This window comes from Grampus griseus, assembly GCF_964374135.1.
Source record: "Grampus griseus genome assembly, chromosome: 5".
Classification (NCBI taxonomy): domain Eukaryota; kingdom Metazoa; phylum Chordata; class Mammalia; order Artiodactyla; family Delphinidae; genus Grampus; species Grampus griseus.
This window is the reverse complement of record NC_138998.1, coordinates 32,010,398-32,154,576: the sequence shown is the minus strand read 5'-3', so window position 1 is coordinate 32,154,576 and position 144,179 is coordinate 32,010,398. Positions and strand designations below refer to the sequence as shown.

The 144,179-nt window shown below is 40.7% G+C and overlaps 2 protein-coding genes across 6 annotated transcripts; one reads left to right on the top strand and one right to left on the bottom strand.

Moving 5' to 3' along the window:
- Window positions 1–60,453: 60,453 nt before the first annotated feature.
- ANAPC13 (anaphase promoting complex subunit 13) lies at window positions 60,454–67,359 on the bottom strand. Its single transcript, XM_082654283.1, has 3 exons — window positions 67,316–67,359; window positions 65,872–65,997; window positions 60,454–61,872 (listed from the first exon to the last, which is right to left on the bottom strand). The coding sequence occupies exons 2-3, from the start codon at window positions 65,968–65,970 to the stop codon at window positions 61,747–61,749; spliced, it is 225 nt and encodes a 74-aa protein (XP_082510409.1). The 5' UTR covers window positions 65,971–65,997; window positions 67,316–67,359; the 3' UTR covers window positions 60,454–61,746.
- On the top strand, window positions 67,287–141,009 carry CEP63 (centrosomal protein 63). Of its 5 annotated transcripts, none has more exons than XM_082654281.1 (15): window positions 67,287–67,408; window positions 73,055–73,123; window positions 74,070–74,226; window positions 91,183–91,278; window positions 92,125–92,247; window positions 97,636–97,749; window positions 126,409–126,642; window positions 126,911–127,050; window positions 127,845–127,982; window positions 130,600–130,714; window positions 131,591–131,788; window positions 133,476–133,562; window positions 137,481–137,686; window positions 138,464–138,743; window positions 140,524–141,009. In XM_082654281.1, exons 2-15 carry the CDS (start codon window positions 73,080–73,082, stop codon window positions 140,680–140,682), a joined length of 2,091 nt encoding a protein of 696 aa, XP_082510407.1. In that variant the 5' UTR covers window positions 67,287–67,408; window positions 73,055–73,079; the 3' UTR covers window positions 140,683–141,009. The 5 variants fall into 5 exon arrangements, with proteins under 5 accessions (XP_082510407.1, XP_082510403.1, XP_082510405.1 ...); XM_082654277.1 differs by lacking the exon at window positions 67,287–67,408 and adding an exon at window positions 67,420–67,554; XM_082654278.1 differs by lacking the exon at window positions 67,287–67,408 and adding an exon at window positions 67,903–67,998.
- Window positions 141,010–144,179: the final 3,170 nt, after the last annotated feature.

The window sequence follows — 144,179 nt, the reverse complement described above, 5'->3', positions numbered from 1 at the left end:
ATCCCCTTGGACTTTGCTCAACAAGGTGAGAGGGTGAGAATAGTGCTTTGTTTCTAGTAGTCATGACTTGCCAGCACTCAGCACTCCCGCGGGCCTGGAGCACTTTTTACACATTCTCATTTGGTCCTAACAACCTCATGTGGCAGATGTTCTTGCCGTCATCTTGCTGAGGAGGCAGCCAAGGTTCAGAGAGGAGAGTCTTGCACTCGGTCCCACAGCTGGAGGCAAGACAGGAGCCCAGCAGCTGAGACGGAAGCCTTCCTGGGGCCAAGCAGAAATCAAACACTGGCATTCTGGGAACAGGGTGGAGGAGAGAATTGTTTTTCGCTGAATAACCATCTGTTCCTTTGGAATTCTGTGCCACATGCATTATCTACACACACACACACACACACACACACACACACACACACACACAAACACATGCACGTGCATGTACACACAGCCCAGGAATAATCAGCAATATTAACACACTTTTAAAAATCCATTTGTTTTGGGGGATGGGAAAGGGGGAAGCACAATTTTTATTTCCAGTTCTGTCCAAGGGAGGAGACCTGAGGTGCAGTATCCCACAGAGGCCTCTCTACTTCCAGTTCTGATTCCACCCCTCCAGGCCTTCCTTTGGATGGAGAATTAGGAGCTGGAAGCATTGAAAGTTCTAGAGGAGAAGAGCCTCACCCTAAATGCGATTCTGCCCTGCCTTGTGTGAACATGCTTCCTGGGGATCTGAAACTTTTGGGGTGCTGGCACTCTCCTTTCCTGGCCGCAGGGTCAGGAGACCGACACCTACTAAGGTATCAGCCTGGAGAGACCCCACCTGAGAGATCAGCCCCAAATCTCCCCCCTTGAGCCCTGACACCCCTCTTTGCATGGATATGCCTGCTAGTAATAGCAACCCAAATTGAGTGTGGGTGCTTTTGTTTTTAAATCCATAAAGACCACATCTGTCCACAGTTTCCTCTGTCTCTTAGTCGTTGGTTTTCCATCTGTGAAAAGGGGTGATGTGTTGGTTGTGTGGGGGAGAAGGGAGTGGGGTTGAGTGGGAGAAGGGTGCGCTCCACAAACTGCAGCCTGAGAGGTGCCTGGGAGGGAGAGTGGATGATTAGAATCTTTGGGGGACACGGCGGTAGTTGTAACAGTAGAAAAGGTGAGTAGTTTGAAAAGGTGAGTTCACAACGGCCATAGCTTTGTTTTTGTTTGTTTGTTTGGTTTGGTTTGGTTTTGGTCGGGATATGCCAAAGTATTTGAAACGTCCAGTAACTTAAAGGAAGATGTGAGCTATTAAACACATGTGGCTGAAGAGAAGACTGCTGGGGCAGCAGGCTGGCAGGTGGGACGGGAACGGGCCGCATTTGCAGTTGCAGAAAAGAGAAACTCTTCTTTCAAGCCTGTGTCCCAAGAGGCCCGGACAATTGGGGTAAACTAGGAGGTTCAGACTTGCAGACAAAACCTGCATCTGCATTTGAAACGGGATCGCAGGGGCTCTTCAGGAAGGCTTCCGGCGGGATCTGCCAGCTGACGGGCTCCTGCGGTTCCGATAATATCCCAGAAAGCCCAATCAGAGGGCTCCGGCTCAGATGGCGGACCCTGGGTGTCCGGGTGCAGGAGGGGCCCCCAAAGAAGCCCTGTGCCCAGAGCTGGAGTGGGAGGGTGTCGGCTAATGTCCCCGGGTTTGGCTATTTGGCTCAAGGTCACCTCCAAACGGGATTGGAATAAACCCTCCTTGTTTGCCTCTCGCCCGGGCTAAGCCCCGGGTCCCCTTGGGTGTCTTCCAGGACGCCAGGCGCGGCGGCTTACAATTGCGCTCAGACGACAGATGGTGCGCGGGGTGGGGCGGGGCGGGGCAGGGGGGGGGGCGCTGGCAGGTGCGCGGGGCAAAGGGCGGGGGAGGGGGGACGCGCCACCACTGCGCCAGCCGCCCCGCTGAGCTCTCAATGGACTGCAGCCCGCCGGCTGCAGGCGCCCCCCAGCCCAGCCCTGACAACAGTAACCGAATTCTCGGAGCACCCCGACCCCGGGCACGGCCACGCGCCAGCCGGGCTCGTCCATCCCCGTGAGCCCGGAGCTCCCGGTGGGCCGGCGTAAGGGCCAGCGCCTCGTGTGCGCTGGGGTACACGTGCACGCATGGACACACACACACACACACACACGCTCACGCGGGGCTCTGGGCCTGTGAGTGCTTGCAGAGGTCGCAGGTGTAGCGATGCCAGTGCCGAGAGCACAATGGCTTTCTTCCCTGGCACGCACGCCGACCTCAGAGAGAAGCGACGATTGGCTTGAGTGCCGAGCTCAGTATCAGAAGCCACGGGGCTGGTAGATCAGACAGGGCAGCGACACAGAGGGCCCCGAATCGGAGTTGGGAGACCCGCAGCCTGGCCCTGGCTCTGCCTCGCGGAGGGGCCAAGTCGTGGGTTCGCAGAGCACCTTCTTATGCGTTCGCCTCTCCCCTCTCCGCTCTCGCCCGCAGGCCCTGGCAACTACTGTTACACGCCCCTCCCCTCTCTGTGCTTTGTGCTCCTTCCTAAAAAAAGGGAACCTGAACCCGCCAAGGCAGGTAACCCACAGCAGCCCTTTCTGTCCATCTCCTCAGGCACGAAACTTCCCTGAGGTCGGTGAAGCACTTTGTGAGCTAAGTGGAGTGTTAGGTCCTTGGGGGGGGGGGGTTGTCTCCCGAATCCTCAGGAGACACTGAGCAGCTGGGCAAGTCCATCGCAGATGGAGGCAGGATCCAGCGCAGGATGAGCCAGGACCCTTTGTTGTTGAGGAGCTCACAGCAGCCTGGTGATGTGGGTCGGTGAAAGTTTAAGGGGTGTGTTTGCGTGAGAGAGAGAGACTTTGAGAGGGGTGTGGTGTGTCCCAGCAGGGCCTCTTAAAGGTGCCACCATGACCTCCCTTCCTCCCTCCCCCATGCCTTGTGGACAAGTATTAATGAACATTACACAACAAAAGAAACAAAAGAAATACGTGAGACACCTACTTTGGAAGGAATTCCTCCCTGTAGTAAAGGCATATTGGGCTTTGAGGTCCTCAGTAGCCCAGACCCCTCTATGAAGGGGGTCCCCGGTGAGAGAGGAAGTCCCTTGTGATGGTTACAACTCCTGTCCAACCTTTCTCTAATAGCCCCAGGGTTCTGTGTCCTTGCAGCTATTATATCTAAAACATTATAAAGTCTGCCTCCTTGCTTTCTTGAACTATCTGTGTCTGTCCTAAGTTCTGTCTATGTGCATGTTATACATATTGATACATGTGTATTGCACATACACAGTGTGTATATATATGTGTGTATGTATGGCTTATCTAACCATGGAGAAGTCATTTTACTAGTTTAGTTCTGATTGTGAGCTTTTTTTTTTTTTTCCTTTAAAGCAACACATAACACCTTGTTAGAAGAACACTCTGGTAATTCTGCCATGTAGAATTCTGCTGTGAAAGGAAAATTCAACATTTTTCTGGTGTAGTATTTCCCAGGCTTTGTTGTTCACACACCACCTTGGTGATTTCTGTCATAGCATGTATTGTCCATAATATTATATACTTGAGGTTTCTATAAATTCTTCTGCTTTTTAAACTAAATTCATTTTAAAAGGATATTTTAGAGGTGATTCTGGGGACACGGTAACTTGAATGTGGTTCCCTTTCCATCCATTTCCAAATGAATTTATCTCTCTCTCTCAAGCTAAACAGCTGTAGGTACCAGTGGAAAGAATGAGGGATAGGTGTTCTCCCCAGTCAGTTCGTCAAATACTGGGGAGCCTTGAAATGTCCAAGAAAAGGTGGAGCCTGGCGAGAGTTTGCACCCCAGAGATCTGTGGATGTCCAGAGGAAGGCTGACATTGGGTCAGATGAAGACACCTGGACCCCTCATGCGAGCAACTAAGAAGTTGTTGAACCAGTGGGCTTAGTTCCCTTGTTCCTGAGTCTGGAGTTGCAAAGGAACCCAGACCAGGAAAGCATCTTCCAGGTACCCCCACAGGAGATGGGCAGTATGCCTGCATCTGTGCTGCCTTGATTAGGACAGAGCTCTTTCCCCTGTTTTCCACCAATAGAACGCCCATCCCTTAGGCTGCTAATTACTGTCCATTCTCATTATTCTAGGACGCTATATTTGCAAATTCACATACTTGCTAAACTTTCTTTGTAACCCCGAAATCAATTTTGCAAAGTATAATACGTATAGGAAATGCAAAATGTACAACTACTGTGGAAGATAGTTTGGCAGTTTCTTACAAAACTATACATACTCTTATCATACGATCTAGCAATTGCCCTCCTTGGAATTTACCCAAATGAGTTGAAAGCTTATTTTTACATAAAAACCTGCACATGGGTGTTCATAGCAGTTTTATTCATAATTGCCAAAATTTGGAAGCAACTAAGTAGACGAGTTTCCTTGAGTAGACAAATGGATAAAATTAACTGTGGTTCATCCATACAATGGCATATTATTGAGCACTAAAAAGAAATTAACCATCAAGCCATGAAAAGACATGGAAGTACCTTAAAGCATATTACTAATTGAAAGAAGCCAATAGGAAAGGGATCATACTGTATGATTCCAGCTATGTGACATTCTGGAAAAGGCAAACAATGGAGACAGTAAAAAGATCAGTAATTCTGAGGGGATGGGGGAAGGGACGGAAGGGAGGTGAAACTAGTCTACACGATACTGTAATGATGGATATATGTCATTTTACATTTGTCAAAACCCATAGAATACACACCAAGAGTGAACCCTAATGTAAACTATGGACTTTGGTGACAATGATGTGTCAATGTAGGTGCATCAGTTGTAGCAATCGTAGCAAACGCAGCACTCTGGTACCAGTTGTTGATAGTAGGGAGGCTGTGTGTAGGGGCCCTGGGGGAATATGGAAACTCTCTGTACTTTCCACTCAGATTTGCTGTGAACCTAAAACTGCTCTAAAAAATAACTATCCATCTATCTTGGATTAAAAAGATCAAAGTTATATAACAAACTGTCTAAAAAGCAATGGAAAACTGAAAAATAAAGAAACTGAGTATTCATCTTACAAATGAGAAAAGCAAATAAACCAGAAAAAGTCAGATACTAGATTCTAGTTTAAAAAATAAAAGAAGGGAATCAAGAAAAGGGAATCTAAAAAGACAAAAACTGAAATTAATGACATAGAAACAACAACAAATATGTCAAAGGAAAAATAAACCTCAGAATAGTTTTTTTGAAAAGATGAATGAAATAGATAAACTCTCCACCCACTTGATCTTAATCCTTAGTCCAAAGGGAGAGAGGGCAAAAACAAACATGATTAAGAATGAGAAAGGAGACATAGTTACAGATGAGATTAAAAATAATTATAAAGAATACTACATGCAAGTCTTTTAACAACAAATTTGAAAACTTACAGAAAATGGCTGTTTCTCTGGAAACATAAATTTCCAAAATTGGCCCTATAGAAGAAGTAGAAAATATGAAAAGGCTAATTACCATACATGATGGGAAATGTGATAAAAGACTTACTACTGAAAAACACTCTAGTAGCAGATAGGTTGATGCCTGAGTTTTTTCTTACCTTTAAGGAAAACCAGGCCATAGAAAAAGTTGGAATGTTTCTAATTCATTTAATGAAGTAAGTTGTATTAGTCAGGTTCTGCTGCAATAATGCTGCATAACAATTTTTAAAAAATCTCAGTGGCTTCCAACACAGGCTAAGGTCTGTGGGTCAGCTATGGGTTGGCTGGGCTTGGTTAGGCTTGGCTTCAGGCTACAGTCTGGGTTTAGTTCTGGTCCATATGTTTTCTGATTCTGGGATGAATGATTCCCAGGGAAACATTTTTCTCAAGGAGGAGGATAGCATGGGAAGGAGGCAAGTCAAACCAGGGATGAATGTGGCATATGCTGTGTTTGCTCACGTTTCACTTGTCAAAGTCACTCACATGGCTAACGGCAATGGGGTGACCATGTCTACTCCATCCTCACTGAAGCCTTGGCAAAGGTGGTGGGGGAGGTGGAAGGGGAGAACTGTGTACAAATAGTACTATTTACTTGCCAGTATAAGTTGAATACCAAACTTTACTATTTTATTTTATTTTATTTTGGCCACGCAGCGTGCCATGTGGTATCTTAGTTCCAAGACGAGGGATCTAACCCACGGTCCCTGCAGTGGAAGCGGTGTCTTAACCACTGGACCTCCAGGGAAGTCCCCCAAACTCTACTTTTTAATATAAATGCAAAAGCTCTAAATAAAATATTAGCAAATAATAGAAATATCTCTACATTGACCTGAGTGGTGGGTATGTAATTATTTGAGCTATTCACTTAGGATTTGTGCTCTTTTTTTTTTTTTTTTTCCGCAGTACGCGGGCCTCTCACTGCTGTGGCCTCTCCCGTTGCGGAGCACAGGCTCCGGACACGCAGGCCCAGCGGCCATGGCCCACGGGCCCAGTCGCTCCGCGGCATGTGGGATCTTCCCGGACCGGGGCACGAACCCGTGTCCCCTGCATGGGCAGGCGGACTCTCAACTACTGCGCCACCAGGGAAGCCCTGTGCTCTTTTTTGTAAGTGTGATATTCTTCAATAAAAAACCTGAGTGTATACTAGAAAATTAAACACAAGACCAGGCAACCGACAGACCTATGAGCAAAGAATAAATGGTTTGTTATTGAAGGTCACTGAATTTTTTAAACAGCTTCCTAAAAGGTAAAGCTTCATGAGGTCAGAGATTTTGTGTTTTGTTTGTTGCTGTGGATCTAAACAATGCCCTTGACATGGTAAGCTATCCATAAGTATTTGCTACGGATAATGAAATAAAGTAACAAATAGATTCCACCAAAATATCAAAAGAATAATGTATTTTGACCAAGTAGATTTTTTTTCTAGGAATAAATATCAGGAATTCCATTCAACATAATTTATTATATCAGCAGGTTAAAGGGGGAAAATTGTAGGCTCATATTAATAGATACTGCAAAGGTCTGGTAAAATTCAACAACCATTCTAAAAAATTTTCATAATAAACTTGAAATAGAAAGAAACTGCTTAAATATTTCAACAGACTATTCACCAAAATCCAATAGGAAATGCTATTCTAAGTAGTGAAACACTGAGATAATTTCAATTAAAATGAGAAACTTGGCAGGGGTGCCTACTATCATCATTGCTATCCAACATTGCTTTGGAGATTCTAACAAATGCAATAATACAAGAATATGAAATAATTGCTATAAACAATTAGAAAAGGAGAATTAAAACTATCTTTTTTTCTTTCTGTTTATGTTATAGTTCACCCAGAAAATCCAAAGACTAGGAAAAAACCTGCTGGAATTAATAGGATAATTTGGAAAGTGTTTTAGTAAGTGATATATATGTCAGAATAGCCTTTCTTTATTTTGGCAATAAAAACATAGATATAAAAGTAGAAAAAAAATTTCAGTACAAGGGTGGCAAAAGATATATGGTGCCTAGAATAAATTTAGCATGACAAGCACAAGGTCTATTTATAGGAAAATCTGAAATCTTATTTAAAGACATTCTTAGTTGAGAAGGCAATATTATAAACTATCAATTCTTCCAAAATTAATATATAAATTAAAAACTTTAAATTTCCATAGTAATTTTTGAATTGGATAAAATTATTGTAATGATTATGAAGAATAGTATAATGCCTGAGAATTGGCCAAAAGGTTAATATCTATAATATGATAACAGCTCTTACAAATTGATAAGTAAAAGATGACCTAATTTTTTTAAACAAGGGCAAAGGTTATGAAAAGGAAGTTTAGAATGTCCAAGAAGCAAAAAGAACATACTCAAAATACCAGCCATCAAGGGACTGCAAATTAAACTAAAAATGAAATAATACTTTTCGTTTATTTGACAAGAAAAATTTTAAAGGTACAGCATTGATTGCTGGAGGAGATTCAGGAAAGAGGTACTATCATACAGCCCTGGTGGAAATGTGAGTTTTGGGGAATACAACATCTACTAAAATAAAAATATAGCTCCTCTTTGACCAGCAACCTCACTCCTGAGGGTCTTCTCCTTAGTTATTAAACCATGGATGTATAAAGACACATATACAAAGATGTTTATAGCAGCGTTGTTTACGAAGGGCAAGAATCAGAATCAGTGTGAATGTTCATCAGTGGGCTAATGGTTGAAAGAATTGGGACACATCCATGACATAGAATATACATGGTACATACAGCTTCTAAAAGAATGGATTAGGTCTATAGCAGTGGACTTGGAGGAATTTCCAAGAGGTAGTTTTTTTTTTTTTTTTTTTTTTGCGGTACGCAGGCCTCTCACTGTTGTGGCCTCTCGCGTTGCAGAGCACAGGCTCAGGACGTGCAGGCTCAGCGGCCATGGTTCACGGGCCCAGCCGCTCCGTGGCATGTGGGATCTTCCCGGACTGGGGCACGAACCCGTGTCCCCTGCATCGGCAGGAGGACTCTCAACCACTGCGCCACCAGGGAAGCCCCTAAGAGGTAGTTTTAAATAAGTAAAGCAAAATGCAGGACAGCATATACAACATGATTACATTTTTGTGGAGCAAACAGTGCCAAAGTCCTTTAATGAATGAAATAAATAAAAAAAAAGAAAACTAGCATGATTTTTCAAATAAAAAAGTAAAACGGGAAAGAAAGAAAAAGGCTTTTGTCCCTGCTAATAGTCAGATGTGTTTATCTACACCTAGTTTATTTCTGCTGAGTATCTGGATAGATAACAAAGCAGTGTAAGTCAGAGTTGTCATTTGCAGGGTATATGCTTGAATTGATCATCTTTAATTCAATTTGCTAATGCCTTAGATTTTCCTTGGTCCATTCTAATATTTAGAAAGGTTAATCCCAACAGGTTTACTTAAAGCACACTCCCTAGCCCAACCCCTGCTTTCCTCCCTACAATGTAAAATGCAAAGCCCTTTTTAATGGAAAAAAAAACCTGAAAAGGAGTCTATATTTTCACCATAAGTAGAAAACTAGATACAGTTAAAATAAGTAGAAGGTAGCATAAAAAATTAAAATAGTAAAATCAAAATGAAGTTATATAACTCCAGCTGCTACTGCCAGCAGATGGCTTGGACCCAAGACTCAAGCTCAACCTGTAATAAAGGAAGATTAAAGTCATTAGAGAGGTGTTAAAGGCCCACCAGCACCAAACTGAGACTTTCTATGTTCCGGTATTAAAGAACCGAAAGATAACTGCAAAGAATTCTTTCAGTGCCTGCTTAAGTCTCATCTGATGCTCTGGTCTTGTGCCACCTAAATTCCCTCGTGTCACAGCTCCAGCACTTGGGCAAATGCTGATTTAGTCTAATCTTCATTTCTCCAGCTGGAAAATCAACCCCAGGAAAGATGGGTGTCTCATGCAAGGTCAAACACCTGGACGGTAGCATGTCCTTCTGCCTACCAGGCTGGCTCTTCCTGAAGAAGCAAAAAAAGAGATGCATTCAGTTCTATTCTTTGCTGGTTGTGGAAAATAACTCCTTACTCCTTTCCTTTCAGTCATTTAGAAAAATAATCTTATTGCCAATGAAAATAAAAACAGACGTTCAAAGGATAGCATGGAATATGTAAAGGTTCTCAGAGGAGAAAAATGTTCATCAAGAAACCATTTAAAGTGCTTTGTCTTGTTTCTCAGGGCGGAGGAGGGATTTAAGAATAGAACTCAGGGAAGCAAGGGTTCCAAACGGAAGAGAGCAGGCAGGGTAATTACAATGTGATAGGTAATTACCAGCGGCTGGGTAATTACAATGTGATAGGTAATTACGGCTTTCCAGGAAGTGCCTAAATTACAGGGCAAGTGTCAGGTCCATGCTGCTTCCTCCTGAGAAGAATAATACAGGCCAGAAAAATCAGGTCTGGCTGGTAGGCATTTGAAACCTGGGCACATCTGGTCCAAGGCAAGACAGTTTTGTGTCAGGGGCTCACTACTGCCCCCTCCCTTCCTTCCGCCCCTTGTCTGGGGGGTTGAAGGGGCACTGTCACTGACACCCTGCTCCCTTCCCTGACCAATCTCCATAGTAGGGTGGTGCCCTTCACCAGTCTCCTCCCGGCCTTCTCCTTAGCTCCAAGAGAGGTGAAATGGTGAGAAAGCCAACACTATGAGGTCATGGAGAACAGGCGGCCATGAAATAGCAGATTCTCGTTCCCCGCTCCTCTGTACAATGGCAACCTTTCATTCTCTTGGAAAAGTCCACCACGGGCCCTGGTGAAGAAATGGTCTTCCCCAGGACTTCTGTTTACCCAGCTCTTGCCTGGGAGGCCAGGCCTGGCTGACACAAATGCCATCCTTTTAAGCCATACTGACCTTAAATTGGCAGGGTGGAAAAATAAGAGTTTGTGTGAGGGGATCCCACAGGGAAGGTCCATGGAATTTTCCTGCAGCCATTTTGACTGCAACTGCAGCAGCTGTTAAACACACGTTGTTTTGATGAGGGGCTGTTTTGACTCAGCCTAAAACCCAACCATTAATCTTTAGGCTTAAAAAAAATAGGCCAAGTACACAGACGTCCCTATCCAGCTCTTGAGCCTCACCCCTTGGGTGGGGTGAGTCAGGAATGGAGTAAGAGTTATAAGAGTCTGTTTTACACATTGATTAATGATTTTAAGAAAGTGTTTTACACTTGTACATAACCTATCAAAGTGTCAAGAAAGTAGCATCAGAATGGCCACATCAAAACACCTTGCTTCTCATCCAGCCTCACTCTTGCCCTTCCACAGGGCACCCCCTTTCTCATAGAGCCTCCTCTGTTGGTTTGTGTCCCCGCCCCAGCATAAACTCCTCAGGGGCAGGCACCACTTCTTCTGAATAGCAAACAGTAACAGCTGCTTAGTGCATGCTTGTTTGACTAACAGAATAAAATATACTTACATTCAGCTAGGACTTTACCCACGTCTCCAGAAGAAAAGATAATAAGTGAAGATCTCTAGACCAGTGGTTTGTTCAAACTCTTTGATCACTATCTAAAACAAAAAAAAAGTTAAGCATTCTATACTACAACCCAGTATAGTATAACCTCTCTCTCTCTCACACACACTCACACTTGATACAAAAGTTCGGTAAAATAAAACTTACATTTACTATGTGCAGTGCACGTTGCTATTTTCTATTCTATGCTATTTTGTTCTCCTTGATTTCATTTTCAAAAATGCTTGAACATTCTGCATTCAGTTGATTTACCCGATGGATGTTGACCCACGATATGAAAACACCACACTTGACTTTTGCTGGACCCATTCCTGACAATGCTCAGCAGGGCATCCGCCTTGTGGGTCATTGCTCGGGGCTCACTCACCTCCCTGAAGGTACCTAAGCAGGAGCTGCACTGTGTGCTTCTGAGCTTGGGCCCATGATGGGTCCCATCCTCACTGGCCAGGTAGCTGGCACTCAGTTGACTCTATGGGATAGGTGGATAGGCTGAGTGTTTTGTGTCAATGTAGAGCTCAGGCCTGGTATGCCAGTATGCCTAGTATGCCAGTCAGGGTGCAGTTGGGAAAAGGGAAACCACACTGGTATTTCAACAGAGGAGAATTAATATAGGGAATTGCTAACACAGCTGTTGAAGGGCTGACAAAACAAAAAGGCATCATGAGGTAACTCAGAGGTAAAGGCAAGCAGTTAAGTGGTTCCTAATCTGGCTGATTTGCTGCACATCCATAGATTTGCCTGGTAAAGGGACAATGAGATTTAGACAAGTGGATTTAGACAGTTTATTTCTCACAGCACAACAGGTCTCATGAGCTTCCTGTTTGCATCCATTTCCCTTGTCCTGTATTCCACATTCTGCCCAGTGCAGTGGAGTGATAAAGAGAGAGTGACAGAAAAAGAGGAAGGGGAGAGCTCCCTGCAGGGACATAGAGAGGGCCTGAGAGAGGGCAGGAGGCCACGCTCGGCCACCCAGGGCCCCGTCTGTGGCCTCTTCCTTCCTGCTACAATCCCTACCTGCCCTCACCTCAGGGCTCATCCTTGCCCTCTCTGTGCTCCCACTTCTCAGTCCCTGATTTATTTTTAAACCACTCTATTGAGGTATGATTGACATGGAAAAGGCTGTACATATTTCATGTATACACCTCAATGAGTGGTAAGTATACACCCATGAAACCATCACCACCAACAGGCAATAGACATATCCATCACCTCCCAAAATTTCCTCCTGACACCTTTATTATTATTGCTATTGTTATTATTATTGTTACTGTTATGTGTGTGGTGAGAACACTTAGCATATACTGCATTGTATACTTACAAAATTCTAAGTATACAATGCAGTATTGTTAGCTATGGGCACTATGCTGTCTAGTAGATCTCCAGAACTTATTTATCTTGCATACTTGAAACTTTATACCCTTTGACCATCACCTCCCCATTACTCCCTCCCCCACAACCCTGGCAACTACCATTTTACTCTCTGCTTCTATAAATTTTACTATTTAGATCCTACCTATAAGTGAGATCATATAGTATTTATCTTTCTGTATTCAGCTTATTTCACTTAACTTGATGACTTCAAGGTCCATTGTATTAGTCAGGGTTCTCCAGAGAAACAGAACCAACAGGAAATATATAGATACATATAAGAGGACATTTATTATGGGAATTGGCTCATGTAGTTATGGAGGCTGAGAAGTCCCACAATTTGCCATCTGCAAGGTAGAGAACTAGGAAAGCCGGTGGCGTAATTCAGTCCAAGTCTGAAAGACTGAGAACCCAGGGGCCACTGGTGTAAGTTCTAGAGTCCAAAGGCCCAAGAACCAGGAGCTATGATGTGCGAGGGCAGGAAAAGCTGAATGATGTCTCAGCTCAAGAAGAGAGCATATTAGCCCTTCCTTCACCTTTTTGTTCCAATTAGACCTTCAATGGATTGGATGCCCACATTGCTGAGGGTGGATCTCTTTACTCAGTCTACTCAATCAAATGCTGATTCCTTCTGGAAACACCCTCACAGATACATCCAGAAATAATGTTTTACTAGATATCTGGATATCCCTTAGCCTAGTCAAGTTGACACATAAAATTAACCATCACATCCACCTATGTTGTTGTGAATGGCAGGGTTCCCTTAATTTTTAAGGCTAAATAATATTCCATTGTATGGATATACCACATTTTCTCTATCCATTCATCTGTCAGTTGATATTTAGGTTGTTTCCATATCTTGCCTATGGGGAATCTCAGCGTACCCACCATGATGTTCCCAGGACCTGGACTTTGGCCACTACCTGTGGACAATGGAGGAAGAGAGAATTTGGTACCCAAGACTCTGGATAAGGTCCAAGGGTCACAAAGGGGACATTGTTTAGCACCTCAGAGCTAGAAGCGATTTTAATCACCACCTAATTGAAAACTTCATTTCACAGAGAAGAAGGCTGGGCTCAGGGGCTCAGGGACACCCACAGGTCTTCAGGTTCCTCTGGCATGGTCTTGCCCACCATTGCAGAGCTCTCCCACCCAATCTGGGCTGGCCAGGCCTCTAGTACCAGGCCCTGTCTAGAGCAATTTTACCACTGGATGTCATCTGTCTTTGCTTCTTTCAGTGTGTCCTTGTACTGTGTTCTCTCTCCTTGAGGAAAAGGATGGGAACAAGTCCTGGGTTCAAATCTGGACTCTGACAGTTACTTGCTGAACACCTTTGCGCATCATTTCACTTCTCTGAGACCAAACCTCCTCTCTCTGAGAATGAGGATCTATTTTTTTAAAGGTGTGGTACAGACTAGATGAAATAATGTTTACGCATAAGGCAGCTATGGCATCATGGAAAGAAATCAGAAAAATTGGGTTCAGTTTCCTGACTTGCTAGTTGTCTGAACTTGGGCAAAGTTGTAGCTTCCCTGACCTGAGCATACTGATCTGAAAAATGGGGATAACAATCCCTCTCAAAAATGGTTGTTATGATGATGATTTTATTCATCCATTCATTGAACAAATATTTATTAAACTATAAACTACTATGTGCCAGGCTCCATTCTAGATGTTAGGAAAGCAGCAGTGAATAAGACCTACAGAATCTGTCATCATGGAATTTATATTCTATTGGGAGAGACAATTAATAAGCAAATGAATAGATGCACATACAATCTAATATTCTGAAGTGAAAAGGACTATGAAAGATGAGAGAGAGAGAGGCAGAGAAAGAGGGAAAAGAGAGAGAGAGAGGGAGAGAGAGAGAGAAAGAAGAGAGATTGATTGTAGGAAGGCACTTGGTAAATTACAGAGCACTAAATAATTGCCTGGCATTTAGTAGGTGCTCAACAAATGCTAATTTCCTTCTTGTCTACATTTCTTATTTCCACTTTCCTCAGGCAATTCCATGCCCACTGTTATTCTCAGGATGCCCATAACGCGACTTTGAGCATCCTCACCATTTCCATCCACCATCCACCCAGTATGTTCCTTCCCACACCCCATCTCTTGCAGCCCCTGGGCCAGGCACTGGGCGTTCAGCGATAGCACGGCATCAATGACAGTAGGAAGTTTTGTGCAAAGCAGTGGAAAGGCAAGGAAACAGAGGCACATAATATAGCCGAGAGCATTCCCCTTGGTGCTGTGCAGCTGCTTATGCACTGGGGCCTTGCCCTTTTAGGACTGGGAGCTCATCCTGGCCAGAACTTTCAATTTAGTAATGAAGAGATTTTTCTGAAAATATCACACTGATTATCAAGGATCAAGCCTCTCTCTCCCAAACTTATTCGTATTAATGAAGTTTAACATCGTTGATTTATCTTATTCACCAAAGAGTATAAAAAGCAATTCCAAAATATAGAGCAAAAACAAGGAAAACAAATTTTTAATGAAAAAAGGCAAGGAAAGGAAATTTAAGAAGTCCATCATACTTTTTTTCCATTTGTAAATACATACCCTGTCCCCTTGTACTCTCTCCCTTAGTTATGAATGACTCCAGGTGTGAGGTGCTTGCCTATTCTGCTCAGAGTTCAAGGTCAGGAATACCCTTGATTAGTTCTGTTTGGGGTGTCAGAGGGACAGCTTACCTCTATTCGGGAGAGAAAGAGTCTAAAACAACCTTCCTTCCATTGCAAAGCCTCCCTTTTGCTCTTTTCTTTCTTCTAGGGCCCCCATCTCAAGCTCCCTCTCTGGAGCAGGCACCTACAATTCATCTCTGAGCGAGGCTGGATGCTGGTCCTGGGGGGCACTCAGGAGTGAGGACACAGAGGCCCCCTCTCAGAGAGAAGTTACTTTCAGTTCCAACTCAATCTTTCACCATCCAGGCCTGTTTCCCCACGTGTAAAACGAGCGGGCAGGCATAGATCAGTTATCCACGTACAGCAGTCCCATGAGATGCTCTGGGGAAAGCGACACTTTGGACAGTAAGCTGTGAGCCACTCTCTCCTCCAGGAGCACCTGGGAAGGGCTGCAGGTGAAAGGTCAGCTGCTGCATTGCACCCACCCCAGCCGCCCACCCTGGTGGGACACACAGCCCTTTCCTGCCAGGTGCCTGCAGGCAGCTTTCTGGGAAGAGCCCGCTGTGGGTTTCTGGAGGCCTTTCCTAGTCAGAGCACAGGGCTGTGAGGCTCTGGGCACCCTCTATGACGTATGGCCTGTGGTCACATCCCGCCTCCGTGGAGCTGCTCCAGCTGCAGTGGGGCCTGATGCTCTTCAGGCTGGTGGTTAAGGGGGCAGGACCCAGCCAGGTGCACAGCAGCAGCCATGGGCAATCGGGGCTTCGCTGCCTGCAGCCCCAGACAGCCTGCCTCATCCTGCCCCTCCTCACACCCTCCCCCAACCCCCTCCATCTTTTCAGAGATTCCCTGGGGCAAGAGCGACTCAAGCTGAAGCTCGGAATATACCGTGGAGGGGCAGGTCGGCCTTGCCTGGCGGGGACCCCTGTCAGAGTCACCAGCAGGGACATTGCCCAGCTTCTAGAAGTGGAAGAGGGGCAGTACCATCAGAGCAGCCGAGTTAGTTTGATTCCAGAAGGAGGTGACAAATGAACCACCCTTGGTGAAGGGAAGGATGGACGGTGTACAAAGCCCCCGGTTACTGAGACCGTGGTGGCAAAGCTCAGTGAGAGGGAGATGGTGACCTCAGCCTCTGTGAGGTCGGCCAGGAGCCCAGCTGGTACAGCTGCAGGAGCCAGCAGGAGGTCTGGCTTGAGTGTAGACTGAGGCATCCCGGGACGGCGGAGTCCAGGGTAGTCACCCCTGTGAGTGATGAGCGCCTTGAGGGAGGTCAACGTCATGGACGTGTCTGGAAGGTGAGTCAGGGACCCACAGAACAGAGGTCTCGGCAATCCTGGGAACGGCTTCCTCTACTGCTTTTTTCTCATGTGTTTTCTCCCCTGAGTGACCTCAAAGGAATGAGAGCCTCACAAATGACATTTCTACAGCAAAATGAGCCAGTGTGCATCAGCCCTCCAAAGGTTGGAAACCGTGGGGATTCGGAGGCTGATAACTCTTCTCTTCTTCCCTCCCTCCCTCCCTCCCTCCCTCCTTACTTCCATCATGTCTATATGCATCTTTCAAATATTTACTAAACAACTACTGAGTGCAGGCAGTGTGGCTGGGGACGGAGAGATGAGCGAGACATGGATGGTCCCTGCTCCCACACGCCCTGTGGTCTACTGCAGGAGACGGACACTAAACAACCACAAATAATCAAGTGCAATTTGAACCTAGTCCTGGGGGCTCTGAATGCCTCTAAGTGGACTTGGCAGGACCTGGAGGGCCAAGGAGGGCTTCCTCAAGGGCAGTACACTTAGGATGAGACAGGCAGGGCGGAAAGTTCACAGGGAAGAGTGTTCCAAGCAGAGGAGACAGAGGAAGCGCAGGCTTTGAGAAACAGTGTGGTCAGTGTGGCCTGAGAGAGGGGAGTGACGGGGAGGGACAGGAGTCAGGCCAGGCAGGGCCTGTGGGGGCTGCACTGAGGATGCTGGGATTTATCTTAAGAGCAATTCTCAGGCAGGGGAGGGTGGAGGACAGGGTCTCCGGTGGCGCTGCAGTTGTGAATCCTGCTGGTTAGGTGTTCTGATCCCCCATCATCAGTCACACCTGTGTAAGGGTGCAAGCCCACAGCCAGGGAGAGAGAGGCTCCGGACCAGATGTTCTGCCCCAGGAGGCTGGCTTCCAGGTGTCATGCTGCCCAGACCCACAGTGGCTGACTGGGCAGATGCTTCAGTCCCCCTTACTGTAAAATGAGTTGAGTAAGACTTGGATCAGCATGTCGAATTTCTAAGGGGAAACGATTGCAGTGGCTGGAGGGGAGCACTGTGCTCTTCTAATGGACAATCTAGGCCTAGATAGAGGCTGCTGATTGCCCCGCTCCAAGCCAGCAAACCCTGGGGTCATGGACCATAGCAGTCTCTTCATCGTGAGGTGGTACCTTACTCTAGGAATTGGAGAAATCCCAAGGAAGAACCAAGTAGTTCACAGATACTTTGATATAGTAGAAGGAGTCCAGGCTTTGGAGCCAGAAAGACTTGGACTTGCATTCTGGATCTGCCACTAGATGTGTGGCCTTGAGCAGTTCACTTAACCTCTCTGAGCCGCATGTCCTCATCTGTGACTCAGGAACAGTTGCAACAAGCTACGCTTATCCAGCTGTTTCAAGGATTACAGATGGTGTTTGTAAGTAGTGGAGGCAGGGAAATGTTCACACCATCTGAGAGAGGTGGCTTTTCACCTGTGTTCTGAGAAAGGAGAAACTTCCTCTGCCATTAGGGCCCTGTGACAGTCCTTTATCCATCAACCATCACTGCCAGGAAGTCCTGCCCTACGTCTCTCTGCGCGGCAGCTGGAGCCCATCTTCCTTGATCTGTCCCAAGTCGAGACTGGCAGCGTCTGGGCACCATCACCAGTGAGAGGTGCCTGGACCCCTGGCCACTTACAGGACTCCTCCCCTAGTTCCCACCTCAGAGCTTACAGATGCAGGGAACACTGGTCCCGCTGAAATAGCAGGAAGGCTGCCTGGATTAAACCCAACGCAGGCACAGACACCCCCTCCCCATCACTGTCTTTGAGCCACACACCAACACCTATCACTGCAGCACTAAACCTTCCCAGGACCAAAGCAGGAGAGGCCCACCCTGAAGTGAGCAGGGGGCCAGGATGAGGATACAGGGTTCTGGGGCTGCAAACACACACATACATACACATACAAGGACACACATGGGAACACATAATTATGTAACACACACAAGGAGAGACGTGTCAGGGGACCCAAAACCTAGAGACCCCCGGACACTTCAGTCCATTAAAATGTTATTTAACTTTTCCAGACCTCAGGTCTCCTGTCTGTGAACAGGGAGGATAATAAGATAGTAATGTGGTTAAGGTTACACAGAAGGTACGTGGAACACTGCAGAGCCCAGAGTGGACGCTCAGTTTTCGTTAGCTGTGATTCATTACAGTTGGAAACCTTCATAGGACACAGGCAGACATGGGAACACCAGTACACCAGGCCCTCAGGATCAGATCACAGGCACACATACCCCAGGTCTGACCACAGATGCAGGTGCAGGGGCCCATCTGAGAGAAGCCTGCTGGTGGCCAGTGTGGTAGGGCCCACATGGTTTGGCCTTGGCCCAATTAGGCCTGGTCTGTTTCAGCCAGACTGCAGAAAAAAAAAAGAATGAAAAAAGAAATTGCCTGGCAAATTCTAATGAGCAGAATTTTGAGGAGTGTGGAGGGAGACCAGGGAGAGAAGGAGGGTGTGAGGAGAGTAGCGGGGCTGGGCCTGAGAGTCAGAACTTCTCTCCAGAGTTCAGATAGTCTGGTTTTAGCTGTCTAATGGCTGGGCCTGTAGAGTTGCCCCCTCCCCAGCCCCTGCCTCTTCAGTGGAAGGTGTATTGCTAGCAGCACCTGACATAACAGGTGTTTGGAGATGACACAAGAAAGGGGGTTGTGTCCCCATCTGAGTTACTGCAGCACTGGCCACACTTAGAGGCAATGCCTAAGAGATGATGGATTCAGTGGGAGCAGGAAATTAGAGTCTGCTGACCAGGACAAAGGGAAGGGGCCTGAGGCCACTCGAAGACAGGGATTGGAGCCATTTGTATGGCTGGACGGCCATCTGGGTGGCCAACTTCTGAATTATAAACAGAGCTGAAATATGAGCACATCTGTCCAGCTCTCGCTAAAACAATCTCCCCACCTGCTCAGGGAGGCTGGAGGGAGGGTGTGGGAATTGTGTGGGTTTCGTAAGAGGAAGCTCTGTGAAAGGTGACTGTGGAACCGAAAAGACGCTACATTGCGGTTGACCTGAAAGCAGTGCGTGTTAGATGGTGAGGGGCTCCTCCAGGAACTTTCTCTCCATTCACTAAGAGATTTCCCCTGCTCCCACACTGCGTAGATTTAAGATGAGTCTGTGAGTGGCCCTCGGATAATTAGTCCCTATCGTCTTTCTTTCAAGGATGAAGCCTCCCCCCACCCCCACCCCCTCCCCCTCCCACCCCCCCACCCCCACCAAATCTGTGATTAACACACACCGGCTCTGGATGTCACCGGGGATTAAAGGAGGGGGTGAGGTGCTTTTGAAGAAAAGGTGGCCATCTGGAAAGTTCAGGTGCAAAGGCTGGGCTGGAAGGTGGCAGATGGTTTGGTTTTCTGAAGACAAATTAGGGAACACGGAAGATGACAGACAGGCAGGTGTTGTGAAAGGGTTTTGCCCAGGTGAAACAAAGATTTTTTTCTATTTAAATTTGGGATGAGCACAAAGATTTCATCACTATTTATTAACTGCCTTTCAAACTTTGCCCACAAACACAGGAGGAATCTCTTTATGGCAAATTAATTTGGGAAATAACTCAAGCAATAAAAAGAAGAGAAAGGAGAAGACAGGCAGACCTAGCATCCCTTACCTGCAATTCCAACAGGTCAAGACAGCTCTGAAAACTGCAAGTTGTAAAAAAACTCATTTGGCAGCACGACCTGACCTGAACTGACCTGCAGCTCTTTGTCATCTTTATCCCACATAGTGCAGAAATACTGATGCATTTGACTATTGAGTCCTGCCCCAGGCCCCACTGGGGTTTTACATAATCCAAGTAATATGCACTATAGTAACTTTCCAAAATCCCAAAAGTTCTGGATTCTGAAACACATTTGGCCCCTGGGGTTTGTGGACGGGCCCCGCTCACCTTCAGGGACAGCTGAGAATGAATGCTGGGTGGGCTGCCTGGGTGGTGGGTCTCAGTGTGGGATGCTCAGGTGAAAGAGAGTGGAAGAGGCTCCAAGGAAAGGCTGCAGCTCTTTGTATGGGTACAATTGGGGAGGGGGTGGGGTACACTTGGGGAGGAGATGGAGGTACCCTTGGGGAGAGGGGATCAGGGGTTAGGGGGTTAGGAGGACCAGGGATATGGTACGTGCCCAGGCTGGTTCTACTGACTCCAGGTTGTGAAATAAAGAGAAAGAAGAAGCCCTTAGGAAGCCACCCTCCCGGATGAAATGATAATTCACTTTGACATAGTGCTAACGATTAAAATATTTTTCATGGCAGTTTTCTTTTTAACAGACTCGTTTGGTTAAGTCCACCTGCCAAGCCACTCCCACTCCTTTTACAACACATTTCAGAAGTCTGGGGTGTGATTTTGCTGTCCCCTGACTTGCCTTTTTGTCTCCATCAGGTGGGTCCCTGTTCTTGGCCCCTCAGTGTCCCTTCCTTGGCAGTGAGGAGGAAGGCGGAGGTGGGAGGGATTGGGGCCAGGGGATCATAAATAGATTTCGCCTTCCCCGTTCTTCTCACTGAGGCCTCCTGAGCTTCCCCAAACAGCTGCCGCATCTGCAGCCGTGGCCACAGGAGTGTTGGTATCACCCAGGACACAGCATCAGGTAAGAGGGGTCCTGCTGGCTGGGAGCTCCAGAGCAGCTGATGAGAAAGGCTCAACAAGTTAACAAATAAACACCCAGAGAGCTCTCATAATAAAGGAGGAAACTTACCAATTTCTTGGACAATTTTTAAAACCTAGAGCGTAATTCAAGAAGAAATATCCTGTGTGGTGTTTCTGCAGAGAACCTTGAGTGACCTGCATCTGTAACAGTGGTTTTGCCATTGACGCAAATGTAAATTTTTAATGATTTTTTTGTTGATGTGACCAACAATGGAAGACTTCAAAAGAGTCTCCAGACCAGTGATTCTTTGGGGGCCACCTCGAGCATTTAGCACAAGCACTCCTGTTACAAAGGATGTGGTGCAGGCTGTGCTAGGTCCCCTGCACAGGGTGCAGGAAGAGATGCTCTCGGGCAGAGCTTATTAGGCAGGAGAGGCTAAGGCTCTTGGTGGGAACCCAGAGTCCTCTTCACAAATTAAAGGACTTTCAAAAGATGGAGAAATCAGGGAACCAAGACCAAGGGGAGGAGTCTCTATAGTCACCTTCTGTCTGACTCCGTCGAAAGAATGCATCCCAAATGACGGAATGGGCTGTAGGGGGAAGCAAGGAGCTTCTCATCACTGGAGGTGTTGAAGCAGAGGCTGGCAACTCATTGACAGATGAGTTGCAGAGGGGATTCATGTATCAGGTGGGAGATTAAAATAGACAAGTTATTCTAGCAGGAAAGACAGTGGAGAGAGGGTTTCTGAATCCATGGGTGGAGGGGATTAGAGTTTACAGTTGTCTTTGGAGCCACTGATCTGCTGCTCCCCAAATCTCACATCATGAATTGCTGAAGCCGGTGGGCAGGTATCGTGTCCTTTAAGCTGTTGGGGAGGAGAGGTTGAGGACCTCTGGACTGATGCTCTTGCCTGAGGTGCTTGGAGAAAGAAATACCTGGGTAGCTAATGGACAATACTGAGTAAGAGCTTCCTAGGAGTATTTCAGCCCAGGAAGGGAAGCTGAGCTCACGTTTGACAAAAAGCAGACTTCCCAGGGGTTGGCTTCTTCCCCAGGTAAGCAGGACCCCGAAACCCCACTGCATTCCCTGGCCTGGCTAGGGGCTGCTTCTGGTCTGTAGGCGATTGAACATAAAAGACTGTGGTGTCGGCAAGTATTTAAAACCAGGAGAAATGTGGATCTATCTAATTTATGTCTCTCTCCCACTGCCTATCCCCAGGCCAAGCGCTATCCAATAGAATTCTCCGCCATGTGAAAATATCCTCTGATCCAATATGACAGCCACTAGCCACAGGTGGCTTCTGAGCACTTGCAATGTGGCTAGTGACAACGAGGAACTGAAATTTTTAGTTTCATTTAATTTTCATTGATGCAATTTAAATAGCCACATGCCGCTTAAGTCTACTCTATCAGATGGCACAGGACTAGACTCTTTTGTTCGTGGGTTCTGCATCCATGGATTCAACTAAGCTCAGATCGAAAATATTCAGAAAAAAAAATTCCAGAAAGTTTCAAAAAGCAAAACTTGAATTTACAACTATTTACATAGCATTAACATTGTATTAGGCATTAAGATGATTTAAAGTATACGGGAGGATGCGCATAGGTTACAAGCAAATAGTATGCCATTTTATATAAGGGACTTGAGCAGCCTTGGATTTTGGTATCCCAGGGGTCCTGGAAAAAATCCCCCATGGATATTGAGGGACAACTGTATTTATTCTTTGAGAGCAGACATTGCTTTTTAAAAAATCTTTGTGGGACTTTCCTGGTGGTCCAGTGGTTAAGACTCCGGGCTTCTACTGCAGGGGCTGAGGGTTTGATCCCTGGTCGGGGAACTAAGATCCCGCATGCTGTGCAGCACGGCCAAAAATAAAAAAAAAAAAACTTTTTGTCTCCAACTCCTTGGATAATGCCAGTAAGTAGATATGCGATAAACAGATAATAAATGAAAATGAGGACTTTCTGGGAGGTTCCTGGAGAGAGCATGGCTGAAATCTGAAGGCTAAAGGATTGCTTTTAATAGATTAATGTAGAAAGCAAGTCACTGGAGATTGTTGGCTGGTTTGTCTGCAGTTTTGTTCCCAGTGGTTTTGGTAATTTCTACCATTTGCATTTTGACAAATGTACACAAACATGTCACCACCACCAAAATCAAATATAGAGCATTTCACCCCTACTAAAAGTCCCCTTGTACCCAGGGTCGGTTTCATGGGTGTGCGACCTGTGCCCTCACACGGGGTCGGGGAGTCAGGCTCAGAAGGGCCCCTCGCTTGGTTTAATGCTCTGCTGTCCCTGCCTTGAAATTCTTAACGTCTGAACAGGGTGCCCCACATTCTCATTTTACACTGGGCCCCACAGATTATGTAGCCAGTACTGTTAGTACCACTTCACAGTTTATCCCCTCCGACAACCCCAGTCTCAAGCAACCACTGATCTGCTTTTGTCAATATAGGTCAAATTTGTCTTTTTTTGGAATTTTGCTACTGAACCAAACTTGGGTTCGCTAGCCTGGTTTGCAGCAAAGGCAATGTACTGACTGACACCAGGTTGCGATGAAGGAAAATACAGGGTTTATTGTAGGGCCAGGTAAGGAGAATGGGCAGCTCATGTTCAAAAGACCAGAACTCCCCAATGGCTTTTAAGGAAGGGTTTTTAAAGACAGCGTGAGGGAGAGTGTCACAGGGTGCACAATCAGCTTGTATGTAATTTTCTGATTGGTGGGTGGTGAGGTAACAGGGAAGGTCACAGGGGTCAGCATTATCAGTCTTCAGGCTCCAGCCCGTCTGGGGACTCATGGTCACCATGCAGTTAACTTCTTCCACCTGGTGGGGTTTTAGTATCTGCAGAACAGCTCAAGGATATGGCTCAGGATATTATCTAGCCCTTGAGGAAGAACTAAATGTCCTCGATTTTGTTCTATGGCTAACCTATTTTTATTTTGTCTCACTTGACTCTTTTTCTGTGTCTCTGCATTTTCTCACTTCTCTAATTAAATTTGCTCTTTGGAACTCAGGGAAGGCCTAGGAGGCTAAAGCTTTTACATAAACAAGAGGCATGGGACATGCAGGTGTGTACCTGGGAAGGCCCCATGGTCCCACTCAGTTTCAGTTTCATATAAATGGACTCATAAATATGCACTTCTTTGTGTCTGGTTTCTTTTACTCAAAACAATGCTCTTGAGATTCATCCTGTTTATGTGATTAGCAGTAGTTCGTTCCCTTTTTATTGTTGACTAGTGTCCATTGTGTGGATATGCCACAATGAGTCTATCCATTCATTTGTCGATGAACATTTAGGTTGTTTACAGTATTTGTATATTATGAATAAAGCCTTTGTGTGGACATAGGTTTTCATTTCTCCTGGGCAAAAACCTGGGGATGGGGTTGCTGACTTGTAGTTTAAGTGTATGGCTAACTTTTCAGAAACTGCTGAACTGTCAAATCGCCGAAGTGTTTGTAGCATTTAGTATGCTCACCAGCAATGTGTGAGAGTTCCAGTTGCTCCACATTTTCGCCAGTTCTCTGTATGTCCATCTTTTAAATTTTAGCCATTCTAATGGATGGGTCATATCTCTTATTGTGATTTTACTTTGTATCTGCTTGGTAATTAATCATGTTGAGCATCATTTCACATGCTTTTAATTATTTGTGTATCTCCTTTTGTGGTTCCTGTCCAAATCTTTTGTCCATATTTGTTTGTTTGTTTTCTGATTATTGAGTTCTTTATATATTTTAGATATACATTCTTTGTCAGATGTGTGTGTATTTATCAGATATATTTTCTGCCATTTTGTGGATTGCCTTGTCATTTTCTTAATAGTGTCTTTTAAAAGTAGAAGTATTTAGGACTTGCCTGGTGGTCCAGTGGTTAAGACTCTGCACTTCCACTTCAGGGGACACAGTTTCAATCCCTGGTCAGGGAAGCCCCATGCCCTGTGGTGCAGCCAAAAGAAAGAAGTAGTTTTAACTTTGAGGAAGTCCTTTCTATTTAATAATCTTATCTTTTATGATTTGTGCTTTTTGGTATCCTAAGAAATTTTGCCTACCCTAAGATTACAAAAATCTGCTCTTAAGTTTTCTTTTAGAAGTTTTATAGTTTATTCTTTATCTTTAGGTCTATTATGCCTTTTGAGTACATTTTTGTGTATGGTATGAGATAAGAGAAAAGATTCTTGTCCTTTTTTTTTTTAAACATACTACATCCAGTTGTTCCGGCACCACTTTTCCAAAAACTTCTCTTCCGACATTAAATTACCTTTGCACTTGTGTCAAAAAACAATGGCCACATATGTGTGGGTCCATTTCTGGATTCTCTGTTTTGTCCCATTGATTGATATGTGTATCCCTATGCTAATGCCACATTATCTTCTTTTTTTTAGCATCTTTATTGGAGTATAATTGCTTTACAATGGTGTGTTAGTTTCTGCTTTATAACAAAGTGAATCAGCTATACATATACATATATCCCCATATCTCCTCTCTTTTGCGTCTCGCTCCCACCCTCCCTATTCCACCCCTCTAGGTGGTCACAAAGCACTGAGCCACTCTCCCTGTGCTATGCTGTTGCTTCCCACTAGCTCTCTACCTTACATTTGGTAGTATATATAAGTCCATACCACTCTCTCACTTCGTCCCAGCTTACCCTTCCCCCTCCCTGTGTCCTCAAGTCCATTCTCTACGTCTGCGTCTTTATTCCTGTCCTGCCCCTAGGTTCAGAACCATTTTTTTTTTTTTTTAGATTCCATATATATATGTGTTAGCATACGGTGTTTGTTTTTCTCTTTCTGACTTATTTCACTCTGTATGACAGACTCTAGGTCCATCCACCTCACTACAAATAACTCAATTTCATTTCTTTTTATGGCTGAGTAATATTCTATTGTATGTATGTGCCACATCTTCTTTATCCATTCATCTGTTGATGGACACTTAGGTTGCTTCCATGTCCTGGCTATTGTAAATACAGCTGCAATGAACATTGTGGTACATGACTCTTTTTGAATTATGGTTTTCTCAGGGTATATGCCCAGTAGTGGGATTGCTGGGTCGTATGGTAGTTCTATTTTTAGTTTTTTAAGGAACCTCCATACTGTTCACCATAGTAGCTGTATCAATTTACATTCCCACCAACAGTACAAGAGGGTTCCCTTTTCTCCACACCCTCTCCAGCATTTATTGTTTGTAGATTTTTGATGATGGCCATTCTGACTGGTGTGAGGTGATACCTCACTGTAGTTTTAATTTGCATTTCTCTAATGATTAGTAATGTTGAGCATTCTTTCATGTGTTTGTTGGCAATCTGTATATCTTTGGAGAAATGTCTATTTAAGTCTTCTGCCCATTTTTGGATTGGGTTGTTTGTTTATTTGATATTGACCTGCATGAGCTGCTTATAACTTTTGGAGATTAATCTTTTGTCAGTTGCTTCATTTGCAAATATTTTCTCCCATTCTGAGGGTTGTCTATTCGTCTTGTTTATGGTTTTCTTTGCTGTGCAAAAGCTTTTAAGTTTCATTAGGTTCCATTTTTTAATTTTTGTTTTTATTTCCATTTCTCTAGGAGGTGGGTCAAAAAGGATCTTGCTGTGATTTATGTCATAGAGTGTTCTGCCTATGCTTTCCTCTAAGAGTTTTATAGTGTCTGGCCTTACATTTAGGTCTTTAATCCATTTTGAGTTTATTTTTGTGTATGGTGTTAGGTTGTGTTCTAATTTCATTCTTTTACAGGTAGCTGTCCAGTTTTCCCAGCACCACTTATTGAAGGGGTTGTCTTTTCTCCATTGTATATTCTTTTTTTAAAAAAATAAATTTATTTATTTATTTAGTTTTGGCTGTGTTGGATCTTTGTTGTTGTGTGAGGGCTCTCTCTAGTTGCGGCAAGAAGGAGCCACTCTTTAGTCGTGGTGCGCAGGCTTCTCATTGGGTGGCTTCTCCTGTTACGGAGCTCAGGCTTAGGCATGAGGGCCTCAGCAGTTGCAGCTCGTGGGCTCCAGAGCACAGGCTCAGCAGCTGTGGTGCACAGGATTAGCTGCTCGCGGCATGCGGGATCCTCCCAGACCAGGGCTCGAACCCATGTCTCCTGCATTGGCAGGCAGATTCCCAACCACTGTGCCACCAGGGAAGCCCTCCATTGTATATTCTTGACTCCTTTATCAAAAACAAGGTGACCATATGCGCGTGGGTTTATCTCTGGGCTTTCTATCCTCTTCCATTGATCTATATTTCTGTTTTTGTGCCAGTACCATACTGCCTTGATTACTGTAACTTTGTAGTATAGTCTGAAGCCAGGGAACCTGATTCCTCCAGCTCCATTTTTCTTTCTCAAGATTGCTTTGGCGATTCAGTGTCTTTTGTGTTTCCATACAACTTGTGAAATTTTTTGTTCTAGTTCTGTGAAAAATGCCATTGGTAGTTTGATAGGGATTGCATTGAATCTGTAGATTGCTTTCGGTAGTAGAGTCATTTTCACAATGTTGATTCTTCCAATCCAAGAACATGGTATATCTTTCCATCTGTTTGTATCGTGTTTAATTTCTTTCATCAGTGTCTTATAGTTTTCTGCATACAGGTCTTTTGTCTCCTTAGGTAGGTTTATTCCTAGGTATTTTATTCTTTTTGTTGCAGTGGTAAATGGGAGTGTTTCCTTAATTTCTTGTTCAGATTTTTCACCATTAGTGTATAGGAATGCAAGAGACTTCTGTGCATTAATTTTGTATCCTGCTACTTTACCAAGTTCATTGATTAGCTCTAGTAGTTTTCTGGTAGCAACTTTAGGATTCTCTATGTATGTAGTATCATGTCATCTGAAACCATGACAGCTTTACTTCTTCTTTTCCGACTAGGATTCCTTTTATTTCTTTTTCTTCTCTGATTGCTGTGGCTAAAACTTCCAAAACTATGTTGAATAATAGTGGTGAGAGGGGGCAACCTTGTCTTGTTCCTGATCTTAGTGGAAATGGTTTCAGTTTTCACCACTGAGAACGATGTTGGCTGGGGGGTTGTCATATATGGTCTTTATTATGTTGAGGTAAGTTCCCTCTATGCCTACTTTCTGGAGGGTGTTTTTCATAAATGGGTGTTGAATTTTGTCAAAAGCTTTTTCTGCGTCTATTGAGATGATCATATGGTTTTTCTCCTTCAATTTGTTAATATGGTTTATCACATTGATTGATTTGCATATATTGAAGAATGCTTGCATTCCTGGGATAAACTCCACCTGATCATGGTGTATGATCCTTTTAATGTGCTGCTGGATTCTGTTTGCTAGTATTTTGTTGAGGATTTTTGCATCTATGTTCGTCAGTGATATTGGCCTGTAGTCTTCTTTCTTTGTGACATCTTTGGTCTGGTTTTGGTATCAGGGTGATGGTGGCCTCTTAGAATGAGTTTGGGAGTGTTCTTCCCTCTGCTATATTTTGGAAGAGTTTGAGAAGGATAGGTGTTAGCTCTTCTCTAAATGTTTGATAGAATTTGCCTGTAAGGCCAACTGGTCCTGGCCTTTTGCTTGTTGGAAGATTTTTAATCACAGTTTCAATTTCAGTGCTTGTGATTGGTCTGTTTATATTTTCTATTTCTTCCTGATTCAGTCTCAGAAGGTTGTGCTTTTCTAAGAATTTGTCCATTTCTTCTAGGTTGTCCATTTTATTGGCATATTGTTGCTTGTAGTAATCTCTCATGATCCTTTGTATTTCTGCAGTGTCAGTTGTTACATCTCCTTTTTCATTTCTAATTCTATTGATTTGAGTCTTCTCCCTTGTTTTCTTGATGAGTCTGGTTAATGTTTTATCAATTTTGTTTATCTTCTCAAATCAGCAGCTTTTAGTTTTATTGATCTTTGCTATTGTTTCCTTCATTTCTTATTCATTTATTTCAGATCTTACCTTTATGATTTCTTTCCTTCTGCTAACTTTGGTTTTTTTTTGTTCTTCTTTCTCTAATTGCTTTAGGTGTAAGGTTAGGTTGTTTATTTGAGGTGCTTCTTTTTTCTAGAGGTAGGATTGTATTGCCATAAACTTCCCTCTTAGAACTGCTTTTGCTGCATCTCATAGGTTTTGGGTCATCGTGTTTTCATTGTCATTTGTTTCTAGGTATTTTTTTATTTCCTCTGATTTCTGCAGTGATCTCTTGATTATTAAGTAGTGTATTGTTTAGCCTCCATGTGTTTGTATTTTTTACAGATTTTTTCATGTAATTGATGTCTAGTCTCATAGCGTTGTAGTAGAAAAAGATACTTGATACGATTTCAATTTTCTTAAATTTACTGAGGCTTGATTTGTGACCTAAGATATGATCCATCCTGAAGAATATTCCATGAGAACCTGAGAAGAAAGTATATTCTGTTTTTTTGGATGGAATGTCCTATAAACATCAATTTAGTCCATCTTGTTTAATGTGTCATTTAAAGCTTGTGTTTCCTTATTTATTTTCATCTTGGATGATCTGTCCATTGGTGAAAGTGGGATGTTAAAGTCCTCTACTATTTTTGTGTTATGTTGATTTCCCCTTTTATGTCTGTTAGCGTTTGCCTTATGTATTGAGGTGCTCCTCTGTTGGGAGCATAAATATTTACAATTGTTATATCTTCTTCTTGGATTGATCCCTTGATCATTATGTAGTGTCCTTCCTTGTCTCTTATAATAGTGTTTATTTTAAAGTCTATTTTGCCTGATATGAGAATTGCTACTCTAGCTTTCTTCCGATTTCCATTTGCATGGAATATCTTTTTCCATCCCCTCACTTTCAGTCTGTATGTGTCCATACGTCTGAAGTGGATCTCTTGTAGACAGCATATATACGGGTCTTGTTTTTGTATCCATTCAGCCAGTCTATGTCTTTTGGTGGGAGCATTTAATCCATTTACATTTAAGGTAATTATTGATATGTATTTTCCTATTACCATTTTCTTAATTGTTTTGGGTTTGTTATTGTAGGTCTTTGCCTTCTCTTGTGTTTCTTGCCTAGTGAAGTTCCTTTAGCATTTGTTGTAAAGCTGGTTTGGTGGTGCTGAATTCTCTCAGCTTTTGCTTGTCTGTAAAGGTTTTAATTTCTCTATCGAATGTGCATGAGATCCTCACTGGGTAGAGTAATCTTGGTTGTAGGTTTTTTCATTTCATCACTTTAAATATGTCCTGCCACTCCCTTCTGGCTTGCAGAGTTTCTGCTGAAAGATCAACTTTTAACCTTATGGCGATTCTCTTGTATGTTATTTGTTGTTTTTCCCTTGCTGCTTTTAATATTTTTTCTTTGTATTTAATTTTTGATATTTTGATTAATATGTGTCTTGGCATGTTCCTCCTTGGATTTATCCTGTATAGGACTCTCTGCGCTTCCTGGACTTGATTAACTATTTCCTTTCCCATATTAGGGAAGTTTTCAACTATAATCTCTTCAAATATTTTCTCAGTCCCTTCCTTTTTCTATTCTTCTGTGACCCATATAATTCAAATATTGGTGCATTTAATGTTGTCCCAGAAGTCTCTGAGACTGTTCTCAATTCTTTTCATTCTTTTTTCTTTATTCTGCTCTGCAGCAGTTATTTCCACTATTTTATCTTCCAGGTCACTTATCCATCCTTCTGCCTCAGTTATTCTGCTATTGATTCCTTCTAGAGAATTTTTAATTTCATTTATTGTGTTGTTCATGATGGTTTGTTTGCTCTTTAGTTCTTCTAGGTCCTTGTTAAACGTTTCTTGCATTTTCTCCATTCTATTTCCAAGATTTTGGATCATCTTTACTATAATTTACTCTGAATTCTTTTTCAGGTAGACTGCTTATTTCCTCTTCATTTGTTTGGTTTGGTGGGTTTTTACTTTGCTTCTTCATCTGCTGTGTATTCCTCTGTCTTCTCATTTTGCTTAGCTTACTGTGTTTGGGGTCTCCTTTCTGCAGGCTGCAGGTTTCGTAGTTCCCATTGTTTTTGGTGTGTGCCCCCAGTGGGTAAGGTTGGTTCAGTGGGCTGTATAAACTTCCTGGTGGAGGGGACTAGTGTCTGTGTTCTGGTGGATGAGGCTGGATCTTGTCTTTCTGGTGGGCAGGACTGCATCCAGTGGTGTATTTTGGGGTGTCTGTGACCTTATTATGATTTTAGGCATCCTCTCTGCTAATGGGTGGGGTTGTGTTCCTGTCTTGCTAGTTGTTTGGCATAGGGTGTCAAGCACTGTAGCTTGCTGGTCATTGAGTGGAGCTGGGTCTTAGCGTTGAGATTGAGATCTCTTGGAGAGCTTTTGCCATTTGATATTACATGGAGCCAGGAGGTCTCTGATGGACAAATGTCCTGAACTCGTCTTTCCCACCTCCGAGGCACAGGCCTGACAGCTGGATGGAGCACCAAGACACTGTCAGCCACACAGTCAGAAGAAAAGGGAGAAAATAAATAAATAAAATAAAATAAAATAAAATAAAATAAAAAATAATTATTAAAAATTAAAAAAATAAAAAGTAATAAAAAAAAGAAAGAAGAGAGCAACCAAATCAAAAAACAAATCCACCAATGATAACAAGCACTAAAAACTATACTAAAAAGAAAAACAACAAAACGGACAGACAGAACCCTAGAACAAATGGTAAAAGCAAAGCTATACAGACAAAATCACACAAAGAAGCATACACATACATACTCTCAAAAAAAGAAAAGGACATACACACTCTCAAAAGGAGAAAAAGGAAAAATATATATATATATTTAAAAAAAAAAGAAGGAAGAGATCAACCAAATCAATAAACAAATCTACCAATGATAATAAACTCTAAATACTAAACTAAGATAAACATAAAACCAGAAACAAATTCGATGCAGAAAGCAAACTCCAAGTTTACAGTTGCTCCGAAAGTCCACCACCTCAATTTTGGGATGATTTGTTGTCTATTCAGGTATTCCACAGATGCAGGGTACATCAAGTTGATTGTGGAGATTTAATCCGTTGCTCCTGAGGCTGCTGGGAGGAATTTCCCTTTCTCTTCTTTGTTCTCACAGCTCCTGGGGTTCAGCTTTGGATTTGGCCCCGCCTCTGCGTGTAGGTTGCCTGAGGGCATCTGTTCCCCACCTAGACAGGATGGGGTTAAATTAGCAGCTGATTAGGGGGCTCTGGCTCACTCAGGCCGGGAGGAGGGCGGGGTACAGAATGCGTGGCAGGCCTGTGGAGGCAGAGGCATGACGTTACAACAGCCTGAGGCTCTCTGTCATTCTCCCGGGGAAGTTGTCTCTGGATCACAGGAACCTGGCAGTGGCGGGCTGCACAGGCTCCTGGGAGGGGAGGTGTGCATAGTGACCTGTGCTTTCACACAGGCTTCTTGGTGACTGCAGCAGCAGCGTTAGCGTTTCACTCCTGTCTCTGGTGTCCGTGCTGATAGCTGCGGCTCGCACCCGCCTCTTGAGCTCCTTTAGGTGGTGCTCTGAATCCCCTCTCCTCATGCACCCGAGGTACGTGGAGAGTTTCTTGCCTTTTGGGAAGTCTGAGGTCTTCTGCAAGCATTCAGTAGGTGTCTTGTAGAAGTTGTTCCACATGTAGATGTATTTCTGATGTATTTGTGGGGAGGAAGGTGATCTCCACGTCTTACTTCTCCACCATCTTGAAGGTCCCCTGCCACATTGTCTTAATAGTTATAGTACTTAGTAAGTCTTGATATCAGGTAGGTAAGAACTCCAAACTTGTTGTTTATAAAAATATTCTTAACTATTCTAGATCCTTTGTACTCCTTTATAAATTTTAGATTCAACTCATGAACATCACATTGAATCTATAGATCAATTTGGGGGGATTTGATTTCTTAATGATATTGAGTCTTCCAATTCATGTACTCTGTCTCCATTTATTTAGTTCATCTTTAACTTCCTTTAGTGATGTTTTGTAGTTTTGAGTCCATGTCTGCACATTTTTTGTTAAATTTATTCTTAAATATATCATGTTTTTTCAATGGTATTGTAAATGGAATTATAAAATTTCTGTTCGAATTGTTCATTGCTACTATATAGAAATACTTCTGTTTGATTTTTGTATATTGACTTTTTATTCTGAGATCTAGAACTTATTACTTCTAGTAGCATTTTGTAGCCTCATTAGATTTTCTATGTATACAATTGTGTTATCTGAAAATACAATTTTACTTTTTAAAGGTTTATTAATTTGTATTGTGGTAAAATATATATAACATAAGATTTATCATTTTAACCATTTTAAAATGTAAAGTTCTGTGACATTAAGTACATTCACAATGTTGTGCAACAATTACCACCATCCATCTCCAGAACTTTTTCATCTTCTTCAGCTGAAACTCTGTACACAGTAAACAGTGTAGTTTTACTTCTTACTTTCCAGTCTGAATGCCCTTTATTTCCTGTGCTTGTCTCTTACACTGACTAAGACCTCCTGTACAGTGTTGGATAGAAATGATGATAGCAAACATTCTTTCCTTCTCCCTGATCTCAGGGAGAAAGCATTCCATCTTTTACTATTAGGTATGAAGTTAGCTGTAGGGTTTTCATTGATTCTGTTTACAGGTTGAGGAAATTCCCCTCTGTTTCTGATTGGTTGAGAGTTTTTACCATGAATAGATGTGGAATTACGTCAAATGTCTTTTCTTTTTTTTTCTTGAGACAATCATGTTGTTTTTCTCTTTTATTCTGTCAATATGGTGGATTATGTTGATTGATTTTCAAATGTTGTCAACTTTGCATTCCTGGGATAAACGCTACTTGTTCATAATACTTTACCCCTTTTAAATATTGCTAAACTTTCTGTGCTAATATCTTGTTAGATATTTTTGTGTTTGTATTCATGAGGGATATTGGTCTATAGTTTTCTTTTCTTGTAACATCTTTGCTTGATTTTAGTAACAAGGTAATATTGCCCTCATAAGCCAAGTTGGGAAATGTTCCTTCCTCTCTTTTATAAAGAATTTATGTAGTACTAGTATTAGTTCTTTCTGAAATGTTCAAAAGAATCCATCAGTGATACCATCTAGGACTGCAGTTTTCCTTATAGAAAGAAATTTATTTACAAATTCAATTTCTTTAGTAAGCATATGATTATCCAGACTTTTTATTTCTCCTTTTCCAGTTTTGTTATTGTATTTTTCAAATGATTTGTTCATTTAAGTTGTCAAATTTATTGGCATAGAGTTGTTCCTAATATTCTCTTGCATCGTTTTAATGTCTATAGCATCTGTAATGATGTGCCCTCTTTCATTCCTGATATTAGCAATTTGTGTCTTCTCTGTTTTCTTCTTGTCAATCTACCTAACAGTTTATCAATTTTACTAATCTTTTAAAAAAAAACGAGAGGTTAAAAATTGATGTTCTTATCATTTGTCCATTTTCATTGATTTTCACTCTCTCTACTTTGGGTTTAATTTGGTCTTCATTTTTTAGCTTCTTAAAGTGGAAGCTTATATACTTGATTTTAGACCTTTTCAAATATAAACATATAAAGCTATTAATTTTTATCCAAGTACTGCTCTAGCTACATTGTTCTAATTTTGATATGTTGTGTATTCATTTTCATCCACTTCAAAGTATTTTCATGATTTCTTCTTTGGCCCATAGGTTATTAGGAAGCTTGTTTTTTAATTTCCAAATATTTGGGGAATTTTTCCCCTAGATATATTTGTTACTAATTTCTAATTTAATTCTGAGTGGGCAGAGAACATATACTTCAATATTTTTATATTTATTGAGACTTTTTTTATGGCCCAGAATATGGTCTATACTGGTGAATGTTCCATGTGTACTTAAAAAGAATGTATGTTCTGCTGTTTTTGGTGGAGTATTCCATAAACGTTATGAAATCAAGTTGATAATTACTGTTCAAATCTCCTATATACTAGCCAGTTTTTCTGTCTACTTGTTCTATAAATTAATAGAGAAATGTTGAAATATCTAACTGTAATTATGGATAAAGTCTATTTCTCTTTTCAGTTCTGTTAGTTTTTGCTTCGTGTGGTGTGAAGTTTTACTTTTGGGTACATAAATGTCTAGGATTATTATGTCCTCTTGGGGAACTGACACTTTTATCATTATGAAATGTCCATCTTTACCTTTGATAATATTATTTGAGCTAAAGCCTACTTAATTAATATTAATATAGCATTGTTAGCTTTCTTATAGTTAGTATTTGCATTTTATATCCTTTTCTACAAAAGATATTTTTACCTTTAACTTTTATGAGTCTTTATGATTAAAGTAGGATTCTTATAGACAGCATATAGTTGGGGTTGTTTTCTTTTTTTTTAATCCAGTTGGTATTTCACTTCATCTCTACTTTTAGTTTTTAGCTATATGTCTTGTTTTAGTTTTTAATGGTTGCAATAAGATTTACAATGTATATCTTTAACTTACCACAGTCTACATTTAAGTAATATTATATCACTTCTGGTGTAATATAGAAATTTACAACAATATATTTAAGCCCCTAATCCTTTGTCCTATTGTTATCATACATATTACTTCTGTTATAAATCCTACAATATATTGTTATTATTTTTTTCTTTGAACAGCAAGTTATCTCCTAAATAAATTTTTAAATGAGGAAAAGGTATTTTATATTTACCCACTTATTTACTATTTCTGACACTTTTCATTCCTTTGTGTAGGTACAAGATTCCATCAGAGTCATTTTTCTCCAGCCTGAAAAAGTTCTATTTATATTTATAAAAAATATTATTTTGTAAAGTAGGTCTGTTGACAAAGAATTCTCTCAACTTTTGTTTGTCTGAAAATATCTTTATTTCACTTTTAGTTTTGAAGCATATTTGCACTTCTTATAGAATTCTGGATTGATTTTTTTTTCTTTCAGCATTTAAAAAATGCCATTTCATTGTCTTCTGGCTTGCATTTTTTCTGATGATAAATTTATGGGAATTATCATTTTGTTTTATTTCTTTTTTTTTTTTTTTTTTTTTGCGGTTCGCGGGCCTCTCACTGTTGTGGCCTCTCCCGTTGCGGAGCACAGGCTCTGGATGCACAGGCTCAGCAGCCATGGCTCACGGGCCCAGCCGCTCCGTGGCATGCGGGATCTTCCCGGACCGGGGCACGAACCCGTGTCCCCTGCATCGGCAGGCGGACTCTCAACCACTGTGCCACCAGGGAAGCCCTCATTTTGTTTTATTTATGTTGTATGTCTTTTTTTTTTTTTCTCTGTCTGCCTTTAAGATTTTCTCCTTATCCTTAGTTTTAGCAATATGCCTTCATGTTGTTTTATTTGTGTATGTCCTTCTTGGAGGTTAGTAGAGCTAATTAGATCTGTGATTCAAAGAAAAATTTACCAAATTTGGAAATATTTCAGACATCATTTCTATATGAACACATGTTCAACCATTTGACTTGTTTTCATGGTTCACAGGTTCTATTAATTTTTTCAGCTTTTTTGTTTTCCTTTCCATGTGTCAGTTTGAGAATGTCTATTGTTCCATCTTCAAATTCACTTGCATTTTCTTCTGCAGTATTTTATCTGATGGTAATTCCATTCACTAAACTTTTCATTTCAGATATTGTATTTTTTATCCCCAGAATTTTTATTTGTTCTTTCTTAACCCTTCTATTTCTTCCCTCATTATGCCTATTTATGTTAACATATATATAATAGCTGTTTTAATATCATTGTTTGCTTATTCCAAAATCTCTGTCATTTCTAGGTATGTTTCTGTTGCTGATTTTTTTCCTAGTTATGGGTCACATTTTCCTGCATCTTTGTATGTCTAGTAAATTTTTGTTGGGTGTTAGGCATTGTCACAGTAGCCTTTTTGAGTGGATTTTTTTGTTTGTTTTTTTTGTTTTTCTCTTTAAAGAATATTGAATTTTGTTTCAGCATACACTGAATCAATTAAATTTCTTGAAGGTTTGCATTTAAGTTCGTTAAGGCAGGTCTAGAGTAGCCTTTACTTTAGGTCTATTTTAGCTCTACTATTAAGATATAACCCTCTAGGGTCTCTACTAAGTGCCCTTGGCATCCAGTGAACTCTCTTCCTTGGCTGGATCTATACTATCTCATATCCCTGAGTAAGCTCTGGGATTGTTCAGCACAGATTCCCAGTATTTCTTTGCATAGCCTCTTGGAGTTTCACCCTAAGCATTCACAGCTTGGTTTTCAGCAATAATCTCAAGGAGACCACTATGTAGATCCAGGAACTCCTTCTTCCCATAATTCTTTCCTCTCTAGTACTCAGCTCCATAAATTCCAGCCATTTCTGCCTCTCTGAACTCTGATCTCTGTCTGCTTAACTTGACAAGACTGTAATGCTATTCTGCACCACTGTCTGGAAAAGTGGCTTCTGACAAAAAGCCAGGGCAATTGTAGGGCTCACTGTGTTTCCTAACTCTCCTCGACCAGTGTCCTGCACTGCCTGTTGTCCTGTACTTGGAAACAGCAGTTTCATACATTTTGTCCAATTTTATCATTTTTTTAATAGTGGGAGGACAAGCTTGGTATCAGTTACTCAACCATGCCTAGAAAGGAAAGATGGATTTTTTAGAAGATCACATTCATAGCAGTGGTGATTCTAAACGTTTTTTATAGAGCCACATACCAAGGGACTTTGGGAACTGGAAAGGACTTTGGAGAATCTGAGGTATGGAGATTTGACAATTGTAGCAGAGGCCCAGGATGCCAGGAAAAGGATCTCAGCAGAAAATCTGACAGTTTAATCTAGAACAATTGTAATTCCTGGTGTGCAGGCTGAGAACAGGATAGGAAGAGGATTTGAGTATTTTCTATCTAAAATTATTTGCTTCTTCTTGAAGCAGAGAACCCAATATAAGATGGACCAGGGACTTTTCTTCTAAGAACTGCGTCTCAACCCCGGGTACATATTAGAATAATCAAGGGAGTTTTTACAAATCCTGATGCTCAGAAGTATTGAAAAAAAAATGTCAGTCTCTGGGTGGGTCCAGGCATCTGTATTTTTTCAAAGCTATTTAGGTAATTCCATTGTGTTGCCAATGTTGAGGCAACTGACCTAAGAAGCTCCATAGTCAGCATGAGGGCTGTAGTTCTTTCTCCTTGGGGAGCTGTATCAAATGCTCTCTCTGTATCAGATGTGTATCTCACCTACTTAATGCCCTCTTCCTTTACTTTCCTGAGCATCTTCTCACCTTGCTGTTGTTCTGCTCAGAAGGAAGCACAGGTGATGAGACAGTGGGGAAGGCCAGGCAGGATGCGTTGCAGTGGGAAGGAGGAGTGTGGATCCGGGAACGGTGAGGGAGGTGGGGGAAGAAAGCAGAGGATGCAGAGACAGAGGGGGTCCCCACTGCCCCTTCTCCTTCTCCTGCTCTCACACTTTCTTCTTATGCTCCAGGCCCATATGAGTTTGGAGCTGGGCAGCTCGGTTGGCGACAGCCCAAGGACTTCTGCCCACAGTTCCTGGCCACAATTCTCCTTTCGGGGTGGTGAAAGGGCCCTGGAAGTCCCTTCCTATTCACCGAAGAAGTGTGGGCTTGTTTCTTGGGAACAGAATCCACAGCGTTTCTGTGATGAGAAGCACCCCGGGTCAGAGCTCCTGCCCTACAGCTGACTCCAGAGTGACCTGGCCCAGTTGCTTCCCCTCCGTGCCCCTCCGTTTCCCCACCTGTAAAATTAGGGGACCACGCTGCATGGCTTTCCTGGTCTTCCATCTCTTACAGTTTGGACACATGAAGGAGGCCTTGTGTTCCACTGGGAAGGCTCCAGAACTAGACTCCAGAACTTCTCCTGAGATGTGTGGTGTCTGGTGGGTGTTGTCTCTGATCTCCCCTCCTGAGTGTGCCTAGCTCTGAGAAACAGGTTGGAAATGGAAATCTTCGGCAGCTGAGAAGCTGTCAGGTGGATCATTTGATGTGTAACAAAGAATGCAGTGGAACTGGATTGTAGCATGGCCTTTTCTTTCTTTTTCTTTAAAACTGAGAAAAATGACTACTTTGAAAGGGTCATGCTGGGGACAGACTAAATGTCTATTTTTATTATTATTTTTAAAAATATTTATTTATTTACTTTATTTATTTGACTGCGCCGGGTCTTAGTTGTGGCACGCGAGATCTTCAGTCTTCGTTGTGGCATGTGGGATCTTTAGTTGCAGCATGCGGAGACTTTAGTTGCGGCATGTGGGATCTAGTTCCCTGACAGGGGATCGAACCCGAGCCCCTGGCATTGGGAGCGTGAAGTCTTAGCCTCTGGACCACCAGGGAAGTCTCTAAGTGTCTATTTTTAAAGGAACCATGCAGTACTACCACATGGTCTGGGGAGGGAGAGACCTGCTCTCTCAGGGCTGAACGAGTGCCATGGAGTTACCTGGGGATTAGGTGGGGTGAGGGTGGAGAGCCATATGGCAGGTGCCACAAGAGGTCCTCGGAGGACGTCTGGGAGCTGGGAGAAGCCAGCCAGCCAGACAAGGGACTTGGCAGAAGGAGCCAGGCACTGTCTGAGAAGATGCGTGGAGCAGCAGTGGAGGAGGGATTTCCGTTCATGGGTGAGGGGCCAATGGGAGAGTTAGGTCTCTAGGCCGGGCCCTGCAGCAAGGCTCTGGTGGGGCTCAGCCCAGCCACACCCACAGAGACATGCCTTCACGTGGACCTTAGGCAGAGGGGCAGAAGTGCTGGGGCAGAGGATGAGTGAGGAGGCTCTCTGGAAGCATGTCTCCAGAGCCCACCAGGGAGCAGATTTCAGAGAGCCCGGATTCCCTGACTGGGAGGACGAGGGCTGAGGTAGAACAAGAAGTGGTCCTTCCTTTACAAGCTGGGGTGTGAGGGATGCTCCTTACAGCAGTACACAGAGATACCACACAGAACAGGGCAAAGAGCTAATTACGAGAGCAGACTGTGTAAGACCCAGTGCCTTTGGGTGTGTTTATAGAACTGCTGCTGTGATTATCACCATTGCTAACGATCCATCATGGGAATATTTTCATGAACTGTGGCCCAATTTTATGGATCCTTTTGTTGACTTTTTCTGGGTAACAGGGATACCACGGTCCAGGCCTGATCCTCAGATTTGAGGGTCCCAGGCCAAGAGTGCAAAGGGAGGCTTATGTACTGAAACATTACAGATTCAGCTGACAGCCAAATTGAATAGCAATGGGAATGATGTAATAAAATTGCAGAAGTTTCCTTAGCCTCCATATATACACAACTGCCGTGAATGCAGCACTAATTGAGAACATCTAGAAGCACACACTGGAACAGGAAGAGAACAGGAAAGTGGATGCTCAGTACGACTGGGAAATTATATTCCGTTATGTAAGAATCTATTGCATTCATACTTTCTGAGAGGAAGGATCAGGCAGGTTAATTTGTCTTTCTTGATCTGAGCACCCCATGTCCACCTAAGCACACTGCACTTCTCTGAGGCTGCCCCTTCACAGCAATCAATAGTCACTTTGTTTTGAGGATTCGGGACAAAAGCTCTGGGGATAGGTTTTCCCAGGCTCTCAGTGGTGCTCATCACGAGGGTGGATGCTTGGATTTTGTGTTTGTAACATGTGGGGTGCTCAAAAGTATGGGGCCCCTCTTGCTGGGTTAGCATTGCTTTATTTCATTTTATTTTCTCTTTGGACCTTAGCTACAGAGATGTCAGTTCAGTGTACTCCTCATCTCACGATACAATATAATCCTTGGTGTGTCCAGGGGCCTCTTAACATTGGCTGTAATATTCAGGATGAGTTTTTCAAAGAACTATTAAATTAGACTAAATGTACTGCTAAGATGTTCTATTCTATTTTGAGAAATATGACTTAAACTTAGTTTAAGATAGATTCAGCTTAATTCTTGAATTTTTTATCAAAACAATTTTCAGGTGTTTTCTTTGATACCAGTTACTAAGCTCCTGAGGATAAGAAGGATTGACACCACTGGGTGTAGACGGGTGTTTATAGAGGCGGGTGTCTACATTTGCCCCAAGGAGAATATAGGGAACCAAGGAAGAGTAACTAAACTTGCGGGTTGGGCTGCCTGCCTGTGAGGGTCATGTCATCACTGGCCTGTCCACGTGACGACTCCTGGCGGTCAGCCACTTCCGGTCACCCTGGTCAGCACTGGCTGGACTTTCCACCACGGAGTCCCCCCCCAGTTGTCATTCAGCCATCACAGCTGGCACCTCTTGAGCCTTGGCAAAGTTTCTCATGTCTCCTCAAACCCCAGGAGCCCGCCTGTGCCCTCTGTGCCCACCGCCCCCATCTCATCCCTACTGTCTTCCCCAGAGGCCAAAGGCTCTGCTTACAGAAAGCCTCCCTTGGTGTCCATCACGGCAGTGGAGACTGGAACCGTGAGTGAGGCCACCAGCACGGCTGACACTGTGGGCAGCCACTGGAGTGAGCCACGCAGCTCTCCCTTCAAGAGGGAACCTGTCCAGAGGAGCTAATAGGCTCCGGCTGCACCACCCCCAGGATCCGTTGCTGTGTTACAGCCGAGGCCACACTCTTCTGGGCAGCAACAGGCAATGACCACGTACATGACTGTCTCTGTCCAGTGCAGGACTCCTCTCATGGGCAATCCTTGTTCTGGAGCTCCCAGGGGGGGCTGGCTGAGATTTTCTGGGGCTTGTACTGCTCTGAGGCTCTTGCTGCTTATTTCTCCTTCCTTCCTTCTGTCTTTCATGGGGTCAGAACGGCACTGTGGTCTGAAGGCTCTCCCTGCCTCCCCGCCTTCTTCTCTGTCATCTCCAGGAAATCCCTTGCCCTCCTAACTCCATCTTGGTGTCTGCTTCCTGGAGAACATGCACTGATTTAACATCTGAGGAAGTCTGTGTGAGAAATACCACATGTGGCTTTTCAGCTGTCAGCAGAGAGGGCAAAAACGGTTTGAGGGCGGGGCGGGTCAGCAGTGGCCTGCCCAGAGCCACTTGCCCGTGAGAGCATGGCTTGAGCAGGAAGTGAAATGGGGAAAGTTTTGTGCCTCTGGTTTCTGTGCCTCCCGAGATCTCCCCTTTTCTGGGCGGAGTGTAGGGACCTTGGGATCCAGGGCTGCTGCTCACCTTCTGCCTCTGGCTATTATTGGCCCCCATCCCACCCCCAACTCCTTGCAGGGTTTTTTAACAGGTGGAGTGTGAAAGGGAAGAAACTGGCCTCATGACCTTCTTTTCATTTGGCCAACTTACCTACATATAACGTCATATCTGTATTAATTCCTGGTGCAAATATCTCTTAAATGTCCATCTTCACCTCTACAATGTCATCTCCATGTGCAAAGGGGCCCTGTCTGTGCTGTTCAGAGCTGATTCCTTGGAACCAAAAATGGTATCTGAAACATAACAGCAACTCAGTAGTGTTGGCTGATGAATAAATGAGTGAGTGAATGCAGGATGGACCATATTCTTATACTTCCAGCAGCTATAAAAGTGAGTGAAGAAATAAAAGCCTTCCCAATAGTTCAGTATTCTAGCCAAAAAATACACCCCTCCCGTGGCTACCTTTCTAATGGGCATGGTCCCTGTGCTGGGTCTGGTTACCCTCTCACGCCATCACTGAGCAATCCTTCCCTCCTGAATATCTGTCCCTGCCCTAGAGATGCCATTCCTGTATTTAAGATGTTGTTTAAAAAAAATTCCTTGTAGGCAGCCTCTTCCCCCACCCTCTGTACCCAGACTTCCCTGAGAAGCTAAAGCCAGCTCCACATTGGCCAGCGTGTTTAGAGTGCCTGGAGATTACTCCTAACTCAGGAAAGCCTGTGAGATGACATTCCAAAGAGTACTCCTCCCATCTTCTTTCATTTAAATAATTACAGGTCTCTTCCTCTCCAGGTCCTGAAAGAAGTTTCCCATGGGGCAAAGTCCTTGGAAGGTGATCCAAGCCTGGTTTTGTTGATGTGCATGCATACTTTACAAACCATCCTCTATCAATCATCTCAGGCACTGGGCATGCTAGCAAGCAATTATTTGTAGATACAAAGAGGAAAAATGATAGTCACACTTGAGAGTTGAATTGAGCTCGAGGCTCTGGGCTTTCACAGTGGAGGAGGGAGGTCTCTGTCTATGCTTCTCTTCACAGAGGACCAGAGGAGAGCTAATGGGTTGAAAAGGCAGTAAGCATACCATGGGCTGTGTGTTGCTGAGCCGTGGATCCTTTAACAAATAAGGTCAGTTTGTTCTTGCAGAGTACGTTAGATGTGCTCACAGAGAGAGCTGGGCTCTGGATAAAGTCTTGTGTTCCCTTCCTCCTTGGTCACCTCAGGACACTAAACCAATTAAAGGGCAAGTTGCCATACCAGGGATGAGTCCTTTCAACACAAGAGTCTTTATAGCTGAGTCTCAGTCACTCACTTGCTCTGTTTTCCAGAAAACATTATGTTACATAGGAGGAAATTTCTCCAAGAGCAAGGTGGGAAAGAGTAGTTTCAATCAATCATTTATTCATTCAACAAACGTTCATGACATGTGTACCATGTGCTAGGAATTGTTCTAAGAGCTGAGGATGTGGTAGTGAACAAAGCAGACAGTGTTCCTGCTCTCACAGAGCTTATGCTTTCATGGAGAGGAAAGACTAAAACAGGCAGAAAATAAATGAGCAAGACAATTTCCAATAGTAATGAGTTCTTCGGAGACAATAAAATGGATAATGTGACACAGAGAATGGGAGCTCTTCAGGCACATGTTGAGGACAAAGTTGCTAATTTGCGTTGGTGGTCAGGAAAGAACTCACCAAGGAGGTGCCATTTGAGCTAATACCTGAACAACCCCAAGAAGCCAGCTATACAAAGACTTAGAAGTTGGGCTTTCTGGGTAAATGGAAGAGCGAGGGCCAAGGCTGTAAGATGGGAATGAGCCAGATGTATGTGAGGAATCAAAAGAAAGTCCAAGTGATTCAAGTGCAATGAGCTTGGGGGAGAAGAAGAGGTCAGAGATGCAGAGCGTGTGGTGAAAACTGCGAACCTGCCACACTAAGGAAAACATTAACTGTTCTATGCCCATCTCGATCTCTAGGCCCCTAACACTAGGTGCCAGTGGGGCAGGGAGCTGACTTTGGTCACTTCCATAGTCACACATATATGCAGGTGTATGTAGAATCCTTTGTTCCCACCAGGCTTCTGGCTGGTCTCTTCCATATTTTACTCTCATCTTGGCCAAGTCAACAGAAGTGACTTTGCAGACAAGCATTCCAAACCAACTACAGAATTCCCATTTAAAATTTGGTGTTCTACGAGAGGGAAGTGGTTAGCCCTCTATGCTTTCCAGTGAGGCCTCTGACTTCCACGTTAACTCTCTTATTATGCAGCATCAGGCTGTAGACCAAAGCTGATTCAGAGAGTTGATGCCAAAGCTTCTCAATGATCAAGCCAGGACCTTGCAGAGTTTTGCAGTACCTTCATTCATTTTCCCTAGTGATTGTATCTTCTCCGACTTTCTGTTGACTGCTAGGGTCAGAAGAGTCATTTGAGATTCATGTTTCCCACCCAGTGAAGGGATCTCAGTGCCAACAGCCTTGTCAGGAAGCCATCCATCCTTGACTGGATTGTTCCTCTGATAAGGAGGTCACCTCCATCTGAAGAAGTTGGTTCCTTTGTTGCACAACTTTAATTATTAGAAAACTCATCTACCTGCTGAATGGACACTAACACCCATCGACATGGTATTTGAAGACTTATTGTGTAGTATTAGAATCTTCTCTTCTCCGGATTACATCACCAGTTCCTCAGCTGCTCTCCTTGGTGAAATTTCCAGATCCTTCCAAGCACTCATATGCACTTGTATCAGTTAGGATACAAGTTTGTTACCCTTTTGGTAACAAATGACTGAAAATCCAAATCAAATAGATTTAAGCCCCAAAGAGAAATTATTGGCTCAACTAACTGAAAAGTCCAGGAAATGCTCCAGGACTGCCATGGTCCAGGGGTTGGTTTCTCCCTGTCTAGCTGACAGGTTCAGCCTTCCTTTGTGTTTGGTTCATTCTAGCACCCCATGTGATGGCCTTCGGAGCTCCAGGCTCCAGAGTTTACAAGTGATGCTCTGACTGGCTGGTCCTGATCACAGTCCGGCAGGTAGAGAAGGGGTAGGAATCCACGGCACTAGGAACAGGTGCACTGACCATGGAGGAGAGGCGGTTCCCCAGAAGAGAAGTGATGTACAGCTACCTGGTAAAAAGAGTGAATAGATGCTTTGGGGGCAAAACAATAGCACTCCAACTAAACCACAGATTTAAAAGTAACCAGAAGGGGTTATGGGGATATATATATGCATATGGCTGATTCACTCTGGTGTACAACAGAAACTAACACAGCATTGTGAAGCAATTATACTCCAATAAAGATCTATTAAAAAAAAAAGTAACAAATATGTTCCACTTCATCTGCTTGGGGTACAATTGAGGTCATATCTCTCTTTGCAGTATTCCAATTAAACATCTTGTGCCCCCAATCTCAACTCATGTTTTCTCTCTTCCTGGAGTCTACCCTGCCAGGGTAAACTGAGAAGCGTCCAAGTTGTTAACTTGTGTTTGTTGCATCCTGCCTCACGGTGGAGAAGAACTCAGACCTATCCCAGAAGCCAGAAATCAGGCATCACAGCCGATGCCTCTGATGTCCCTGGAGACCTCTGCTGCCGTTGGGGCCCTCATCACAGAAGGATGTCACACCACTGGTCACAGGTGAAAATCAGTGGCCAGTTGGGACTGAGTCTCCTATTTGGGTGCAGCCTCTGGCAGAGGTGGAGGGTCTGCAGGTGGGGATGGAGGCTGACTTCCCTTTCCTCCCCCTTCCCACACCCTCATGCTGAGGCTCATACTTTGGTGTCCTCAACAAAGTATGGCCTGAACTCTAAGCATGTACATAAACAATTCTTTAATGGTTGAGGGCTTTTGAGAATGGAGAATTACTACTCCTGCACTTTGTTTAATGGTTCATTCATCAATCTTCCAAATTTATCAAATGATTAACATTCCATTAATTTTAAATGTTCCATATTTCTCTACATATTCACACAGCACTTACACAATTGTAAGTCAAAACTCATTGACTTACAAATTAAATTTTCCCAGTCATTTTTTCCCACTGATGGAAAATTATTTAATTTTCTAAACATTTATCATATTCTAAAATTATAAATTCATTATATTAGCCTTTCTTAAATACTTTAAGAAGTAATAACACTCCAAATACCAGTCATCATAAAACTGATTATTAGATTTCTATTAAAATCATTTACAAAAGTGCTAGTACCTAGATTTAATTATTATTATTTGTTCTTATCCTAATTCTTACTTTTATTCTAATATCTCATTGAAGTTCTCTTCCTAGGGTTTACAATGGTTTTAAAGGTTTTATTTTAAAATAGAAACCATCTATGTTTCTAACTTTCTCATTGTAAATAGACTGCTTGTACCAAAGGACACTTCTAGCAAATTCAGCTTCAAACTTGGTAAAGTCCAATTTACTTCACAATGTTAATATAGCTTACATCTGGGGAGTGGCAGTGGGAGGAAAAAGGAGGAACTTTAAATTTTACTGTATATACTTGTGTATCGTTGGAATTTTTAATCAAGCATTTGCAATTTGTAATAATAAATGCAATTCTAAACACTCTGAATAATAAAAACTAAACAACCCATGGTAAACACTGTTAATACTTTTTGTGGTTTCTTCTAGTCTTTTATTTCTCTGAGGCATCTGTTCCATTTTGCACAATTAGAATCATAATCCATATTTGATTTTTTTCATCCTACTTTTAATTTTAACAGCATCATGTCAGAAACACTTTCTCACCTTAGATATTCTTGGGAAACAAAGGGATTGTAACAGCTGCATGATACTCTATCATGAGGACGCACCATAATTCACTGAGTCATACTCCTATTGTTGGCAAAAAATTGCTTCAAATCTGGGACATACAGGAAAGAGGATCCCATTTTTCTTATTTTCCAGATGAGAACACTGCATTCCCCGAAGCTAGTAACTTGTCCAAGCACAGCCAGCTGGCCAGAGGCTCTGCTGGGACCTGGCACTCCTAGGCCCAGCCCTCTTCCCTGGCTGTCACCACACGCTGCCTCCTGGGCCTCTGCAAGGCACTTTCTGGAACCTAACTGTAGGGCACTGCCTACATTCTTTCTAAATTACATTTTCTCATTTGGGGCCCGTTATTCCTGCCTGTCAAGCTCATTTTTTATCTTCTGTCATATAACCATTAGGTAATGAGGGACACCATAGCCAACATTGGAAATTATGGCTTTTCCCTCTATCAAGATGTGCTTCCTGAATCATCTCTGTGCCAACGAAGGGGGACTATTGTCATCACTTTTATCAGATAATTCCAATAGTCACCAGCAATTATGGGGAAGGGTGCTAATGAGCTTACCTCTGTCCATGTTTCTCAGGGATCTCCTGGGTTCTCACCTTCTGTGATCAACACACCAGCAGATGCTTGAGCTCTGCCTAAGGGCCCATGCTCACAAGGTGAAAGAGGAGTAATAATTGGGCGGGAAAAGAGGGGAGGAGGGAACTAACATCCGTGGCCGACTCCTTGTCCAGCTCTGGGTACCGGGGTGTGGATGCCACCAGCATCACAGGAGGGGGACCGTGGAGGATGGGACTGGTGTGCCTGGGGGGAAGCAGGTGGACCAGGGTAGCTCCCTTTTACTCAGTCTCATTTTGAGACTGTATTATTCAGCTCTACATGGAGGAACTCAGCATGGTACAGGAGACTGCTCTAGGAGGGCCGAGCCTTGTTCTGCTTCTTCCTTCACATGGTATGAAACACATTTATTCCAAGCTTTACAAACGAGTCTTTGACATCAGTGTCTGTCATCACTAGAACCACTTTTTGAGTCACCTAATGTTGTATTTTTCCAGGATTCCATGTTCCCTCCCACCTAATTTCTTGGAGATACAGCCCCGTTAAAAATCTGTCTTTGGAAATGTAGTGGCTTGGGCTTATCCTGAATTAATATTTTTTGTGTGTATTGCTTTTCAGAAAATGCTTAATTCATGTGAATGTGATTGGCAGGAGCCACAGAATGTGATGGTTTCTATTTATGGTTGATGTTAATCCCTTGACCTTATGGTAGTTTAAATTTCTGGTACAGATTCCTTTTCCACGATGTTATAGCTCCTTCCTGGACTGCTGTAATTGTGTCGTTTATCAATGTGAAAAATGGACTTTGAAATGTAATAGACCAGAGCTAATATGGGGAGCAGCAAGGGAATTTAGTATGCTTAGAGAAGAGCTGTTTCCATGGAAACTAATTCCTTTGAGCAAGGTCCCTGGGTCCCCTGGCTGCAGGGTGATTTGTGTGTCCAGGTGATACGACCTGGATTCTAGGCTTAGCTCTGACATGAATCACCAAGTGAGGTAGGCAAGTCCCTTAACCTCTCTGGGACTTAATGTGCTTATCTGTGACTTGAAGAAGGCAGACAAGTTCAATGTTTACTAGACTTTGGAGTATTAGGGACTGGTAATATATCTTTTAAAAGTTTTTATTTTGGAATCATTTTAGATTCATAGAGAATTTGCAATGATAATACAGAGAGTTCCCACACCTTTCACCCAGCTTCCCCTAATGTTAACGCATTACTAACCACAGCATATTTAAGAAATTAACACAGGTACAATATTATGGACTAATCTACAGGCTTTATTTGGATTTTCCTAGTTTTTTCACTAATATATTTTTCTCGCCCAGGATCTGATCCAGAATTCCACTTTGCATTTGGTTTTCATGTCTCCTTAGTCTCCTCTGATCTGAGACCATTTCTCAGTCTTTGTTTATTACACCTCGTCAGTTTTAATGAGTACCGGCCAGCTATATTGTAGGACTTCCCAACCAGTAATGCTTTTAGAAAGCAAAACAAAATTGGAGGACCAGTTTAGGGCTGGAAAAGTTAGACAAGAGAGGTGTATGAGTGAGGTCTCTATGTTGCAAGTGACAGAAAACCAACCTTGAACTGTCCTGTCAAACAAGGAATTTATTGACTCAGGTAGCTAAAAGGCCAAAAGGCATATGTGGCTTCAGAATGGCATTCGTATCCAGTTCTGCTCTCTTTGCTTGATTCTTCTCTTCTCTGAACAGTCAGATCATTCTCAGATATGCACTCACCACATAGTTACAAGACAGCTGCCAGCAGCCCACATGGCTATATCCATCCAGTGTATGCATGTGTGTTACTCACCTCTGTTCCACTTTCCCAGCTAGGCTCTCATTGGCTCTGATTCTGCCATCAGCCCATCCTTGAACCAGAGGGAAAAGATAAATGGTTTTCTGCTTCAGATGTGAGGATGTGTTGCCCAGAGTTGTGGCCACCATCTTGTGACCAGAGCAGAGCAAGCTGACAGCTGAGGAGGACACAAGAACCTTAACAATGGACAGGAACCTGGGTTCTGGATGGTGTCATTTGGCTGTGGAATTAACCAACCTTGGATCTGGGTTGGTTATATGCTATAATAAATCTCCTTGATTTAGCTTCTGTTAGTTGAGTCTCATATTACTTCCAGCCAAAAGCATCCTAAATAACACACAGATATTGCAGGTTTCCTTGTTGGATATAGGATATTACCTTGATACAGGCTTGTCTGTGGACATGCATTTGACAGCACAATACAAACCTGAGTTCAATATATTCTGGTTCATAGTTTTTTTTTTTTTTTTTTTTTTAAATCAGAGTTATGTTGAAAAATCCAGCTTCACATAGGCATTTTGGCAAAAACAGAAGTGATGCTCTTCAATTTTACATAGCATAGAACATCTAAGTAATAGCTCTAATGTTTCTGCTGGTTTGTCCCCATGAAGGCTGGAAGCAAGCCACTGGTGACAGGCCAGGGAGGGGACAGGAAAGGGTCTGCAGGGTGTTCCTCACTCAGAACACGCCCAATACTTAGGCTTCCGCTCATCCAGTGGGTACAATCTGGAGTCGGTCAGAAAGGGACACCTTGCCTGGAGAACACTTTCTCATGACAAATAATTGGGCACCCTGGGCTGAGATGATCTCGTCTAAGGCCCTTTCAAATCAGTCAGGCTAGTACTGCGTGCTGTAATGGTGTGGAGGCCACCATGCCAACAGCAGTGGGGACCTTTCAGTGTAATTATCAGTGAGATAATGAAAAGCTGAGTGATAAAGGTTTTTTTTAATACGATTTTTATAAAAGGATAAAAAGTTTTTTATAAAAGGATAAAAAGTGATTTTTAAAATCCTATTTAAACCCCCTTTTTAGAATTACTGGGATTAAAAAACAACAGTAACAGTGTAATTATCACTGAGAAAACAAACACCAGCCCATGATTTCCCATTAAGGAGTCATCATTTCAAGAGCTAAAGGAATGACAATTTGGAAATGCATTGGCTTCTCCCATCTTTATGTCCTATACACTCACTTTTGTAATGATGTATATAAATAGTTTTTGCTTGCCCTCTAAGCTTTTAAAAATTAAAACAGTTTCTACTCCTTCCCTCCATCCCACACACACTTTCTCACGAGCAGACACATACTTATGTGAATACACTCAGACCTCTTGCGGATCCACATATTTTGGGCATGTACATGAAACCATTTATGGGGGTTTAATCCATGAATCATAAACAGAAGATTCTCATTAAGAACGGGCAGTGGCTTCTTTAAGCTTGCATAGTACTTACGGTATTATGTACTCTCAACACTTTATGGGAGTCTCAGAGATTCACAGCAGACTCTGCATTAACTCAGATACGGTATTAAGCCCAAGAGGCAATAATCTGATACAGTAGCAGCCCTTTATTCAGGGCCTGGCATAGAGTACGTTGTTAAAAATATTTGCTGAGAAAATGAATGATATTCCCCCCCCGCCATTTTTCACAACTAAATAAGGGAAATAGGGGTGTCAGGATAGAAAGTTATAAGGCAGAGCTTTAGGGAAAAACCAGTGACTTCAGGATAAATAGCAACTATTCCTGGATTACTCACTGAAACAATTTTTAAGTTTCTATATAAATTTCAACATGGCTGTGGACAGTTGGGCAGATTCGTCACTTTCCTGTGAATGAAATTTCATCTTTAGTGTAAAACTGGCTCTGTTTCTTGAGTCCATGTTTTGGGGGTAGCTGCTGCTCTCTGCAGCCCACACAAAGCCATCAGGGCCTGGCTCTCAAACTGCTGAGAGGCTAACACTTTCCTTCTTGGTCTCAAATTAGTTTCACTGAAACCCTATCTTTATGTGGGTCAGGGCTTCCTTTTTCCTTAAAAACTTTTTTTTCCCATTTTGAAAACAAACAAAAAAAACACTCTCCTATTTCCAGAAATTCCTTGCAATTCTTTATTTCCTGTTGGCTTCTTCAGGGGCATTTTTTGCTAATGAAGTTTCAAGATGATTTCTTGAAACTGTTATAAAGTTATGTAACTTTGCTCATTTAAAACTATCTTCTTTGCTAAATTCTTAACTGTTGAGTCTCTCTCTCTTTTCAGAACGGAGACTCGTTCTTAACTATTGATGGTCACAATGGTGAAACTAGGGAGGATTTTACACCATATTGATCTCAGTTGCGAAGAATATGAAGTTAAGCATTTTTTCCCCTTTTCTGCAACTGTCCTCTGCTCTGTAACAGTTGTATTACCTACTATTTTAACCCTGCTGATTCATACTATTTCACCAAAACCCACTTTTGGACTCCAGGGTCAACCATGGGCTTGTTTCTGGGGTCCTGGGACATGCTGTCCAGAAGACAACCTTGTACCAGGAAGCAGGACATGGGGCCCAGCCCCCGATTCTGCCTTGGTTTCCCTGTCTGCAAAGCACAGAGCCCGCAGTGAGTGTCTTTACGGTTCCTTCAGTCTCAGGCGTGCTTCTGTCTAGGTATTCTGCCAGGCATTCTCTTTCTACAGGTCTCAGAGAAGAAAATTCTAGAGTCCATGGGTTCTTTTTTTAATTTTATTTTTAATTGAAGTATAGTTGATTTACAATGTTTCAGGTGTACAGCAAAGTGATACTTATGTGTGTGTGTATATATATATATATATATATATTCTTTTTCAGAATCTTTCCATTGTAGGTTATTACAAGATATTGAATATAGTTCCCTGTGCTATACAGTAGGACCTTGTTGTTTATCTATATCATGGGTTCTTTAATTTTTTCTGCCTGTTAGCTCTAAAAATTTCTTCCTTCCATCATATAGATCTTTTCCCATTCAGTCAAGATCCACATCTTCAGCCACAGGGATAGCTGGCATTTGTGTGCCGATGGATGTAGAACAGTTGACTTTTCTTCATAAATGTTGACTACCGTAATTATTCATTTGTTTCAGAATAACGATTACAGGTGGGATGGCCTGGTGCAAGGAGGATGGGTTGGGTTGGGAAGGCCGCCCTCCGACCTTGGCTCTCTGAATTTCCTGACCCCCTGTGTAAAGTGGGGACCTGGCCACCCTGGCCCAGTGCTGTTGTGAGGCTGAATTGAGACGATGCGGAGGGGGCCGTCCTCAGGCTCTGCGATTTTGGGGCCGCCCGTCTCCCGCTGAGGCAAGGATCGGCTGTGCACCGCCACCCCTCAGGAGCGGCTTTAGACCCGGTGCAATGCTTGGTGGAATGCGGGGGGCTATAAATAATAAAAGGAATAAGGTGAAGACAGAGACTCCGAGAGAATCTGGCTCCCTGTGGTTCCGTTGGGGTGCCGGGCAGGGAGCGTTTATTCGGAGCACCGCCGCTCCCTCCTGTGCTTCCCCCGCAACCCCGGGTAAAAAACAAACAGAAAAACTTTCCCGAACTTTCCCATTCCTCCGTGGCCTGGCTGCGAACGCTGAAATTCCAACCCGTGTTTGTTGTCACCCGCGGGCCCGTTTCCATGGTTACCCAGATTCCAGGCGCTGGCCCAGGGCCCACCACAACGCATCCCCCAAAGTCTCCTTGACAGAGGAGAACCAGAGCGAAGAAGGGCCCTCTCCTTCTCCCCGCAGCCCTGCCTCACCCCCCGGTCATGTGTGATGTGCGTGTTATAGGTGGTTCTGTTCAGCATCAGTTTTGGGGGGTAAGCACGATATAACAATTTCCTTCACTTCTCGTTTCCTCTTTGAAGCTGAGGAATTACTTTCTTATACCAAACATTACACCCTTGGCAAACACTCCAGATGGTTCTCATTAAAATTCCAATTCCTTTTTTTGCAATTCCTTTTCCCCCCATTCTTCTCACACTGCTATCTCAAAAATAAACACCAGGTGGAAGACTGATGAAGGGTCCTGTGGCCATGAAGGAGCCCCCAGGTCCTCTTCTTACCAATGGCCACCTCTACCCTTCATGGGGCTGGCTGGCATAAATACACACCTGGGGTGGGGCATATTTCATGTTAAAGGTGCCCTTGGCTTTGGTCTCTGTAGGAAGAGGGGCAGAGAGACAGCTAGGTCCCTGCTCCCCACTAGGCCCTGGCCCAGACTCTGCCTGCAGAGGGACTGGGGAGGGGGCTGCTGACCACCCCAGTTAGTGTACACTGAGACCTCTGCAGCCTACTCAAGACACAGGAGTGAGACACACTTGCTTTAAGAAGCCAGAGGGAAGGATTGCCAATGCTTTTTGGCCATAATTGCAGCCGAGCAAGCCACAGGATTTGCTCACACATCTGGAAAAATTTGCTTGCGTAGGAAAAGTGTGTATGTGTCCAAGGATGTGTATTTGATGTGTTTTTATTTCCAACTTTATGAGAAAAATTTTAAAATAGTTGAAAAAATAATACAATGAATGCCATATCCCTCCACCTAGATCTAACAAGTATTACATTTTGTCATATTTGCTTTCTCTCTCTCTCTCTCTCTCACTGCGTCTTTCTAGATAGATGGAGAGATGATAGATCAATCTCTATGTCAAATGTCTAGGTATTTGGAAGCTGGAATCTTGCCCCTGTAGTGTTTTATAATATTTTATGTATTATAATTATGTAATATATGAGTACATTCTTATTGTAAAATATTCATATGTTCAAATAATACAGAAGATTAGAGAGTAGAAGCAAAAGCCCTGTGCTGGTCCCTCCTCACCCTTCAGGGTAGTTTGGTTTGTGTCCTTCTTGACCTTTGTCTGATTTTTGCAGACATATGCATGTTTAAATAGAAACATATACTTTTGTTATAGTGTTTTTTGTTTTTTTTTTGCGGTACGCGGGCCTCTCACTGTTGTGGCCTCTCCCGTTGCGGAGCACAGGCTCCGGACGCGCAGGCTCAGTGGCCATGGCTCACGGGCCCAGCCGCTCCACGGCATGTGGGATCTTCCTGGACCGGGGCACGAACCCAGGTCCCCTGAATCGGCAGGCGGACTCTCAACCACTGCACCACCAGGGAAGCCCAGCACTTTCTTTATGACATTGTAATAATCGTTTATGATGCTTCTCTCACCAACTGGTATTTCTCAATGTGTTCACCATCAATATTTTAGAATAATTCTTTACTGCAGTATATTTAACAGCTCTGGCCAAAATACCACTAAATACAGCAGTAGCCTTTGACACCTCCCTTCCCCACCACCCCAGTCACTGTAACACCAAAATTTCTCACATGTTTCCAAACATACCAGCTCTGCCTCTTAGTTGGAAGGAAGTGAGAGAGGGAAGAAAAAACTGGGATAGAATCAGGAATGACAGGATATCATCACTAAGGGACTTTCCCAATTCCCCTTTTCATCTCTAGATGTCCAAAACCAGCGTGTCTTTCTAAGGCTATCTTTTCTGCAAAGCTTTTCTAAATTCCCTCAGCTCTAGACCTATTCCTCTTCTGCCTTCCTTCTTTCATGGCATTATCTTTATATCTCCATCCATCCATCCATCCATCCCTGTGTCTATCTATCCAGAAAGTATTTACTGAGCACTTATAGTACACCAAGCACACTGACCACTTTCTTCTTAGATTATGACTCTTTGCCTAAGTGTCTTACCTGATCTGTTGTAATCTCAGGTAAAATTCCACATCTGATCTACTTCTGCATCTCCCAGAGTGCTTCACACAGAGCTGGTGCTCCTGCTGAACGTCAGTAGAATGAGTTACTGAATGCTGACACAAGTTTTAACGTATGTTCCAAATCTTTATTCAAAGGCAGTGGAAATACTTTTTTTAAAAGCAATGCCATTCTGATTTTCACAATATCTACATTATAATTTTCAAAAGTTACCCATAACCCCAACACTATCCTTTTCCAGAAGAAGATAGAGTAAGATGTGACAATTTCCTTCTTGGCCAGTCTAATCTTGTTCCAAGAGGCAACCACTGCCAATAATTTGCTGTCTTTCCTTCCAGACTTATAAAAACATGTTTATGTACATTCACATACAGATATACCTACATGTACATTTATTATGTTTAAATTAGCACATATGTTAAGAGCTCTATGAAACATGAATTTAGAATAAATTGTGAATTTATGAAGTAAATAAAGATGTCTAATGTAAGTGTATACAGTTCTTTATAACTACAAAACAGTTTTGAATTTATTGTACTCATGTTATTCCCTAACCCTGTGATGTAGGCTCAGAGAGGTTGACAGGCTCCTGGTCACACAGCTGGTAAGTAATAGAGCTAGAACTTGAACCCAGGTGTTTTGCCTTCTAATTCCTTGCTGGTTCTATTATATAAAATAATCCCCGAGGATTTGGGGGGAATAATTATCTACATAATAAAATGGATTATTTTTGCTTTACTTCTGAGTATCAGTGTAGAATTATTTTGGAAACGCTTATTTTATTATATTGAAAACGAATAAAAGCTAATGTCTATCAAGTGCTTCCCACGTGCCAGAAACTGTTCTAAGCACTTTACTTGCATTGTCTCATTTAGTCCTCCAATAAGCCATCACGTAAGCAATATTGTCAACCCAATTTCCAACATGGAAACTCAGGTTCAGAAAGGTAAATAACTTATTTGAGGATGGGCACCAGATGTGCTACGCTGGCTTTTTTTTTTTTTTCCTACGCTGGGTTTGCAACCTAGGTCTTTCTGCCTCCAAAGTCTGTACTTTTAGCCACTATACTTTGCAGCAGCCTATATATGCTTTACTTAGATGTAATTTCATATAAGTAACTATTATGTAAAATAAAACAAGATGCAAATGTGATGTGAGTTCTACTTTAAAGGAATTTGCAACATGAAAGAAGAAAGATAAGTCTAATGTATAGAGGAAGATATTTAGATAAATGCTTGAATAAGAGAAAGGGAGAAAAATAGCAAGAAAGAGAAATAGGAACATACACAGAGAAAGACTGATTCCTTGATTGATTTTAGAGAAAGACTGAAACCTGATGAAAGAGGCAGGAAGCAGTCAATGGGAGGAGGGGGGACCAGAGCCACAGCCCTTCCACTCCTGTCTGAGTCCAGTCCATCAGGAACCCTCCAGTCCGGCCTGGGGTTCATTTTCCTTGTACTCCTGAAGCCTCTGCTGCCTGTACTCCCTGGCTAAGAGCTTGGATTTGTCAGCACTGAATCTCTTAGAAGGCAGTCCTGGCTGAACAGCAGCTGTAAGTGGGGCAGAAGGAGTATCTCCCAACATCTGCATAGCCCTGGGAGTTGAGAGCCTGAGCTGGGAGGAGAGTGGCTGGGAAGGCGAAAGCCAGGAAGATGGGCCTGAAGAGAAGGGCCTCACCAGGTAGGCCTGTTCCCATCTGTCTGGGCTGAGCTGGGGTAGGCTGCGGAGGGTCTTATTGGATGACAGATGTAAGGGTGTCCCCACTGACAAAGAGGCAGGGAAGCTGTCACCTCACTCTTCCTCAAGAAGACCTCACAGTTAGACTGCCTGCCAGTTAGAGTGAGTACCAATCTGTGAGCACGGTGGTGGGGGCAGCGGGTAGTGCTTGAGACTGAGCTGCATGGGCAGAGGTGTCAGGAGAATGGAGGCAGGACCATGGCAAGGGCGGAGGAAAACCTCTTCGGCCTTGGGTGGTGGCGCGACGATAAAGGGGAGCTGAGTCACTAGGGGAGGCATGGAATCACTGGGATGGGTTTATGCATCAACCTCCCTCACTTCCTTTCCAGTCATTTGGCTGTTTTCACATTCTCCACCCTTTGCCAACTCCTCACCTCCCCCATCAAATCTGGTTTGTGTGTGCTGTGTGTGTATGTGTCTTTGGGTGTATTCATGCACAGTTGGCTCTAGGTAAGAATATTAGCTAAAGACAGAGGAAATTGTGACTGATGACTTTGACCTATAAAAGCAGCTTTTTCATATGGCTCAACACAGAAGGGTAAACTAAATAAAAACCTAGGTAGAACGCGTCATGAAGGAATGTGTTGACGGTGTTTCCCAGCTCTGTAGCTGTGCTTCTCCTCTTACTTGGTCAGAGGCTATATTGTGAGCCAGCTGCATTGCCGTACCCAGGGCGACAGAGTACACATCCACATAGTAGTCGGCTGAGCTCCAGATGAAACTTGGGCAAGAACACGCCTGGGATTGGGTGATCATCTCTCTTCAGGTTCTCTCAGCCATCCACAAAAATCTGTCTTGCTGCACTTCTAGCATTTCTATACATACCCCTCACCCCAGGGTCAGCTATCAGGCAGCAAGAATGACAGAGGAGCTCAGGAAACAATTTCAGCAACTGCACTTGTAGGATTTGCTGAGGAGCCAGAATACATTTCAGGACTCCGCAGCAAGCCTGGAGGTCTGCACCAGCTTTTCTCTTCCTTTTCCCGGACCTGCCTGCTTTTCTGTCACCCCAAAGGCCGATACTCATGGTGTCTTGAATTCTCACTAACAAGGTGGAACCCCTACAGATGACTGCCAAGGACCAGCTACAGAATTTACAGAGCCCAGTACAAAATGAAAATGTGGGCCACTTGTTCAAAAATGATTACTGGTTTCAACAGAGCCACAGCAGGGCCTTCTGCGTGCAGGGCCTATATGTCTGCACAGGTTGTGTGCTCACGAAGCCAGTCCTGGTTGGCTCAAGTGCAGAGGCCAAGGCCAGGAAGGCCACAGACGTGAAGTCCTCTCAAGAGATGGCGCAGCTGCTTTTCCCCGCCAGCCCCTAACCTCCCCCAGTACTTCCCAGAGGAGCCCATGGTTGAGGTGCAGCGTGGCAATGGACTGGGGGATGAATTTAACCGTGGCAGGGCCACATCAAGGAGGAAGATTTGGGAAACAAACAGTCTTTCTAGAGTCTAATAGATCATTCCAGGATGGTACCTAACATCTCCAAATAACTTAACACAAAGAGCTGGGAAATGGCATAGTAAAGAATCCCCAGGCCGGACTATGTCTATAAGCTGGGGTCACAGGTGGGCAAAACCCCTGATTCTGGCTACCTTTTTCTGTAACCCAAATTCTGAACTCCCCACACCTTCCATGTGCCCTCTTGGCCCCCCACAGAGCGGGAGTGAGAAGCCCACTAGGTGAGCTGTCCAGTCCATGTGTGGCCAGCCAAAATTCCGGGGACTCACACAAACCCTTACCCAGCACACTGGGAATCCAGATATGCAGAATTGCTCCCAAGCAAAACACCACATTTATTCAGGACCTTGAGTTAGAGTTTACTTAAAGTTCCTCCAGCAATTCTGACTTTCTTAAAGGAATTGAGCGCCTCCTGCTGGGTACTAAGTAGCATTGACATCAAACTGTCAAAGCACCAAAATCTGAAAACACATCTTAGGGATTTGACCTTGTACACAAACCAGTGACAACAACATGACTCATGGTGGTAAAATTATGAGTTATATGAATTATATATAGGTTTGGTAATAGGTTGAATTTTTAAATGTTTCATGACTCCTAGGTTCCTAGTAAAAATTTTTCAGTTTTTTTATCTCAATTGTAAAAGAAGGTAAACATTTGCAAGTTCTAAATGATCCAATAGGATTTTCTTCCCATTTCAGAATGCAGTGGTCACAGAAGGTTTTTCAGGGGACATCACGTGGTCCAGGAAGAGGACACAGATTTTAGGATCAGACAGCCTAGGATGGAACCCATTTACTATCTGAGTGACTTTAACTTGGAATGAATTATTCAATTTTAAGCTGCCATCACTTGATCAATGAGGACAATAATATCCACCTTAAAAAGTGGACATGAGGGCTGGAGGTCACGTGTCTAAAACACAAAGAAGCACTCAGTTAACTGTATTATTGTTACTATATTATTAAGAAGTGGGTTTAAGTTGGACTTCAAAGGATGGGCAGCTCCTGGACCAGATTCTCCATTGCTAGAGGACAGAGGCTGCACCCAGAGTCATGTGTCTGGCTCAGAGAATTTCCCCCTTGGTCACAGGTTAGCACTCACACTGGGAATCCAAGTCTCTTTTGAACCACACAACCACCATCCGGGGTGCTGGCTTCCTGACACACACCTCTCACCTGGCACTTGTGGGCAATGACCTCTAAGGTACTCCAAGTCCCTCTACTGCCACCCCCATATTGCTGGTTCAAGCCATCATCACCCCTCACTTGAGCCAAGGCAAACTCTTCTGTCTTTCCACTTCTGTTCTTACCGGCTCAAACTCAGAGTGACTTAGGTTAAAAAAAAAAGGTTAAAAAAACCAAAACCTGATTAGGCCACTCCTCTACCTCCTCCTGCCTCCCCACCCACCTTGTTCGGGATGCCAGCTCCACCTCTGAGCTTTATGCAATTTGCTCTTGGCCATCAATCCTCACCCACTAATTCTTACCCTGGCTACTCCTACCCATCTGTCAGGTGTTGGCCCACAAACTCAAGGAGGGTACAGGAAATATCATGTTTTCTTATTTTCTTCAGAGCAAATTAAATCTTTTCGGCTCCATTCTGCTGTGCTGCAGCAGAAATTAGATCTGTGGTCCCTGAGGCATCCTTTCCTCTTTCAGGGTCTCACAAGCATTTAGGATTTTCATAAATGAGCTTGAAAATGGGCGAGAACCTCTACTCTCCAGTCCATCTGCGTCCCTGATGCTATCCTCACCGTCAACTCTGAGGGGCCCTTGAAGGAGGTGGTTCCAGTGCTAGGGTGTCATTGCTCAAGCTGGGAGACTCAGGTTGACTTCAGGTTTCCTTTGGGGCACCCCCAAACCACAAGCTTCTGAAGTTCACCATCTCCCTGGGTACCACCAGCCACTGGGGCGCAGACTTCCACTACTCCTAAGAGGCTCCTCCTCTCCCTCCCTCCTCTGCTCCCCAAAAGGGGGTAGGGTTGGTTTTGAGCACATGCTCTCTGCTGTGAACTGGAAGCACTAAGGACCTGGCCACTTCCTTGGACATATTTCTCAATGTGTTCACCATCAATATTTTAGAATAATTCTTTACTGCAGTATATTTAACAGCTCTGGCCAAAATACCACTAAATACAGCAGTAGCCTTTGACACCTCCCTTCCCCACCACCCCAGTCACTGTAACACCAAAATTTCTCACATGTTTCCAAACATACCAGCTCTGCCTCTTAGTTGGAAGGAAGTGAGAGAGGGAAGAAAAAACTGGGATAGAATCAGGAATGACAGGATATCATCACTAAGGGACTTTCCCAATTCCCCTTTTCATCTCTAGATGTCCAAAACCAGCGTGTCTTTCTAAGGCTATCTTTTCTGCAAAGCTTTTCTAAATTCCCTCAGCTCTAGACCTATTCCTCTTCTGCCTTCCTTCTTTCATGGCATTATCTTTATATCTCCATCCATCCATCCATCCATCCCTGTGTCTATCTATCCAGAAAGTATTTACTGAGCACTTATAGTACACCAAGCACACTGACCACTTTCTTCTTAGATTATGACTCTTTGCCTAAGTGTCTTACCTGATCTGTTGTAATCTCAGGTAAAATTCCACATCTGATCTACTTCTGCATCTCCCAGAGTGCTTCACACAGAGCTGGTGCTCCTGCTGAACGTCAGTAGAATGAGTTACTGAATGCTGACACAAGTTTTAACGTATGTTCCAAATCTTTATTCAAAGGCAGTGGAAATACTTTTTTTAAAAGCAATGCCATTCTGATTTTCACAATATCTACATTATAATTTTCAAAAGTTACCCATAACCCCAACACTATCCTTTTCCAGAAGAAGATAGAGTAAGATGTGACAATTTCCTTCTTGGCCAGTCTAATCTTGTTCCAAGAGGCAACCACTGCCAATAATTTGCTGTCTTTCCTTCCAGACTTATAAAAACATGTTTATGTACATTCACATACAGATATACCTACATGTACATTTATTATGTTTAAATTAGCACATATGTTAAGAGCTTGGACTTCCTTGGACAATGGAAAAAATTCAAATACAAAATATTTGAAATTATGTGCTATAAAAGCTACTTATCACAAAGTTTTGCTGTGATTATCTAATCTAAATCAGGTCCCCAGTCATACTCCCTATACCCTGCAATAGTCACTGCTGGGCCCAGATCCCCTTTGCCCCGTCTATCTGTGCACCCATTCCCTGACTGTGTTGGCTGCCAGGAGATACACTGTTCCCTGGAGAGCCCTGGACCCTGGCAATGCCTGGTTATGCCCTCCCTGGGGGACGGAGGGAGGGCAGAGCCAATGGCTGACCGCTGCATACTCAACACGAAGGCCTAGGATCTTGCTTCAAGGTGGGAAGTCACTTGGTAACATCGTGCTCTGTAGCTCCTGTGGGATCAGGCAGAGGCCAGACTCCAGCTGAAGCCACATCTTTGCTCAGGTTCTTCCCCTGCCCTACCCTGCTTCCCTCACAGATTTCTCCTGAAAGCACAATCTCAATAAATTCCTTGCACAAGAAACTGCTTCAGATTTTGCTTCTAGGAACCTAAGGGACATCTCAGATGATTCTCAGAATGGGGGTACATGAGAAGTTAATTCTCATGTCTGGCTTCGTTGTTCTTCACCTTTCCCTCTCATATCTTCAATCACCTGTGTCACAGGACATATATAAGTAGTTGGGAAGTGTTAAGCTCTGACAGTAAAGCAAAATCAGAGTTAAAGGCAAATGTTTAATCAATCATGCTCAAATACGAGCTAGTCAATGAAGAACTTTAGGTTCAAAGGGCCAGATATTCTGCAATCCCAAGAAATCGCCATCAGCTTCCGGTTCGGGTTGAGTATTTCCACATTGCATTTTGTGGCCACAAAATTTGTTGTACATTTTTGAGCATTGATCTAACACTAAAAGACTCAAATTAGGAGGCTGAAAGAAAACATTTTGTATCTGTATTTAAAAAAAATCTGTGGATGAACAAGGAGCCAGGCGTCAGTTTCCAATGGGGGGAACGTTCTCATGGAGGTACTGTAAGGCCAAGTCAGTCCACTTCATTTCTTGTTCTTTAACAGATTCTGTGGTGCCGCCATTGTCCTGTTCAGGTTCAGGAAGCTCATTCTGAAAAGGTACAATGGACATTCAGGACGATGTCACACTCTATGTTTACAAACCCCTTAAAACTCAAAAGCACTTGGAATTAAAAACTGTGAGTTCCTAGAAACAGGCAGCATAGAAGCGTATCCTATGGAAAGAGCTAGAAAATAAAAAATGTGAGGAAACATCACAAGTCTCGCTCAAACGTGCCCCATCCGTCTTCAGCCGGGAGTGATGGCATTATGACTCTGGTACTTGTGTGGCAGGCAGCGTGGCAGAAGGCTCAGGACACAGGCTTCTGGGAGCCACTGGGATCCAAGGCCATGACTCCACCATTTGTTGGGTTACTCAGGCAAGGTATTCAGACCCTTGCAGCCTTTGCTTCCTCTTAGGCAACGAGAGAAAAAAAGTAGTCACCATCTCACAGGACTGCTGTGAGGGCTAAATGAGGAAATGCAGGTCAGGTGCCCAGCACTGCATGGGGTATCCAGTGCAAGGACTGTCATCCTTACTAGCGGCTAGGAACACTGAAAAGAGCCAGTACTAAATCTTTTTTTGGGAAGGCTGCTTTATAGAATACCACACTTGCTGGCATGTTCCTTAAGCACAAGAAAGGTATTCAACAACGATCCTGTATCCAATGTGCCTATATTATAATGGAGGTAGGAGCACTGAAAATGTAACACAATAGATGAGGCTTCCCCCTAGTGGTGGAGCAGGGCAACATAAAACAACATAGCCTACCCGCAACTTTCTTAAAATGGTAAGCCATGGGCCACACTTAGTGTAGAATCTGGGGAATTTTTTTATATATTTCGAGCTTTACTGAGATTTAATTTACATATAACATTGTGTAAGTTTAAAATGTACAATGTGATGATTTGATACACATATATATTGTGAAATGATTACTGCAATAAGGTTAACACATCCATCACCTTGCACAGTTCACCATTTTTTGGCGTGTGGTGAGAAGTTTTTGATAGTTTCCTTGTATTTTAAATTTAAATTTATTACTACTGGAACTCTGTTTCGTACTAGAATTCACTGATACCAATATATTTCTTTTCAGTTATCTGAATTTAGACTTTTTTTGCTGTACGTGGGCCTCTCACTGTTGTGGCCTCTCACTGTTGTGGCCTCTCCCGTTGCAGAGCACAGGCTCCGGACGTGCAGGCTCAGCGGCCATGGCTCACGGGCCCAGCTGCTCCGCGGCATGTGGGATCCTCCTGGACCGGGGCACGAACCCGCTTCCCCTGCATCGGCAGGCGGACTCTCAACCACTGCGCCACCATGGAAGCCCGACTTTTTTTTAAGTGTAGCAAACTGTTATTCAATATCTAGACTTATGATTTCCCACTGGACTCCAATGTGAAGTATATGAATATAATAACTTTTTTCCTTCAAAGTGATGTTCAATATGAATAAAATGATTTAATTACAATATGTACAAGTATGTTTGAATCACATCTTGCTCTACAAATACTCAGATTCAAACATACTTGTACAAATTGAAAGGAACTACCATTTTCTCTAAAGCAATATCGCAAAGAGAAAGTTTTGTTTCAGTAACTACTTACAGTTGACAAAGCATAAACAAGTCCTTGGTTAATCAATTATTTAATTCAGATATTATTTAGTTTCATCTTGTTCTAAAATAACACGTTTTTCATTTGGTCACTATTGTCTCTTGCAATGAATGCCAACATATAAAATTGCATATATGCCTGGAAAACAAACACAAAGTATCATAAAGTATCGTGAACATAACAATCATCTATTGTGGGGTACTGCAAAAATGGCCACAATTCTTTGTAGCCACTCCTATGAAAAGGCACTGTCTATTTTCCCAATCTTGCATTGGGGCTGATCATGTGACTTCTTGGCCTAGGCTCCATGAAGCCTTGCAGTTTCCTCTCATGCTGCTCTTAGAACCCTAAAATGATTGTGAAGTCTGGGCTAATCTGCAGGATCATGAGACTGTGGCCTAGTCAGCTCATCATCCCAGCCTCCAGCCAGCCTGCTGGCCGACTGCAAAACACCACCAAGTCCAGCAGAGATCAACCGAGCTGGCAAAGATCACAAGACTCTCTCAGGTGAATGACAAAATCATGACATAAATAACGGCTGTTTTAAGCCACTATGTTTTGGGGTTATTTGTTAGGCAGCAACAAAAGCTAATGACACAAACATTGCCTTAGAATCACACGTCCTGGGAAAAAACACAGATTAGCAACAGGGCCAGGCTACAACTTGGAAGTCAGCATGGAAATCTTCCTCTCCCTCAACCCCTTCCACACAAATGGTCCCCAAATCCTACTATTAGTATGTCCAGAATTCAGCAATTCCCCTCCACTTTCTTGCTTTTGTTTAGGTCCTCCTCCCTTGTCTAGACACTGCATTAGCTTTCTAATTGGTCTCTTTGCCCTGTCACTGGCCCCTTTCTCCTTGACACACGTTCTCTAACAATGCTGCTAAACTGATTTTCTAATATATTTGAGCATGGCAGATCTCTACTTTGAAGATCACTCACTCCTGGATATCCTCAGGATGAGGGCTAAGCATGGCATCAAATGCTCCTCTCAAAATTGGGTCCAAGACCAACTTTTCTCCCTACCTTTTATGAGAAGTATATCCTCCATCCACACTGAATTGCCTCACCAGCTCGAAAGCAGTTTAAAACTCTGAGCCTTTGCACATCTGTCCCCTCTGCTGGTTGGCCCCTGTCTACCCTCACTAAACCTCTTTTCCTCCCTACGACCAGCTTAAATGTGATTTATCTCTCTTAAGTCTTTCCTGATGCCCACCAGGCAATCAGCCACTTCTTACACTACATAGCTGTTCACAACCCTCACTTAGAACACTTACTATTACAATTATTTATTGATATATGTTGCCTCTCTAGACTCCGAGGGGCAGAAACTGTACTTATGTTTACCAAGTCTTAAGGCACATAGTAGGCTTCAAGAATTGCTTGCGGAATGAAAGAACCACCACCGGACAGGATCTGGAGCCTCACAGACTTCGGTGTGAAGTCTAACTTATTGGCTACCAACCTTTGGGCAAGTTCCCCTCTTTGATTCTGTTTCCTTCCTATACAGTGGGCAGAACACAACCACCCTTGAAGGATGTCTTAAGGATACAGATAATGTATGTCAGATTTCAACCTTGGTCTATGACACAAAACAGGTATTCAATAAGTGGAACTATAATTCTCATTATGCTCTTTTGATTATTTTTCTAAACTTGAACTAAGCTGTTACTTGTTATTTGCTATGTTTATTACTCACTGAACATATTACCTCCTATTCTTAGATGAAAATGTAAATGGCAGCAGCACATGGTCTGCCTGCAAGCTCTATTTTATTAATGGCTCTTTGCAATTGGCAGGCTCTAAAGAAAAACAGTCTCTGTTCTCCTTGCTAGTCCTCTGTGACATAAATAGGATTTTTAATAAATATTTATTCAAGCAAAATGTTTAGGTCACTTATTACATTAGGTTTAACAAACTCATTGCAGGAGAATTTTCCAGAGGTCAGGAAAGAAAAGAGCGTGATGGTCTAAATGCAAAAGAAGAAAAGCCAGTTCTCTTCCAAATATTTTCCAGGGAACCTAGAATAGGTATGTGTTCCAAAAATGTGAGTTTCTAAAAATGTCAACTGACAAACCACAGGTAGAGAAGAAATAAAGTGCATATGCCACTGCTTCTTATTCCCCCTCATTGTGTGCATTAAACTTTCATCATCTGGTTTACTAGCTTTGGTGTGGTAGACAGAACATGGCACAGGAGACCTGGGTTCTAGTTCTGGAATGACCCCCTAACTGAGCTGGTCACGTCAGCCCTCTGAACCACATTTCTCTTCAAAGTCAAGCTAAATGTTCTCCAGAAGCTTCTAGAGTTAGAGGACTCCACAGCTTTGATTTCTTTGCCTTACTAGTTTATTTGTCTTGATATCCTACCCCTACTAGGGTCTACCAGATCATACCTTTAACCTATCACCCTCAGCACAAATTACAGCCTACCAGTGGTATTGCAACATCCTCATAAGGCAGCTTGTCTTCTCGCCAAGCATCGTCAATCAAATCCAAGATCCTTCCATCTCTCTGTACCTCACTGTCCATTCTCCTGCAGCTTTGATCTTGCCAGATCTGTAAGCCAAAAAGATTATTTCTTAAACATGAAGACTGAGGAGATGATGTAATCTAGCAGTAGGGTTCTCCAGGCTTTTTAGCCTGGATGTGAATTGTGGCATGATATCACCCTGGGAAAGACTCATCTCATCTGGGTCAGGTTGCAGTTTATTTATAAGACGATAGTCCCTCCCAGCTGATTTTCCCGGTCACACACAGATTCCACCTTTCTGTAAAGTTTTCTCAGATCACTCCAGCTTCAGCACGCATTCTGCCCTTGACCGGTTCTTTCTTGTCCTTATGATCCACTAAACAAGTTAGGTTGGCTATATGACTGATTGCTCAGGCATTACTGTTTCCAATTGCTGTGTGTAAAATTTGTATCAATGACTCAGCATAGCCTTCCCCAATCTGGCCTCAATCTTTTCCCACCTGTCCCTCTTCCAAACACCTCTAACCCTGTCATACTTTCCAACCTTTGCACTTAAAGGTCTTTTTGCCCCATCACTAACACCTACTCTTCCTTCCAAACTCAAAGTTGGGCGTCAGCTCATCGGGGTCAATATCCCATTTCCAGAATTAGGCGCTAAGGTGCCTTCACTCTTCAGGAGCTGGAAGGGTGGATAGCATAAGGCGTGCAATGACCAGGACACGGCCACCATCCCAAGCACTTTGCCACACTTGCCAGAACAAGCCATTACACTTTCCTGAACAAAATTTTTTTTACACGTGTGACTATTCCAATGCTTGGAGTGCACAATCTTGTTCCTTTTTTCCCTAGCTAACCCTCAGTCAGTCTAAAAACTTAGCTCCGAGGTCGCCTCCTGCAGGAACTTTCTCTAAGCGCCAAGGAGAACGCGGTCCCCGCCCCTCCGCGGGCCCCATAGCTCCCTGGGCGCAGTGAATGGTCCCCATCGGGAGCTTGTTACATTGCCCGTCACAGGGTCTTCCCAGACAGGCGGTGCGTACGTTCCCCGGGGCAGGGCAGTTTTATCCATCTCTGTTTTAGAGCTCTGCAAACGTGTAGTTACAGTAGCAAAGCTAGAACTCCTTTTCCCGCGCTAAAAATGACCCTCGCAGGCCACCGCCATCCGTACAGGTGTGGGAGGCGGCCCCACAGCCGCGGCTTCCGGCCCGAGGCAGGATATACCAAATGCGGCAGCGGGGGAGGCCCAGGACCGCCGCGCAAGTCCCTTTCCACCCCTCCCGAAGTGCGGTGAAGGGAGTGGTTATGAGGATGAGGTTAAGAGAACGGCCTCGGCCAAGAGGAGCAGCATAAGTCCGAACGCACCCCCGCTTCTCCAAGACCTAGGCTAGGGGCGCGGGAAACCCTTACCAGCAACCGGCCCAGCGCAGCGCCCGCCTCCAGCGGACCACGCCCTCAGTGTCACGTGACCGGCACGGTCTTCTCTCCGATCCCCAGATATGGGTGAGCCCATTTGCAGGCGCGGAGGGGGAGTCAGGGAGGATGTTGCTTCAATTAAAAGTGAGGGGGCAGTGGGCGGAACGAACGTGCAGACGACTGTGGCTGGACGTTAGGTTGGCGGTGACGCGCGTGCGCACCCCCGGCGGGAGGTAACGGCGGGAAGCTTCGGGGGCGCGCTCGCGGCATCCCCGTAACAGCATGTGGGAACGTCGGACGAGAGAGGCGCGGCAGTGTCCACAGGCAGCTCTGGCTGCGGTGGGGCCGCGGCCAGTGCGGTCGTATGGCCTGGGGCCGGCTTCCTCAGCGGCCCGCTGGCCTCCAGGCTCGCCCCCGCCGGCCTGGGTCCGCCCCGGCGCCCCACCCCTCGGCCTCACAGCGGAGGCTCTGCGGACCCGCGAAGCCAGATATGGCCTCCCCCAGCGCACTGTTCGGGCCAGCCACGTGGTCAGCCCTTCCCCGGAGGCCGGGCCGGCGGGAGGGCTGCGGGTTGGGCGAGCTGCTCATCTTCCCCGAGCGGAGTCGGCCGCGGGCCAGTCTTCCACTTCAGGGGAGGGACCCCCGGCCCAGCCCTCCCGCCTGGGCCGCCTCATCTGGTTAGCTTCCTAACATTGTTGAGACTTAGGTCTTTGATGGCAGGTGATAGCGGTTCATTTATGGGTGGGAAGTTTAGCAAGTTGTAAAAAGTGAGTTGATTTAAAAACCTTAATGTTAGTACATTAGGTACTGAAATGTGGCAGAAATCATGAAGGACTGAAGTTGGGGAACCCTGAACTTTTGGATTGCTCCATTCAAATCAGGGATGGGAAATAGATAATGAAGTAAGGGAATAAAAGGAACGGGTTCTTAGAATACTTTAATCATGAAGGTATTTGAAGGCAGTAAATCTCGGCTCATAATGTGTTGTTTTGTTTTTTTAATGATTTACAACATCAGGGTAAAGATGAGCTTGCTCTCAGCGACTAGTCATCGTTTACAGTTAACAGCACTCTTACTTGCAGAGTAGTATTCCTTGAGCCTTACAGACGATTCCTAAGCCAGTCTTAAATTTTTTTTTCTTCCTTTAATAAAAGTATTGTAGGATCTGTGCCCTGTACTTATACAGTTCCCCACATGCTTGCATTTAATTTTATTTTCTAGATACGAAGAGGAAATCATAAGGATCGTTAACTACATGTTACCTTCAAATATTTTTATTTATATTGATCATAGCTGTAGCTTAATGATATAACAAAGGGTATGTATTTTCTTATTTGGAATGCAGTATCATCTTTAGATTGATTTTTATCCTGAGCTTCTTGCCTTTTGACTATATCATTACCAGTGATCAGTATGGTAAGAATGACTGAAATTAAAGTGGGTTAGATATTTATAAACATTCAGTTACACTGCTCTTTAAAATGTATTCAGGTTTTAACAATTATTTGTAGTTATTGTATATGTTAATTGTACTGATGCCACTTGTCTCCCATTAAAAGGTAGAACACCTTTGCTTGTTCCTTCCTGTTCTCACTTATGTAGTAGTGGTGGCAGATGGTGACAGTGTCAGTGGTCCACTTTATCAGAGCTTCCTACTTTTAAACATATGTCAACTTGATTTGAAATTCAGCTAAAGCCAACATTGACCTGGGCTTCAGGAATTGAATTTTCGGTTTTTATGTTACTTTGGGTTTTCTTTCTTCAAGAACTAAGTTTGTGTTTTCAGTTTTACAAAACCACAGTATTGTCATCACATCTATGAAAATTAATAAAAATCCCATAATGTCAATATTCAGTCTGGGTTCAGGTTTCCCCACCTGTCCCATACATGTATTTTTATAAGTAGCTTGTTTGGATCAAAATCTCATAGAGATCCACGTGTTGCATTGAGTTGATAACACCTTTTCAGTCTTTTTTAATATAGCAGTTTCATTGCATCTCTTTTTTCCCTTAACATTTTAGATTTAGTTGATTGCATCCACATGGTATCCTTTAACTTGTACATCTATTCCCTTTATTCCCTCTAAACTGGTAGTAAGGTCTAGAAATGCACTGTCCAATATAGTAGCTATCAGCCATTGGTGGCTATTTAAATGAATTAAAATGAAATAAAGCTAAAAATTTCAGTTCCCTAGCTGCATTGGCAACATTTCAAGGGCCCAATAGTTTGGTGTATATGTAAAATATTTCCATAATTGCATAAAGTTCTGTTGAACAGCACTGGTCTAGAAGATTGATCAGATTCAACCTTGACTTTTTTTGTGGGGGTGAGGGCAGGGCAAAATTTCATCGGTGGTGCAAAACACTCCAGAGAGGCACATGATGTCTTGAGTTTTCTCTGTGTGATTTTAAAATTGAGCATCTTAGTGGGTTCAGGTGTTGTCAGCCCAGTCCATCCATCATGAAATTCTCCATGAGCCTTTCACTTAATGGTGAGATCCTTTCATGGATTTAGGTTGCCTGTATCCACTATTGCATCGGCGGTTGCAATATGGTGATTTTCTGATTCTGTCATTCCTCAGCATTTATTAGCTGGAAATTTTTTATGAATAAGAACTTTTTACTTCACCAGCTATTTGACTACCCCACCAGCTATTTGAAATAGTTTGTATAGGAAAGGCAAGAAAAATGCTTAATTCTTTCCCTCTATTTTCAGAGCACAGTAATGAGTTGGTGGCCTGGCAACCTCAAAGGTAACCATGAGGGTTTTGCCATTTTTTTTTTATCATCATGAAATTATAGACTTAAATATATTTAAACTGTTTCAACCTACTGCAGTCTTTTTTTTGGGGGGGGTACTCAAGTTGTCCTTTTGTTGGCGAGTGGCAGCCTATTTAAGTTGGCTTCTGTCCACTTTGATATGACCAGTAATCTTTGAGAGTTTCCTTATTTTCTGGTAAAACATGTTCCTGGCTCATTTAAACATTTCTGGCCACCAAGAAGCCCTGGTTCCTTTCAGTGGGAGATGGTGTTTAGAGACCAGTCTGGGTGCTGAAGGTACTCTTGCTACTAGACTGGTCACTGGTTTTAGGATTTACAGTGGCCAAAGTTAGGAAATACGTACATTTTTTAAAAAGAGAAATATCCAGAATTCACAGTGATATTTCCAATTTAATTTCATAGTTTTTTTTAAACACTTGATTTTATATTTGTATCTTTTTCTCTTTTGCCTATTAACATACTTTTTCTGTATTATATATAATGCTTTCAAATTAATGATACCAATTTTGCTATTAATAATATGATTCCTGAGTGATGTTTAGGGTTTCTCTATAGTACGTTTTTGTCCTTAGTATATATCCCAGTTGGAATATGTACAGTAAAATTGTTGCATTTTAAAACCAATGAAACAATTTGTTATATGGTAAGGGTGCCAACTTGATATCTAATTGATAGTTGATTTATTTCATTTTGTTTCCAATATTTTTTTTTTTTTTTTTTTTTTTTTTGCGGTACACGGGCCTCTCACTGTTGTGGCCTCTCCCGTTGTGGAGCACAGGCTCCGGACGCGCAGGCTCAGCGGCCATGGCTCATGGGCCCAGCCGCTTCGCGGCATGTGGGATCTTCCCGGAACGGGGCATGAACCTGTGTCCCTTGCATTGGCAGGCGGACTCTCAACCACTGCGCCACCAGGCAAGCCCCTCCCACCTTTTATTTAAAAAACAGAGATCTCCTTAACTAAGTCTTACACCATCATTTTAATTTCTGAAATGGCTATTTTCCCCTATGTGGACTATTTTCACTGTTGTGCTACTGCCACCTGGTGGCCATGGTGGTGACATCATAGTTAAGTTTGTATATTTTTTCCTGTGTCCAGACTTTTCAATTTGGTTTGATTTTGTTTATGCCAAGAACACATTATTAAATAAAAACAAGATATGCTGATGTATTTTAAGATCTGGAATACTGTAAAATATATAAAGTTTGCACATTGGCTGGAACTTAGGAGTCACATTGCCTAGGTTTGAATCTTAGGACTGTGGTTTGTAGTTTACCATAATCAAGTTATTTAACCTTCTGAGCCTCAGTTTCCTCAAAGTAATAGTAGGTATGTTTTAAAATTGTTATGAAGATTGAATCTGACAATATAGACAGGCAGAACAGTTGAACATTCAATGACTTTTAGCTTCTATTATAAATATTCCTAATTACTAAATAATATCATCCAGAAAATATATTAATGTATTGTATGTTACTAAATCTGTTTCTAATATATATTACTAAATGTATTTTTTAAGAATAACATGACCTAAAGGAGTATAATTTTACTAATGATGGTTTTGAATAACTGTAGTAGCTCTGTCCTTAGGAAGAGCACTTTCCAACGTATTTAATAAATATCCATGTAGAGTTGTCAGGAGCATGCATGGTGCAGAATATATGTAATTGGCTATTAGAATCCCATTAAAAAGCTGGAAGAAACCTTGGAGATTATATAGATCATGCTTCTTACTTTATAGAGGCAAAAACTGAAGTCCAAGGACACAAAGCTACTTAGTTGCAGAGCAGGACTCTATCCTGGGTTTCCATATACATGGTACTGTGTGAACTGTGTACTGCCTCTCAGTTCCCTAGAGTGGATCAAAACACAGAATCTGCGTCCTCTTGTAATTGACTGTATCATTGTTTGAAAGAAAGTGGAATAGACCATGAAAACATTTTTCTTTAGGTTTTTATTTTGTCTAATGTTGGTGTAATACAAAGGATAAACCAGCTGGAAAGAAATCCTCTCTGCCATATGTGTGCATGAACAGTTATTTAGTACTCCTGTTAGTAACTTTAGAAATAGATGCAAATAACGTGTAGTGGTTGTATTTTCCAGTCTTCTCATTCTCCTGTGTCTCTGTTTTATCTCCCTTCCCTTCTTTCTCTGCTAGACTCTTCTCTGTAGTTCTCCAGCTATGACCAGTTTGCATAGGGGGATAGGTGAAAAGGGAGGGGAATTGAGATACATTCAGCCAAAAGCATTCAGCACAGGCCAGGCTGAAATGCTACTCTAAGCCCTGGAGCTGCAGGTGTGAAAAAAACTGGTTTTCTACCCTTGACGGTTGAATAGTAGGGGGAAAAGGTGTGCAAAAGGACATTTCCAGGGTGGTGTAACTCCTATGAAAGAACCTGTTAAGGACTGGGAGCTATGAAGTGCAGAGGAGGGAGGGCCCACGAAGCTGCCTCTTAGGTGAGGGAAGGTGTTCTAGGAGCTTCATGGGCCTGTCATCTAGCCGGTGAGTAGGATCTCCCATGATGGGCCAAGAAGTTGAAGCGCAGGGCGTTTAACCTTTTTACAATATCTCTTTAAAAGAAGCTACACGTTTCCTCTGACCTCTCAATTTGTTAGTGTCAGTGTTCCTCTGTTGCTAGCACCCCATCTCCACCCAGGCCCACTCTTACATGAGGAAGTAGGGACGTGACAGTGAGGTATTTGATTTCAATTGTGCAGGGGGAGTGTCAGTGGCAATTCAGATCATTTTAAATTGTTTTGTTTTAGTCTGAAATGTATTTGGTTCTAGTATTTCTTGAAGAGATATTCCTTGACTGCTTCTACAGTCATCTTAAGAAGTGCTGCATTTTCTCATTGTTATTTGTATGCTTTCATTCACATTCTTAAGTTTGTAAGTTGGAATGTTAGAACATAAAAAATGAATTTTCTCCTGACAGAGTTCTTTGCTTTCCCAGTTGCCAAAACAAAGGGGATTTGGCGATGGAGGCTTTGTTGGAAGGAATACAAAATCGGGGACATGATGGGTAAGTTTACTTTGACCTTAAGCTTCTCACTGAGTTTAAAAAGCATGTCTGAGTTATGCCTCTGACCATTTTGTGCTTTGGGTACAGAAGCAGAAGTGTGACCAAAATCTAAACTGATCCATGTCGTGTTTGTGGACAGTCTCTCTCCTTGGGGTGTTTCCCTCATCTCAGCAGTGTGAAGCTGGATGCTTACTATCATCCCAGTTAAATTTTCTGCTTTTAAAAAGCAAAAGGCTATAGAGGTTTTGTGACACTAAGAACAAATGCTTTTTTTTAAAAAAGTATTTAAACCTTAGGAGTTATCTCTCTGTGGCCATTCCCGGAAATCTCTGAATCCAGTACATCTGTGTCCACTTCTGTTTCTACCTTTGTAACATTTGGCATCTCCAGAAACATTGAATGACATCAGTAAGTTTACAACAATAAGATAGGATGTGGTAAGTTTCTAATAATAAGTTGGGAAGAAATAGTTGGAATAAATTTGGCTCAAGGATGGAGGTTCTTAAAACAGCTCTTAAAATTGTATTGTCATTTTCCCAATAGCCTACTTGTTTCCAAAGCTTTTTATTTTGTTTGACTAGCTGAGAATGTGACATATGCTTGCCTGGATTCTTCCTGAAAGCTTCCCTAATATGTTACAGAAGAGCTAGTTGTTGGTTGTGGAAGTCTCACTCACAGACTAGGCTTCAAACATAAACCTTGCGTTTGACCAGTTGACTTAGGCTTTAGGTCGGCTACTGTAGGAAGACAAACTTCCGTGGAATAAGTGATCATCTTAAGTGAGCATTAAAAGGAAAAGCTCAGAGATCCTGTTCTCTGCTTCTGATTATTTGTTGACACTGTTCCACTTCAGGTAGCTTTACATCTGCTATATTTTTACATGTGAAAGATGAAAAGCCACTTGGAGATATGTTCTATGTTCTTAAGGGTCTGTCCTTATTTATAGGGGATTTTTGACATCCTGTGAAGCAGAACTACAGGAGCTCATGAAACAGATTGACATAATGGTAGCTCATAAAAAATCTGAGTGGGAAGGACAGACACATGTTCTAGAAACTTGCTTGGACAACCGTGAACGGGAACTTAAGGCTCTCAGGAGTCAGGTGGGTATGAAACACAAAGAGGTAAAGCAGATGATTTGCTACTCTTTTTGATATTTTCACCTTACCTTTTATAATAAATATGTTTCTTAAATATTTGTTGAAGAAAGCATTTAAAAAATTTTGAATTCAATTTATTTAAAACAAAACACAGTTCACCCATTTCTCCCATCCCCTGATCCAAGCCTTGTCTCTTGCAGCCACCAATCTGTTCTCTATACCTATGAGCTTATTTTTTGTTTGTTTCTGTAGATTCTACATGTAAGGGAGATCATACAATATTTGTCTTTCTTTGTCTGAATTATTTCAGTTAGCATAATGCCTTCAAGGTCTATCCATGCTGTGGCATATGGCAACTTTTTTTATGGCTGAATAATATTCTTTATATATGTGTATGTGTACCGCAGTTTCTTTTTTTTTAAAATAAATTTATTTATTTATTTATTTTATTTTTGGCTGTGTTGGGTCTTTGTTTCTGTGTGAGGGCTTTCTCTAGTTGCGGCAAGCGGGAGCCACTCTTCATCACGGTGCGCGGGCCTCTCACTGTCGCGGCCTCTCTTGTTGCGGAGCACAGGCTCCAGATTCGCAGGCTCAGTAGTTGTGGCTCACGGGCCCAGTTGCTCCATGGCATGTGGGATCTTCCCAGACCAGGGCTCAAACCCGTGTTCCCTGCACTGGCAGGCAGACTCTCAACCACTGCGCCACCAGGGAAGCCCCCCACAGTTTCTTTATCCATTCATTCATCAATAGATACTTAGGTTGTTTCTAAGTATCTTTGTTATTGTAAATGAAGCTGCAGTGAACAGGGGGGTGCATATATCTTTTTGAATTAATTTTTTTTTTTGTTTTCTTCAGGTAAATACCCAGAGTGGAATTACTGGATCATATGGTAGTTCTATTTTTAATTTTTTGAGGCATCTCCATACTATTTTCCATAATGGTTGCACCAACTTAACATTCTCAACCAAGTGTACAAGGGTTCCCTTTTGTTCACACCCTTGCCAACACTTGTTATTTGTTGTCTTTTTGATACTAGCCATTCTGCAAGGTGTGAGTTGATATCTCTGTGGTTTTGATATGCATTTCCCTGATGATTAGTGATGTTGACCATCTTTTTCATGTACCTGTTGGTCATCTGTATGTCTTCTTTGGAAAAATGTCTGTTTGGATCTTCTGTCCATTTTTTCAGTGGATAGTTTGTTTTTTTGCTATTGAATTGTAAAAGTTCTTTGTATATTTTGGATATCAGCCCCTTGTCAGATACATGATGTGCAGTTATTTTCTCCCATTCAGTAAGTTGCCTTTTCATGTTGTTAATGATTTACTTTGCTGTGTAGAAGCTTTTTAGCTTGATGTAGTCCCACTTATGCAGTTTTGCTTTTGCTGCTTTTACTTTTTTTGCATTTGCTTTTGGTGCAGATTCAAAACATCATCCCTAAGACCTATATCAAGGAGCTTACTGCCTATGTTTTCTTCTAGGAGTTTTATGGTTTCAGGTCTTATGTTCAAGTCTTTAATCCATTTTGAGTTAATTTTTGTGAATGGTGTAAGATAGTGGTCCAGCTTCATTCACTTGCATGTGGCTGTCCAGTTTTCCCAACATCATTTATTGAAGAAACTGTCCTTTCCCCATCGTATATTCTTAAATTAATTGACCATATATGTGTGGGTTTATTTCTGTGATCTCTATTCTCTGTTCTGTTCTATCGATCTAAGTCTCTGTTTTTATGCCAATACAGTACCATTTGTATGTAATAATAGCCTTATAATATACTTTGAAGTTAGGGAGTGTGGTGCCTCCAGCTTTGTTCTTTCTCAAGATTGCTTTGGCTATTCAGTTCCATGCAAGTTTTAGGATTTTTTGTTTTATTTGTATGAGAAATGCCATTGGAATTTTGATAGGGATTGCACTGAATCTGTAGATTGCTTTGGATAGTATGGCAGTTTTAACAATATTGATTCTCTCAATCCATGAGCATAGAATATCTTTCCACTTATTTGTGTCTTTTTCAGTTTCTTTCATTAATGTCTCGTAGTTTTCAGTTTACAGATCTTTCACCTCCTTGGTTAAATTTATTCCTAGGTATTTTATTCTTTTTGATGCAGTTGTATATGGGATTGTTTTCTTAATTTCTCTTTTTGATAGTTAGTTATTATTTTTAAAAAATAGATTTTTGTGTATTCATATCGTATCCAGTAACTTTATTGAATTCATTTATTAATTCTGTTAGTTTGTGATATAGAGTCTTTAGGGTTTCCTAGCTATTTTCATGTGATCTGCAAACAGTGAGTTTTACTTCTGCCTTTTCAATTTGGATGCCTTTTATTTCTTTTTCTTGCCTAACTATTCTGGCTGGTATTTCCAATACTATGTTGAATAAAAGTGGTAAGAGTGGACATCCTTGTCCTGTTCCTAACCTTAGAGGAAAAGCTTTGAGCTTTTCAACATTGAGTATGATTTAGCTGTAGGCTTGTCATATATGACCTTAACTATGTTGAGGTATGTTTCCTCTATACCTGCTTTTTTGAGAGATTTGAGATTTTATTATAAATGGATTTAAATTTTGTCATATGCTTTTTATGCATCTGTTGAGATGATCATATGATTTTTGTCTTCATTTTGTTAATGAGGTGTATCACACTGACTGATTTACAGATATTGGACCATCCCTGTATCCTTAGAATAAATTTCACTTCATGATTGTATATGATCCTTTCAATGTGTTGCTGAATTCAGTTTGATAATATTTTGTTGAGAATTTTTGCATCTATGTTCATCGGGGATATTAGCCTGTAAAAAGAAATTTTTTTTGTTTGGTGGCACTCTTGTCTGGTTTTGGTATCAGGCTAATACTGGCCTCATAAAATGTGTTTTGAAAAGATTCCCCCTCTTATATTTTTTGGAAGAATTTGAAAAAGCTTGATATTAATTCTTTTTTGAATGTTTGGTGGAATTCACCAGTGAAGCCATTTGGTCCTGGACTTTTGTTTGTTGAGAGTTTTTGTTTAATGAATTGATCTGCTTGCTGGTAAGTGGTCTGTTCAGATTTTCTATTTCGTCATGATTCAGTCTTAGTAGCTTATATGTTTGTCAGAGTTTATCCACTTCTTCTAGTTTGTCCAATTTGTTGGCATGTAATTTTTCATAGTAGTCTGTATGATCCTTTGTATTTCTGTGGTGTCGCTTGTAATATCTCCTCTTTCATTTCTGACTTACTTGAGTCTTTTCTCTTTATTTTCTTGGTGAGTCTAGCTGAGGTTTTGTCAATTTTATTTCTCTTTTCACAGAACTAACTCTTAGTTTCATTGATCTTTTCTGTTGTCTTTTTAGTCTCTATTTCATTTATTTCTGCCCTAATTTACTAACTTTGGGCTTTTTTTGTTCTTTTTCTAGTTCCTTAAGGTGTAGTTAGGTTGTTTGTCTGAGGCTTTTCTTGTTTCTAGAGGTAGGTGTTTATCACTATGCACTTCCCTCATAGAACTGTTTTTGCTGCATTCTGTAAATTTTGGCATGTTACCTTTCCATTTTGTTTTTCTCAAGGTATTTTTTTATTTCTCTTGATTTCTTCTTTGCCCATTGGTTATTCAGTAGCATGTTGTTTAATCTCCACATATTTGTGTATTTCCCATTTTTCTTCGTGTAATTTCTCATTTCATGCCATTGTGGTTGGAAAAGATGCTTGATATGATTGCAGTCTTCTTAAATTTATTAAGACTTGATCTGTGGCCTAACATGATCTATCTTGGAAGATGTTCCATATACACTTGAGAAGAATATGTATTCTGTTGCTTTTGGATAGAATAGTCTATAAATATGTGTTAAGTCCATCTGGTTTAACATGTTGTTTAAGGCTGATGTCTCCTTATTGATTTTCTGTCTGGATGATCATTGATGTAAGTGGGATATTAAAGTTCCCTACTGTTATTGTATTGCTGTCTATGTCTCCCTTTAGGTCTGTTAATAATTGTGCTACATGTTTAGGTGCTCCTATGTTGGCTGCATAAAGATTTACAAATGTTATATCCTCTCATTGGATTAACCCCTTTATCATTATGTAATGTCTTCTTTGTCTCTTATTAAAGCATTTGTATTAAAGTCTTTTTTGTGTGTGTGTGATATAAGTATAGCTACTCCATCTTTCTTTTCCGTTTCCATTTGCATGGAATTTCTTTTACCATCCCTTCACTTTCAGTCTGTGTCTTTATATCGAAATTGTATCTATTACAGGCAGCATATATAGGTGTGTCTTGCTTTTTATTCCTTCAGCCACTCTATGTCTTTTTGTTGGAGAATTTAGTCCATTTACATTTAAAGTTATTATTGATGGGTATGTGCTTATTGCCATTTTGTTAATTGTTTTCTAGCAGTTTTTGCAGTTTCTCTCTGTTCCTTTTTTCTTCTCTTGCTCTCTTCCTTTGTGGTTTGATGACTTTCTTTAGTGGTATGCTTATGTTCCTTTCTTTTTCTCTTTTGTGTATTTATTCTAGGTTTTTGCTTTGTGGTTGACGTGAGTCTTACACTTAACTTATATCTATAACAGTCTGTTTTAAGTTGATAGCATCTTAAGTTTGATCCCATTCTAAAGCTCAACACTTACTCTCATGTTTTATGTTTTTGATGTCACATTTTATGTATTTTTACCTTGTGTATCTTAGCTAATTATTGTAATCATAGTTCTGTCTTTTAACCTTTATACTAGCTTTATTAGTGATTAATCCACTACCTTCACTATATATTTATTTTTCCGGTGAGATTTATCCTTTCATATGTGTTCTTGTTACTAATTAGCATCCTTTCTTTCAGCTTAAAGAAGTTCCTTTAAAGTTTGTTGTCAGGCCAGTTTAGTTTAGTGGTGGTGAACTCCTTTAACTTTTGCTTCTCTGGAAAACTTGTTATCTCTTCTTCAATTCTGAATGAAAACTTTGCTCGGTAGAGTATTCTTGGTTGGAAGTTTTCTTCTTTCAGCACTTTGAATGTATTGTGCTTTCTGGCCTGCAAAGTTTGTGCTGAAAAATCTGCTGATAGTTTTATGAGGGTTCCCTTGTATAGAACTAGTTGTTTTTCTTCTGCTTCTTTTAAGATTCTCTCCTTGTCTTTAACTTTTGACATTTTAATTATAATGTGTCTTGGTGTGGGTCTCTTTGGTAGCATCTTTTTTGGGACTCTCAGGGCTTCCTGGATCTGGACGTCTGTTTCCTTCCCCAAGTTAGGGAAGTTTTCAGCCATTATATTTTCAAATAAGTTTTCTGCCCCTTTCTCTCTTCTTCTGGGAGCCTTATGAAGTAAATGTTAGTCTGTTTGATGTTGTTCCATAACTTCCTTTTTTCATTCTTTTTTCTTTCTGCTGCTCTGGTTGGGTAAGTTCCACTGCCTTGTCCTTGAGTTGACTGATATTTTCTTCTGCTTCATCTAGTCTGCTGTTGAACCCCTCTAGTGTATTTTTTTCAGTTCAGTTAATACATTCTTTGGCTCTGTGACTTCTATTTGGTACTTTCTTATATGTTTTCATCTCTTTGTTGAAGTTCTCACTGTGTTCATCCATTCTTCTCCCCACCTTTATGACCATTACTTTGAACTCTTTATCAGGTAAATTACTGATCTCCATTTCGTTAAGATTTTTTCTGAGGTTTATCTTGTTCTTTCATTTGGAACATATTCCTCTGTTTCTTCAGTGTGCTCAACTCTCTGTTGGTTTCTGTACAGTAGATTAAACAACCACTTCTTCCGGTCTTGATTGAGTGGCCTTGTGTAGGAGATGAACCTTGTTATTCAACCCTGCCTCAGCTCCTGGTTGTCTCTCAAACCTCTATGCTTGTCCAGGTAGCCTATTATATTTTTAGTAGCTCCCAGTAGTTGAGGATGTGCCAAAACCTGTCACTGTCCCAGAGTGGAGGATCTCAGCACCTAGATTCAGGTTGACTGGAATCTGGACCCTCAGGCAGCAGCTTTTAAAGTATGCAAATATATACAGTTCTGAGGGGCTGTGAGGGTAGGCCACATTGGTCCTCAGAGCCAGGTGATCTGGAGGTGTCCACTATGTGGGGTCCAGATGAACTATTTTCTGGGTGATACTGATGGGTTGGAGCAAGGCAGAGGGAGAGTGCCTAGATGGCGTCCACAGCCTGTGTTTCTTGATAGCAACTCCGTAGGCCACTGAATGTGAGCCAAACCTGAAGCCTGCTCCTCAGGCCGAAGGTCCAAGACAAGTAAAGATAAAGAGGACTCTTTCACAGAAACCCTAGGGAGTGTGCCTCATTCTGCTTTCTGTGCTGTGCCTTGGGGTTGGTAGCCTGCCAAGAACTATCCCTCTGATTGCCATAGTCTTGTGGGATCCAGGAATGCAAATCCCTCCAGTCACCTAGAGCTAGGTAATTGAGGGGAGTCCCCTGGGCACCAACCACGTGTGTAGCTACCCTCCAGGAGACACTGGTGCACTAGAGGCAGCAGAGTGTGAGAGCAAAGGTAGCACCTGCCCTCCAAGGTCTCTGGAAAGGATTACAGTCAACCCCAAGATGCATGCCTAATCAGAAGCTTGCCCCTCAGTTAGCAGTCAGGATGATCAGTTAATAGTCTCCCTTCGCAGAAAGATTGAGCTCCTGGGTCTGTTGCCTTTGCTGTGCCCTTGGGGTTGTAACTGTTTAAGAACTCTTTCTCCTTGGGCTACAGCCCTGTAGGACCTATGAGTATAAGCCCCACTGACCACCAGAGCCAGTTGATGTAGAGGTGTTCCCTAGCATCAGTCACAAAAATCCAGGCACCAGACAGGGGCATGAGCTCCTTTCTGGGTGACACCAATTATTACAGTTCCTTGGGACCCAGAACACAAGCTCCCCTGGCCTCCAGAGCCAGGTAACCAAGAATCATATCCTGGGTAGCAGCTGTAAAAGTCAGGACACCTGATGTGTGTAAAAGCTCCCTGCTGAGAGATACTGGTGCTCTGGAGCACAGCAAAGGTAGTGCCTGCCAGTCTTTGTTCCCAGAGCGTTCCAGCAGGCTTCTAGATATGTGTGTTGAACTAGATTCCTGCCCCTCTGATGGAGGTTTTAATATAAGCAGGTGAGCCTTATTCACTTTAAGTCTAGGCATGATTGGCTGCCTCTGAGCTGGACTCTGGGGTGGGTGAGTCCAAGCACATGAGCCCTCTAAGAGGTGTTTCTCATCACTATCATTTTGTGGGTCTTGGGACACAAGACCCATTGGTTTTCAAAAATTAGATGTTTGGGGGGCTTATCTGTCAAGTGCATGTCTTAAAAGCTGGGGTGCCCAATGTGGGGTCTGCATCCTTTGCTCCTCAGGGAGTTTTGAGTTCCCTTCTGGTTGTTGGTTGCTAAATCAGGGGTGAGGTTTATGGTGAGATTGTGTCCCCATCTCCCCTACAGGCTTTTGTATGGTTTTCTTCTCTTTTACCCAATGTGTAGTCGTCACACAGCCAGCCTTTAGGTTCTTTTTCCGAGAAGAAATTGTTCCATATTTAGCTGTAGATCCAGTGAGTCTGTCGGAGGAGGTGAGTTCAGTATCTTCCTACACTGCCGTCTTGAACTGGTGATACTGTCTTTTTCATAATGCAAAGAAAGCATTTGTGTGTCAAATTTGTGTGTCAAAAAGCATTTGTGTGTCAAATTCTGTCAATTTCAGAAGAAGAATTCATTGGTGAAAATGCATAAGAGTATTAATATTTATTTCAAGGATCATGTTACCTTGGTCACATGTAATACATACAATAACTTCTTTAAGAAAATGTGAAGGGTGTCACATGATCTTTGTAAAAACCTTCATTCTATTACATGCCTATGTTAATAATCACCGAGTTTAGCAAACATTGTTTTTGGCCTCATTGTATGACTAGTGTAAAAAGTTAAGCCCCAAATTCAATAATTGGCTTCTTTTGGTTAGGTTTAAAATAAAATTCAGAAAATTCTTCTTAAAAAATTTATATTTGTGGGCTTCCCTGGTGGCACAGTGGTTGAGAGTCCGCCTGCTGATGCAGGGGACACGGGTTTGTGCCCTGGTCCGGGAGGATACCACATGCCGCAGAGCGGCTGGGCCCGTGGGCCGTGGCCGCTGGGCCTGCGCGTCCGGAGCCTGTGCTCCGCAACGGGAGAGGTGAGAGGCCCGCATACCGCAAAAAAAAAAAAAATTTATATTTGCACTTGTTAACAATTAGGGAAAAAGAATAAAAGAGGAAAATAAATATTATTTGCGATCTCATCACCCAATGTTATTGGTGATTTGGGGGAAAAGTTTAACAACATTTGCTAATTGCTTTCTCTCTTTTCTTTTTTTTTTGTGGTATGCGGGCCTCTCACTGTTGTGGCCTCTCCCGTTGCAGAGCACAGGCTCCGGATGCGTGGGCTCAGCGACCATGGCTCATGGGCCCAGCCGCTCTGCGAGATGTGGGATCTTCCCGGACCGGGGCACGAACCCGCGTCCCCTGCATCGGCAGGTGGCTCTCAACCACTGCGCCACCAGGGAAGCCCTGATGATTTCTCTTAATTTAGCTGGTACAGTGAAAAGAACATTGAATATTGGAAGGGAAGCAGAAAGCATATATAAGTGCAAGAATTGCCCCTAAATTTCTGGCATCAATGTTGATCTCAGAAGGATTGGAAGAGTTGTAGGGAAACACTGGTCCCAAGCCCCACTTGGATGGGCTTTCCTACCAGTAGGATCACCAGTGCTGTCATTCAGCTTCTTCAGGGGTGCTTCTGTGAGTGGTAGATTCTGTTGATGATACTTACTTATCAAGAATATTTTAGAAATGTTTCATGTCACAAGGAAAGAGTTAGGCTTCATAAAGTGTTTTTTTCCTTGTCAAGAGAATCTCTCAATTGGCCATGTGCACATTGGGTCAAAGCAGTACAGTTGACCCTTGAACAACGTGGGGGTTGGGGGCATCAACCCCTAATGCACTCGAAAATCCACATATAACTTTACAGTCAGTCTTCCTTATCTGAGATTCCACATCCATGAATTCATGTAGTACTATAGTATTTATTGAAAAAAAAATCCATATATAAGTGGACTCATGTAGTTCAACCATGTTGTTCAAGGGTCAACCATACATAGTAACATTGGCCGTGTTAGATTTAGATTCAGTGTTCTGAGAATGCCACTTGCTAAACTGGAATTTATTTTAAAATTTGGGTAGACTTTTGAGAATGTATTTTAAAATTACACCTCATGGGACTTCCCTGGTGGCACAGTGGTTAAGAATATGCCTGCCAATGCAGGGGACATGGATTTGAGCCCTGGTCCGGGAAGATCCCACATGCCGCGGAGCAACTAAGCCCGTGCGCCACAACTGCTGAAGCCCGCGTGCCTAGAGCCCGTGCTCCGCAACAAGAGAAGCCACCACAATGAGAAGCCTACACACCACACGAAGGTTAGCCCCCGCTCACTGCAACTAGAGAAAGCCCACGTGCAGCAGTGAAGACCCAATGCAGCCAAAAATAAATAAATAAATTTTTAAAAATTAAAAAAAGTAAAATTAGACCTCATGAAAAGATATAGAAGGTGGGTAAAAAAGTGCATGGAATGATAATCATATTTGATTTTTTAAAAATCGTAATTTAGGTAGGGTCAGTGCTCCTTGGTAAGTTACTTTAGTTACTACTTCTTTATTTCTCCTGGGGCAAAACAAAAGTAGTTCTGTTTAGAAAGTTAAGGTGATAGTGCTTTCCTAGTTAAAAAACACTGTACAGTTGACCCTTGAACAACCTGTGAATTAGGGGCACTGATCCCCGATGCAGTTGAAAATCTACATATAACTTTACAGTTGGCCCTTGTATCTGTATCTGTTCTGAATCTGCAGATTCAACCAACTTTGGGTGGTGTAGTACAGTAGTACATATTTATCGAAAAAATCCATGTATAAGTGGACCTGCACAGTTCAAACCGTCAACTATGTATGTGGATATCTAAGTTGTTTACTTTGTTAGAAACCCATTAAAGAAATTCCTGTGTGTGTGATCATGAGAATATTCATGCCGAGGCCGTTGAAACTTATTCCTGCAGCTTAGTTTTGATGTCAAGGGCTTTACTGCACTACATGCAGTAATAAAACTACTCATTTTATTGCACTTCACTCTATAATGCTTTGCCGATATTGTATTTTTTTACAAATTGAAGTTTTGTGGCAACCTTGTGTTGAACAAGTCTGTTGGCACCTTTTTTCTAATAGCCTTTGCTCACTTCATGTCTCTGAGTCACATTTTGGTGATTCTTGCAATATTTCAAATCCTCTACCAACATATAGATTATGACCCACTGAAGGCTCTGATGATGGTTAGCATTTTTTTCTTTAGCAATAAAGTGTTTTTAAATTAAGATATATACATTGTTTTTTAGACATAATACTCTTGCACACTTAGTTGACTACAGTACAGTGTAAACATAACATTTATATGCACTGCGAAACCAAAAAAATTCATGTGACTCATTTTATCACAGTATTTGCTTTATTGTGATCTGGAAGGAACCTGCAGTATCTCTGAAGTATGCCTGTACTTAATACCTTAAAGAGGAATTAAAGAGATTGAGTAGATAGGTTCCTTGGTAAAGATTTGAAGATTACAGGTTTGGCCTGGGGACATAAAAGATGTTTAGAAATGTAGCTGTCAATGATTTGCTGCTTCATTGATTGGGTTGCTGGAAGTTGATTAAATTTCTAGAGGTAAATACTAATTATAGGAATCTGTTCCATAGAGTTTGTCTGTGAAATTGTAATTTCACTGTTATTGGTAATAATATGTTTATAATCTACTTTGAAAAGTACATGATAGAAGAACTAGAATATAGAGCTTTAAGTTTTTGTCAGTTTTATTTGTTTGAAAGTTTCAGTCCTAGAAGCAGTTAATCCTATGGTATAAACCAGTGCTACTGAAATGACAGGTCCATGGTAAGATGAAAGGATTGCACCAGAATGTAAAGTAGTACATTGCATCCTTCACTTCACGGAAAGTTTTGCTGTATAAAAATGTCAGTTGCACTAAACTGTGTTTTGTAACATAGTTGATTACATTCTGCTTCAAGGTTCTTATCTCACACTGGATTGCTGTTGTGACCAGCTCCAGCCCATCTGCAGATCATACTTGAAGGAGTACTAGTATAAACAACTTGTTTCATAAGTGAATGATCTGTTTTCTGATTACATTGTTGGGATTGGATTGGTTTTAATGGACGTTTCTGCTGCTGTTACCTTCTAATGCCCTCCAGAGCAGGTAGAGCTAATGAAACAAGTAAGGAATTTGGAGTCCTGGCTGTGCCTTTTCTCAGCTGAATGGCCTTGGACAAATAATTTAACCTCTCTGAGCCCATTTCATCATGTGTAAAATTAGGATATAATCCCTGTGTTCCCATGTTGTTGTGAAGATTGAGTTACTGTTTTAAGAAACCACTTTGAAAACTCTAAATTGTAGTTAAAACGATATCATCCATACTGACAGTTTTCAAACCTCTCTTCCATTTCTCTAATGCCATCTCTTGCTCTCAGCAATTAAGCTCTTTCTTCCTCCTCTTTTTCTTTAAGAAATTTAGATATTGTTGCGTGCCCACTAAGAACCAGACTCTGGTAAATAAATGAAATTAAACAATCTTTTCTTCACATTTTATATTTATGCTTGCCTTACATAGTAAATGAAAAGAAAAATGGTTCTACAAAGCTCGTAAGAAAAAACAGTGATCATCTGCCCTAGTCCTCTGAACCTAGGATTCTTGCTTCTCTGAGGCAGTCATTTCAGTGTCTTTTACTCTTTTTTTTGTTATTCTCTTCATATTTCTATATAACATTTTATGGCAATCTTCTTAATTTTCAGTTTTAACTATTTATCTAATAACTTGCTGCTATGAAAATTGAGGGCTTTGCTCTCATATACAATTTCCATCCCCTCATCCTGCCAGAATTGTATATCTTAATTTTTCGTTAGGTCAGTGTTTAGTGTTTATATCATTAAGATGGTAATTATTATTTACAACTGAGTCAGATAGCATAATAATAATCAAGCTTATTTCTTGTGCAATGTTTTTGTTTTCTGGGGAATTAGTAACTGTCTCATTTTTATTTGCTTTTTTAAAAAGTACCTTCTCAATGATAGGAAGAATTGATAATGCCAGTATCTAGATTTGCCATGGATCTCTTTCTTTTATTGCTTCTACTTTTTTTCACTTTTGTTGTCTTATCTCCTTGTATGTGTAGGGTTACTTTCTGAGTGGGTTATCAAGCACTGTATTTGTAAAATTATTTGAAGAAATAGTTTAAGGCACAGAATAGTGTTTTTTTTTTTTCCTTTGGAGAAAGTTTAGGTTGTTTTTTCCAAGTTCCTGGAATCCCTAGCACTTTGGAGATGCCTGGGGACAGACGTTAGCACTCTCTTAAGATCATCTTAAACTGATTTCAGAGATTCAGATGTCTGCAGTTGATTGGCAATTTCAAGAAGTCCTGTTCTACATCTGGCCCATTCTTACTCCTAGGGTACAGCCTTTCAGGGTCCCAACTCAAAGCAAGGATGGGTTCAGAGCTGTCTTGGGCACAAAATCTTTTATTCTCTTAGCCCCTTGAAGTTATCAAAACTCCCATTCGGCCTCTTATCCTTTCAGCTGCCTTCTCTAGTTTCAGTTAATACTTGCCCCAAACTCTGGGCTCACCTCCCTCCACCTCTAGCCTAGCCCAGATGCTGACCTGGTAATTCTTCCCTATCATGTTAGCGCTTGACTTCAGGCACAGTTTTTAAGAAATCTTACTTATATAGTTGTCCTCAGTGTATGGACTGGCCCAGAATACCTAGTCTGCCATTACCAAATGTTAAAGTCTGAAAGATTCACATTTAACTAAAAACATCCTGAGTGAAATTTACTACTAAATTCTACAGCCAATCAAACTTTCAACCAGATGTGAAAAGAGAATAAAGGTATTTTCAGACATGTAAAATCTCAAAAGAATGTTCTACCAAAATGAGAAGTAAACTTACAAAGAAGATGACAGAGAATTTTTTAAAAAAGCAAAAAGCAGAAAAGCACAGAAAGCCTCCAGAATAATGGTGAAGGGAGTTACCAAGATGACAGCTATACAGGTAGCCTAGAGTAACTTACCAATATTTGAGAATGGCAAGCTCCAGGAAGGATGTTTTCACAGGAAGAAAGAAAGTAAAAGAAAGAAAAGGAAAGGAAATTGCAATAGCTATGTTTACTGTGTTCAAGGAGATAAAAGATAAGATTGAGCATTTCTTATCTTTTGAAAAAATTGGAAACTATTAAAAGATGAGTGGAAATCATAATGTTGAAAAATAGAATAAACGAAATTAAGGCCTTTAAGATTAAGAGATAATTGGTGAACTGGAAGATATGACAGAAGAAAATGTTTGGAATAAAGCACAGACAGAATGATAGAAAATATAGAAGAGAGGATAAGAGAAAAGAGGATACAGTGAGAAGGTCAAATATGAGTGTTTTGGGGATCCCTGAAGGAGAAAACAAAGTGAGAATGGGCTAAGGCAATATTTGAAGATAAATTGACCGAGATTTTGCCAAAAGTGAGGAAGGCCGTGTACTTAAGAAATCTGAAAACCTCAAGCAAGATAAACAGAAAAAATTATATACCTAGGTTGAAAACTAAAGACAAAGAGGACATCTGAAAAGTTATCAAAGAAAACAAAATAAAACAAAACCAGATATTTACCAAGAAAAAAAGGTGATCTACGAACGGCTTCTAACAGCTGACTTGTCAGCTAAAACAGTGAAAGCCAGAAGACAATAGAATGATGTCCACAAAGAAATGACTTTCTTCCCTGCCAAACCAGAAATAAATTCTATACCCAGAATAAAGATGAAATCAAGACATTTTCAGATCAACAGAGATTGAGAGAATTTGTCACTAGGAGACCTGCACCAAGGAAATACTAAAAGAATGTTCTTCAGGCAGAAGGAAAGTGACCCCAGATGGAAGCTCAAGACATAAAGGAAGAAACGAAAGGTGACAGTAAATATGTGGGTAAATCTAAACAAATATTTACTGTATATAACAACAAGAGCCTTCAGTTGAACATATATGTGGAATTATGATGGCATTTCAGTCAAGTTGGGGGGGCGGTAAATGGAATTAAAGTATTTCTGTAGTCCTTGGGTTGCCTGGGAATTGGTAAAACTAATGTTAATGTTAGCTAATGTTAATCTAATTAACGTTAGTTAAATCTAGTGTTAATTAGTTAAGTTTTAGTCTTGAGAGAACCATTAAAAGTATATAGTAATATGTTAATAGAGTATATGTCTTCTAAGCTAACAGAAGGAGAAAAATGAAGTAAGAAGTTATCAGCCCCAAAGAAGGCAAGAAAGGAGAGAAAAAGGAACATAGGAACGTAGAGCTTATTAAGTACAAATAGCACTTAGTAAGACAATAGATATAAATCGAAAGAGGTCCCGTAAATGTAAATGTACTAAATGGCTTAATTAAAAGATAAAAATTGTCCAACTGGGTAAAGATAATTGAACTCAATTATTTGATGTTTATAAAGATACAGCAAAGTTGAAAGTAAAATGTAAAAAATATATACCATACAAACACTTTGAATAGAGAGATGGTGTAGCTAAACTGTACTTGAAGCAGAAGCAGTGAACGTTACCAAAGGTGAAGAGAAACACTTCATAATGATAAAATATGAAACCTCCGTATATGTAACTGTGCAGATATTCTTATTGGCCTGTATCACATCCTCCTTGCCCCCTCATTTCACCTGGATATTACATACAGCTCACTGTGTACTGCCAGCATCTCACTACACTGTGCTTCTCTTTCTGGAAACTTAAAAGCTGCTCAGGTGAAACCTGGGATTGTGGGGGCAGTTAACACTCCTGGGGCAAGCCTCAAGCAGTGGAGGGACTGGAATCGGTGGATAAACTCTCCAACTTCCCATCCCTTAGAGGGACAATTCTGAAACACATTCTGTTTGTTTCCTTGGTGAGTTCCCTGTGGGAGCGGTTCCAGCACTTACTGCAGAAATCAGCTCAGTAACACACTTTATTGGCTTTCCTTCCTTCCTGGATCTCTCTCTTCATTTCCTTACTGTGTTTCCTGGGATCACCTCCATTGCCTAACTGCCCTAAAATCTACACTTTTGGGAGAACTCAAACTAAGACCAAAAAAAATCTGAATTTGTAAGTTTCTAATTTTAAATTTCTCTGTTTCTCTTATCTGTATGCAAAGAGTGGCAGAACTACAAGGAGGAATAGATGAAGCCACAATTGTAGTTGGGGATTTTAACCCAATTTTCTTAGTAACTGGTGGAACAAGAGACAGATATCAGTAAGGATGTAGATTTGAGCACCATGATCAACAAACTTGACCTAATTTATATATACAGAACATTGCACAAGAGAACTGTGGTGTACGGTTTTTTCTAGCACAAGCAACTCTTTCCAAAACTGACCATATGATAAATCTTGACACAACTCAGAGTCTTGAAATAATGGAGTATGTTCTTTGAACATAGTGGAAACAAGTTACAAAAAGATACCTAAATACTAAAAACCCTTTGACATACTTTTGTAAATGTTTTTCTCAGTTTATTGATTTTTAATTTTAATGGAATTTTTTCAAATATAGAAGTTCCATATTTTGCAGAGTCAAATCTGTCATTCTCAAATGACTCATTAGTTTTAAGCTCAGTTTCTCCCTATCCAGGAATTCAGTAAATACTCATTTAAATAAAAAAAAAATTAAGTAGTTTTTTCTATTTTATTGGCTATACTTAATCATTCCTCTGGTTTGAGTTTCTCCCTATCCAGGAATTTCTCCCTATCCAGGAATTCAGTAAATACTCATTTAAATAAAAAAAAAATTAAGTAGTTTTTTCTATTTTATTGGCTATACTTAATCATTCCTCTGGTTTGAGTTTCTCCCTATCCAGGAATTTCTCCCTATCCAGGAATTCAGTAAATACTCATTTAAATAAAAAAAAAATTAAGTAGTTTTTTCTATTTTATTGGCTATACTTAATCATTCCTCTGGTTTGAACTTCAGAATCACTTTTTCGTTCCAAAAAAGAATTCTACTAGAATTTTTAATTGCAATTGCATTAACTCCTTGTTCTTATAAGAATTTTATTTTTGCATTTTTTAATTCAGGTATAATTGAGATATAACATTATATTAGTTTAGTTATACAATGTAATGATTCGATATTTGTATATATTGTGAAATGATCACCACAGTAAGTCTAGTAACATCTGTCACCATACATAGTCACAAAATTTTTTTTTCTTGTGATGAGAACTTTTAAGATCTACAGTTTTTTTATTTTTAAATTACCATTCTGTATTGTGATTGAGATTACTACTTACTGTTCCCAGTTCTTCCTTTCCCTTCTAGCTATTAGTAGATGAAATGCTAACTGGTTATTGAGAGATGTAGAGAAATGCTGATGGATATTGATGGAAGTGAGGGCTGGGCATGAGCTAGCTGTGGCTGGCATCAAACAACTGAAAAATGGGTTAGGATAACATGCTCACTCTGGCTGGTGAAACTGGTTTTCTTTGAAGTGGGGTAAATGGTAAAGCAGGTACAAGTCTCCTGCTATCTTTCTGTCTGATGTTACTATTCTGTACTTTGATTTATAGAATTTATTCTTGAAGTCTTATAGATTTTTGTTCCATATTTTTAGATTCCAAGGTTCTTGTAACTTTATCTCTCTTAATTTTTTGTGAGGTTTTTTTTGATAAAAAGGGTTGGGGAGAATAAATGAGACAGAGGAAGTTTCTCTCTAAACCTAGCAATTCTAGAACAATTGCTCGTTTTCCATTTTTTGGCATTGTTATGGATTATTAAATAATTAGATATTTGACTTCCTGAGAAATTGTACAGTTGAGAATGTGTATTTACAGATAAGTACAAAGGTTATTTCCTATTTTTGTGTTTCAGGGTTATTGTTTCAATGCTAATAGTGAAAAATGCTACCACCTCTCTGCTTTTAGGTTGGAATGTTGCGTCAGCAGGTTGAAGAACATGAAAAAGTCAAGCAAGAGATGGCCATAGAGTATAAGCTGGAGTTAAAGAACCTACATGAAGAAGTAAGATTTTAATTCTGTTATGTGTTGTATAATTCTGTCTCTTCAACCCATGAGAATTTTGTTAACGAGCCAGTTTCTACTTCATAGAGTGGATGTATATATACTAAGGGAGGTGCAGGGGTGGAAATCTATTTTTCTGTTCTTAAACCCAGGTAAAGAATCTTGCCTATTTATATGTTTGATACTACCTACAACAGCGATTCTAAAATGTGTTTGTTGGTTGAGGACCTGAAAGAAATAGAGCTATTTTTGTATAATACCATGAAATACTGATACCAAAAGCTTATATTAAATGTTTTAATTTTTAAGTTGAATCAGTTACTAGATTTTAAATAATGGAGGATCCAAAGGTTTCAGAAGCATTTTGGGATAGATAAGAAAAGTAAGAAAATTCTATCAGTTAACTCAATTTTATTCTTCAGATTGGGAAAAAACTGCTTTTATTTTCATTTAATTCCACAGTACTCCTCTCTTGCTTACTTACTCAGTGTTCCGCAGGAGAATGGTTCAAGAACCACAGGCCTAGAGAAGAGAGACAGGGTTTTTATTTGCTGCTTTTATTGTGGGGGTGGGTTTAGGGGCCCCTAAGTGCAAGGCGATTGTACATTGTAAGAAAAATTAACTTCTGTTTATAAAATATTTTCCTTTTATTTTTCTTTGACTCAATATATTTCTTTTCTGGTGTTTATTTTTTATATGTAGTTTTGAGTTGTTATTTTATCTGACATACTGTCTATTTTCAGGGATACTAGTTAGCTCTATGCGTGCTTTCATAATGCCAATTTGTTGTATCAGCACTGTTTACACATTCTTAAATTTTAAGTCTAGAAATAACTGTGTCTACAGTTAGGCAGACTGAAGAGAAGCTATGAAAAGCTACAGAGAAAACATGTAAGAGACTTCAGAGGAAATGCCAGAAATCACAGGGAAGATCGGTCTGAAATTGAGAGATTAACTGGAAAAATAGAGGTATGTTCATAGTACTGACTTGCTCATAGTGATTGTCAGCCTTCATGTAGGAAAATGCTGTTTCTAATAGTGCTATTTCCTGAAACCAGTTTTCTCTCATCTCCAGGACTACTACTGAGCTGTTTCAAAGGTGGGAGGGTGATCCACTGTGCATCCTGTCACCAGGATGGTTACTAGCTATCAGTAACTCTCAACAGGGCAGTACCCTCCTTTGAGGGCATTGGAAATGTATGGAGACATTGTTTCGGTTGTCAGAATGGCTGGGAGTGAAACTGGTGTGTAGGGCACAGGGACCAGGGACACTAAACATGGCTGGGACTTTTCCACACAGGAAGGAGTATTGAACCCAAAATGCCAATATTGAGGAACATTGACTACCAGTTACTAGCTGTCCTCCATGGGCAGTGTCCTTGTCTTATTTATCACCTAACAGAGTAGGGGCTTAGTAAGTGTTGAAGGTACTAAGTGTTGAAGCTTTTTTGTACAGAGTACTCTGCATATCAGATTGTTTATCGTCAGTTCCCATTTAGATATGGTAAGTCACTTACCTCCCCCTTTGCTGACTTTGTTTTTATTAAGACTGAATAACTCCATTATTATTGTATATATTGATTCCCTAGAGGAGTTAAGGGAGTGGTGGGTTAAAACCACCAAGAGTAGATGAAAGGGCAGCACGAGGCTGTCACTTTTTTCCCCTTGGATCCCCTCTGTCTATGCTCTTGGTTCTCAACGGTACCTAAGAGTCACCCAGGGCCCTCTTTAGGCTCTCAGAGATTTTGATCCAGTTGTATGGCATGCGAGCTAGGACTCTGCATTTTATCTAGCTTCCCTAGCCAATGCTAATTTGAGAAACATTGTTCAACATCTTTGTGTGATTACTTACAATTTTTCTACTCAGTGACGTGTCACCCACAAATGCCAGTATATTATTACTACCTAGAATTTTAATTTCTGCATTTAATATTTTTTTATATCTCAATATTTTCATACATTTGAAGAGCTTAGAATCAGATACTGCTTTCTCTCCAGCCCTCTTCGGTGAAATCTGGGTCTTTTTTGAAAAACCCCTCATGTTCTTGTTCCCCATTACCACTTCCTGACCATTGTCTTTTCTTTGTACCTCAGAAACTCCATCTTTTAACATCTTTATTAGAGTGTAATTGCTTTACAATGGTGTGTTAGTTTCTGCTTTGTAAGAAAGTGAATCAGTTATACATATACATATGTCCCCATATCTCTTGCCTCTTGCATCTCCCTCCCTCCCACCCTCCGTATCCCACCCCTCTAGGTGGTCACAAAGCACCAAGCTGATCTCCCTGTGCTATGCGGCTGCTTCCCACTAGCTATTTTACGTTTGTTAGTGTATATATGTGCATGCCACTCTCTCACTTTGTCCCAGCTTACCCTCCCCCTCCCCGTATCCTCAAGTTCATTCTCTAGTAGGTCTGCACCTTTATTCCTGTCTGGCCCCTAGGTTCTTCTGACCACTTTTTTTTTTTTAGATTCCATATATATGTGTTAGCATACGGTATTTGTTTTTCCCTTTCTGACTTACTTCACTCTGTATGACGGTTTCTAGGTCCATCCACCTCACTACAAATAACTCAGTTTCATTCCTTTTTATAGCTGAGTAATATTCCATTGTATATATGTGCCACATCTTCTTTATCCATTCATCTGTCGATGCACACTTAGGTTGTTTCCATGTCCTGGCTATTGTAAATAGAGCTGCAATGAACATTGTTGTACGTGACTCTTTTTGAATTATGGTTTTCTCAGGGTATGTGCCCAGTAGTGGGATTGCTGTGTCGTATAGTAGTTCTATTTTTAGTTTTTTAAGGAACCTCCATACTGTTCTCCATAGTGGCTGTATCAATTTACATTCCCACCAACAAGAAAATCCATCTTTGATTTTCATGTCATCAGCATATACCACCAACCAGTGTACATACAGCCAAAGTTAGTCATCTTCTGATCCCTGGTTACTCCCCTGTTCAAAGACTTCAGCTCCCAGTTCACTGTCATTCTCTCCAACCTTGTTCTTATCATAATTCTTGAGGATTTCAGTATCCACAGAGTTGATGCTTATAATACTGTGGTCTTTGAGTTCCTTGGTGTTCTTTCCTCCACGGATATTTTGATCTCCTATCTGTCTCTTCTCCCTTTTCCCATTGTCCTTCCTTAGGTGTTATCATTACCAATACTTGCAACCCTCCTAGAATCACATTTTTAAGCATCACATTCTCCAACTACCATCCCTGTCTTTTCAGCTCTCTCCCTCTGGCTCCTGATGCTCGATACTCACCTGACCCCCTCATCCCTTAAAGTGCTTGGATCCTGCCACTTGTCACTGCTCTGTCTCTACCTTGTGTCCTCAGTTACAAGTCCTTACCCAGCTTCCATCCCATGGTTACACTCCTTATATTCCCCTTCAATTCTGTGCTCTCTCTTACTTCATCGCCTTTGCTTGGCAAAACTGTAACTCTCATTAAATCCAGCTTTCTCCCCATTTTCTACCTGTCGTGTGGCAGACCATGGCTGGAGAAAAATATAATCGTGCTGACTGGCCTCATTTTAAATTCATGGTCACTCACCTCAAATGGGTCCTCATGCTGCCCAGAATCATATTATATTTCCCCTCACTCTCCTACTTTCCATAATGACTGTTTCATATGTTCTCTTTTCTTGAATTTTCAACACTTTTCCCCACATCCTCACTTTTGGATGATGATCTTTCTTTCTATTTCATTGAGAAAATAGAAAATAATTTTCACAAATTTCCAGCCTTGTGTCTATCTGCCTATTTGCAACTGCACCCGTATACTCTGCCTTCCTGCTGGAGGGACTGTCCATGCTCTCCCTATTCCCTACCCATGACATCACTCTAGAAATGCTCCTCTCTTCTGCATCATCAGGTTTTTCCTCCCTACTGGATATTTTCCACCAACATGCAAACTTACCCCCTCTTAAATATCCTTTCTTGACCTCTCTCTTCATACTCTGGATACTGCCCCATTTTTCTCCTTCATTTTATAACTAAACTACTTTATGTACCTATACTTGTCTCCAGTTCCTTTCCTTCCATTTTTCTTACACCCACTCAGTAAGGCTTTTGCCCCCTCTCTCTGCAGAAGCTATTTGCATGGAGGTCACCAGTGACTTCCCCATTACTCAAGCCTGTGGCCAGCCCTCATCTTCCCCATCCTGTCTGCAGCACTGGACCCAGCTGGTCTCCGTCCTCCTTACACCTCTTTCTGGATTTGGCTTGGAGAACGATTGCACTTTCCTGGGTTTTCTCCTAACTTGTTTGCCACTCTTTCTCAGTCTCTTTTGTTCTCCAACCTTTTAGCATTGGAACACCTCACGGTTGTGTCATTGTACTCTTCTTTTTTCTGTCTAGGCCCACTCCCTTGGTGATATCATTCAGTCTCATAGTTTTAAGCATTGTGTATATGTTGATAATTCCCACATTTGTATATCTAGTCCTGACCTCTCCTTTTTGCTACAGAATAATTTCCAACCTCCTGTTTCACATCTCCAATGTCTAAAACTGTCTCAAACTTGACATGTCCAAAATAAAGGTCCTGATTTTTTTCTCTCCTATCTTCCAGCACCATTTCTGTTTCAGTTAATGGCAACTCCATTCCTCAGATTGCTCAAGCCTAAAAACCTTGGAGTCACCCTTGATTTCTCTTTTCCCAGCACAATAGCCAGAATGATTCTGTTTTAATGTAAGTCAAATCATGTCCTCTCCTGTACATAAACCTTCCAGTAGCTTCTCTTAAAAGACAAAGTTATCATAATGACCTATGTAGTTTCACCGCCTGTTAACTCTGACCTTTCTCTTCCTTTTTTTCCTTTTACTCACTCATTCCAGCCACACCAACCTCCTTGCTCATCCTTGAACATACCAGGATGCTTCCACTTCAAGGCCTTGTACTTGCTGTTCCCTCTTCCCAGAATAGTATAACTTCATCCCTGTCTCCCCTGGTGTTTACTTAAATGTTACTCAATGTGGCCACTCCTTTTTAAAATTGCAGCCCCCAACTCTGAGCACTTCATGCTCTATTTTCCCCAAAACAGGTATAGTTGGCTTTCTGTATCTGTGGGTTCCGCATCCATGGATTCAACCAACCATGGATCTAAAATATTCTGGGGGAAAAAAATTCCAGAAAGTTCCAGAAAGCAAACCTTGAATCTGTCATGCACAAGCAACTATTTTCACAGCATTTACATTGTATTTACAACTATTTACATAGCATTTACATTGTATTAGGTATTATAAGTAATCTAGAAATGATTTCAAGTATATGGGAGGATGTGCATTGGTTATATGCAAATAATACACCATTTTATATAAGGGACGTGAGCATCTGTGGATTTTAGAATCTGCAGAGGCCTGGAACTAGTCCCCCACAGATACTGAGGGGTGACTGTATTACTATCTAAGGTACTGTACAATGAATGTGTTGCCTATCTCCCTCCAATTGAGTGGGGCTAGAATTTTTGTTTTGTTAAATAGTGTATCCCCAGCACCTAGAACAGTACCTGGCATGTATATGGTAGAAATAATGAATAAGTGAGTATCAGCTGGTGAACAGTAATTACCCTAAGCTAGCATGAGACTTCTGGAGTTGAGGCTCCTGGAGGACAGTGATGGAAAGACTGAGTTTCCTTTCTCTTTGGTTTGCCTCATTTTCATAAATACTGGGCTCATTTTCTTGATCGTGCAACTTGAAGTTACTATTGATCCATCATTGATTTTGAACTGTTTGGCTTTGGGTTACAGATAGCTGTTAAAATTTAATACAGATATTTCTTGTTATTCATGTCTTTGCAGTTCTGTTGAGATAATAAAAATTTGGATATCAAAGGATACTGTGTTAACTGAATCTATTTGGTTCCTGAGTTTTAGACACTGATAAGAATTGGGCTACCCAGGGATTTATCTGAAAATTTAATTGAATCTGTTCAGTTCCTGGGTTTGGATATCAAGAATTTGGGCAGTGAGGGGTATCTGTAATCATATTTTGAAATTTTCATTATCTTAGCATCAGTTTTCTGAAAAATCACTAAAAAAATTATTAGCAACCCTTAGGTGGCAGCAGATCTTTGAAAATCATGAATCCAGTATTTAGCATCTGTGTTTCATACTCTTCACCATTAGGGTGTTAAATTTAGAAAGACAGATCTCCAGAGGCACAGTATGTAAGGAATTTAGTATTACTCTATAGTTCTATCAGCTAAGTGAGTAATGGGGCTCCTGCTGTGGAGAAAGGTGAATGTGTACCCAGGGACCTGGGGAACAATTAAAGTAAAAGTGAATCTGGAAAGTAGTGACAGCAAGGGGAAGCACTTAGAAGTTAAGTACCTTAATTGCTTCTTCAGGAATTTCGTCAGAAATCACTGGACTGGGAGAAGCAGCGCTTGATTTATCAGCAACAGGTATCTTCTCTGGAGGCTCAAAGGAAGGCTCTGGCTGAACAATCAGAGATAATTCAGGTAAGTTTAAGACATTTTGGGATAATGAGAGGCAGAGAGGTTTTGATTAAATTTGAGCAGGCTTAATGCTGTGCGCATGTGCTCACCATGTCCACCCACATCCCCACGCCCTCTTGCTCCCTTGCTTGCTGCTTTTCTCAGCGGTTCCTAACTCCTCACTCGTGCTCTTTCTTGCTCTCTCACTCTGTCACTGTCTTGCATTCTCATGCTCACTCCACACTCACATTTGTTTCACTCTCCTAATCTTGGTCTCTCCCTCTCTCCTTTTCTCTTTCTACCTCTGCTCTCTCTGTCTCCTTTTCCATTTCTTTCTGGCTCTGGCTTACTTATTCTGGCTGTTTCTGGCTCTTGCCTTGGTTCCACTTCTGTCTGTGTCTTGTTCCATCTCTGATAGTTCGGAGTGCCTTGGCTGAGGTCCCTCAGCCAGGGAGCTTCGGCCAGTCCACCTGTTTGGACACAAATATTGAAAGATTCACACTAACTAAAAGCAGTATCTTTGTGGCAACAGAAACACTTCTTAGAACACTACTAGAAACTGTTTTTTAATGAAAAAGTAATGGCTTAAACAAAACAAAAAATTAGCTCCCCAATTTAGGAACTTTCTTCTTAGAACGTATTCAGTTTGTTTGCTTTTTCAATTAAAAACCAAGATCAAAAGGGAAATGAAAATAAAGGGTAGTGAATATTTGTGACCATCTTCTGTGTGCTAGACACTGTCTCAGTGCTTCTTCTAAATGTAGTTATCTAGAATAAATAGTTATCTGTTTAATACCATGATAATTTGTCAAGGTTGGTAGTTATCTCAGTTTTATAGAAGAGAGAATTACTGGAGAAGTTAAGAGAGCTAGAGAGAAGCTCTAAAAAAAATTTTTTTAAGAAACAATCTGTATTATTTGCTGCTCTAAGTTTCAGTAATATATTGGCTTTTAATCATCCCCCCTGAAATATCAGCAGGCTAGTAAACTACCACAAATGGCTCTGCTGTTAGTGAGTCTACTCAGAATGGCAAGAGGGGCCCACAGCAATCTCAAGGAACAAAATTATTTACTAGGCTGCAGCAAGCTATGCAGCCAGAGTGGGCCAGTAAAATCCTGGATGTCTAGACCAGCGTTTTTTGGCCTGAATGCTAAAGCACTGTATAAACATAAATAGCTGTAAGATATTGTAGGCCTCAGATTGGCAAAATAGAAAATTGAGTCCTGGTTTTTAAGTTCTCAATCATTCATCTATTGTTGATTGTAGATCCTTTTTTCAAATTACTATTGTGATTACTCAGCATAATTAAAGCTTCATTGTTAGTAAAAATGAGATTTTTATTTACCATAATTTAGCTGGGGCTAGAGTAAGATGCCTTTAAAAAGCCAACGTTTGTTTTCCCTACTTAAAGGTATTTGAATTATTCTTCTGATAGTTTTCTTTAAACTAAAACTGCTCTGATTAAGTAAAAAGTGTTACTTATATTTCTTTCTCCCTTGTGGTCCTCATTTAAAATTTTTTAAAAAAATGAATTTCTGTATACTCATTACCCAGCAATAATAGTTATCATTTTGCCAATCTTTTAAAAAATTGTGGTAAAAAGCATTAAAACTTACCATCTTAACCATTTTAAAGAGTACAGTAGTGTTAACTATATGCCCCTTGTTGTGTAACAAATCTCTAGAACTTTTTCAGCTTGCAAGACTAAGACTCTTTGAGCAACAACTCATTTTGCCAATTTTGTTTCATCCTTCCCTACTTTTTACTTTTGGCTGGAATATTACAGAGCAAATCACAGACATTGTCTTATTTCCCAACAGATAGGACTTAAAAAAAATAGACATACCAGAGTCACATTAACAGACTAACTTCTTAAATAATTTAATATCTAGTCTGTTCAAATTTCCTGAGTTGTGTGAAATAATGTCTTGGACTCCAGTTAAGGTTGAAACATTGCATTTTGTTGATATGTGAATCACCATTGAACAATAAAGGTAGAAAGTCTTGCAGATTGGATAAATGGATATCAACATCCACACTTCCCCTCAATTTAAAAAAAAAATTGATGTAAAGTTTTTTCTTCTGTATTTTTTAACATCTAAAAGTGGAGTTCAGGGAATTCCCTGGCGGTCCAGTGTTTAGGACTGAGTGATTTCACTGCTGTGGGCCCAGGTTCAGTCCCTGGTTGGGCAACTAAGATCCCTCAAGCCACATAACCAAAAAAAAAAAAAAGTGGAGTTCAGAATAACTTCTCACTGTTTGAGTCATATATTTGCTTGATTTTTTCTTTTAGTCAGCTATTAAAATGACATAATACATGTTCATTTTAGAAAAATGAGAAAATGTAGATGAAATGAGAATTAAATAAAATTACTCATAATTCCATCCTTTAGAGATTTACCATGGTTAACATTTGCATGTAAGTTTCTTCTGACTTTTTCTGTGCGTGTACGCTGTGCACATTGCATTCATGTACATTTGGTAGGAAAAACACTGTATGTGTGTGTATGGGAAGAGAGGAATAGTTGCAAACTTAAAAAATTACTAAGAATGGCAAAATGTTGATAATTGTTGAAGCTAGGTGATGAATCTATAGGGGTTCATCATCTTACTCTTTCCATATTGTATACATTTGAAATTTTCCATAAAACATAATGTGAAAATGTAAATTATATGCTTACAATGTGACAGGCAGTATGCTAATAAGCACTTTATAATGCAATATTTTATTTAATTTTCACAAGTTAAAAATTTTCCTTTTTAAATACATGTCAACAAATGTGAGTCATAATGATTGTATAGAAGTTCAGTCTACCATTAAATGTCTTCATTTATATAACCGTTTGTTGTGGAACATAAGTTTTTTAATTTTTTCACTCTTATAAATAGTGCATGGGTGAACATCCTTATTTAAATATTTAGGAGTATATGTCCATTTATTTTCTTAGGAAATGACCCTAGAAGTGAGATTGCTGCATCAGAGTAGTCATACATTCTTAAAGATTTTAATATATATTGTCAAAGTACTCTTCAAAGTTGCATTGATACACACTTTCACCAGCAGTGTTTGGGAATGTCCATTTCCTCACACTTTCTCAATATTGTCCATTTCCTCCCACTCTCAGTATTGGGCACTATTATTTATTTTATTATTTTTTAAAATTTCTCCTACTTTTAGGCTTGTCTTTGTCAATCTGATAGGTGGAAAAAATGGTATCTGATTATTTGTTTTAATTTGTATTTCTTTAATTATGAATGAGATTGAGCATTTTTTTCATCTACTTATGGCTATTTCCATTCTTTTGTAAATTATTTATGTTCTTTTCTTTGCTCTTTTTTCTGGTTATTTTATTTATCAAAATCTGTTGTAATTTTAATCAGTAGAGATAATATTTTAAACTTTGTTAATTAGGAGAATACTTTCTATAAACTCAGTATATTTTTTCTTTCAGAACAGTAAAATAAAAATGTCTAAATGTACAAAGCACTAATCACTCTGACATATTGTGTGGAAGAATGTATAGCAGTTCAAGTCACAATACACTGATTTTCAAAAACCAATATATTTTCTTCTATTTCAATCAAGCATTAGAGCCTGAGACCCAGAAGAGGTCATAATGAAACCTTATCCAACCAAATCAGAACTAAAAAAAAAAAATTTAAACCAGTAATGCACTTGTGTAGCCTCTTAGCACAGTTACCAAATGCTGCTTACATACATTCAACATCTAGCTTACTGGCATGATTTTTTATAAAAATGAGAAAATTTTGCAGATATATGATTAGAAGGTACACAGATTGCATTACATTAAACACAAAGGCAGTGTGGTCCTTGTAGGAGAAATCAAGTCAGTACCCCTTGGTAGAAATGTTCTATAAAAATGTGTCACATTGAAGCATCAGTGTTTTCAGCCAATTATCTCTCCCTGATGTATTTCCTTGGAGTATATGATCTGTCAGGACTTCAGGTTTCTTAATCCAAAATATCTGACTGAATTTAGGTACATCTGGAAAGCAGCTGAAAGGATTTCTCCAATAGTCTGACATCACAGAAAGTGGTTTGAGAAATCCCTCTCTTTACCTGAAGACGTACTTGTTCTACTTCAGGCGTCAACAGCTCACAGAAGAAAAGAAAAAAAAAAACAATCAAAACTTCCCCTCCCACACAATCCCACACAAGCTAAACAAAAACTACCCCCTCCCCCCATAAAACCCCAGCACCAAAGTGTCAATCATTCCTGGGAAATAGAACATACCCCTTGGATTCTCTGATTTATTAACTGTTCAAACTTGAAGGACAGAAATGACCTTATGTCCTTGTGGGGAGGAAGGAAGACATGTTAATAATGACTGTAGAGCCATTGAGAAAGTGCATTATCTATTACACAATCAACTTAGAGCCCTGTCCTCCAACAGAGGTGGCCACAACTTCATTTAAATTCTTTGCTCATTTTTTTAAGGATATTTATATTTTACTATTTTGAAAGAGCTCTTCCTACATTAAATATATTAACTCTTTGCTGTTTCATTGCAATTGTGTGTGTTTTCCCAGTTTACCTTAATTCTGCTTAGTAATTTTTATGGAAATACAATTGTTTTATAAACAATTGTTTAGAATGGCTTAATTCTATTAGTTTTTTAAGGTTTTTATCTTGGTTGTCATACTGTAAATCCTTACTAAGCCAAGATTTCTTCTAATGCTTTATAATTTCTTCTTAATATATTTGATCTGAAAATTATTTTGGTATAAGGAATTTGGTAGGAATCTATATTTGTCTTTTTCCAAATGGTTATCCACATAATTTGTTGACTGTTACATTTTGAGAACTTTACAGAATGATTCTAAAATTCATATGGAAGGATAAATGAATGGTACTAGGCAACATTTTTAAAAAGAAGAGTAAAGATGATGTTTCTTTTATCAAATATTAAAATGTATTAAATTTAAAAGTACAGTTGTTAAACAACATGACAATTATTATATGCAAAGACAGAATGATGGTTATTATAAGCATAGGAAAATATCAGTATAGTCACTAAAACATAAGGTCTTTTCTGTTTAGAGGTCAAAGAATCACTTGCTCCTTTCCCTCCTGCTCAAATAATATAAGAGTGAAAAGGAAACATTCAGGGAAATCTTAGAGAACATAAGAACATTTGAAAAAAAAAAATAAAAGTATTAAGCCAATACAGAGTGTAAAATATTTAGCTTATTCATAGTATGTGAGAAAAGTAAAGGCTGCATTGTATATGTTTTCCTTTTGAAATATTTAGATGAGCTATGTGATATTGTTCAAGTTAGTTTTAGATCCTCTGTTCAATTATATATGTATATTTATAGGTTTGAATATATGTTAATATTTTTAAAAGCACCATTTTCCTTATGAGGAAAAGATGATCCTAACTCAAATGTTAATCTGTTGTCTTGGTAGAGTTATCACAGAGTTAATTGAATTGGCTCAGACCTACTGTTTAAAAGTTTATGGTGACAGAGACACAACAGTGATAAGAAGGTCTTACTGGGAGCTGTACTGTTAATGGGCTGGCTCTTCAAGCTGCTACTTAGTGGAAATACTGCAGAGCTGTGGCCTGCACTGACACATTTGGAGTTGACTCTGATGGGGAGCTTCGTAAAAACTGATGCCTGCAGTGGCCATAACGTCATGTTGAGATCCTTTGGAAAATAAAAAACCCTGTTGCTTTGTATCATATTCTTCTCAGTAATCTCACTATATGGAAAAGTTATTTTCTTGAAGTCCCAGTATTACATACCACAAAGCCAGGGGGGGATTTGTGTTCAACCCCCAATCCCCAGCCCTTCCAAACTATTTTCACACTTTCGCTGCCCACCCTCGGTTTTTGTTTTTATCTCCGTGACATAAATTGCTTTCTTAATTATTTCTTTACTTTTAACCACCTCTGTTGTGATTTATGTTGTTGAAATAATTCTACCCACTCCACTAGAATAGTTAGGATGCTATATATTATATTAATAAGAGGAAACTCTGGTTTCTGGTTCAAAAAATTAGTGGCAGTGGTTAGTGGGAAAAAAAACGTTTAAAAATATATTAGCCTTAAGATACCTCTAACACCAGATATTTAAGAGAAATAATCATTATTTTATAATGTTTATATTTTTATTTCTGACTCTCTTCATATTGGAAAGAGGTAGTCTTGAGATATTGTAGTGTAGCTTTGTCCAAAAGAAATATGAGTCACCTATGTATAAAATTTTCTAGCAGTCACATTAAAAAAGTAAAAAGAAACAAAATTAATATATTCTGTTTATCTGAGTTTGTCAAAAATATTATTACATTCACGTTTTTAAAAAATTGGGTCTTTGATATTCAGTGTGTACTTCATGCTTTGAGTACATCTCAATTTGGACTAGCCACGATGCAGTTGCTCAGTGGCTACGTGTGGCTAGTGACTGCTGTATTGGCCTAGTGTATTCATTCTAGTTAATGAAAATTTAGAATTTGTTCTTGCAATAATTATGTAATTTTCACTATGCTTAAGAATGGTGTATTTGTATGTGATTGAAATATTGAATAATTAAAGATAGGCTATGCCTGCCCACAGCAGTCATGGCCAGGCTTTACAGTCAGCTGGCCTGGGGACCAATCCCACCTACCAGTATGCCTGCAGTAATTGTGGTCCAACGTAACAGGAGGGCACACCCACACAGGGGATACCCCTGGAGCACTTGGCTGAAGATGTAGCTGATATACCTCATACATAGAAACAAACATAGAGTTAGGCAAACACAGAGGAGACAAAGGAATATCTTCCAAATGAAAGCTAAGACCAAATCTCAGGGAAAGAAAACTATATGAAGCAGAGATAAGCAATTTACCAGATAAAGAGTTCAAAGTAATAGTCATAAAGAGTCTCCAAACTTGGGACAAGAGTGGATGAACTCAGTAAGAGCTCAAAGTGATAGAAAATATAAAGATCCAGTCAGAACTGAAGAATACAATAACTGAAATGAAAAATGCACTAGAGGGGATCAAAAGCAGATTAGAGAATGTAAAAGAATGGATCAGCAATCTGGAAGACAGAGTAGTAGAAATTATCCAATCAAAACAGCAAAAAGAACAAAGGATTTTAAAAAATGAGGATAGTTTAAGGGATCCCTGAGATAATATCAAGCATACTATCATTGGCATTATAGGGGTCCTGGAAGGAGAAGAGAGAGAGAAAGGGTCAGAAAGCCTATTTGAAGAAATAATGACTGAAAACTTCCGTAACCTGGTGAAGGAAACAGGCATGAAAGTCCAGGAAGCCCAGGAGTTCCAAACAAGATGAATCCAAAGAGGCTCACATAAAAACACAATATAATTAGATGTTAAAAGTTAAAAATAAAGAGAATCTTAAAAGCATCGACACGTGTGCACACACACACAGGAGCTAGTTATGTAAAAAGGAATCCCCCACAGGTTGTCAGCTGAGTTTTAAGCAGAAACTTTACAGACCAGAAGGGACTGGCATGATATATTCAAAGTGCTGAAAGAAAAAAACTTAACAACCAAGAGTACTCTTAACTGGCAAGGTTAGAGCTTCGAAGGCTCAGAGGAGAGTACAGCAGCTGGCTTGTGGCAGGCAGAACAGAGAGAGAGCAACACAGACAATCCTGGCCACCTCACTACTCCCCAGCTGGAGACATGTATCTGATGGTGCACGTGGGGGCTGGGTGCTGAAACTTGGGCTTCAGAGGACAGACCTGGGGAGAGGACTGGGGTAGGCTGCATGGAGATAGCCTGAAGGGGCTGGAGTGTTGGCCAGGCCACAACTGGGAGTGTATGCAGGACAGAGCCCAGGTCCACTTTAGAAGCTCCATGGTTAAGATGCGTGCAAAGGGATACGTGGGGCCCCATGATGGGAGCCTCATTTTCAGCGTGCTTGCAGTGGGTATGGCTCTGCTTCTATGAGCTCTGGGAGTGTGCAGTTGCGGGAGGGTTGCCCACACACGGAAGCCCACACACGGAAGCGGGGCTGGAATTTGAGCAGATCCCCAGGGGCCACATGACTTTGGAAGCAGGGCTGAAATTTGAGCCATGTCTGACGGCTTTGCAACTTAAGTGGATTTACACTGAGGTGCCTTTGTAAACTCATTGTTATCAGGACATCAGAGCAGATTACTGGTGCTCCTGTGGTTGGGGTGGGTCTGGGGTTAGCAGCTGTGGGCTTTGTGGGCAGGCACTCGTGGAGCCAGGGCCAGGGTCTGCACTGATACTGTAGCTCCCATGGTGGGTCCAGGTGCACAACTACTCGTGACTGTGGTGGGTCCCAGTGCCTGATATAAGTGGATCTGTGCTGGTGACTTTGTGAGCACAGTGCCTGAGGACACCTGGTCCTACATTCCCACAGCTGAGGTGGGCCTGCAGGCAGTGTCAACAACAGTGTACTTTGTGAGCATGCACAATGGGTGATGGACAACACCACAGAGCATACTTCCTGATGGACAGCTCCTGTGGAGGAAGCTCTGTGACTCCTCTCCCAGTGGAAGTTCTCCAGTCCCACCTACCCCACACTGAAGCTCACAAATAGATCTGGGGACTTCTACTCCAACAACTGGGGAGAGACCCTGTTCCTGACAGGGCTTTGACAACCACAGAGCAAAGAGGAGGTGGCCCCGCTCAACATCCAGTGCAGGCTCTGGTCACTACAACACCAATCACAGCCTGTATCAAGGGGATAACAGCCAGCACACCCTGAGGAAAGACATGGCAGGCACCCATACTAAAAAAAAGCCCTTGCACCAAAAACATTAGACTCACGCAGGCCACACAGGGATGCTCTCATAAAAACAGCCCTTCAAGACCACAGTAGATAACTATTTCTCCTAAATTTATAGAGTCAGAGAAATATAAGGATAATGGAGAAGCAGAGGAACCACTCCCAATTAAAAGAACAAGAGAAATCCCCTGAAAGAATAAACAATGAAACAGATCTCTCCAATCTACCAGACCCCCAAGTTCAAAAAGGAGGTAATAAAAATACTGAAGGAATTAAGAAAGGCTATCAATAGAAATGTAAATCACTGTAACAAGGTACTAGAAACTATAAAGAGGAGCCAATTAAAATTAGAAAACTTATTTGCCAAGATGAGAGCTGAACTAAAGGCAATAAATAGCAAACTAAATAATGCAGAAAAATGAATAAGTGATCTGAAAGAATAATGGAAATCACCCAATCAGAACAGCAGACAGAAAGACAAAGAAAAATGAAAACAATGTATGAGACCGATGGGGTAATATAAAGCATCCCGACAAGTGCATAATACAGATCCCAGAAGGAGAAGAAAGAGAAAAAGGGATCGAAAGTTTATTTGAAAAAATTATGGCTGAAAACTTTCCAAATAGAAAAGGAGCAAGAATCTATAGGGAAGAGAAAATCATAATTGGAAAGCAAATCACTTAAATAAGCCAGTACATAGATTAAAAATTTTTAGTGTGTGTGAAAGTGATGATAACTACAATGAACAGCAGAAGGATAAACATGAAGATATAAGAGAGGACATCAGAATCATAAGGTGTCAGGGAGGGGAGTAAGAAAATGTAGATTTTTTTTTTTCAAGAATGTATTTAAGCCTATATGACTATCAATCTAAAGCAAGTATATATAGTAGTGGGTTAACATACTTGAAAAACGGGTAACAACAAATAAAAAGCATACAGTAGACTCATAAAAACCAAACAGAAGAGAACTCAAGTATAATACAAAAGAAAACCATCAAACCACAAAAGGAAAAACAAAAAGAGAGGAACAAAGAAGAAATACAAAATCAACTGGAAAATAAGTTTTAAGATGGCAGTAAATACATATCAATCAATAATTACTTTAAATGTTAGTGAACTAAATATTCCAGTCAAAAGACAGAGTGTCAGACTGGATAATAAAACAAGAGCCTACAGTATGCTGCCTACAAAAGACCCACTTTAGGGTGAAGGACGCACATAGGTTGAAAGTGAGAGGATGGAAGAAGATATTTCATGCAAACAGAATGACAAGAAAGCAGAGGTAACAATACTCAGACAAAATTTAAAGGTCATAAGGTACTATATAATGGTAAAAAAATAAATACAAGAAGAAGTTATTACACTCGTTAACATATATGCACCCAATATAGGAGCACCTAAATACATAAATACTAACAGACATAAAGGGAGAAATTGACAGGAATGTAATAATAGTAGGAGACTTTAACACCCCACTTATATCAATGGACAAGTCTTCCAGACAGAAAATCAATAAGGCAACAGAGATCCTAATTGACACAATAGAACAGTTAGACTTAATTGACATTTTCAGGACATTTCATCCAGGAAAAAAAAAAAAAAGACTTAAAATACAAACTTTTCAACTGCACATGTAACATTCTCTAGGATAGACCACATACTAGGATGCAAAACAAGCCTCAGCAAATTTAAGAGAATAGAAGTTATTTCAAGCATCTTTTCTGATCACAATGGCATGAAACTAGAAATCAACCACAGAAAGAGAAACGAGAAAAAGAAAAAACGATTATGTGGAGACTAAACAACATGCTACTAAAAAAACACTGGGTCAGTGATGAAATCAAAGAGGAAATTTAAAAATACTTTGAGACAAATGAAAATGAATACACAAACATGTGAAATCCTTGGGATGCAGCAAAAGCAGTTCTTAGAGGGAAGTTCATAGTGATACAGGCCTTCCTCAAAAAACGAGAAAAATCTCAAACAACCTAACCTACCACCTAATAGAATTAGAAAAAGAAGAACAAACAAAACCTAAAGTCAAAAGGAAGGAAATAATAAAGATTAGAGAGGAAATAAATAAAATAGAGATTTAAAAAAACAATAGAAAAATAATAAAACCAAGAGCTGGTTTTCTGAAAGGGTAAACAAAATCAATAGACCTCTTGCTAGGCTCACCAAGAAGAAAAGAGAGAGGACCCAAATAAATAATATAATGTAAGAAATGAAGGAGGAGAAATAACCAATACTGCAGAAATACCAAATAAAACCCCATAAGGTAATACTGTGAACAATTGTATGCTAACATATTAGACCACCTAGAAGAAATGGACAAGTTTCTAGAAACATACAGCCCACCAAAACTGAATCAAGAAGAAATAGATAATTTGAAAACCCCGATCACTAAAAGTGAAATAGAATCTGTAATAAGCAAAAAAACAAAAACAAAAGCACCCTGCAAACAAAAGTCCAGGACTGGATGCCTTCAATGGGGAATCTACCAGACGAAGAAGAACTTATATCGATTTTTCTCAAACTAATCCAAAATAGAGGAGGCAACACTCCCAAAGTCATTCTGTGAAGCCATTATCACCCCAATACCAAAACCAAAGACAGTACCAAAAAGAAAATTACAGGCCAATATCTTTGATGAATATAGATGCAGATATCCTCAATAAAGTATTAGCAAGCCGAATCCACCAACACATAAAAAAGGTGATACACCACAGTCATGTTGGATTCATCCCAGGGTCACAAGGATGGTTCAGCTATGCAAATGAATCAATGTAATACACCACATCAACAAAAGAGAAGACAAAAACCACAGGATCATCTCAATAGGTGCAGAAAAAGCATTTGATAAAATTCAATACCCATTCATGATAAGGACTCTTACCAAAGTGGGTATAGAAGGAACATATTTCTATATAATAAAAGCTATTTATGACAAACCCACAGCCAATATAATACTCAATGGTGAAAAGCTGAAAGCCTTCCTGCCAAAATCTGGAACAAGATAAGGATGCCCACTGTCACCACTTCTATTCAACATAGTACTGGAAGTCATAGTCAAAGCAGTCAGACAAGAAAAAGAAATAAAAGGTATTCAAATTGGGAGGGAAGAGGTAAAATTGTCATTATATGCAGATGACACAATACTATATATAGAAAGCCCTAAAGACTCCACACAAAAACTACTAGAACTGATAAACAAATTCAGCAAGGTAGCAGGGTACAAGATTAACATACAGAAACTTGCTACGTTTCTTTACACTAACAATGAAATATCAGAAAGGGAAAGTAAAAAAAAAAAAAATCCCTTTAAAAGTTGTATCCAAAAAAATAAAATACTTACAGATAAACCTGACCAAGGAAATGAACGACTTATTTTCTGAGAACTATAAAACTTTGATAAAGGAAATTGAAGGTGATCCAAAAAATGGGAAGGTATCCCATGCTCTTGGATTGGAAGAATTAATATTGTTAAAATGGCCACACTACCCAAAGCAGTCTACAGATTTAATGCTATCTCTATCAAATTACCCATGACATTTTTCACAGAACTAGAACAAATAGTCCTAAAATATATGTGGAACCATAAAAGACCCAGAATTGCCAAAGCAATGTTGAGGGAAAAGAACAAAGCTGGAGCCATAACCCTCCCAGACTTCAGGCAATACTACAAAGCTACAGTAATCAAAACAGTGTGGGGCTTCCCTGGTGGCGCAGTTGGTTTAGAGTCCGCCTGCTGATGCAGGGGATGTGGGTTCGTGCCCCAGTCCAGGAGGGTCCCACGTGCTGCAGAGCGGCTGGGACCGTGAGCCATGGCTGCTGAGCCTGCGCGTCCGGAGCGCTCCGCAACGGGAGAGGCCACAGCAGTGAGAGGCCCGCGTACCGCCAAAAAACAAACAAAAAAAAGTGTGGTATTGGCACAAAAAAGGACATATGGATCAATGGAACAGAATAGAGAACCCAGAAATAAACCTCACACACCCACAGTCAGTTAATCTTTGTTAAAGGAGGCAAGAATATACAGTGGAGAAAAGACAGTCTCTTCAGCAGCTGGTGTTGGGAAAGTTGGGCAGCTGCAGGTAAATCAATGAAGTTAGAATACCCCCTCACACTATACACAAAAGTAAACTCACAGTGGCTTAAAGATTTAAATATAAGAAAATGACGCCATAAAATGCCTAGAACAGAACATAGGCAAAACATTATCTGACATAAATCGTAGCAGTGTTTGCTTAGGTCAGCCTCCCAAGGCAGTAGATAAAATAAAAAATAATCAAATGGGACCTAATCAAACTCAGAAGCTTTTGCACAGCTAAGGAAACGATAAACAAAACGAAAAGACAACCTATAGATGGGGAGAAAATATTTGCAAACAATGTAATCAGCAAGGCCTTAGTTTTAAAAATATAGAAACAGCTCATAAAACTCAGTAACAAAAAGGTAACATAATCCAAAAATGGACAGATGACATAAATAGACATTTCTCCAGAGGCCAATAAGCACATGAAAAGATGCTCAACACCGCTAATTATTAGAGAAATGCAAATAAAAACTACAGTGAGGTATTACCTCACACTGGTCAGAATGGCCATCATTAAAAGGTCTACAAATAATAAATGCTGGAGAGGATGTGGAGAAAAAGGGACCTTCCTACACTGTTGGCAGGAATGTAAATTGGTGCAGCCACTATGGAAAGCAGTATGGAGGTTTCCTTAAATACTAAAAATAGAGTTACCATATGACCCAGCTATCCCACTCCTGGGCATATATCAGGAGATAACTCTAATTCAAAAAGACACATACCCCAAATGTTCATAGCAGCACTGTTTACAACAGCCAAAACATGGAAGCAACCTAAGTGTCCATTGGCAGATGAACAGCTAAAGAAGATATGGTATACATATACAATGGAATGATATAATGCCATTTGCAGCAGCATGCCATTTGCAGCAACATGGATGGACCTAGAGATTAGCATACTAAGTGAAGTCAGACAGAAGAAGACAAATATCACATGGTATCACTTATATGTGGAATCTAAAATATGATACAAGTGAACTTATTTACAAAACAGAAACATACAGACATAGAAAACAAACTTATGGTCACCAAATGGGAAAGCAGGGGTGAGGGGAGGGATAAATTAGGGTTTTGGGATTGGTATCTGGAAGCTACTGTGTATAAAATAAACAGCAAGGACCTACTGTACATCACAGTGAACTCTATTCAATATTGTGTAATAAATTATAATGGAAAAGAATATGAGAAACTATATATATAATACATATCTTATATATATATGTATAACTGAATCACTTTGCTGTACACCAGAAGCTAAGACAACATTGTAAATTAACTATCTTCATTAAAAAAAATTGAAAAAGTAATAAAATAATAAAATTAGGTAAGTGATACACAAAATAAATGTAAAATATGCCATCAAAAACAAAATAGGGAGTAAAAATTTAGTGCTTTTAAATGCACTCAAATTTAAGCAACCATTAAGTTAAAATAGGTAAGTTGTTAACATATGAACCTCGTGATAACCACAAACCAAAAACCTGTAACAGATACACAAAAAATAAAGACAGAGGAATCCAAACATAACACTAAAGAAAGTCATCAAATTCCAAGGGAAGAGACCATGAGAAGAAGAAAGGAATGGAGAAGAAGTACAAAACAACCAGGAATTAACAAAGTGGCAATTAGTCCATACCTATCAATAGTTACTTTAAATGTAAACGGACTAAGTGTTCCAAAAAACAGAGGGTGGCTGAATGGATAAAAAAGGAAGAGATTCACCTACAAGATCTCTCTTCAAATCTAAAGTCTTGCACAGACTGAAAGTGAAGGGATGTAAAAATATATTCCACGCAAATGGAAACAAAAAGAAAACTGGAGCAGCAATACTAATATCATACAAAATAGACTTTTTTAAATAGGTTTATTTATTCATTAATGAAAAATTTAATGTTTATTAGGCATAATAGAGGTGGATTTAACTCAATCCCATTAAAAAATTTGCATGTACATTTTATTAATTTATTTTATTAGTCATCAATTTTATGCACATCAGTGTATACATGTCAATCCCAGTAGCCCAATTCATCACACCCTCACCTCCTCCACCCCCGCGCCTTTCTGCCTTTCGTGACCATACGTTTGTTCTCTGCATCTGTGTCTCAATTTCTGCCCTGCAAACCGGTTCATCTGTACCATTTTTCTAGGTTCCACATATATGTGTAAATATACGATATTTGTTTTTCTCTTTCTGACTTACTTCACTCTGTATGAGTCTCTAGATCCATCCACGTCTCAACAAGTGACCCAATTTCGTTCCTTTTTATGGCTGAGTAATATTCCATTGTATATATGGACCACATCTTTATCGATTGATCTGTCGATGGGCGTTTAGGTTGCTACCATGACCTGGCTATTGTAAATTCTGCTGCAGTGAACATTGAGGTGCATGTGTCTTTTTGAATTATGGTTTTCTCTGGGTATATGCCCAGTAGTGGGATTGCTGGATCATATGGTAATTCTACTTTTAGTTTTTTAAGGAACCTCCATACTGTTCTCCATAGTGGCTGTATCAATTTACATTCCCACCAACAGTGCAAGAGGGTTCCCTTTTCTCCACACCCTGTCCAGCATTTGTTGTTTCTAGATTTTCTGATGATGCCCATTCTAACTGGTGTGAGGTGATACCTCATTGTAGTTTGATTTGCATTTCTCTAATAATTAGTGATGTGGGGCAGCTTTTCATGTGCTTCTTGGCAATCTGTATGTCTTCTTTGGAGAAATGTCTATTTAGGTCTTCTGTCTATTTTTGGATTGGGTTGTTTGTTTTTTTAATATTGAGCTGCATGAGCTGTTTATATATTTTGGAGATTAATCCTTTGTCCGATGATTCGTTTGCAAATATTTCTCCCATTCTGAGGGTTGTTTTTCATCTTGTTTATGGTTTCCTTTCCTGTGCAAAAGCTTTTAAGTTTCATTTGGTCCCATTTGTTTATTTTTGGTTTTATTTCCATTACTCTAGGAGGTGGATCAAAAAAGATCTTGCTGTGATTTATATCAAAGAGTGTTCTTCCTATGTTTTCGTCTAAGAGATTTATAGTGTCCGGTCTTACATTTAGGTCTCTAATCCATTTTGAGTTTATTTTTGTGTATGGTGTTAAGGAGTTTTCTAATTTCATTCTTTTACATGTAGCTGTCCAGTTTTCACAGCACCACTTATTGAAGAGACTGTCTTTTCTCCATTGTATATCCTTGCCTCCATTGTCATAGATTAGTTGACCATAGGTGCATGGGTTTATCTCTGAGCTTTCTATCTTGTTCCATTGATTTATGTTTCTGTTTTTGTGCCAATACCATATTGTCTTGATTACTGTAGCTTTCTAGTATAGTCTGAAGTCAGAGAGTCTGATTCCTCCAGCTCCATTTCTTTTCCCTCAAGACTGCTTTGGCTATTCGGGGTCTTTCGTGACTCCATACAAATTTTAAGATATTTTGTTCTAGTTCTGTAAAATATGCCATTGATAATTTGATAGGGATTGCATTGAATCTGTAGATTACTTTGGGTAGTATAGTAATTTTCACAATATTGATTCTCCCAATCCAAGAACATGGTATATCTCTCCATCTGTTGGTATCATCTTTAATTTCTTTCATCAGTGTCTTATAGTTTTCTGCATACAGGTCTTTTATCTCCCTAGGTAGGTTTATTCCTAGGTATTTTATTCTTTTTGTTGCAGTGGTAAATGGAGTGTTTCCTTAATTTCTTGTTCAGATTTTTCATCATTAGTGTATAGGAATGCAAGAGATTTCTGTGCATTAATTTTGTGTCCTGCAACTTTACCAAATTCATTGATTAGTTCTAGTAGTTTTCTGGTGGCATCTTTAGGGTTCTCTATGTGTAGTATCATGTCATCTGCAAACAGTGACAGTTTTACTTTTCTTTTCCAATTTGTATTCCTTGTATTTCTTTTTCTTCTCTTATTGCTGTGGCTAGGACTTCCAAAACTATGTTGAATAATAGTGGTGAGAGTGGACATCCTTGTCTCATTCCTGATCTCAGAGGAAATGCTTTCAGTTTTTCACCATTGAGAATGATGTTTGCTGTGGGTTTGTAGTATATGGCCTTTATTATGTTGAGGTAGGTTCCCTCTGTGCCCACTTTCTGGAGAGTTTTTATCATAAATGGGTGTTGAATTTTCTCAGAAGTTTTTTCTGCATCTATTGAGATGATCATATGGTTTTTATTCTTCAGTTTGTTAATGTGGTGTATCACATTGATTGATTTGCATTTATTGAAGAATCCTTGCATCCCTGGGATAAGTCCCACTTGATCATGGTGTATGATCCTTTTAATGTGTTGTTGGATTCTGTTTGCTAGTATTTTTTTTTTTTTTGCGGTACGTGGGCCTCTCACTGCTGTGGCCTCTCCCGTTGCGGAGCACAGACTCCGGACGCGCAGGCTCAGCAGCCATGGCTCACGGGCCCAGCCGCTCCGCGGCATGTGGGATCCTCCTGGACCGGCGCACGAACCCATGTCCCCTCCATCGGCAGGCGGACTCTCAACCACTGCGCCACCAGGGAAGCCCTGTTTGCTAGTATTTTGTTGAGGATTTTTGCATCTATATTCATCAGTGATATTGCTCTGTAATTTTCTTGTTTTGTAGTATCTTTGGTTTTGGTATCAGGGTGATGGTGGCCTCATAGAATGAGTTTGGGAGTTTTCCTTCCTCCACAATTTTTTCGAAGAGTTTGAGAAGGATGGGTGTTAGCTCTTCTCTAAATGTTTGATAGAATTCACCTGTGAAGCCATCTGGTCCTGGACTTTTGTTTGTTGGAAGATTTTTAATCACAGTTTCAATTTCAATACTTGTGATTCGTCTGTTCATATTTTATATTTCTTCCTGGTTCAGTCTTGGAAGGCTATAACTTTCTAAGAATTTGTGCATTTCTTCCAGGTTGTCCATTTTATTGGCCTAGAGTTTCTTATAGTAGTCTCTTAGGATGCTTTGTGTTTCTGTGGTATCTGTTGTAGCTTCTCCTTTTTCATTTCTAATTTTAATGATTTGAGTCCTCTTCCTCTTTTTCTTGATGAGTCTGGCTAATGGTTTATCAATTTCAGAATAGACTTTAAAACAAAGACTGTAACAAGAGACAAAGAAGGTCATTACATAATGATTAAGGAACCAATTCATCAAGAGGACGTAATACCTGTAAATATGCACCAAACATAGGAGCACCTAAATACATAAAGCAGACATAAAGGGAGATATTGACAGTAATGCAGTAATAGTAGGGGGCTGTAACACCTCATTTACATGAATACATATGTCATCCATACAGAAAATCAATGACACAACATTGGCCTTAAATGATACATTAGACCAGATGGACTTAATAAATATATAAAGAATATTTCACCCCAGAACAGCAGAATGCAGATTCTTTTTAAGTCCATATGGAACATTCTCCAGAGTAGATCACATGTTAGGTCACAAAACAAGTCTCAATAACTTTAAGAAATTTGAAGTTGTATCAAGCATCATTTTAATACCACAATGGTATGAAACTAGAAATCAAGCACAAGAAGAAAAGTGGAAAAAACCACAAACGTGGTGGCTAAAGAACATGCTATTTGACAACCAGTAGATCAATGAAGAAATGAAAGAGGAAATTTAAAAAATACTTTGAGAGAAATGAAAATGTAAACACAACATTCCAAAATCTGTGGGACACAGGAAAAGCAGTTCTAAAAGGAAAATTCATCGTGATACAGGCCTACCTCATGAGACAAGGAAAATCTCAAATAAACAGTGTAACCTTGCACCTATAGTACTAGAAAAAGAAGAACAAATATAGCCCAAAATTAGTAGAAAGGAGGTAATGATAAAGATCAGAGCAGAAATAAATGAAATAGAGACTAAAAGGACAATAGAAAAGATTAATGATACTAAGAGAAGGTTCTGTGAGAAGATAACCAATTTGATAAACCTTTAGCCAGATTTATCAAGAAAAGAAGAAAGGGCCCAAATAAATAAAATGAGAAACAAAAGAGTTTACAACAGACACCACAGAAATACAAAGGATCATAAGAGACTGCTATGAACAACTTTATGCCAACAGTTTGGAAAACCTAGGAGAAATGGATACATTCCTAGAAGATTTCAATTTTCTAAGGGTGAATCAGGAAGAAATAGGAATTCTGAACAGACTAATCACTAGTAATGAAACTGAATCAGTAATCAAAAAACTTCAAAAAAAAAAAAAAAGTCCAGGACCACAGCTTCACAAGTGAATTCTACCAAACATTTAAAGAAGAGTTAATACCTGTCCTTCTCAAACTGTTCCCAAAAAATTGAAGAGAAAGTCTTCCTACACTTCCAAACTCATTCTGCAAGGCCAGCATTACACTGATACAAAACCAGATGGAGATGCAACAAACAGAAAATTATAGGCCAATATCCGTGATAAACATACATGCAAAGGTCCTCAACAAAATATTATTAATCCGACTTCAATAATACAATAAAAGGATCATATACTATGATTAAGTGGAACTTATTCCAGGGATAAAAGGATGGGTCAATTTCTGCAAATCAATTAGTATTATACACCACATTTAAAAATGATAAAAGATCATATGTTCATCTCAATAGATGAAGGAAAATCATTTGACAACATTCAACATTCATTTATGATAAGAACTCTCAAGAAAGCCGGTGTAGAGGGAACATACCTCAATATAATAAAGGCCATATTTGACAAACCCACAGCTAGCGTAATACTCAACTGTGAAAAGCTGAAAGCTTTTCTTCTAAGATCAGGAACAAGACAAGGATGCCCATTCTCACTACTTTTATTCAGCATGATACTAGAAGTCCTAGGCATTGCAGTCAGACAAGGAAAAGAGATGAAAGGCATCCAAATTGGAAAGGAAGAAGTAACTGTCACTATTTGCAGATGGTATGTTATTATATATAGAAAACTAAAGCCTCCACCAAAAAACACTATTAAAGCTAATTAATTCAGGGCTTCCCTGGTGGCGTAGTGGTTGAGAGTCCGCCTGCTGATGCAGGAGACATGGGTTTGTGCCCCGGTCCGGAAAGATCCCACATGCCGCGGAGTGGCTGGGCCCGTGAGCCATGGCCGCTGAGCCTGCACGTCTGGAGCCTGTGCTCCGCAACGGGAGAGGCCACAACAGTGAGAGGCCCACGTACCGCAAAAAAAAAAAAACAAAAAAACTAATTAATTCAGTAAAGTTGGAGGCTACAAAATCAATATACAGAAATCTGTTGCTTTTTTATATACTAATGATGAACTATCAGAAAGATAAATTAAGACTTCAGTCCCATTTACAAGTGCATCAAAAAGTATAAAATACCTAGGAGTAAGTTTAACCAAAAAGGTGAAACACATATACTTTGAAAACTATTAAGATGTTTATGAAAGAAATTGAAGATGAAGATGACACAAATAAATGGAAAGATGTACGATACTCATGGATTAGAAGAATAAATATTGTTAGAATGGCCATACTACCTAAAGCAATCTACACATTCAGTGCAGTCCCTATCAAAATTCCAATGACATTTTTCACAGAACTGGAACAGATAAATCTAAAGTTTGTATAGAACCACACACACACAAAACCAAACCCCAAATAGTTAAAGCAATCTTAAGAAAGAAGAGTAAAGCTGGAGGTGTCATATTCCCTGATTTCAAACTATACTATAAGTCTATAGTAATCAAAACTATGTGGGGCTTCCCTGGTGGTGCAGTGGTTGATAGTCCGCCTGCCCATGCAGGGGACACGGGTTCGTGCCCCGGTCTGGGAGGATCCCACATGCTGTGGAGCAGCTGGGCCCGTGAGCCATGGCCACTGAGCCTGCGTGTCCGGAGCCTGTGCTCCGCAACGGGAGAGGCTACAATAGTGAGAGGCCCGTGTACCGCAAAAAACAAAAACAAAAACAAAAACTATATGGTACTGGCACAAAAACAGACACATAGATCAATGCACCAGAATAGAGAGTCCAGAAATAAACCCACGCTTATATGGTCAATTAATTTATGACAAGGGAGCCAAGAATATACAATGGGGAAAAGACAGTCTCTTCAGTAAATGGTGTTGGGAAAACTATACATCTATAGGCAAAAGAACGAAACTGGATCACTTTCTTATACCCTGTACAAAAATAAACTCAAAATGGATTAAAGACTTAAATGTGAGACCTGAAAGCATAAAACTCCTAGAAGAAAACATAGGCAATATGTTCTTTGACATCGTTCTTAGCAGTAGTCTTTTGGATCTGTGTCCTCAGGCAAGGAAAACAACAGCAAAGATAAACAAGTGGGACTATATCAAACTAAAATGTCTTTGAAGAGCAAAGGAAACTATCAACAAAATGAAAAGGTAGACTACTGAAAGGGAGAACATATTTGCAAATGATTTATTTGATAAGAAGTTAATATCCAAAATATACAAAGAACTTAAACAGCTCAACATCAAAAAACAACTTGAGTAAAAAATTGGCAGAGGACCTGAATAGACATTTTTCCAGAGAAGACATACAGATGGCCAACAGACATGAGAAAAGATGCTCAGCATCACTAATCATCAAGGAAATGCAAATTAAAACCACACTGAGATACCACCTCACACCTGTCAGACTGGCTATTATCAAAAAGGTAACAAATAACAAGTGTTGGTGAGGATGTGGAGAAAAGGGAACCCTCAAGCAGTGTTGGTGGGAATGTAAATTGGTGCAGCCACTACGGAGAGCAGCATGGAGATTGCTCAAAAATTAAAAATAGAACTACCATATGACCTAGCAATTACACTTCTGGGCATTCCCCCCCCCAAAAAATCAAAAAGATATATGCACCCCTCTATTCATTGCAGCATTATTCACAGTAGCCAAGATATAGAAGCAACTTAAGTGCCCAGTGATAGATGAATGGATAAACAAGATGTGGTATATGTATACAGTGGAATATTAGTCATGAAAAAGAATGAAATTTTTACCATTTGCAACAACATGGATGAACCTAGAGAGTACTACTCTAAGTGAAATAAGACAAAGACAAATTCCATATGACCTCACTTACATGTGGAATCTAAAAGACGAAACAAACAACAAAACAGAGACAGACTCATAGATACAGAGAACAACTGTAGTTGCCATGGGTTTGGGGTTGGGGAGTTGGGCAAAATAGGCTAAGGGAATTAAGAGGTACAGACTTCCAGTTATAAAATAATTAAGTCATGGGGATGAAATGTGCAGCATAGGGAATATAGTCTATAATATTGTAATAACTTTGTATAGTGATATATGGCTACTAGGCTTATCATGGAGATCAATATGTAATGTATATGTGTAGAATCACTATGTTGTAAGCCTGAAACTAACATAATATTGTATGTCAACTATACTTCAGTTTAAAAACATAAAGAAAAAAATAAACCTATGTTATGTTCTTCTAGAACAAAAAATTTCACAATTTGCATGGAAACACTAAAGACCCCGAATAGCCAAAGCAATCTTGAGAAAGAAAAACATAGCTGGAGGAAACAGGCTCCCGGACTTCAGACTATACTACAAAGCTACAGTAATCAAGACAGTATGGTACTGGCACAAAAACAGAAATATAGATCAATGGAACAGGATAGAAAGCCCAGAGATAAACCCACTCACGTGTGGTCACCTTATCTTTGATAAAGGAAGCAAGAATATACAGTGGAGAAAAGACAGCCTCTTCAATAAGTGGTGCTGGGAAAACTGGACAGCTACATGTAAAAGAATGAAATTAGAACATTCCCTAACACCATACACAAAAATAAACTCAAAATGGATTAGAGACCTAAATGTAAGGCCAGACACTATAAAACTCTTAGAGGAAAACATAGGCAGAACACTCTGTGACATAAATCACAGCAAGATCCTTTTTGACCCACCTCCTAGAGAAAGGGAAATAAAACCAAAAATAAACAAATGGGACCAAATGAAACTTAAAAGCTTTTGCACAGCAAAGGAAACCATAAACAAGACGAGAAGGCTACCCTCAGAATGGGAGAAAATATTTGCAAACGAAGCAACTGACAAAGGATTAATCTCCAAAATATACAAGCAGCTCATGCAGCTCAATAACAAAAAAACAAACAACCCAATCCAAAAATGGGCAGAAGACCTAAATAGACATTTCTCCAAAGAAGATATACAGATTGCCCACAAACACATGAAAGGATGCTCAACATCACTAATCATTAGAGAAGTGCAAATCCAAACCACGAGGTATCATGTCACACCGGTCAGAATGGCCATCATCAAAAAGTCTACAAACAATAAATGCTGGAGAGGGTGTGGAGAAAAGGGAACCCTCTTGCACTGTTGGTGGGAATGTAAATTGATACAGCCACTATGGAGAACAGTATGGAGGTTCCTTAAAAAACTAAAAATAGAACTACTGTATGACCCAGCAATCCCACTACTGGGCATATACCCTGAAAAAACCATAATTCAAAAAGAGTCATGTACCACAATGTTCATTGCAGCACTATTTACAGTAGCCAGGACATGGAAGCATCCCCAGTGTCCATCGACAGATGAATGGATAAAGAAGATGTGGCACATATACACAATGCAATATTACTCAGCCATAAAAAGAAACAAAATTGAGTTATTTGTAGTGAGGTGGTTGGACCTAGAATCTGTCACACAGACTGAAGTAAGTCAGAAAGAGAAATGCTAACACATATATATGGAATCTAAAAAAAAAAAAAAAAGGTTCTGAAGAACATAGGGGCAGATCAGAATTAAAGACACAGACATAGAGAATGGACTTGACATGGGGAGGGGGAATGGTAAGCTGTGACGCAGTGAGAGAGTGGCATTGACATCTATACACTACCAAATGTAAAATAGATAGCTAATGGGAAGCAGCCGCATAGCACAGGGAGATCAGCTAGGTGCTTTGAGACCACTTAGAGGGTGGGATAGGGAGGTTGGGAAGGAGATGCAAGAGGGAGGGTATATGTGGATATAGCAGATTCACTTTATTATACAGCAGAAACTAACACACCGTTGTAAAGCAATTATACTCCAATAAAGATGTTAAAAAAAAAAAAGAAAGCTATGTTCTTGATGCTGCAAAACTAGTTGTTTAGTTTTTAAGTATCAAATCTTGGCCAGCTGGTTAAACTATAGCTTAAACTATAACGTCAATACCAGTTTACTTTAAGGTCACAGATCTGAACTGAATAATGTTAAATAGCTGTTAACAGTGTTAAAAAGACAATGCTAGTGTTTTGCAGTTATGTATTGCTTTTCATCCGGAGCGTCCAGTTGAACAGTGGTTTTCTAGCTATGTTCTGTCAAGCCCCAGGGCTGCTGTGCAGTTTAAAGTAGGGTTGGGGAGGTTCAGCATGTTGGGCTCTTTCTTATCATCCTCATCCAATGTCTTCAGTTATATATTCTGTACAGAATTCTATGTAAGATTTCCCCTTGTTGGGGGTGGGTAGTTTATATTGTATTTTAAAAGTTTGGAGACAGTTGCATCCTGGCAGTTATTCTTGTGCATTTAAACCTATTTGATGTTCTTTTTTCACACTGTTGCAGGAATCTGATAAAATTTTTTTGAATCTTTGTGCTGGAATCTTGGATCTGTAATTTATATAAACACTATTTATCTGCCTCTTTGCCTTTCTCCTCCCACCCTTTTTCTGTCTTATGGGCATTGTTGAGCGTCTACTTTATGCGCCCACAACATAGGATTTTGGCCCTGTACTATTCACAATAAAATACTTAAATCCACAGCAGATAGATTTCCCAGAGACATTTCCACTTAAATTTCTAAAAATAAAATTGTGTGCTTTACCTTTTTTTTTGCGGTACGCGGGCCTCTCACTGTTGTGGCCTCTCCCGTTGCGGAGCACAGGCTCCGGACGCGCAGGCTCAGCGGCCATGGCTCACGGGCCCAGCCGCTCCGCGGCATGTGGGATCCTCCCGGACCGGGGCACGAACCCGTGTCCCCTGCATCGGCAGGCGGACTCTCAACCAGTGCGCCACCAGGGGAGCCCTGCTTTACCTTTTAAAAATATTTAGAATAAGGGAAGTTTTACTTACACAAATGATTTATGCCTATCTTCAGTGTGAAGATGAAGTACTTTTCAGGATGCTGGATTAAAATTTCTGAAAACTAGAAAGTTGGGAGCTAAAAAACAGTATAGCTGGGATACATAGCCTAAAAAATCATCCAAGTTCTAGGAGCTATGTACTGCAGGTCCATGAGACAGTTGCTAAAATGGTCTTATTGGTATGTAACTCAGTAGATAAAGCATAGAAGGAAACTTTGAGATTCACTATATTTAGTTGAGTCTTTTAGCTCAGGGAGTGTCCAAAAGTTGATGACAGAACAAATCCTTCCTCCCCTCCACACACCTTTTTCCTGAAGGAACAAAATTCTACAATTCTCTTCTCCCCACTCCTTTCCTCACACAGGTAAACATTTTTGTGGTCAATTTGAATCATTGGAATGTGTGTGATTTTCATGAAAAGAATGTTAAAACACAATAATTAACTACATGAAACATGTTTGGCGGTGGGGAGAGAGGAAAATTTGACCTGGAAATTTAAGTGATTTAGTGACTTTTAAAAAATTTTAATTTCTGCACTTCTGTAAGAAATAAAATAAGGCACTATAGTTCCTTTTTCCTATGTTTTAAATAAGAGATAAATCCAGTTTTCCTATATGATGAGTCATGGATATAGTTAAACTTCTGTACAAGTAGGTAGAATAATGCAGCTGTCTTTTCAGTAGGTAGGCAGCGTCTCTTCTCCATCCATCCATAAACATATCCATCATTATAATATCATACAGATTATTTTCACTGCCATAAATTTCCTCTGTGCTCTGCCTATTCATCACTCCCCTGCCTACCCTCCCCATAATCACTGATCTTTTTATTTTCTCTATTGTTTTCCCTTTTCCAGAATGTTGTATAGTTGGAATCATACAGTATGTAGCCGTTTCAGACTGGTTTCTTTCACTTAGTAATATGAGTTTAAGACTCCTTCATGTGTTTTCATGGCTTGATAGCTTATTTCTTTTTAGCATTGAATAATATTCCATTGTCTGGTTATAGCATAGTTTACTTATCCCCACACGTACTTGGTTGCTTCCAAGTTTTGGCAATTATGAATAAAACTGCTTTAAACATCCATATTCAGGTTTTTGTGTGGACATACATTTTCAAACTTCTTTGGGTAAATGCGAAGAAACACAATTGCTGGATTATATGGTAAGAATATGTTTTGTAAGAAAACATCAGACCGTCTTCCAAAATGGCTGTAACATTTTGCATTCTCACCAGCAATGAATGAGAGTTCCTGTTGTTCCTTATCCTCGCCAGAATTTACTATTATCAGTGTTCCAGATTTTGGCCATTCTAATAGATATGTAATTGTTGTTTTAATTTGCGTTTCCTTGGTGACATATGATATAGATCATCTTTTCATATATAATATTTGTTTGCCATCTGTATTCAAGTCTTTGGCCTATTTTTTAATGGAGTTGTTTGTTTTCTTGTTGAATTTTAAGAGTTCTTTTTATATGTTATATAACAGTCCTTTTATCAGGTGTGTCTTTTGCAAATATTTTCTCCCAGACCTGGCTTTTCTTCTCAATCTCTTGACATTGTCTTTCACAGAGTAAAAGTTTTCAATTTTAATGAATTTCAGCTTATCAGTTATTTCTTTCAGGGATTGTGTCTTTGGTGTTGTGTCTACAAAGATATTGATCTCGGAGAGATAGCGGTGAGCGGTCCTGAAGAGAGATCTTAGTTTCCTGGCCAGGAATTGAACCTAGGTAGTCTGGATGAAAACCAGGAATCCTAGCTGCTAGACCACCAGGGACTAGAGGCTAGAAGCATTGTGCCCTGGCTGTAACCCCCACTGAAGGCAAGAATGTTTCAAGGAGGCAAAAACTGTAAAAACAGGTACAAAGTTTATTATTAGAGAAACAGCATATCATGTGGGAGAGCACACAGAGAAGCAGTTTATTTAAGACAGAAGCAAGGCAGAAATACACACCAGGAGAGGAGTGCGGTCATCCTGAATGAGGAGTGCAGTAAGTCAGAAGTTAGGCATAAATACACACCCAGAGAGAAAGAGTATGTGCGTCCTGTCTAATGAGGAGGAGTGCAGTAAAGAGTTGATTTAAATCCTTTATGTAGGACAGTTCTTCCAGGTCTTTGTTTACCTTTGGCCAGTTATCTTGTTTCTTTTTTCACACCTGACTGGTCCTAGGACCCTCCCCAAGATGCGTGCGCAACTTTTTGCAAAGATGGATCCCACTGCAGAGGCCTGTGGGGATATGTCCACACTTATTATGGGGTGGTGCCCCCTCTCTTTTGGACCCCCAAGGAGCCTTCCTGCACATATGCAGACAGGGAAGTTTTCCTTGACCTCAGGACTGGTCATCTTTTTACTTCAGCAGAGCTCAGCTTTTGCCACTAGCTTTGTCCTTGAAGTGGCTGGGTGAGAACAAAGCTTCAATTTTACTTTACTTGCAGACACCAGCTGTCCAGCCCAGGGGTCCATCTATCTCCTACCTCAGTAGGTCCTCTATCTCCTACTGTCCCCAAAGTCATCTATGTTGTCTCCTATGCTGTCTTCTAAGAGTTTTATAGTTTTCATTTTACATTTATGTCTATGATCCATTTTAGTTAATTTTTGTGGAGAGTGTAAGGCCTTTGTCTGGATTCATTTTTTTGCATGTGGATGTCCAGTTATTCCAGCACCATTTGTTGAAGAGACTATCTTTGCTCCATTGTATCACCTTTGCTCTTTTATCAAAGATCAGTTGACTATATTTATAAAGGTCTATTTCTGGGCTCTGTATTCTGTTACAGTAATCTATTTGTCTGTTCTTTTGCCAGTACTACACTGTCTTGATTACTGTAGCTTTATAATAAATCTTGAAGTTAGGTAACATCAGTCATCCAACTTTGTTCTTCTCTTTTGATATTGTATTGGCTATTCTTAGTCTTTGCCTCTGCATGTAAACTGTAGTTTGTTGATATCCATAAAATAACTTGATGTTTTGATTGGGATTGTGTTGAATTTTTTTTTTTTTGGCAGTATGCGGGCCTATCACTGTTGTGACCTCTCCGTTGCGGAGCACAGGCTCTGGACGCGCAGGCTCAGTGGCCATGGCTCATGGGCCCAGCCGCTCTGCGGCATGCGGGATCTTCCCAGACCAGGGCACGAACCCGTGTCCCCTGCATCGGCAGGTGGACTCTCAACCACTGCGCCACCAGGGAAGCCCATAGTATTGTGTTTTTAATTTAAATTCCACATGTTTATTGTTGACATATAGGAAAGTGATTGACTTTTATATATTAACCTTATATCCTGCAACCTTGCTATAATTGCTTACTAACTCCAGGAGATTTTTTTTTTTTTGGTTGATTCTTTCAGATTTTCTACATAGATGATCATGTTATCTGTGGACAAAGACAGTTTTATGACTTCTTTTCTGATCTGTATACCTTTTATTTCCTTTTCTTGCCTTATTGCATTGACAAGGATATCCAGTGTGACACTGAAAAGGAGTGGTGTGAGGAGACATCCTTGCCTTGTACCTGATCTTAGTGGGAAAGTATCAAGTTTCCCCCCTTTAAGTATAATGTTAGCTGTAAGGTTTCTGTAGATCGTCTTTACCAAATTGAGAAAGTTCCCCTCTATTCCTAGTTTTTATCATGGAAATTTTTTTTATCATGAATGGATTATATATTTTTAATGAGCTAATGCTATATGTATTTATGGAAGTAAAACTCAGTTTCATTTTAGTTTTCCTTATTCATTGATTATTCTTTTACCTTTTCACTTTTACCAGTTGTTAATTTGTGTGTTTCTAGGCTCAGCTTGCCAATCGGAAACAAAAATTAGAGTCTGTGGAGCTGTCCAGCCAATCGGAAATTCAGCACCTGAGCAGTAAGCTGGAGCGGGCCAATGACACCATCTGTGCCAATGAGTTGGAAATAGAGCGTCTCACCATGAGGGTCAATGACTTGGTTGGAACCAATATGACTATTATGCAAGACCAGCAGCAAAAAGAAGAAAAATTGAGGGAATCTGAAAAACTGTTAGAGGTATGTTTTTAAATTGTAATATACTGTAACTGAGGAAATGTGTGTTTTAAGAGAGACTAATGAACCTGGAACTAGGTTCCAAAATCTATGGTTTCTTCCCTACTCTGTAGCCAATATATATTGATTTAATAACAGGATCGGATATTAATAACAGGCCTTATTAATATGGTGCCTGTTAGATAACTTACAGTTTGATTCCCTGGCTACGTTTTCTCATGAAATAGAAAAATTTAATAACATCTGACTTTTTTTCTGAGTATTTTTGCAGGTTCTGCAAGAAGAAAAGAGAGAATTGAAGGCAGCTCTTCAGACTCAAGAAAATTTCATGTGTGAGACAAGAATACAAAAGGAGAAGCTACAAGCAAAATTAAAGGCAACTGACACTCAACACACAGTAGAGACCATAAGGTATATTTAATCTTAAATATTATTAATCTTAGCCACGGGGTGGTTTAGCATTAAGCACCATTTTTAATATTGCATAGTCATAATTTTGTGTTTGATCATATTATGGGTTTTCTTATTCAGTGTTAATTTCTGAGTTAAATTTTTATATCTTTAGAAAGTATTGTATGATTAGTTTTTTCTGCCTACAGTTTGAGTCCCCTAACCAAGAGACTCTGATGTTTAGAAAGTGAGGAACCCTTTTGTCAATCCATACCCTTGCCAAAACTGCAAACGTGAAAGGAATTATAGTCTACGTCTCCTGGGAGGCCTCCCTTCCTTGGTAGAACAGGTCATGTTTAGTAGCTGCTTATCATCAATAAGCCAGCTATTGAGATAGCCCTTTAAAAAATTCCTAAAGTTAATTTTGCTTCTATGTATGAATTGTTGCTCTGAAGTTTATAATTTAAGTCTGGTGCACATTTCTGTTTTTGTCTATAACTTTTCAGTTTCTTTGACTCAAGGTATCAAGTGTCAACAAGGTGAATTTTGCCATTTTGTCTTTTTCCCTTGAAAAACAGGCCAAATCCCAGTTGAGAAAGGAGTAGACTGTTGCTGACTTTTTTAGAAGCATCATCTCTGCCTCTTTACTCGCCCAGTTTTTTGTTTTGTTTTGTTTTTTCGTAAATCAGGAAACAAACTGAAGAGTTCTGAAGAGTTTCATTACCAAAAAGAGTTGGGAAATATGAACTGGCTGTGTGTTGCTTTTGTTTGCAAAGATACAAGGCGTTTAACAGTCCTTCTGTGTCTTCCCATAGGTCACTGGAGGAGTCTCAGGCAGAAAGGAGGTATGCCTCTCAAGGGCAGGGAGACTTAGAGAATGTGCTCTCCCGACTGGATTTTACCCACACTAGTGAAGAACTTCTGCAGGCAGAAGTGACTCGTCTGGAAGTCAGGTACGTAATTACATACATTTCAGAAACACTCAAATTGTTAGAAACTATTTTCAATCATCATATTGATAAAGTAAGCTAATATAACAAGTGAAAAAATTTTTTCCTCTCTATCATTCACAAATGGCCTAACTTCTTATTTCATTGAGATTAAAGGAGAACTGTAAATCTCAGTTAAAGGAGAACTTCCTAATATTCTTACCACCAAACCTACCAGTCAGCCTGCAATCTGTCTGTGTCCTTAATCTGTTAGAGTGAATGAATCAGTGGATGATGTCTGTGCTCCTAAGACTCCACTTACATACTGATTCTACAGCTTCTCCTTTTCTCTTTTACATCATCAAGTTTTTAATCTCTGCTAAATCATTTCCACTAGTATAAAATATGTTTTAATATTCCTCATCTTGGGAAAAAAATGAAAATCCTCCTTTAATTCTATACCCCTGTCAAGTTCTTTCTGTATTTGTCTGCTGTCCTTTAAAACCAAATTCTTCAAAAGAGGTGTCTCTATTGACTGACTGTACATCTTCACATTTCTCCTGTGCAGAAGGCCTTCAGTTAGGCAGCCTTTCCCCTCTACCAGCCACATGACTGGAGCTGCTCTTGGGAAGATCTCCCTGGACACATGGTGCTCCTTCCTTCTGTGCTGAAATGCTGTTGCTATTTCCTAGTGTGTTGATTGAATCCTGACTTATGCTATACCATGCCCAGCTCACTTGTATCACCATACTGTGAATTTTTTTATCATCCCGCTGAACTTGCTGATTGGGAAGAGTTTGATATTTTGTTTAAACGTAAATCATGGTCATTTGTAAAGTAGTATTTTCTGCTGTGTAGAAGATAAAAATAAAATAAATAAACTGTTAGCCTTTAGGCAAACAGATAACCAAAAAATTGCTGTTTTACCCTTTTAAGTACAGTAATAAGTTTTTTGTCCTATCTTTAAGTAATATATCTTTTATTTCTGTTTTTGCAAACCACTAAATATTTTCTTTACATATTAAATATACATGCATACACACACAGTTTTTGCTTTATTTCTTTCTCACCTTGGAATACTTAAGATATTCTTAGTTGTCATTACTGAGGTATATTTGCATACTTTAGATTGAATAAAGTAAAAGCTTAGTATTCTTATTGACATTAGAACTAATATTTACATTTTTTATCCTGATTTTCCATTGATAGACTTTTTAGTGATCTTTTACATGTTTTGCTGTGCTCTCAGCAGGTCCTGAAGGCTTGCCTCTTGTTTCTGACACACTGCCTCTTGCATTGTGACCTGGTACACTTTAGTCTCTTTAGGCCTCGATTTTCCCATCTGTAGATAGGACAAGATTATCTGATTTTCTTCTCACTCTCCCTCAATGTTTGACACACTGTAGTCACATTCTAAGTACCAAATAAATAAGCATTCTAGGATTTTTAGAAATAGGTAAAGTTGGAATAAATGGATACAAATACCAGTGTTCAGTAGTAAAACAAAGACTTTCAAAATTATTTTTCTGTATCAAAAGGCAAGTAGAAAAATGAACCCTTTTAGACAGCTTATTTGTGTTGTTCAGTTTGAACAGAATATTCCCTGAAACAGGAACTGTAGGAATTTAAGTGATTGTTTCTGTGTTGTTGTATTGTAGAGATGGTATTTTTGAATGATAGCTTATCTGGTAAGTTGGCTGTGTGGGTGAAACAACCTAGATAGTTATTAAGCCTGTATTGAACAGTCTGGAACCAAATGATGCAGGGCATAAGGGTATGGTGGGCAAGGTTAGAGGGAGGTAAGAAGTAAAAGACATTATTTTAATCATAGAATTTGTGGTTCGAGAAACATAATATGCACATTAAAGGACCTAAGAGCAATTTAAAGTGAAAATTCTAGAAAATGTCTACATTCAAGCTCTAACAATTGAAAATAGACTGTTTTTAAGGTAATTAAGGAATGAGGGTCAGTGTGGCTCTATCCAGGTAAATGTTGATCTGACTCTTGAAAGGGTGTTGACTATCCATTGCCTGGTAGGAGGGGAAGGTGCTGTGTGGTCAAGGGGATGGTGTGTGAAGAGACAAGAAGTCAGGCTTAGCAAATGGCACATGGCAGACAGTAAAGCCTAGCAATTTAGCGGCAAAAAGACTTTATTAGTAGATATGAGCTGTGAGATAAGAGAGGTATGGTGCCCCTGAGGTTCTTGTATCTGATGAGTGATTGATTCTTAAGTAAGGGTGACAAGTTGGAAACTCTTTGAAGAAGATTCTTTTGGCAGCTGTGTGTAGGATGGGATTGTAATTAAGTTGGTGAAGACTGAGATTATGATGCAGCTCCTGTACAACTAGAGAGAAAAAAACTACCTAAGTTGCTATAATCTTGAGAATTTTGTAACCAGTAATATTCTAAGCAGAGAGAAAGAATATAGGTAAACACAGAACTCAAAAGTATCTCCAGAAGTGTGAATTGGATTTAGCTGCCTCCAGTGATAAGGAAATCAGAAATGAGTTTTATTTTGGGGTGGGAGGTGATGTTTAAGGGTATTTCTTGGACATCAAGAAGGTAAGGTTAGATAACTCAATTTGTAGGTTTCAGGATTTTGTTTTATTTTAAATATGTGACCTTAATTTTGTCATACAGCTTGGAATCTGTGAGTACGACATGTAAACAGCTGAGCCAAGAGCTAATGGAAAAATATGAAGAACTAAAGAAGATGGAAGTGCATAACAATGAGTACAGGGCAGAGATTAAGAAGGTAAAGGTCCGCATGCCTGGGATCGCAAAGCCCTTTGTGTTTATGGACTGAGCTGTGGGTTGAGAGGTTACAGGAATTATTTTTAATGAGAGAAAAATGTAACCCAGAGGCCATTTGATGCTCACGAGTAGAGAGTACCTGGAAGGTGCTTAGGAGAGTGTCTTTCTGTGTCATCCCCAGGGATGCCGTGTAAGTATTTTCAAGAGAGTTGAAGCCTGCCCCTTTGAACTCTACAACGTTATTTTAAATGTGCCTTGATGAAAAGTTTTCTAGAAGCTACGCACCTTCTTGCTTGCACAAGCACATGAACATATTATATGAGCTGGCATTTAATATTTTCTTACTGACCAAAGGTGGTGATGGATGTGTATTCTCTTCTGTGCTGTGGGTAGTTATACCCTCATTGGCATTTGAAGTGTGCAGAGTTTGTCTCTATGTTAGTGGGCCCTGGCTGTCCTGTTTGTTGACTCATATTTTTTATTACTTCTTTGAGATTACTTCTAGCCCCTTTCTTCCTCTTGCCTTTCTGTTGTCTTCTGTGGACCAGGAAACTATATAAGCAAAATTTTTAGATTTGCAGCTAGAAAAAGAATGAAGGTGACAGGGGCTGTCCTCTAAACAATGTGGCTTCGACTTTGATACTGGTTCTCAGCATTTGAGTAAGGCATCTCTCCCTGTTTTGAAATCTAATAGGTAATTGTGGGTATAACCACCTGACCTTCAGTACAGATATGCAGCTTGGTAAATTGCTAATTTTCTGCAGATTTAATCAGGGAAAAATTCATGTCTTGACGTAAGGTAAAAATTACTTTATTATTATATTTTTCTATCTAACATGTCTTCTCTTAATTTTTAATGCCTTCTATTTCTTTGTAGTTGAAAGAACAGATTTTGCAGGCTGAACAGAGTTACAGTTCTGTACTAGAGGGAATGAAGATGGAGATCTCCCAGCTAACTCGAGAGTTACATCAGCGAGATATCACTATTGCTTCCACCAAAAGTTCTTCCTCTGACATGGAGAAGCAACTCAAAGCAGAGATGCAAAAGGCAGAAGAAAAAGCAGTAGAGCACAAGGTGAAACTAGAACAAAAATTCTCTTTATTTGAAGTTTGTTTTTTAAATTTATTTATTTATTTTTGGCTGCATTGTGTCTTTGTTGCTGTGTGCAGGCTTTCTCTAGTTGTGGTGAGCGGGGGCTACTCTTCATTGCAGTGCGCGGGCTTCTCATTGCAGTGGCTTCTCTTGTTGCAGAGCACAGGCTCTAGGCGTGTGGGCTTCAGTAGTTGTGGCACGCGGGCTCAGTAGTTGTGGCTTGCGGGCTCTAGAGCTCAGGCTGAGTAGTTGTGGCGCATGGGCTTAGTTGCTCTGCGGCATGTTAGATCTTCCCGGACCAGGGCTCGAACCCATGTCCCCTGCATTGGCAGGTGGATTCCCAACAACTGTGCCACCAGGGAAGCCCCTGAAGTTTGTTTTTGAAGATTCAATTTATTAAAGGTATATTCCATAGTAGTTAATTTAGTAAATTTTTATTAGCCCTCTTCTTCAGGCTAAGGGTAGGCTGGTTAACAAGCAGTCTAGTGGAGATTGGTGGGAGGTGAGAGTAGATGAGACAAGTGAAGAGACCCTCTCTGTGGTGTGTAGGGTGTGTATTAAGGCTGTGCCACGTTAGCTGTGACAGACCAGAGTTCAGACAGGGCGAGTGGTCAGGGATGAGACTGGAAAGCAGTGACCTGCTCCTGAAGGGCCTGCCCACCCTGTGCAGGAGTAAAAGGTCTCTGTGGTTGTCGTGTGGAGAGTAAGTGAGGAGGCAAAGAGACTCGGATGCTGTCACAGCAGCGAGACTGTGGCCCGAGCACTGCGCCAGGGAGGCAGAGGGAAATGGATGCATTCTGGAGAAAATCGACTGGGCTTTGTATTTGATTGGACCAGGAGAATGAGTTAGACAGAGTTAGGAGAAGATGTCACTCAGGATTCTGGCTTGGGCAACTGAATAGGAAGTGATGCTCTTTAGTGAAATACAGAAAAGATAGGGAGCAGGTTTGAGGAGGATAATGAGTTTGTATAAAGGGTACATAAAATGGGCAAGCTGGGACACTGGTTTGAGATAAAGGCTGGACTTCCATATGGAAATATCTAGTAGTCAGTTCCACAGAAGGCCTGGAGTTCAAGATTAAAATCAAGGTAAGACATTTAGTTGTGGAAATCTTTGCATGAAGTTGGCATTTGAAACCCTGAGAGACTTTGATATTATAGCGAGAAGGCATAGAGTATGAAGAGGGGAGACTTGCACCAAACTTAGGAATCTACTCATTTAGGGTAAAAAGGTGTTGGAATGGAGCTAAAAAGAAAAGTAGCAATAAGGAAGGAAATCAGGTAGTTTTCACAAAGGAAGTAGGAAGGCAGGGAAGGAAGGAATCTTTTCAAGTAGGAATGGCTAAGCAGAAAAGCTAAGGAGAATGAGGACTGAAAATAAGTTTTACTGCCTTGTGAAAGGAGTGCAGTCCACATGATGCTGGAGGTGGAGGCCAGTAAGAGGAGTGCTGGGGGTTACCAGTGCCTGATTCATCTTCTTAGAATAGTATTCTAATTGCATGCATATGAATTCATGTTGAAACACCTTTTCAACAACCTTTCAGAAAGTATTTGTATATATGAATGAAGAATGTGACCTCGCCTAATGAAAATTACATGTGGAAAAATTTTATAAGATGCGCTTGATTTATTTGTTACATTTATTTGTTTTTTGCTTTTCCCTTCTCAGGAGATTTTGGCTCAGTTGGAGTCACTCAAGTTAGAAAATCATCGTCTTTCTGAAATGGTGATGAAATTGGAATTGGGTTTACATGAGGTACATAAATAGAAACTTAAGTTTTTCTACTATCCAAGCCTTTAAAGAAATCACTTTGTAAATACTGATATTGTAAAGAGAAAGTTAAGATCAAACTATGAAACAATCCTTCTGCAAAAACTTTCTCAAATGAAAAGAAGTCAAGACAGTGATGGGAGTGAGCAAAATATGACTCTCCACTCCAGCAATTGGAAGATTTAAAAAAATATTATGTATGTGATAAAATACATAATGTGTTCTTAATAGGGAGAATGTATGTAAAGGGCTTAGAATAATGTCTGGCATTTAGTAAATATACAATAAATGTTTGATGCTGTTATTATTATTACTGAAATTATTGTGTTCACAATATCTTTTCATTATAAAGTATATGATCTTTTAAATAGTTTGGTTTTAGTTATATTTCTACAAGATATAGTTCATTTCATCAAATAGTCTAGAATCTTTTATGTTCAGAGTATTTTACTAGACAATGTAATGGACACAAAGATGAATTAAGGTAAGATTCTTGCCTTTACAAGGTTGAGGGTAATCTAGTAGGGAGGATAAGAAATGTAAACAAACTGCTGTGAAACCAGAGAACATGATCAGCTACAGTGAGTTATAAACTGTGTGGATGCTCCTTGAACTATTTTGTTATAAAATCTATGTAATTTTCAAAATGACCCATCTGATCTGACCCATCTTTTCTTGATGTAGGTCAAATGCCCAGAGATTGTAGAAATTATTTTTTTCTGTATTTCCAGAGAGTGTGTGCCTCCAAAGATTCATGGTGACACAATGCCCCTGTTTGCTCCTAAGTAGTTTTAGTTCCACACTCATGGATTATGGAGGCTGTGGTGGCAGAACATGCAAAAAACTACATGAATACGTTATTTCAGCTAAAAGAAAATACGGGGGACCATTTTTATAATATTTTGAGAGGGTGAGACTCTCTTAGCGTCACAAAACCATAAAGAATTTTACAACATAAGGAATTTTACAACATAAAAATATAAAATTTCTGGATGACAAAAGACCCCATTAAAAAAGACTAATAGACTAGAGGAAAACAATCTATTAACAGATAAAAGGTTAATATAAAATATTAATATATAAGGATTTCCTGTAAAGATAATAAAAAGATTGGAATCCAGTAGAAAAATGGGTAAAGGACATAAATAGATAATTCATAGAAGTAATGCAAAAATCCAGTAATGAAGAAAAGCAGTTACACCCCTCTAATAATCAAAACAAAAGAAATAAATATTCTTTTGTTTATTGGCTTGACAGTGATTTTTTAAATCCAGTATAGCCAGTGTTGGCAGGAATATAGAGGAACAGGCTCTTCAGTGCTCTGTTAATGAGAAAGTGAATTGACATAGCTATTCTAGAGGGCAATTTAGCAATATCCATTAAACTGTATGTAAATACATGTAGCCTATAAAGTCCTGAGTCATGTGCTTTTCTGATTTTGATCATCATTGTTTTCCAGAAAGGTCGTATCAGTTTGCATTCCCAAAGAACCCATCCTGTAGGAGCAAAGGCATAAAAATGGTCATTTCAGTGTTGTTTGCAATATCCAAAATTTTTGAAAAAAACTAAATGTTAATCTATAGAGGGATGGTTAATCATGACCTTCTATACTAGGAAATATTATGCCATCATTTAAGGTGGCAGATGAATGTGCACATCTAATCTTGCTCCCTCCCCAAATCCCTCTAAAACTATAATGAAAGGATTTTTTTTTTTTTTTTTTAAAGCACAAACCTACAAGGATGGAAAAAGTGGGAGAGGAGACAACAGCTAAACATTTTGTAAGGGGGAAGATGGAAGGAAGGAAGGAAGGAAGGGAGGGAGGGAGGGAAGAAGGGAAGAAGAGAAGGAGGGAGGAAAATGACTTTATATGCCCTGATTTAACCCAGTACTAAGCTAGTGGTGGAGAAAACCTAGAACCAATCTGATTTGCACCACAGAATCTTCAGAAGGCTCAGGATTTGGCAATAGCTGATTGACAGAATCTTATCTTATGCAGTGATTACCTATTCATATTTAATAGTTGGGAACTCTCAGGGGTGCGTAAGCCAGACTATGACCAGAGAATCTGTTCAGCTTAATTTCTCCTGAAACCTCTATCTAACAGTGGTGATAATGTCCTTTCTTTACACAGCAAGGTGTGTGCTTGCTATGCACTTTTTATATTACCTTCCACATTCATTTATCTGTAATTGTTGATAGTAAAATAATAAATTTGAGAAAAAATTAAAAGATGCCTGCCTGGCAAAAGCAAACATTATCTTCTTTTAAAAAGTATATTTAAATGACATCAGAAATCAGACTCTGGCGGGGGAGAATCCTGTTAGCAGTTTATACTTCCTCTGGTTTTGAAGTTACCCACAGTGTAAACATGGTGTACGTATTAAGAACAATTATTAGAAAATGCCGTTTTGCATTTTACCTTGGAGGAAGGTGATATTACTTTTACAAATGAATATTTTAGCTAAATAACTGTTTTAATAAAAGTATCTAATATCTTAATAGTAAAAGCAATAGCTCTGATAAAGTATTTACCACAGTAAAAATAAAAATTGACAGTAGTTTATAGTTTAACTCCTATGTCCTGCAAATTTTTTTTTGAGATTTTAGCATTTTGTAACTTACTGTCACTGCTAGAACAGATAGTTAAATGGTTTTATTTTAAGATTTATTTTTTTGCTAGGTGCATTCTGTTTGTCAAACCACTGTTTACCAGCTTATTTTCGGAAAGTTCTTTATAGAAAAGACCAAGCTAAACATCGAATTAAATTCCAAAGAAGATAACCATAATTTTTCAGAATGCTAATGAAAATATTTTGTCATTAGAAGAAAATGGTCCAGACCTCTGTCTTTTTAGGTACTGTATTACCAGGAAACACCTAGAATTGAAGAACAATAAATAATCACAGAATTCAGACCAGATCAGAGTAGTCATACCTACCTTATCCTTGAATACTGCCTTATCATGTCCAAATTTATTTCACATACCAGAATAGGTGCCAACATTACGTAAAACTCTTTAAGACCAGAGAGTTGTTTATTTAAAAGTTGTCCCTGCCAGCCAGAATTCCTTTTCAGAGCCTTATGTCCAAATTTCTTTCTTTGAAATAGGTCTTTTGATTTTCTTCCACAGGTGTTCTGGGGCTATTCAACCTTCTCTTTCCTTTTTTTTTTAAAATCAGTAGCTTTGTTTTTAAGTTAAAGCGTAGTTGTATAATTGTATAGTATAGTTACAATATTATATTAAAGTGTACAACATGATTCAGTATTTTTATAGATTATAGCCCATTTAGAGTTATTGTAAAATAATGGCTTTATTCCCTGTGCTGTACAATATATCCTTGTGGCTTGTTTATTTATACATATACATGCATTTGTACCTCTTAAACCCCTACCCCTATCTGGTCCCCCGCCTCCCCTCTCCCCATTGGTAAACCACTAGTTCTGTTTCTGTTTTGTAATATTCATTTGTTGGTTTTATTTTTTAGATTCCACATCTAAGTGATAACATACAGTATCTGGATTTCTCTTTCTGACTTATTTCACTGAGCTCAACGTTCTCTTTCTTGAGGAAGAATCCATGGCTGCTATTTTCTTTCTTTTTCCCTGTTTTTGATTCTCATCCGTAGCTTTCTTCCATCCTAGTTCCAGCTTTCCTCCAGTTTCTTGGATATTCCTTGGCACATCAGGGAAGCCCATTGTGCTCCTCGTTTTCTGCCCCTATCCACTGTAAGAAACAGAACGTTGTTTCTCTTTTAGGGGACCAAAACCAAATCTTCACTTTTTCCTGAGTAAAGCCATAGATTAACTAGTCATAGCTGAAAGTAATTTTCCAACAGCAGTATCACAGATTACAAGTTATTCTTGTATAAAGTAAGTGACTCTAGTATTCTTTTTTATTAGGCAAAAGAGGTTTCACTAGCAGACCTCCAGGAGAATTATACTGAGGCATTAAATAAATTAGTGTCTGAAAATCAACAACTACAGAAAGATTTGATGGATACCAGAGCTCAGCTGGAGATTTCTACTCAGATTTGCAAAAAAAACCAGGACAGGATCTTTAAACCAACACACAGCAGAGTACCTGAGTTCAAGAACATGGAGTTCAAGTAAAATTTCTTCATAGTTTATTTAAAATATATATCTTTATAATATAATTCTCATTTCTTTGAGAATAATTTCCAATTTACAGAAATTAAACCTTCGTCAAAGGACTCTGTTTAATCCTGAAGTACACCGTGCACAAGTAAAGCTGTTAGGTTAAGAGGTGCAGGGGTTCTAAGCACTTTCATCGAGGCTTCTGGATGTAGGTGTAAATGGCAGCCTATTCCACTGAGCCTCCTCATGCCGCCTCCTACCTCTCCAGCCCCACTTGCCCCATAAGAAGTAGAAGTTGGCTTTTTGTAAAAAGCTTCTTTTGTATTTTTGGTCAACTAATGATAGACTGTTACCTAAGAAGTCAGCATTCAGTGGAAAACCACCTGGCTTCAGCTCCTACGGTACGGTTTACACGTTTTCCTACCGGGAGCCTTTGCTGACACCCTCACCCCCACTCCCACCTCTTCCCCAGATGAAGGTAAGGGCCTTCTCTCTGCACAGTGCTTCCCTCTATCCTAAGCACCAACCACACGGGGTCACCCTGGCAGCTTGCTTATCTTCCTTGCTGTATTGTAAGTGTGTGGGGGGCGGGGGCCTGGCGGTGGGGATCGGGGATTGGGGCCGGAGTGAAGGAAGGACCATCTGGTCGGAGCCAGCTGCTCATTTGGTAAATTACAGCCTTCTTAGCCTGGTCCTGTGAGTTTAAGTGAACTTCAACAACAAGTATGTTTTAAAAGAGGAAAGTTGCTACAATGTTTATCTGTTTGATTTTCTCATCTGCTATCCAGGCCAGCCAGTGGCCAGCGCAAGCATGATGGGATGGAGGCTGAGCACTACAAAGCAGGTCTTCATTCTACGCAAGGACAAGCGTTGGATAGCGTAGAGGCTGTGTCCTGGGGCCTCACCCCGCCGAGTCATCAGATCAGCCCTTGCTGCTCCACCATCTCTCTGCCTTCTAACTTTCTGTGCAAAACTCACTCTTTGCCTTCAGTGCTAGATAGAAATGAAACCAATTTTTCTGACACTGTTTCTGAAAGTATAAATGACCAAGAAGACTTTATATATTCGGTATGGAGAGTTGCTGAGCTTATAGTGTATTAAGTTTATTTAGTTTGATTTTATTTTTTATTTTAAGGTGGAGCAGTATTCCCCCTCCCACCCCCCTTACTGGTTCTCTCTCTTAAGCAGCCTTTGTTATCCTCAATTATTTCTGTCTTAAGGTTTTGCTTGTGAAGACACTGTTGTCCACGACTACTTTTCAAAATGCATCTTAAGAAATATAACATAAGTTATAGGTATTCATTTCTTTTTAGCCTGAATGGGAAATTCCATTGCTGCCTTTTTCAGAGAGGGTCAGTTTTGTGTTGGGATGATTGGTTCAAGGAATATCTCTGCCTGCCAAGATAGTCCTGGGGCATAGACAGTGGGGAAGGAGAAAAGGAACGGTTGGAAAGGGAAAGAGGTGGGTAGAGGCGGGGGAAGGAGTTGCATCTGACATGTCTAGAACATGGACTGGGTGCCACACAGTGGTGGCCCTGGTGTCAGAGGCTGCCTTTCCATGTGGACTGGCCCCTTGTTCTCACAGCTGCTGTGAGGACTCCACTCCACCATCTTTTCTTTACCTTCTGTGCTGAAGCACTCGCCTCTGGCCATTCATTCCCATCAACCTCCCGTGGTCGTATACCTGAGAAAGTTCAGTATTTTTGACTTTTTAATGTGCCAACAAGTCCGTGGGAAGGTTTTCTTTTAGTTGTCAAAATATATGTAATATATGTATTTCTGAAATCCAAAAAAGTCCTGACAACTAACTTTCTTCCTAAGTTTGTCAGCAAAACTTATTTGGCGCTGAAACCTCACCTGGCCTGAACTGAGCTGATGTGATAGTATGTATAGACTTTATTGATCCCATTTAGCATTTTACTTCAGAAATATCAATGTGTTTGATTATGGGAGTTACCTCTGACCCCTCATGAGTCTGTATTTGCGAATTCGTCTACTCACTAAACTGTAACCCCTGAGCAGTACTCATGAGCACTTCCACAGTCATTCGTGAACGTGTGCAGAGGTGCACAAAATTTGAGTCACTGGACTTGCATGTTTCCAGCTGAGGTCAGTCAAGGTGGCACTTTGCCCTCTTGTTTCAGCTCTTGTGCTGAGTTGAGATACCCAGAGGATGGAGCCCCTGGGGGACAGCACAGTGCAGTGCAAGAAGCTCAGATGCTGGCATTGAACAGGGTTTGAACCCCAACTCTGGCACCCTTTAGTGGGGTGGCCTCGGGCAGGTCACTAAACACTCTCAACCATGTTTTCTCTTTTGTAAAATAAAGAAAATAGAATCTACTGGATGAGTTGTTTTTAGGAGTTAGGATTATAGTCTATGTGAAGTGTGTGTGTGTGTGTTTCCCATAAGAACAGTGTTTCAATATTCACTAATTCAGTGTTTGAGATGACTTTCATAGAAAATAACTACTGCAAATGAGGATTGACTGAACTTGGTACATGTGACCTTTCTAAAATCTAAATTCTGAAACCAGTGGTTTCAGATAAGGCACTGTGGACTCAAAATTTGGAAGAAGGAAAGTATTGATTTTAACTGATATCTAATTTATTATAGGTAGCTTTTCTATGCTTTAAAACAAAAGTAACATTCAGATTTTAAAAGTGTGTTTGAAGTAATAGGCATTAAGTATTTCTCTTCTGGGGTATAGAAGGATATACAAATGCTTTCAGAGGAAAGCATTTTTTAAAACATCACCTTTTAATATTGCTAGTTAGAAAATATCATGAATAATGTGTCTTAGAAATATACTATTCAACTTATGTGTGTCAAAATGTGTTTCTCTTCTAGCGTCCCTTGCCTCTGTCTCCTCTTGGTTCAATAGCCACAAGATTTTTGGAAGAGGAGGAACTGAGGTCTCATCACATTCTAGAGCGCCTGGATGCGCATATTGAAGAACTAAAAAGAGAGAGTGAAAAGACAGTGAAACAATTCACAGCCCTAAAGTAGCCTCTTAAAAAATCACAAACTTGGAAATAAAAATAAACACCGAAGAGTTACTGTCATCGTGAAGTAGCGGCTCTTTGAAAGGCCGAACATACAGACACCATAAAGATGAGATGTACTAATAAAGCTGCCATGAGGAGTCTGAGAAACTGATATTAGCTCTAAGGTGTTTTCACTGCACTGGTTTGTTCGAAGGACTTTTTCCAGCAATAACTTGTAAATAAACCACTTTGCTAGACTTTTTCTCATGTTAATATTTATTATCGTAAAGTGATACTTTCTCATGCTGACTTAAATGTGAATAGCTGTAGACTAACTAAAGATTTTATGATTCGTGTTGAAAATAAAGTAACTATAGGAACTTCCTCTGAGAGCAGTAGCATTGTATGTAGTGGAAGCATGGATCTCGGACTCAGAGTGATCCAGGTTGGTGTACTGGTTTTGCTTCTCATTAGCCAGCTGGGCTGGTAATGTGTGAGGTTGGGCCGAAGTGTGTAAAGGGACTGAAGGACTTTGACAGGAAGCCTTCTCTTGCTCAAAACACAGGGGGAGGAGCGAGGTGGGGGTGGAGCCTGGGGCTGGGTTAGTGTGGGTGCCTGGGGACACACGGTGGAAATCTTGGTATCTGCATTTCTGAGGAGAGGTTTAAAGGGGAGACGGAGCTCTCAAGGTGCAGGGGCATTTGAAGCCACGGAGAGCTGAGGAGGAGGAGGGCAAGGAGAGAGAAGAGCAGAGCTTAGAACTTGGCCGCCCTGAAGGACACCGGCACAAGAGCATCATGCGATTAGACCCAGCAGAGGAGCTGGAATGTGCGACTAGAGACCAGAAGGTGAGGTGTAGGGCTCTTGCCCCCAGGGATGGGGCTTCTGTGATCTGACCCTCTTGGTGGATCTTTCCCGTCAGCATGGAAACATCCTGTTATTCTTTCTTTAAAGCAAAACAAAACCTTGGTTCCATATCCTCCCTATCTACTGCTGCATACATTTGCTCCCCTTCACGCAGACACCTCTGGTGAGAATTGTCTGCAGTGACTGTTCCCATCATCTTCCTAACCTTCTCCATCCCCACTTCCCTCCCTGAAACTGCTCTCCTGCTCTAGAGGTTGCCAGTGACCTCCTTAGTCCTGAGCATCATTTCACACACTTGGCCCCTCCCTCTTCCACTCCTGGCTTCTTTGACCTGACACTCCTGCCCACTGGCCACTCCATCTCCTTCTACTCTTGTGGCTTTTCCTCTTCTAAAGCCCCCCCCCCAGGACTTCCATGTGGGTTTTCTCACTCAACATGCTCTTCCCTAGACTGTTCCATTCAACTTCAAGCTTTTAGTACCATCTGTAGACCAGTGACCCCTGCATTCAGAACTGATCTTGACCTCTCCCCAGAGCTGCTGCCTTACATATTGAACTGCTTATGGAATAGCTTCACGTGAATGTCTGATAAGCATCTCAGGTTGAACGTTTCCAAGAGAGAACTCTTGATTCTCCCTCTTGCTTAGGTTCCGTGTCAGGACAGCGTCATGTGTGCCGATTGCTAGGAGTTATACTTAATTCCTTCCTACCCACACGTCTGTATCCAAGCCATCGGGAGGTCCTCTCCATGCTGCCGCCTATCTCAGGTCCAACCATTTCTCTCCTTCTCACGGCTGCCGACCAGTCACTCACCTAGGTTCTGGCAGTAGCCTCCTAATTGGTACGACGACTCCTACTCTTGACCCCACTAATTCATTCTCCACAGCGCCTCTGGAGATATCCTTTAGAAATGTAAGTTAAACACCGTCAAGCCCTCAAAGGCTCCTTACTGCTCTCAGTTTAAATCTGAATTGCTTGTTGTCGCCTACAAGGCCCTCAGTACCCGGTGCCCGCCTCCATCACCCGCGGCATCATCGTCCTTCCCTCGTGCTCCAGCCGCGCTGGCCTCCTTTCTGCCTCTCGAGTGCTGCCAGCTGTAACCTGTGAGGGTTGCTGCACTTGCCGTTTACCTGGTGTCCCTTTCTCTCACCGTGCCTGCCATAGGCGCTTTCTCCAAAGCCTCCCTGACTGCTGTCTCCAAAACCCGCTTCTCCCAGCTCCTCTCGCTCCCTGCCCTGGGTTATTTCCTTCATAGCACTCGCCACTCTGCAGTCATTTTGTTACTTGATTTACGTTTTTATTGTCTATTCTGCCTTTAGAATTAAGCTCCTTGAGGGGAAGGACTTGGTAGTCTGGTGGGGCCCTCATCTCTCCACACAAGCCCAGCACTTGGAGGTGCTCAGTTCAAAGAGCAGTGAATAAATGTCCTTCCTCAGAGGCAACACATTTTCCCTGTGAGTCTTTGTGCGTGCCGTCCCTTCAGCCAGCCCCTCTTCCCACACGCTTCCACCCCCACACCCCCCATGCCCTTAGTACCTCAACTGGCAAGAATTTCGTACATCCCAGGAGGAGTTCCTTGTTTCTCACAGCGCCCTGTGTGTGCGTCTCTCAAAGCGCTGAGCACCCTGTGCTTCCTCTTACAATTTCTGTCTCTCCCGCTGAACGGAAAACTCCTCAAAAGCAGGGGCCATCCTCAGTCAGCAGGCTGCCTAACACATAATAGATACTAAGCAAACACGAGGTGGATGAAAATCACCACCATTCTAGCTTTCATTGTACTGACCTCTAAAACGGGGATAATACTTCATGGGGTTGAGAGGATTTACTGAAAAGGTATTTCTGGGAGGGCTTTGCAGACTCTGAAAATACTGTACCAGTGTGGACTGGTGTGAGGAGATTCTGAGTTTAAGACTGTCCCAAGCTTCCACTTAGAATATATAGGGTGCAACCCCTGCTTCTGGAATGCTCATAGTACTTGTTGACTAGGAGGAACAATGGCAGACTCTGTAGTCACTGGAAGCACTTAAGGAATCATGAGGTGCTATGTATTTCCTTAAATTTATACTGTGTTGTTTAAAGTTGAAGTAGTTAATGATTGTCTGAATTTGTCAGAACATTTGATTGTAATTTCATCTCTCAACTTCATTCTTCAAAAAGATATGCCAGGGGCTTCCCTGGTGGCGCAGTGGTTGAGAGTCCGCCTGCCGATGCAGGGGACACGGGTTCGTGTCCCGGTCCGGGAAGATCCCACATGCCGCGGAGTGGCTGGGCCTGTGAGCCATGGCCGCTGAGCCTGCGCGTCCGGAGCCTGTGCTCCGCAACGGGAGAGGCCGCAGCAGTGGGAGGCCGGCGTACCGCAAAAAAAAAAAAAAAAAAAAGATATGCCAAATATTAAAATGTGTCAAAATTCAATTTGAGTTAGTTTCTTCATATACAATACATTTTACAAAACCTCTCGGGTGATCAGGGTGCCCAAATTAGCTGAAAAGATAAGGGTGCTGTTGTCTACTTTTGGGTTTTCGGATGATGTTTTGTTGGGTGAGTTATTTTCCTTGGCCTGGGTTCTAGTGAAGTTGTGTTTGGATTTCTACACAGATTTTAGCCGAAGAAGATACAAATGAGTTCCCACTATGGGATGGACATGACCTTCCCA

What these genes read in the sequence shown, in the direction of transcription:
- ANAPC13 (XM_082654283.1), bottom strand. Translation starts at nt 65,970, where the DNA reads ATGGACAGTGAGGTACAGAGAGATGGAAGGATCTTGGATTTGATTGAC. An exon ending in AGGATGTTGCAATACCACTG is followed by an intron (nt 61,873 to 65,871) that starts GTAGGCTGTAAT and finishes GTACCTTTTCAG; the next exon opens with AATGAGCTTCCTGAACCTGA.
- CEP63 (XM_082654277.1), top strand. Translation starts at nt 67,448, where the DNA reads ATGTTGCTTCAATTAAAAGTGAGGGGGCAGTGGGCGGAACGAACGTGC. An exon ending in CACACAGTAGAGACCATAAG is followed by an intron (nt 127,051 to 127,844) that starts GTATATTTAATC and finishes GTCTTCCCATAG; the next exon opens with GTCACTGGAGGAGTCTCAGG. An exon ending in ACAGGGCAGAGATTAAGAAG is followed by an intron (nt 130,715 to 131,590) that starts GTAAAGGTCCGC and finishes ATTTCTTTGTAG; the next exon opens with TTGAAAGAACAGATTTTGCA.